The 136,256-nt window shown below is 51.4% G+C and overlaps 8 protein-coding genes and 13 non-coding genes across 29 annotated transcripts in view; 12 read left to right on the forward strand and 9 right to left on the reverse strand.

Annotated features, from left to right (window-relative positions):
- Positions 1-1,210, forward strand: part of Borcs6 (BLOC-1 related complex subunit 6) — a 3,010-nt gene extending 1,800 nt beyond the window's left edge. The window contains exon 1 of the mRNA XM_028869420.2: positions 1-1,210. This exon is cut by the window's left edge and continues 1,800 nt beyond it. Coding sequence (XP_028725253.1) covers positions 1-495 — 495 coding nt within the window. The 3' untranslated portion in view covers positions 496-1,210.
- Positions 1,211-1,901: 691 nt separating this feature from the next.
- Trnai-aau lies at positions 1,902-1,975 on the reverse strand. Its single transcript has one exon. It is a non-coding gene; the product is annotated as a tRNA-Ile (tRNA).
- Positions 1,976-2,318: 343 nt separating this feature from the next.
- Trnat-agu lies at positions 2,319-2,392 on the reverse strand. Its single transcript has one exon. It is a non-coding gene; the product is annotated as a tRNA-Thr (tRNA).
- Positions 2,393-2,604: 212 nt separating this feature from the next.
- On the reverse strand, positions 2,605-2,686 carry Trnas-gcu. The gene has a single exon. It is a non-coding gene; the product is annotated as a tRNA-Ser (tRNA).
- A 364-nt stretch (positions 2,687-3,050) lies between these two features.
- On the reverse strand, positions 3,051-3,122 carry Trnaw-cca. The gene has a single exon. It is a non-coding gene; the product is annotated as a tRNA-Trp (tRNA).
- A 7,965-nt stretch (positions 3,123-11,087) lies between these two features.
- Positions 11,088-17,447, forward strand: Tmem107 (transmembrane protein 107). 4 transcript variants are annotated; one of them, XM_028869422.2, is made up of 5 exons: positions 11,155-11,335; positions 11,538-11,605; positions 11,699-11,799; positions 12,768-12,864; positions 13,081-14,510. In XM_028869422.2, the coding sequence occupies exons 1-5, from the start codon at positions 11,249-11,251 to the stop codon at positions 13,148-13,150; spliced, it is 423 nt and encodes a 140-aa protein (XP_028725255.1). In that variant the 5' UTR covers positions 11,155-11,248; the 3' UTR covers positions 13,151-14,510. The 4 variants fall into 4 exon arrangements, with proteins under 4 accessions (XP_028725256.1, XP_037056883.1, XP_037056882.1 ...); XM_028869423.2 differs by lacking the exons at positions 12,768-12,864; positions 13,081-14,510 and adding an exon at positions 17,318-17,447 and having other exon boundaries at positions 11,088-11,335; positions 11,699-11,897; XM_037200988.1 differs by lacking the exons at positions 12,768-12,864; positions 13,081-14,510 and adding an exon at positions 12,176-12,218 and having other exon boundaries at positions 11,088-11,335; positions 11,699-11,897.
- Positions 13,761-13,894, forward strand: LOC114693251. Its single transcript, XR_003734517.1, has one exon. It is a non-coding gene; the product is annotated as a U8 small nucleolar RNA (small nucleolar RNA).
- On the forward strand, positions 15,395-15,497 carry LOC114693260. Its single transcript, XR_003734524.1, has one exon. It is a non-coding gene; the product is annotated as a U6 spliceosomal RNA (small nuclear RNA).
- Positions 17,448-31,574: 14,127 nt separating the features above from the next.
- Positions 31,575-35,409, forward strand: Vamp2 (vesicle associated membrane protein 2). The gene is made up of 5 exons (XM_028869424.2): positions 31,575-31,671; positions 32,210-32,330; positions 32,810-32,968; positions 33,058-33,109; positions 33,705-35,409. Coding segments are annotated over exons 1-5 (351 nt in total). The 5' UTR covers positions 31,575-31,669; the 3' UTR covers positions 33,722-35,409.
- Positions 35,410-37,378: 1,969 nt separating this feature from the next.
- Positions 37,379-52,164, forward strand: Per1 (period circadian regulator 1). 3 transcript variants are annotated; one of them, XM_028869426.1, is made up of 23 exons: positions 37,384-37,487; positions 42,550-42,954; positions 43,074-43,172; positions 43,276-43,430; positions 43,527-43,648; positions 43,740-43,941; positions 44,092-44,143; positions 44,277-44,419; positions 44,807-44,885; positions 44,957-45,063; positions 45,227-45,380; positions 45,474-45,582; positions 45,669-45,800; positions 45,949-46,054; positions 46,157-46,331; positions 46,419-46,549; positions 46,782-46,961; positions 47,545-47,787; positions 48,624-49,234; positions 49,669-49,855; positions 50,067-50,256; positions 50,536-50,686; positions 51,251-52,164. In XM_028869426.1, exons 2-23 carry the CDS (start codon positions 42,680-42,682, stop codon positions 51,551-51,553), a joined length of 3,906 nt encoding a protein of 1,301 aa, XP_028725259.1. In that variant the 5' UTR covers positions 37,384-37,487; positions 42,550-42,679; the 3' UTR covers positions 51,554-52,164. The 3 variants fall into 3 exon arrangements, with proteins under 3 accessions (XP_037056428.1, XP_028725259.1, XP_028725258.1); XM_028869425.2 differs by lacking the exon at positions 37,384-37,487 and adding an exon at positions 39,636-41,051; XM_037200533.1 differs by lacking the exon at positions 46,782-46,961 and having other exon boundaries at positions 37,379-37,487.
- Positions 52,165-52,692: 528 nt separating this feature from the next.
- On the forward strand, positions 52,693-52,766 carry Trnat-agu. Its single transcript has one exon. It is a non-coding gene; the product is annotated as a tRNA-Thr (tRNA).
- Positions 52,767-53,179: 413 nt separating this feature from the next.
- On the forward strand, positions 53,180-53,261 carry Trnas-cga. Its single transcript has one exon. It is a non-coding gene; the product is annotated as a tRNA-Ser (tRNA).
- An 8,815-nt stretch (positions 53,262-62,076) lies between these two features.
- On the reverse strand, positions 62,077-62,147 carry Trnag-gcc. The gene has a single exon. It is a non-coding gene; the product is annotated as a tRNA-Gly (tRNA).
- A 1,160-nt stretch (positions 62,148-63,307) lies between these two features.
- Hes7 (hes family bHLH transcription factor 7) lies at positions 63,308-66,305 on the forward strand. The gene is given in 6 exon segments (XM_028869551.2): positions 63,308-63,696; positions 64,692-64,787; positions 65,398-65,492; positions 65,820-65,983; positions 65,986-66,069; positions 66,072-66,305. Coding segments are annotated over 6 exon segments (678 nt in total). The 5' UTR covers positions 63,308-63,654; the 3' UTR covers positions 66,269-66,305.
- Positions 66,306-66,767: 462 nt separating this feature from the next.
- On the reverse strand, positions 66,768-66,854 carry Trnar-ucu. The gene is given in 2 exon segments: positions 66,768-66,803; positions 66,818-66,854. It is a non-coding gene; the product is annotated as a tRNA-Arg (tRNA).
- A 512-nt stretch (positions 66,855-67,366) lies between these two features.
- Trnal-uag lies at positions 67,367-67,448 on the forward strand. The gene has a single exon. It is a non-coding gene; the product is annotated as a tRNA-Leu (tRNA).
- Positions 67,449-67,915: 467 nt separating this feature from the next.
- Positions 67,916-67,987, reverse strand: Trnaq-cug. Its single transcript has one exon. It is a non-coding gene; the product is annotated as a tRNA-Gln (tRNA).
- A 515-nt stretch (positions 67,988-68,502) lies between these two features.
- Positions 68,503-68,575, reverse strand: Trnak-uuu. The gene has a single exon. It is a non-coding gene; the product is annotated as a tRNA-Lys (tRNA).
- Positions 68,576-69,459: 884 nt separating this feature from the next.
- Positions 69,460-94,250, forward strand: Aloxe3 (arachidonate lipoxygenase 3). 3 transcript variants are annotated; one of them, XM_028869428.2, is made up of 15 exons: positions 69,460-69,881; positions 70,646-70,850; positions 72,493-72,574; positions 73,710-73,829; positions 74,141-74,266; positions 76,809-76,912; positions 77,413-77,585; positions 78,295-78,438; positions 78,521-78,724; positions 78,816-78,902; positions 79,407-79,576; positions 80,086-80,207; positions 86,593-86,693; positions 87,259-87,429; positions 93,432-94,250. In XM_028869428.2, exons 1-15 carry the CDS (start codon positions 69,735-69,737, stop codon positions 93,609-93,611), a joined length of 2,136 nt encoding a protein of 711 aa, XP_028725261.1. In that variant the 5' UTR covers positions 69,460-69,734; the 3' UTR covers positions 93,612-94,250. The 3 variants fall into 3 exon arrangements, with proteins under 3 accessions (XP_028725261.1, XP_028725260.1, XP_037056819.1); XM_028869427.2 differs by lacking the exon at positions 69,460-69,881 and having other exon boundaries at positions 70,211-70,850; XM_037200924.1 differs by lacking the exons at positions 69,460-69,881; positions 93,432-94,250 and adding an exon at positions 87,572-88,546 and having other exon boundaries at positions 70,211-70,850.
- An 8,135-nt stretch (positions 94,251-102,385) lies between these two features.
- Alox12b (arachidonate 12-lipoxygenase, 12R type) lies at positions 102,386-114,810 on the forward strand. The gene is made up of 15 exons (XM_028869552.2): positions 102,386-102,835; positions 103,763-103,967; positions 107,997-108,078; positions 108,195-108,287; positions 108,395-108,517; positions 108,769-108,872; positions 109,188-109,360; positions 109,590-109,733; positions 111,030-111,233; positions 111,459-111,545; positions 111,824-111,993; positions 112,385-112,506; positions 113,809-113,909; positions 114,226-114,396; positions 114,565-114,810. The coding sequence occupies exons 1-15, from the start codon at positions 102,689-102,691 to the stop codon at positions 114,742-114,744; spliced, it is 2,106 nt and encodes a 701-aa protein (XP_028725385.1). The 5' UTR covers positions 102,386-102,688; the 3' UTR covers positions 114,745-114,810.
- Positions 114,811-129,661: 14,851 nt separating this feature from the next.
- Alox15b (arachidonate 15-lipoxygenase type B) overlaps positions 129,662-136,256 on the reverse strand; it is a 9,408-nt gene continuing 2,813 nt past the window's right edge. The window contains exons 4-13 of one of the 2 annotated variants that reach the window (XM_028869554.2): positions 135,146-135,268; positions 134,832-134,935; positions 133,489-133,661; positions 133,146-133,292; positions 132,838-133,041; positions 131,584-131,753; positions 131,284-131,405; positions 131,083-131,183; positions 130,835-131,005; positions 129,662-130,398 (exon numbers count right to left, since the gene is read on the reverse strand). In XM_028869554.2, the coding sequence (XP_028725387.1) occupies positions 130,219-130,398; positions 130,835-131,005; positions 131,083-131,183; positions 131,284-131,405; positions 131,584-131,753; positions 132,838-133,041; positions 133,146-133,292; positions 133,489-133,661; positions 134,832-134,935; positions 135,146-135,268 (1,495 nt within the window). In that variant the 3' untranslated portion in view covers positions 129,662-130,218. Of the gene's footprint in view, positions 130,399-130,834; positions 131,006-131,082; positions 131,195-131,283; positions 131,406-131,583; positions 131,754-132,837; positions 133,042-133,145; positions 133,293-133,488; positions 133,662-134,831; positions 134,936-135,145; positions 135,269-136,256 lie in introns of both variants that reach the window. The other variant, XM_028869555.2, reaches the window with a different exon arrangement.

Below are 136,256 nucleotides of genomic sequence, written 5' to 3' on the forward strand. Positions count from 1 at the left end.
GGACGTCGCGCCACCATCTCCAGCCCCTTAGAGCTCGAGGGCACGGTGAGCCGCCACGGCGACCTCACCCACTTTGTCGCCAACAACCTCCAACTCAAGATCCGATTGAGTGGCGCCCCACCGCCCCTTCCCCCGGCCTCTGTGCGGCCCTGCCTGACGCCCGCACCCACTCCCACCATCCCCCCCATCGACCCCGACGTGCTGCGGGATCTGGAGCGGCTGAGCCGCGACCTGGGCGGCCGGGTGGACCGTCTGCTTCGCGGGCTGGGGGGTGCGGTGCAGGAGCTGACAGCCTTGAGCGTGGGCTGTATCCAGACCTACCGCGACGCGGTGGATTCCTTAGGCGAAGCCGTGGACATGAGCATCAAGGGCATGTACACCTTGCTCGCGCGCTGCGAGGAGCTGGAACGGGCTCTGCAGCCGGTCCAGGGGCTGGCACGCCAAGTCCGAGATATCCGACGCACTCTGGAGGTGTTGGAGGCCCTGTGCAAGTGACCAGGAGCACAGAGGAGAGAGGCCATGCCTAACCTGGCCAGGCCAGGGTCCAGGAGGACCCTAAGGATTCTTCAAGGAGCCCTGGTGGAGACTGCCGGCTGTGGGGGAGGCCTGTGCGTTAGAGGTTCTTCCACAAGCATTTAGGTGGTGGCCTGTGCCGGTTCTAAGCATACGGAGTGTGAATGGGGAAGTTGTAAAGATTTTCCTGGTGGGAAGGGATGTAGCTCTGCTTCTATTCAGTTGGCCATCTGTAGCTACCCTGTACCTCCTGACTCTTCTCCCTAGCTAGACCGCCATCCTTGGGAAACACGGGCCCTTAGATCTCTGCCGGGGGATGGGGCAGACCCCCACGTGTAATGAGAAGAGAGAGGAAGTGGCCACAGCCCGCTGTGGCTGTCCTGATTCCAGTGATCAGATGTCAAGTTCCAGGGGCTGTCGGAGCTCGAGTGGTCCTTGGCCACACACCGTGCAGTCCTGGGCGCACTTCTGCAGATGGATGCATAACCTCCTGCTTCTTCCCTCTGGTCCCTAACATGCCACGGGGTGGAGCTAACAGGAGCACCTTTCTTGGTGGAGGGGGTGAGGTGGGAGGTGTCTGCCCGATGCCCTCGGTTCAGGTGGAATTGTTGCTGGGTTTGAAGCCCACCTGTTGGGGAGTATTCTAATCAGTTTTGGCTTTCTGAGTTTTGTGGAATTAAAGTGCCGCTGCTGCTAAGGCTGAGCCTGTTTTTGTGTCGGGTCGAAGAGGTTGACAAGTCAAAGGAATGGGAATGAAGGGCGGGGTGGGAACTGGGAGTGTGGGGGAGGAAGTCTCCGGCTAGAAGGAGAAGAATACGGGTCCTGAGTCAGATTGGAAGGACATAATTACACTGAGGGCCCAAAGAGCCACTAAAGGCAGAACCTTGCAGAAGCAAGGGTCTTCAGAGAAGGCTTTTCTGCTCCGGTGGACAGGCAGACGCTGAGCAGAGTGGTTATCTTGGTTATGGAGGAAATATAAACTCTTGACAGCTCTGTCCTGGCCATATCGGAGTCATGTCATTTGAGACAATTGTGTCCCAATCACAAAGGCTGTCGTCTCCTTACAATTTACACAGCACATTCAGGAACTACATGTTATGATCATAGGATCTCCAAGATCACAAAAGTGGTCTTCCCACAACACAAGACACTCCCACATTTTGGACATATTCCAGTACATTTGTTTAGTTCAAACTGTTTCAGGATTAGAAGTACTGCTTTATGTGTTCTTAGATGTCTCCTCAGAAAAATAATTACAACTAGTAAGGCCACCTTGCTAAAAAGAATAAAACTAAAATCATGAATAAAAACTAAACTGAGAGGAAATGTTCGTCTAATAATGCAGAGGGGAAATAGTATATATGAAACTTTAAGAAAAGGAACAGATCTGGCCCGTACGGGGATCGAACCCGCGACCTTGGCGTTATTAGCACCACGCTCTAACCAACTGAGCTAACCGGCCAGTTGTGAAAGAGGTGCTATTTTGAAGTCATGTAAATATATACACATTCCTATTCTACAAAAAAGTCAGTTTAAAGTCATTTTGAAAGATGAGAAAACAGAATATCCAAACTAGCCAAGGGAGGACCACCTAGAGTTAGCAATCGAGTTGCAATTCTGACAAGCCCGAATGATGCGGTTTGGGTACTTGTTTGCCGGTCAGGGAGTAAATATGATGCTCTAGCACCCACTCCCGAACACAAAATCACCAGAACGCCAGACACTGGCCAGTGAGTGCATTGACGGGACGTTGAGGTCTCAAGATGCGTTGGAACTTTTCTTGTTTCCGTAAAAGCGAAGAACAGAGGCACCGCTGGGATTCGAACCCAGGATCTCCTGTTTACTAGACAGGCGCTTTAACCAACTAAGCCACGGCGCCCACACGATGGTGCGACACCTTCACGACTTGGCCAGGTCAACTCCAGGGCAGATGAACGAGCAGGAAATAATTGTTCGTCGTGCTGGAAAATGTAGCAGAAGGGACCGCACACCAGGGTGGGTTGTGAAGACTCACTGACTGCGAAGTAACGACGGCGGTAGAAATCCTGTCTCTAAATTACAAAACTGAATGTAGACCTCAGAAGCTACACACGACGAGGATGGGATTCGAACCCACGCGTGCAGAGCACAATGGATTAGCAGTCCATCGCCTTAACCACTCGGCCACCTCGTCCACATGGACAGCGAATGGGTTGGCTTCTCTGAGACCTGAACTCTCCTTACTCCCGACAGGCAGCCCTTCTTGCACTTCCGGGAACGTGTCCGCAGCGGCAGAGCGTGCTCGCACAGCAGTTCTGTCTCTCGGCGGCCGGGCACCCTGAATGTTCCAACTACGGCTGGCTGCCCTGGAGAGTCCTGCTCTTTGCCCAGGACTACCTGGATTATCCGCAAAAACACTCCCTAGATCACTGAGCTATACTGACAGGGCGCCGTCAAGATCGGGCTCCTCAGCTTCTCGTTCTTGTTCTTCAAGAGATGTTTCGTCTTCGATCGTTGAGACAAATAAGGGAAACCAAAAACAGGAAAAAAGGGGAAGCTGACCCCGACGTGATTTGAACACGCAACCTTCTGATCTGGAGTCAGACGCGCTACCGTTGCGCCACGAGGCCGGCCGGCCGTGGTCGTGTACAGGTCACCTCATGGCTACTATAGGCAGGCTCTCCCCCTGCCCCTCCGTCACCCCCGCCCCCACGCTCACCTCCCTTTTTTTTTTAAATGTTCCTGGAAACCCGAAGAGTGGACGGACCTCTCCCCCGGGAGGAAGCCCACAATCTGAACTCAGAGCAAGCAGCTTCACACCTCTGGCTCCATGGCCTCCCCGAGACTGTCCCTGGAGTCCTGAGGAAGGTCACGTGAAAGCAGATCAATGGTGCTTCTCTCACCCCAAAGGCGAGCATTGCCTCCGCTATCACACTGCTCAGGCCTGCTTCTCGCTGGATCCAGGCCCACAGCCGCTCGTTGGCCCTCCCCGCGGTCCCCCATTGTCTGTCTTCGCCTTAAAAATGTTTTCATCGGCGGTCTGTCTTCTCTCGCTCCAGCAGCTCTCAGCTGCACACAGCCGGGGCTCCTGCATCTTGCTCACAGAGCCTGGCGTGGGCGCCTGTGGACACCTCCCCTCGCCTAGTCTTTTCTTCCTCCCGGGCCTTCTGCACGTGCCATGACAGGCCTCGTGGAGATGGGCGACTCTCGACACTTCCCTCTCCGTCACATGGGGTTTCCAGCCCCCGATCCCGTCCGTTCCTTTCCCTTAGGAATTCTGCCAGTGCCCATGCCCGCTCTCTCGGCCTCCCAGGCTGGCTTGCCATATCAAGCTCCTCTCTGATCTCCTGGGCTCCAGACGGTCCTCCATCACTCACTGCCTTAAAATCAAAGGCTCTTTGTCGTCCGGATCAAGTCTTACCTTCTTGGGTTTACAGAGTCAACAAGTTGTTAATGCTTGTGGGCTCTTCATATACAATTCATATATAGGCTGGCTACTTAGTACACTTACATAATCCTTTTTTGGTGAGTTTTTTTGTTTTTTGAGGCAGGGTTTCTCTGGGTAGCCTTGCTGTCCTGGAGCTCTCTGCGTAGACCAGGCTGGCCTCAAACTCACGTAGATTAGCCTGCCTCTGCTTCCTGAGGGCTGGGACCACTACTGCCGGCCGGGTTTTGTAATCTTATCTTTACTTTTTTTGGAGATTTATTTTTATTATTTTAATATGTGGGAAGGATATGTGCACATAAATGCAATTGTCCACAGAGTACAGAGGTGTGGGATCCCCTGGAGCTGGGGTTACAGGCAGTTGTAAGCCACCTGATGTGGGTCTTGGGGATTGAACTCTCAGATCCTCAGAAAGAGCGGTATTTGCTCTTAACCACTGAGCCATCTCATCAGCCTCTATTTTGTTTGTTTGTTTGTTTGTTTGTTTTAAAGACAGTGTCTCAGTTGCCTAAACTGGCCTTGAACTTGGATTCCTTTGGCTTCAGCCTTCCTAGTGCTAGAATTACAGGAATATGGGGCTAAAACTAACTTTAAAGTTCTGGTCATTTAAAAAAACAAAACAAAAAACCTTTAATCCCAGCACTCGGGAGGCAGAGGCAGGCAGATCTCTGTGAGTTTGAGGCCAGCCTGGTCTACAGCTCGAGATACAGGACAGGCTCCAAAACTACACAGAGAAACCCTAAAACAAAAGATGGTAACCTGGGCACATGCACTCGGCACAGATCACAGATCACATGCCAGTTTGCGGGCGGTTCCATGATGTGCCAGCAGCTCATGCCTGACCTCTGTTGGCACTCCCTCTTAAACTGCCAGCTCTGTCCCACCATGTGGGTGGTCCTCAGCATCTTGGGCTCATTAAGCCTGGAGGAAGTGGAGGAGTTACAGCAGTCACTACCATTGGTCACTGGTATTGGAGCAGTAGCCTAGGTTAAAACATCCACAAGCATTGTTCGGGAGGGTCTCGATCCTTGATTCAGGTAGTCTGGTCCTGAGAGATCCGGACGTTCACGGAAGGCAGACTCTCACATCCAGGGGAAAGCGTTCTTTTCTGATCATCAGCAGTGGTGCACCTCTCTGGAGATGTTTGCACAAGCCTCCACTGTGATGTCCACAGGCTGCCAAAGTGAGTCCATTCCTAGCAACCCATCTGGAGACCAACCCAGTAAGTCTAGGGTGACGCTGATGCCCAGCACATGTTGAATGGAATGCCAATGCCCAGACTCCAGAGCAGCTGCCTGAGAAGGAAGCATGTTTCCCAGACCCTGGCAATGCCCAAGTTCAGAGATGTATATATACTCTTTTGTCCCTTCCCAACAAGGGTGAACTATCAGATAACGTTCTGGGTCACTTTTCCTGATTGTTGTCATTACTGTCTCCCCGCCCCCGACTCGTGTGTGTGTGTGTGTGTGTGTGTGTGTGTGTGTGTGTGTGTGACAAACATTAGGAGAAATGAGTCACTCATAGTACTTCCTATGGCCACAGAGTGGCACTAAAACTCAGAAACAGCTTTTCTAGGGCAGGCTCCTGAGAACCAAGGTCGTGGAAAATGACAGGACAGACCTACAATGCTCAGTCTCGTTACCGTATAACATGAAGTGTGATTACCCTGGTTTCTACCATCTAGTGGCCCCCACAGGCTGGAACCACTATATGCAGAAAAGCCCCAAACTCCCAGATGCTAGAACCCCAGATCCCACAGCCAGACCCAGATCTTTTTCGTCTACATATTTCTCATGGAGGCATCATGGTTCATGCCGGTGATCCCAGAACTTGGGAGGCTTAGACAGGAAAACTGCTGTAAGTACAAGGCCAGCCTAGAGTACTCAGTGAACTTCAGGCTAGCCAGGACTACAAAGCGAGACCTGTCTTGAAAAATAAAAATAAAATAAAAAATTAGTACCTCTTGATCCCCTCCAATCCACCTGCTTGATTCCATCTGACCTGAGCCCTAATCTATCCCTTCTAGAAGTCTTTTCATCTTCCCCATTCACCTTCTACTTAAAATCTATTTTCCATGTTGCAGCCAGAGGCTAGAATAGAAATCTGACTATGTCTCTCGCCATGGCTGCAGAAGCTGAGGGAATTTAGCTCTTGTTTACCACTCCAACATCGGTCTGATCTTCTCTCCCTCTTCTGTAGGCCCCAGAATCCCTGGCTTCCTTTCTGTCTGGCAAACACAGCCCTGGCTCCTCCCTCCGTCTGGAATGCTGTTTCCCCAGATCTCCACAGGGCTGGCTGACTCCTGCCCTCGGATCTTGGGAAATCTTCAAAAGCATGCCCTAGCTTTTTCTCACTCTTCATCCTATGATACAGCGTCTTCCGCCTGGGAATAGTCAAACTTGCTACACCATCACCAACCTCAACCTCACGAGTCGCAGGCAGGGGAGAGACACGAATCTTACATTCTTTCATCTGTGCCCTAAGTGCTTGCATGTTTTACTGCACCCTTAGCTTCTGTGATTGAAAATACAAAAAACTCATCTCTCGTTATTTATCGGGGACTATGGGGGTTCAGCCCCTCGATAGTCCCCTCCCAGGGTCCGGGAAGAATCTACAACGAGCTGATAATTAATCTTTGATGAAAAGAAATGAATCAATGTACACGAAACTCCTTAGTCCCTATACTTTATTATTCTGTGACAGCTATAAGCTTATATTCTGCTCTCATATTTAGGTCATCTTTAACCTGATTTCTCTCTACACTTGTCTACGATCCCCTCTAGGTTCTATCTTAATTCCTTCATCTAGTTCTGCCCCTTCTAGGTTCTCATCCACTTTGTTCCTTCCCATATCATCTCCTCTCCCATCTCCTCTTCTTGTTCTACTTCATCTTGTTCTTCCCCATCTGGCTCTTTCTCATCTTCCATCTCCTTCCTCTAGTACTCTCCTGTAGCCCTTCAATCTACTTCTTCCCCATCTCAGTTTGTTCCTCTCAAGTTCTTACCCATCTAGTTCTTCCATTCTCTTCTCTCTTCTCTCCCCGTGCCCTGGAAGTCTCGGTATATAAAGGGAGGGTCCAAGCTAAATTGTGTAAAGTTATTACTTAACGTCCACCTCTCCTAGGCGGTGTCTCCTTGTGGAATTTACCATAAATCAGGAGACTTGTGCATGTGGGCTTTTATCATTGTTAGTCCACCTGGGACTAACAATGGGCGCCCACCTGGGTGGTGTTTCCTGTAGTCCTTGAAAGTGGCCAAGGGAGATAATCTGATTCCAGAGAAAGCCTTTCCTGAGGCTGTTCTCCAAATACCTGGAATATGTATGTCCAGAGAGTGATCAGTCTACACTGTTAGCCCTTCTTAGGGAAAAGTCAACTGGGAAAGCTATGAAGGCACACATGATTTTCATAACAGAATACAGCTGATATATAACAAGCCAAGTAACACCAAAAACTCCTTGGGATTTGGCTTCCTCTGGAGGAATTCCCTGATCCCTCCAGGTAGTGACTTTGCCATAACCAGCTGAATTCTTATGATATATTCCTGCGGCCCGCAGCAGTTATTAAAAATAATAAACAAATAATAAACGTAGGTGGTGAATGAACACCTTTGACCCCAGCACAAGGAGGGGCAGAGACAGAGGATCTCTGAGTTTGAGGCTAGCCTGATCTATATAGTGAGTTCCAGGAAAATCAGAGCTACCTGTCTCAAACAAAACAAACAAAATGTCTGTTAGCCCTGGCTGTCTTGGAACCCATAATGCTCTTGCCTCTGCCTCCAAAATGCTGGGATTACAGAAGTGTACCACCACGTGGAGCTAAGAGGTGATTTGATTAAATTAATTAACTAGTTAACCTACTTTTTAATAATTTATTTTTATTTTATGTACATTGATATTTTGCCTGCACATATGTTTGTGTAAGGATGTCAGATCAGCAGCCATGCGGGTGCTGGAAATTCAACCTGGGTCCTCTGGAAGAGCAGCCAGTGCTTGTAAACGCTGAGCCATCTCACCAGCCCTAAACTTATTTTTAAAGACCATAACCACCTCCTCCACCTCCTAGATACGGTTTCTCTTTTTAAAGACTCCACACCTCTGCCCTGAGATAAGGTTTCTCTGTGTAGCTTTGGCTGTTCTGGAACTCAATCTCTAAAACAGGCTGGCCTCGAACTCACAGAGATCCACCTGGCTCTGTCTTCCTGAGTGCTGGAACTAAAGGCATGCTCTACCCCCGCCCGGCTCTGGCGATTTATTTTAAGTGTGTGTGTGTGTGTGTGTGTGTCTGTCTGTCTGTCTGTCTGCCAGAAGAGAGCACTGAATCCCCTGGAACTGGAGCTACAGGAGGTTGTGAGCTGCACAATATGGGTGTTAAGGAACTGAATTTAGCTGAGCATTATGTGCTGCTGTTTGTTTGTTTTCCAGACAGTGTTTTTTTGTGTTAACAGCCCTGGCTGTCCCAGAAGTTGCTCTGCAGACCAGGCTGGCTTTGAACTCTCAAAGATCTGCCTGCCTCTGCCTCCTGAGTGCTGGGAATAAAGGCGTGTGCCATGTGCTCTTAACTGCTGAGCCGTCTCTCTAATTTTTGTTCTTGTTGTTTTGTTTTGTTGAGATTTTATTGAGACAGGATCTTACATAGGCCAGCCTCACCTAGAACTCACTACATAACTGAGCATGACCTTGAATTTCTGACCCTTTCCTCCACCTCCAAAATTCTGGGATTATAGGTGTTTGCTCCCTCCCCAGCTAAAGGTTCAGTTTTATATGAAGCAGTTATTATATAGTTTCACTCTATAGGATCTTGAGTGGAGGAACTCAGTAGTAAAGTACTTGCTTAGCATGGTCCAGACCCTGAGTTTGATTCTCAGCGCACCACACACAGAGAAGTCTTAAACATGTGAGGAGTTGAATAAATAGGGGCCTTTAATGCTAGAAATGATTCCTTAGGTTTTAGAATGCTGTTCCATGCATTAGTGATAATACTATAAGGCTCAGAAAGGAGGTTGGGAGTATACCTCAGTGGAGAGTGCTTACCTATATGAAAGAGGTCTGGAATTTATCTCCAACACTGAGAAAAATCAGGAAATTACACCTTTACAACGCTATTATCTAAGTTACAAACCCTGTACAAATTTTGCTCAGCATTCCACCACGGTCTTTTATAATAAAAGTGTGTGAGAGGGTTCTTTTACCTGGTTTGGGATCTTGTGTGTGTGTGTGTGTGTCCTTTTACCTGGTTTGGGATCTCATGGGGGGGGGGGTTCTTTTACCTGGCTTGGGATCTCATGTATGTGTGGGGGTGGTCCTTTTTAACTGGTTTGGGATCTCCTGTGTGTGTGTGTCCTTTTACCTGGTTTGGGATGTCGTGTGTGTGTGTGTGTGTGTGTGTGTGTGTGTGTGTGTGTGTGTTCCTTTTACCTGGTTTAGGATGTCCTGTGTGTGGGGGTCCTTTTATCTCGTTTGGGATCTCATGTATGTGTGGGGGTCCTTTTACCTGGTTTGGGATCTCCTGTGTGTGTGGGGGTTCTTTTACCTGGTTTTGGATGTCATGTGTGTGGGGGTTCTTTTACCTGGTTTGGGATCTCATGTGTTTGTGGGGGTCCTTTTACCTGGTTTGGGATCTCATGTGTGTGTGTGTGTGTGGGGTTCTTTTACCTGGTTTTGGATGTCATGTGTGTGGGGGGGTCCTTTTACCTGGTTTTGGATGTCATGTGTGTGGGGGTTCTTTTACCTGGTTTGGGATCTCATGTGTGTGTGTGGGGGGGTTCTTTTAACTGGTTTAGGATGTCATGTATGTGTGGGGGTCCTTTTACCTGGTTTGGGATCTCCTGTGTGTGTGGGGGGTCCTTTTACCTGGTTTTGGATCTCCTGTGTGTGTGTGGGGGGGTCCTTTTACCTGGTTTTGGATGTCATGTGTGTGGGGGGTTCTTTTACCTGGTTTGGAATCTCATGTGTGTGGGGGTCCTTTTACCTGGTTTGGGATCTCATGTGTGTGTGTGGAGGGTCCTTTTACCTGGTTTGAGATGTCATGTCATGACAGATTTGCCCCCTTCATTCAGAACTCCTCAGTCCATCTTTCATGACCTTTAACTGAAGTATTTTGACTCTGAGTTCTGAATTTTTTCACTACTTGGCTTTGGAAAAGGAAACCCATTTATTGCTCTAGGAAGACAAACACATTTCTTCTCGGTTTTGGCCAGCTCCTTAAAACAAAAATCTAGGAGTTATCTGTTTCCAAAGCTCTCCTTTGATATTAGTTGTGTTATCCTTTTTATTTATAGCACCCATTACTTTGCAGGGCTTTTTTTTTTTTTTCCTTCTTCTTTTTAAATGTTTGTTACCGATCTCCCTCCCTAGATTATAAAACCGGAGGGAGAGACTTTAGTTTGTATATCCACGTACTCTCAGAGTCAAGCACAGTGCCTGGCATTTGGGAGCCGTCAATAAAGATTTGTGGAATGAATTAAATCAGAAATACCTCTAAGACTTGTCATTTAGACGGGCTTAAAGGTAAAGGAGAGGAACTGAGAGGAGTCCCGTGGACAGTGGACTCCACTGTGGACCGGGAAGGTGGTGAGAACTTTCCAATCAGCAGGGGTTTTTATTCACAGCCCCAGATCTGTCCGGTCGCCCTAGTAACAGGGTCTTGGTCTCTAACTGAACAATGTCCGGGGCCTGACATCTCAAAGCGAGACTGAAACGGATGCTGCAGGGTCAGCATCCCAGCCTGGGCTACCCCTCCCGGGGAGACCCAGCCTGGGCTGACCCTCCCGGGGACTCAAAGCTGTTCCCTGTCCATCGCTCCACCCCTCACTCCTGGTCCCCTCGGTTCCCGAAGCCCTCACCTCACCCACATCCTAGTCTAACCCCTCCCAAGGCAGCGGCGCGGTTCTGCCCTCGCCAAATCTCTCATTCACCGGAGACAAAGCTGGAGTCATTCCCGGGGAGAGTTTCGGTCTGGGGAAGGGAGGCCACCGACAACCCGGGGCTCGGCGACAGGACGCACACCCTCCTCTCCGTTCGTGCCCTCGGCTCCTCGTGCCCGAGGCGCGGGGCGCGGAGGAGACGGGAGGATCTGGCGGTTCCGGGGGCGCCCCGGGCGGGTCCACCCCACCACCTCGCAGGCACCAGGAGGTCGAGCATCGCTTTAGGATGCCCCGGACCTACAAGACCCCGGGCGAGGGGCGCGGCGCTATCGCGAGACTTCCGGAGACGGGCCTCGCTGGCGGACGCAGTTACCATGGCAACCGGGAGGCGCCCGGCCGGGCGCGCGGGAAGGAGGCCGGAGGAGCGGCCCGCTGGGTCCCCGAGGCCATGGGCCGGATCACCGGGCTCGTGCCCTCGCGGTTCCTGACGCTCTTGGCTCATCTGGTGGTTGTCATGACGCTCTTCTGGTCCCGGGTGAGACGCGGGCGCGCGGGCAGGGCAGGGCAGGGCAGGGCGCGCGCCCTCCGCTTCTCCGCCTGGAGAGGACCCCGCTCAGCTCGGGCCCCCTCCTCCCCGGGGTCCCGTGTCCCCCCCGGGCCCTCCCCGACCTGTCCCCGCGGCCCAGTCCCTCCTTTTGACTTTTTTTTCCTTTCTTTTTTTCTGCCCGGCTCTCCAGGAAAGCAACATCCAGGCTTGCCTGCCTCTCCAGTTCACCCCCGAGGAATACGAGAAGCAGGACGTCCAGTGAGCTCCCGGGGGGCGGGGTGGGCGTGCCGGGGTCTGCGGAGTCCTTCGGGAGACGAGGCCTGATCCGGCCTGATCCTGTCCTCTCCGCAGGCTGGTGACCGCGCTCTGCCTCACCCTGGGCCTCTTCGCGGTGGAGCTGGCCGGCTTCCTCTCCGGAGTTTCCATGTTCAACAGCACCCAGAGCCTCCTCTGTATCCTTTCGGCCTGCCCAGCGTCCGCACAGGCCTCATCTCCAAGTCACCGTTCTTTGCACAAGTCTCTGCCCAGGGGGCAAAGCCAATCTCTCTAGGTGAGCGGCCTTAGCACGGAGTGAAGTCTTCAGACAGTGGTTAAGCCCTGTTATGAACCAGGTTCTGGCGACCCCCCGGGTGGGAGTCAAGCCTTTTTCTCTCCCTTGAGGGGGCGGGAGATACACATCTGTAAATCAGTGTGATAAACACTATGCTGTTGAGTATGTAAAATACAAAGCGATACGAGAACGCAGAAGGAGCCGAGAAAACGCGGCACAAAAGAAGGTTCTTGATGGCCGGAGGTGGTGCCACAGGCCTTTAATCCTAACACTCCTAGGGAGGCAGGAGCAGGTGGATCTCTGAGTTCGAGGCCACCCTGGTCTACAGAGTGAGTTCCCGGGCAGCCAGGGCTGTTGCACAGCTGTCTCCAAAAAAGAAAAGAAAACGGAAGAAGGCAGCTCTTGACTCCTGATCTGTGGACAAGGAGGACCAGGCACTGGAGAGACCCAGTGGTGTATCAGGCCTGTAGGTATTCTTGTGTGGCTTAGGGTGTCTGTGGCATTAACCGCCCCAGAAGTGTGCGGGGTTGCCCTAGTTATGTAGAAGGGGTTCCATCTTTTTGTTGTTGTTGTTGTTGTTGTTTTTGTGTTTTGTCTTTTGAGACAGGGTTTCTTTACATAGCCCTGGCTGTCCTAGAACTACCTTGTAAGCCAGGCTGGCCTTGAACTCACAGAGATCCTCCTGCCTCGGCATCCCAAGTACTGGGGATCAAAGGTGTGCGCCACCACCTCCCGGCTGAGCTCTGGCCTCTCAAGCGTGGCTGCCAACGCTGGCAGTTGCTTTATGGGAAGGGAACGAGAGATGAACCCAGGTCCAGACGCCCAAGGGGCCCTGCACCCCCTGTTGTTTTCCTTGACTGCTGTCCTAAGCCATTGCAGCCCACTGTAGCGCGTCCGTGGCCCTCTCCTTCTTCATATTCGAGCGATGGGAATGTACCACATACTGGTACATCTTTGCCGTCTGCAGGTGCCGTTTTTTAGCACCCAGGATTTCAGAACGGGGTGGGGGTGGAAAGTCTATTCCAGACCTGAAGCTTTCCCCTGCCCAGACCTTTTCCCGCACCTGTGAAATTAATAGTGTCCTGAAGTTTCATATCCATCCCCAAACCCAGTCCCAGGTAGGGTTTGGAGGTTTGGGTATTTGTGTTGGGAGGGGCCCTGAACCCGCCCCCTCTTTCCACAGCGCCTTCCCAGCTCTCACAGAAACAGCATTATTCATCGCTGTCTTTGGGCTGAAAAAGAAACCTTTCTGAGCACGACCCGGACGTAGGAACCAAGGCTGGAAAAGTGATGCGCTTCCTCCGGTTGGGGGAGAAGCAAGGCATAGGCTTCAGGTTTCTCTCTCTCTACCCTTTGCCCCTCCCAACTGCTTCTAAGCAGAGAATGGCAGTGTTGGGATGAGATCTCTCAAACCTTGGGTTATAATTTTATTTTTAGAGCCTTGTAATAAAATAAATTTTATAATACTAGTCTGATGCTATTTTTCAGAAGACAAATGAGTGGGCCAAGAAGCTGGTGTAAATAAAGGCTTTTTTCCCTCTAAGGCACGAGCCAGTAGGTGGTCCTTCTATTTGGATTTTTACGGTACAAGATAGACGGAAGTGGGCGGAGATATGTAAATAACCACAGCGCATAGGGCTTCTAATTTGCCGTATGTGAGCAAAGTATTCTGGGAGGTTTTATTTCTCCCGTTTTGGCGCCGAATGGAAAATAATTTATATTAAGCGACTTCCACATAGATATTACTCTATGATTGTGAGAATACTGAAGCATTGGGTTTGTGCTAAAGAAATGTCACATTCTCACCCTCGCTTTAACCGGAAATGTCTTTTCCTAATTAGGAACGGGCCCCTGCGCTCCTTATCGTCAGGAGGTTAATCCTTACCTGTTCCTCCTCTGGAGGGCAGTAGAAAATGATGATTGGAGCTTGCATGATCTGCTGATTAGCATTTCCGTGTGGCCAGGACCTGACAACATCCTGGTTGCTCCTATCTGATTCTCTGACGATCACACATTTTTTTAACGTGTTAATTGACAGAACTTTTCAGCCACATTTTAGGTCTAATTTTTCACTTCACCACCGACCGCAACTCAGTTAGGTTACTTGTGTCTGTGCCTTTGTGTGTCAACTGCTCAGTTAGGTTACTTGTGTCTGTGTCTGTGCCTGTGCTTGTGTCTGTGCCTGTGTCAACCTCTCAGTTAGGTTACTTGTGTCTGTGCCTGTGTGTGTCAACCTCTCAGTTAGGTTACTTGTGTCTGTGCCTGTGTGTGTCAACCTCTCAGTGTCTGGTGTAAAAGCTCTTTAGTTGGTGAATATCCTGGCAGAGCACCCTACCCACTCACCGTGCTTCCCAGGAGAAGCTTTCTGATGACACCCAGACACAGCCTTACCCATGACCTTGAGCTGCCCTTCATCTAGCATTCATTCTGTGACCTCGCCATAGGCAAAGCACCGTTAATAGGGAGAAGAAATGAAGTGTGACCCACACTCTCAGCTTTGGCCATACAGAGGTAAGAAAGAAAGACTTCTAGTCCTCCCGTTATTTAATTGTGTAAATTGTTGTATATGCTACAAAAAAAAAAAATGATTAGAGTGTCTTAGCGACACTTTAAGTTGTGAGAGCCACCAAAATATTATTTGTCTCAGCTATTGTTGAGAAACTTGAGAATGACTCTGAGAAGTCCACACCCTTTCATGTGTCTTACTGAGCATGGAAAAATTTGCTTTTCAGAAGCTTTACTAACAGGTTGCCAAATATAACTATTATTTAAAATTAAACAGTGTGAACTTGCGATTAAGTAGGTTATATTTACGCTGGAGGTACAGCTCACTGCTAAGTGCATACTTGTTATGCTTGAGGCCGTGGGTGAAATCCTCAGCCAGGATGGTGATGCATGCCCACAGTACCAGCACTCAGCACACAGAGGAGGCAGTGCCACAAGTTCAAGGTCAGCCTGGTCTACACAGTGCGTTTCCAGTCAGCCAGGGCTACATAGTGAGACCCTGTCTCAAACAAAACAAGAGCACGTTGCTACCCCTCCTAGGGATGGAGGAGTTAGCCCAGCTCTGGAGGTTCCATGCTGGGTTCCCCCAGCATCAACACCATGATGAGATTGGTGTTTCTGTAGCTCAGGATGGAGGCTGAGTTCAACCTGAGAAGGTTCCCCAGGCAGCTGCAGGCTTGATAACAGTTCTGTCTTCCGAATGCTCAGTATTATTCTCTGCTGACTGGATTGTCAAGTACAGATCCTTTGAACCCTCAGAAAGCCTGCTCCTTTTTGTAGTCAAATCTTTCAAAGGTTTCTCAAAGCACTTTTATGCAGCAGTGGATTTAAGAAAACTAAATGAGAAGTCTGTACAAGGCTTCCTTGTAACACATATGCTAGGAAACAGTCTCCTGCTGGCCAGTCCACCACATCTACCTCTCTGGATTTTGATGGATTTGTTTCACAAGGTTCTAACTAATTTATATACAGTGGATGTAGTGTTTTTATAAGTGCTTGCTTCCACAGCATGTATACTAACCCGGGAAGGATACAGAGATTAGCATGGCCCCGTGCAAGGACGACACACACATTCCTGAAGCAGTCCATCGTTTTGGTGATGTTTTCCTGTAATTTTAAGAGACTACATATGGGGTGGGAGGTGTTAAAAACTTGTACAACTTAAAAATAGCGCGATTAAGCTGGTTTCCCCCAAAATTAAAAAAATTTTTTTAAAGTAATAGAACTCTGGCATGGTGTTGTACATCTTGATCCCCGCTTCTTCCTTTTCTCAAAAAGAAAAACAAAAGGCAGAGTCAGAGGTAACATTAGTGCAGATTAATCCTAAGAGTGTTAGAGTTGTTACATTGTCTCCAGCCCATTAAATAAATGTAGGTGAGCACTGTCTCTTTGCTGACAACTGCTACTTCCTTCTCCTCCTCCTCCTCCTCCTTTGTGTGGGGCTGAGGATTCAACTTAGGATTTCAAAGTATTTCCAGTCCCACAACCAACTGGCACTACTACTACTTCTTAATTACATTTTATTGATTAATTTGATATGCTTGTCAAATGTGTGTGCGTGCGTGTGTGTGTGTGTGTGTGTGTGTGTTTGTGTGTGTGTGTGTGTGTGTGTGTGTGGTCAGAAGACAACTTACCAGAGTTGCACTCTCCATCCACCAGATGGTAGGCTTGGGAGTCGGTGTTTTTATCCTCTGCCCTTAACTCCACCACCCCCTTTTATTTATTTATTTTTAAGACAAGGTCCCAGTGTCCTACATCATCTGGAGCTTGCTATGTAGCCGAGGATGACCTTGAATGTCTGTCTGATCCTCCTATCTCAGGAAGGATTGCTCAACCATGCTCAGTTTTTGTGGCCTTGGAGATGAAACAAGGTCATGTGCATCCTAGGCAAGCATTCTCCCAACTGAGGTATAACCTTAGCCCCACCCTGGTCTCCTCTCTAGTCCTTAAATACCAACTAGATGCTTCTGGTTTTTCTATACCTGTGGAGCAGCGGCTCTGAACCCAGATGTTGCCCCACCCCCAAAGCCATCACCCTCCCTCTGCCTCAGTTCCCTCATCTGTACTCATAAGGCAACATCAGAGGTCTTAACAGCAAGCATCAGAAACAGATTTTCATTTTGCTGTGATGTTAGTGGCTTCCTAGATCTGAGGATTATTTGTTTATTTATGGTTCTTTTGAAACAGGATCTCTCTGTTAGAGGCCATGGCTGTCCTGGAACTTGCTATGTAGACTGGACTGGCCTTGAACTCACAGATCTGCCTGCCTCTGCCTCCTGATTGCTAGGATTAAAGATATGTGCCAGCGTGCTGGGGTGTAGATCTCAGGACCGTTTTAGAGACCCTCTTCACAGTTGGGAAATGAAGTCTGGAGCCTGAGTGCTCAATTGGCTCTGAGACTTGGGTTCTGAAGGTTCTCTCTCCCGCCTGCTGCTGCAGCCTAGATCTGTAGTTCTCTGACCTGGAGCCTGTTCAGTCTGCTCTGGGGTGTTTCCTGCAAGGCTGGGGGTGGGCACCATGCAGCTTGAGGAGCAGCTGTCTGGCTGTTGTTGAACTTGCCTGATATGTCTCAGTAGTGAATACTTTTATGGGGTGTGGAGGAGCATGCTACAGCCACCTCTGAAAGGGACCAAATTGGTTCCATCAGTTCACAGACTATCTGGTGGGGCTGTAAGGAAGACTGAGCTAATCCTGGTGTGGATACGGTAGCCAGGCAGGAGTGTGTCAGATCTAGGACTTTAGGACCTTTTTCATGAGTTTACTGGATCATGAGGGACATCCGTTTTCACCTGTTCAGTGTCTGTTCCTTTCCTAATAATGGCACCCCGTTTGCCTCTTGGAACTCCCCATTCTTAGTCTTTATGTCCAGTGAGAGGCTGACAGCCACTTCGTCCTAATCCTTCTTTTTGCTTCAGGGGTGACCAGGTGGCCAATAACAGCATCCCGTCTTCCCTGATCCAGTGATGGAGTCTACTGTAAACCTTAACAAGCCGGGGCTCAAAAGTGCTGAACATCTGGGAAAGAGAAGATTAGTCTCTGATAAATAAAGTTTGCTGCAAAATAAACTCATTCAGACAGTGGGCAGGGGGTGCCCTGGAGGGGTGGCTCAGTGGTTAAATGCTGGTACTGCTCTTGCTGAGGACCCAGGTTCTGGTTTCTAGCACCCACATCATGCAGCTCACAACAACCTATAACTCCAGCTCCAGGGGGATATGAGGCCCCTCCATGGGCACCTGCACTCATGGCCATATATCCACATACATACACATACTTTAAAAAAATGGCCAGGAAGCCAGGCAGATCTCTGTGAGTTTGAGGCCAGCCTGGTCTACAGAGCGAGATCCAGGACAGGCACAAAGCTACACAGAGAAACCCTGTCTCGGAAAAAAAAAAAAAAAAAGGCCAGGAATGATGGTGTATGCCTTTTTAGTGCCAGTACTTGGGAGGCAGTACACAGGAGGATCACTGTGAGTTAGAAGTCATCCTGATCTACACAGCAAGCTTCAGGATAGCAGGACTGCATAAGAAACCCTGTCTCAATAAATAAATAAATAAATTTTAAAAAATGATTTTTTTAGAGACAAAACAAAAAGACAGGAAGGGCCTGGTGAGGTGGCTCAGTGGGTAAGGGCGCCTTCAGCCAACCCTGATGGCCTGAGTTTGGTTACTGCAACCCACATAAAGGAAGGCGCAAATGGAGTCTGACCTCTGACCTCTACACTTGTGCCGTTGGGAGTGTGCATCCACGCACATAAATACGTGAATAAAATGTAATAAATCTACTAAAACTAATAGAAAACAAAACCAAAATAACTCACGCAGAGTGCAATTTCATGATTAGATGGGCTAATCGAACACACACCAAAATCTATAAAAAGAACTAAGTAAGTAGAACTTACTAGATACTAAGGATGTCATTTTAAAAATAAGTTGGGGCCAGGTATAGTGTATTCCAACACTGGGCAGGCAGATCTCTGTGAACTCAAGACCAGCCTGGTCTACAAATTGAGTTCCAGCACAGCCAGGGCTACATAGAGAAAACCTGTGCTGAAAAACAAAACAAAGAAAAAAACACCAAGTTGGGGAACACACACACACACACACACACACACACACACACACACACACGTCTAATTTTATTTACATGCATAAGTGTATGTCGAACCTCCCCCAAGTCAGGCAAGAACTGTACCTCTGAGCTATACCTCTGTGTGTGTAGTGTGTGTGCATGCGTGTGTGTATTTCCAAAAGAACTGAACACAGATGTATACACCCACAGTCATAGCAGCATCATTCATGAGAGCTGAAGGAGAAACATCCCAAGTGTTCTGTCACAGACGATGGGTCAACAGAACGTGGTGCTTATGCACAGTGGAGTATTATTCAACTTACAAAGGAGCGTCTGTGAGGGAGCTGGAGATGGACAATGAACACAGGACTAACAGGACGAGAACGTCAGTGTTCAGAGCACAGGAGAACTATGGTGGTCATGGTTTTTTGTTTGCTGTTTAGTTTTGTTTTCTTCATTCTAAATTGAGGCTGGAGAGATGGCTCAGGGGTTAAAAGCACTAACTGCTTTTACAGCGGACCTGGGTTTGGTTTCTAGCACCCATATGGTGGTTCACAACCATCCATAACTCCAGTTCCAAGGGATCCGTTGCTCTCTCCTAGCCTCCACAGGAATGCACATTGTGGTATACATGCAGATAAGACCTTCATACATATAAAATAAGCAAATCTAAAATTTTTTTGTTTGTTTTTCAAGGCAGTCTCACTGTTTGGCCCTGGCTGTTCTGAAACTCACTCTAGACTAGGCTGGCCTCGAATTCAGAGATCCTCCTGCCTCTGCCTCCTGAGTGCTGGAATTAAAGGTGTGTGTTACTACCGCCCAGTTCTAAATTTTTTAATTAATTAATTAGTTAATTAACTAATTTGAGACGGGGTTCTCACTATGTAACTCTGGATGGACTGGAACTTGTTCCGTGGACCTCGCTGGCCTCATCCTCACAGAGGTCCAGCTGCCTCTGTCCCTTTTGTACTGGCGGTAAAGGAGCCCAGTACCACACCCGGCGATTTTATTTTTTATTAGCTTATTTGTACAAAGTAATGAATTTCATTGTGACATTTGTATGCATGTATGTACCATACTTTAATCATGTTCCTGCTCTTTATTACCCTTCTATCCCCTCGTGCCCCGGTCCTTAGCCTCTCTCATGTCTTATTCACTCATTCATTTATTTACTTTTGAGACAAGGTCTTACTATGCAGCCCCAGCCAGACTAGAACTTGCTATATAGATCATCTTTTCAATAATTCCAACTCTTGAAATTATTTTAAGATAATTTTTGGTGACTCATTATCAGGAACTGTTTGATTAGTATATCTATTTTATATACATATACACCAGGCCCTATCTCTTTAAACTTTTTCTAGAGAAACTTTAAGAATCCCTGCTTTATGGTCGGGCAGTGGTGGCGCACGCCTTTAATCCCAGCACTCAGGAGGCAGAGGCAGGCGGATCTCTGTGAGTTAGAGGCCAGCCTGGTCTACAGAGTGAGTCCCAGGACAGTCAGGGCTACACAGAGAAACCCTGTCTCAAAATATAACAAGAAAGGAAGAAACAAACAAGTAGAAAAGAAGAGAAGAAGGCCTGCTTTAATACATGGCCTCTGAGACATCTGAGAGAGCTCTACTTTATGAGGCTGCTGTGGTGGCTCAAACCTCAAATCTCAGTGCTCAGGAGTCTGAGGCAGGAGGATTACTTGAGTTCAAGACCAGCCTACATCAAACCTCAAACACACATACATGCAAACCCACCTGCAAGAAAATAATAACTTTAAATATTTATTCATTTTAATTATGTATATGGGTCTGCATAAGTGTGCTTGAGTGAAGATGCCTCAGAGGTCAGAGGCACTGGATCCACACATCAAGAGTCACAGCAGGTAGGAGCCACCCAGTGTGGGTGCTGGGAATCCAGTTTGGTTCATCTGAAAGAACAGCAAGTGCTTTTAACTACCGAGTCATCTCTCTAGCCCTGAATAATATTTTTTCAGTTAAAACAAAGGAGGCTGAACTCACATATCCACCATGAAAACAAAAAACTAAAACAAAACAAAAACCCAAAATCCCATAGCAGAATTGAAATGAGAAAACAATTTCACCTCCTATTGTCCTGGTCCTAAATTTTAGACAATTCTTTTTATTTCCCCATCCCAAAAGAATTGACTTTCACTGTTGCTCTTTAAAGACATAACCCAGCTATGTAGCCAACCCGGCACTGAACTTCCAATTCTCCTGCCTCAGGACTGGTGATATGGTTTAGTTGGTTGTTGTGGGATATTTGTACACTCTGAAGATGTGTCACTCATGGTGATTGGTTTAATAAAGAGCTGAATGGCCAACAGCTAGGCAGGAAGAAGTTAGGCAGGACTTCTGTGGACAGAGAGGACTCTGGGAAAAAGAAAGGCAGAGTCACCAGCCAGACATGGAGAGGAAACAGGAGGTGCAAGATGGAAGAGAGGTAACACCATGTGGCAGAACATAGATTAATTTAGATGTGTTAATTTAAGTTATAAGAGCTAGTTGAGACAAGCCTAAGCTAAAGGCTGAGCTTTCATAATTACTAAGAAGTGTCTGTGTTGTTATTTGGGAGCTGGTGGCCCAGAGAAAGACCAGCTACAGTGGGTAGATGCCCTTTCCTGTGACCTGGGACCCACACTGTGGAAGGAGAACCAGCTTTCCCTCCAACTTCGACCTGGATGCTCTGCTAGCTGACAGACAGTTGGCCAGCTTTACTAATCTGACCTTACAGGTGTCGCAAATGCTGTTCATTACACTATGCTGTCTTTGTTCTTGCTTGTAGCTTTACCACAGCAGAGAGTTAGCCCTATCCCAGTCACCAGGGTGTGGCTGCAGTCTTTCTCAGTTACCTCATACTTAGCTCCTTGTGTTTTGTAAGGCGGGTGGCCTGAGGTGGTCACCTAGGTGAAAGCTTCTTCTCAGAAGCCATCTTTATGGTTTAACCTGTTAAAATTAGCTGCATTAAGCCTGGCAGTGGTAGCGCACACCTTTAATCCCAGCACTCGGGAGGCAGGGGCAAGCGGATCTCTGTGAGCTCGAGGGCAGCCAGGGCTACATAGAGACACCCTGTCTCAAAAACCAAACCAAACCAAATAACTGCATTAGACGCAAGGGTATAGGGAAGGACAGTAGTGTCCCCCATAGGTTCCTCAAGCACTTTGTGGTGGGGAGGGACAGCCCTGCTGTCGTTGGTCGGAGCCTTGTCCTCGCCCAGCCAGCTGCAAACCTTTACCCATCTTCCTCAGTGCTCCTAATGCTGCCACTTTAAGCCCGACCTTCATGGTAACTCCAGCTTCTGTCCCCACTGCTGTATACCTGAGCAGCTTGCCCCTGTCACTGAGGACCCTCCTCCCTCACTACCTACACAGAGCCAGCTCCTTTCTCACTAGAACTTGGGAGGCAGACACAAGAGGATGCCAAGTTCAAGACCAGTCTGAGCTTCATAGGGAAACCCTACCTCAAAACAAGTAAATAGTCAAAGGTGCTTTGAATGGTTTTTTTTTTTTTCCTTTGCTTGTTGAGACAGGGTCTTGCTATATATCTTTAGCTGGCCTCGAAATCACTCTGTAGACCGGGCTGGCCTTGAACTCACAAAGATCCACCTGTCTCTGCCTCTGAAATGCTGGTATTAAAGGCTCAGACTTAGTTTTTTTTTTTTTTTTCATATTTATTTTTAATTATTTGCATATGTCTGTGTATGGATATGTGCATCTGAGCGCAGGTGCTCACTGAGGCCAAAGGCATTGGCTCTCCTGAAGCTGGAGTCCCAGGGGGTTGTGAACTGCCAGCTGTGGGTGCTGGAAACTGAACTCGGGTCCCCCGAACTCAGGTCCTCTGAACTCAGTTCTTAACTGCTGAGCCATCTCTCTAGGTCCTGGGATTGACTTTGTTTCTTTGAAGCAGGATTTGCTCTGTAGCCTGTGCCGTGGCCCTGTGACAGCTTCCCTGTAGCCTGTGCCGTGGCCCCGTGACAGCTTCCCTGTAGCCTGTGCCGTGGCCCCGTGGCAGCTTCCCTGTAGCCTGTGCCGTGGCCCCGTGACAGCTTCCCTGTAGCCTGTGCCGTGACCCCGTGACAGCTGCCCTGTAGCCTGTGCTGTGGCCCCGTGACAGCTTCCCTGTAGCCTGTGCTGTGGCCCTTGTCACAGTCAGCTTCAGTTGTCACTTAGACATAAACTGGAGTCACCGGGAAGAGGGACCCTCACTGAAGAACTGCCTCCATCATATTACCAGTGGGCCTTTGGGCATGTTTGGGCAGCAGCTTCTTAATTGCTAATTGACACGGGAGGACCTAGCCCACGGTGGGCAGGGCCACCCACGGGCAAATGAGTGTAGGCTGTGTAACAGCATTGGCTGAGATGAGGGAAGCGAGCCAGTAGGCCGTGGTTCTCTGGTCCTCATGGTTTCTGCTTCATTTCCTACCGCCAGGTCCCGACCTCCAATTCCTATCCTGAAGACCGTAAACTATAATAAACTCTTTCCTCCACAAGCTGGGTTTTTGTTTTTGTTTTTGTTTTGTCTGTTTGTTTTGTTTTGTTTGTTTTTTGAGACAGGATCTCTCTATGAAACAGTCCTGGCATTTACCCTATAGACCAGGCTGGCCTTGAACTCACGGAGATCTACCTTCCTCTGCCTCCTGAGTGCTGGCATTAAAGGTGTGTGCCACCACTGCCTGACCACAAGCTGGTTTTGATCAGTATTTATCAAAGCAGCAGAAAGCAAACTAGAACGATCCTCTCGCCTCCTGATAGCTAAGATTACAGCTGTCTGCAGCCACACTCAACTCTTGGGAATCTTTAAAAATAAATTTTGAGTAGATTATATATTTGTATATAAATAGAAGCTACAAAGGAATACTGGCACATTTAACTGTACAAGAATGTTGGGATGGGGTATAGCTTGGTGGTAGACGGCATGTTTAAGATGCACTAAATTAGCCGGGTGGTGGTGGTGCACGCCTTTAATCCCAGCACTTGGGAGGCAGAGGCAGGCAGAGCTCTGTGAGTTCAAGGCCAGTTTGGTCTACAAAGAATTCCAGGAAAGGCACAAAGCTACACAGAGAAACCGTGTCACGAAAAACAAAACAAACAAACAAACAAAAAAAGACGCACTAAATTCTGAGCTTAATCCTTAGTTCAAAACATTAAAACTCTGCCTAGTAGCCCTAGTAGCTAGGGATGGTGGTGCATGTTGGTAACTCAGCAGAGTGAGGCAGGAGAATTACAAGTTTGAAGCCAGCCTCAGCAACTTGGGTGATACTTTGTTAATAAAAAACAAGCAAACACATAGCAACAAAACTTATGCATAGTAAAAAAAAATAGGCAAAAATTGAAAGCCAGATGATACTGTTGAGAAAATATTTGTAAATCATTTTGTAGAGAAAAGTTAATGTTAACACAAAAATCTATGGGTCTGTAAGAAAAGGATGAACAACTTACAATCATACAATAAGTATAGGCACTTCACAGATAAGTAGAGTTAAAGAACTATTAAACATGTGTAGCAGGCTTTCTTAGACCACCAGCCCCCAAATCATGACATGGAGACTTACTATTAATTAATTGTTTAGCCTTCGCTTAGACTTGTTTCTAGCTAGCGTTCCCCCCCTTTAACTTAATCTGTTCATTTCTATTAATCTGTGTGCCACCCCAAGGCTCATTTACTTCATCTACCTACTGTCCATCCTGCTTTCCTGCTTCCTCTATGTCTGGCTGGCTGGGCCCTGGCTGGCTCCCTTTTTCTCTCTGCCCACCAGCCCCGCCAACCCCTCCTTTGCCTAGCTATTGGCTGTTCTGCTTTTTATTAGACCAATTAGGTGCATTAGGCAGGCAAGGCGAAACAGCAACACATCTTTACATACTTAACAAATGCAGTATAAACAAAAGCAGCACACCCTACATAATAAACAGATGCAACATCTTTATATAGTTAAACAAATATTCTACCCCACAACAGACATGTGAAGAAGCCTCATATCATGCACCATACAAGAAATGAAAATTGTGTTTAGTTAATATGTTTATTCATTTTTAAGGTTTATTTTTATTTATGCGTGTCTGTGTCTGGGTGTGTATGACCTGTGTCAGATGCATGAGGAAGCCAGGCGAGGGTACTGAATCTTCTGGAGCTGGAAGTGGTGAGCTGCTGCACAGGGACTGGGAACCAAGCCTGGGTCCTCTCTGAGAGCAGCAGGCACACTCCACCACTGAGCCAGCTCTCTAGCCCCGACATATTAACAGTGCCTAAAAGGTTTCAAAGCATGCAGGAGAAGTGGGTAAACAGGCCTTACCTGTTGGCTGGGTGGGAAGAAAGCTTGGTAGCACACCCCTGGATAGCAGCTTGGCAGTATCATTAAAATCAAAGGCACCTTTGGGTTTAGGATTTGTTGTTCAGTACTGGTGTTGAATCTAGATCCCTCGGTGCTAGGCAGACGCTCTACTAACGAATTATATCACCAGCCTTTCAATTTGTTTGTTCAGTTTGCTGTATTGGGTCTCCTTGGGTTTCTCAGGCTGACCTTTAATTTACTCTGTAGTCTAGACAGGCCTGACACTTGTGACTCTCCTGCCTTATCCTCCTGAGTGCCTGGATTATAGGTCTCCCACGAGGCCCAGCTCCAGCTATGGTTTGATTTTCTCTTTCTTTTTTCTTTCTTTCTTTCTTTCTTTCTTTCTTTCTTTCTTTCTTTCTTTCTTTCTTTCTTTCTTTCTTTCTTTCTTTCTTTCCTTCCTTCCTTCCTTCCTTCCTTCCTTCTTTCTTTCTTTCTTTTTTTTTTTTTTTTTTTGTTTTTCCAGACAGGGTTTCACTGTGTAGCTCTGGCTGTTCTAGAACTCCCTCTGTAGACTGGGCTGGCCTCAAACTCAAAGAGATATGCCTGCTTCTGTCACTGGAGTGCTCTACTGTGCCCGGCTTTGACCTAAGATTTTCATATTTAGAAATTTACCCTATATATTTGCATATAGGTAAAATCAGAATGTGTAAAATATTCTTTATAGCTTTGCTTAGGTTGGCAAAATGTTAGTAATGACCTAAAATGACTGTCTTAAGTGGATTGATTAAATCATGATATAGCCATACAGCAGGATACTACACAATCATAAAAATGTAAGTTTTGTACCATACATATAATGGAACAATCTCCAAATTATGTTAAATGGAGAATCAAAATGCAGAACAGAACAGTCTATACAGATTGCTTGCATTAGGACGCAGAGACTAAAGAGTATGTCTGGAAGGAGGCGCAGGCACCAGGGGGTCAGTTGGGAATAGGGGGCACCTGGGATGTAAGGAGAGAGGCTGTCTTGAACTAGATGCTCTTCTGAAGTTATGGAACTGAGTAGAAATGTATATATTAATTTGTTTTGGGGACTAGGGCTATAGTGTAGCCTGGCTGGCGTCAAACTCATGGCAATCTTTCTTTCTGAGACTCTTGAGTGTTAGGATTACAGGCATGTGCCACTATGCCCAGCGAAAAAATTGTTGAGGTAATGGAGGCTTAAGCTCTTGAGCATACTAGTCAAATACTCTAGTCAAATACTCTAGTCAAGTACTCCACCACTCAGCTACATTCCAGCCCTAAATAACTTTTTATTTTATGTTATTTTGAGACAGGATCTCACTGTGTAGCTCTGACTGTCCTGGGAGGAACTCACAGAGATCCAACTATCTCTGCCTCTCCAGTGCTGGGATAAAAGGCCTGCACCACCACGCCAGGTCGTAAGTAACTTTAAAAAATAAAAAGCACAGGACTGGTGAGCTGGTTCAGCTTGTAAACTGTTTGCTGCCAAACCTGACAGCTATGTTTGATCCCCGGTACCACCGCGGTAGAAGGAGAAGACCAGTTTCCAACATGCTGTCTTCTGACCCCACCATACACAAATATAATAAATAAATTGTAGTAAGAAATAAAATAAATGACATTTGAGTGTCCAGATCACTAATTCATGTCCATCCTCAGGAGTGCCTTTTTTTTTCCTTAATAAACTCTATTTCTTTTTATTTATTTATTTTTTATTTTTTATTTTATTTTACAATACCATTCAGTTCTACATATCAGCCACGGGTTCCCCTATTCTCCCCCCTCCCACCCCCCCCCCTTACTCCCAGCCCACCCCCCATTCCCTCCTCCTCCAGGGCAAAGCCTCCCCCGAGGACTGCGATCAACCTGGTAGACTCAGTCCAGGCAGGTCCAGTCCCCTCTTCCCAGACTGAGCCAAGTGTCCCTGCATAAGCTCCAGGTTTCAAACAGCTAACTCATGCAATGAGCACAGGACTAGGTCCCACTGCCTAGTTGCCTCCCAAACTGATCAAGCCAATCAATCAACTGTCTCACCTATTCAGAGGGCCTGATCCAGTTGGGGGCCCCTCAGCCTTTGGTTCATAGTTCATGTGTTTCCATTCATTTGGCTATTTTTTTTTCAATAATTGAGTAAAACTGAAATTTATTATAAGCCACAGTCGTCCTAGGGACCTCCATGCTATATATATAGCCTCCATGGTTCTATGGGTTGTGGTCTGATTGTTCTTTATTTTATATCTAGAATCCACTTATGAGTGAGTACATACCATGACTGTCTTTCTGGGTTTGGGTTACCTCACTCAGGATGATTTTTTCTAGTTCCATCCATTTGCCTGCAAATTTCATGCTTTCATTGTTTTTCTCTGCTGAGTAGTACTCCATTGTGTATATGTACCACATTTTTTCCATCCATTCTTCCGTTGATGGGCATCTAGGTTGTTTCCAGAATAAACTCTATTTCTGTCACTGAAAACAAACAACAACAACAAAAAAACACCCACAACTTTTTTCTTTTTCTTTCTTTCTTTCTTTCTTTCTTTCTTTCTTTCTTTCTTTCTTCCTTTCTTTCTTTCTTTCTTTCTTTTTTTTTTTTTTTGTTTGTTTTTTGAGACAGGGTTTCTCTGTGTAGCTTTGTGCCTTTCCTGGAACTCGCTTTGGAGACCAGGCTAGCCTCGAACTCACAGAGATACGCCTGCCTTTGCCTCCCGAGTGCTGGGATTAAAGGCGTTCACCACCACTGCCCAGCTTTTTTTTTTTTTTTTTGAGACAGGGTTTCTTTGTGTACATCTGGCTGTCCTGAAACTCCCTCTGTAGACCAGGCTGGCCTCAAATTTACAGAGATCTACCAGCGTCCTGACAACTTTTTTTTTCCCTTAAAGACTATGTAGCCCTGGATGGCCTGGAACTCAATTGAGATCTGACTGCTTTTCCCTCTTGAGTGCTGGGGTTAAAGGTCACCACCACTCCCCATATTTATTTATTTATTTATTTTGAGTGTCACTTAGAATACTCTCCACTGAGGACTACTGTTCTGATCATTTTTATTCATTGTTTGCCATATTCCTGACATGGTGCTTTATATTTGGTTAGGGAAACTACACAGATGAATCAGATACCATTTAAAACAGCTGTGTGCCATGACATGGGCTTGCAATCCCAGAATTCAGTAGACCAGCCTGAACTATGCAGTGAGACCATGTCTCAACAAAGAAAGGGGTCTAGTGGCATGACTCATCAGGACCTGCTGCCAAGCTTGATGACCTGGATTCAGTCACCAAACACGGTGCAAGGAAAGATAAGCCTACAAGTTGTCCTTTGATGACCACACGTGGTTCCCCAATAAAGAATGCAATTTTAAAAACAAATAAAATAGCCAGGGCATTGTGGCGATCACCTTTAATCGCAGCACTCAGGAGGCAGAGGCAGGCGGATCTCTGTGAGTTTGAAGCCAGCCTGATCCACATAAGCGAGTTCCAGGACAGCCAAGACTATGACAAGGAGAAACAAAATAACACCCCTGCCCCAAAGTGTTACTTTTTCTTTCCCCAGAACTGAGGATGAACCCAGAGCTTTGTGCTTATTAGGCAAATGCTCTACCACTGAGTTAAACCCCCAACCCCACAAACTGCTACTTTTTATTGTTTATTTATGTGGCTGTGTGCTGGAAGAGGCTTCAGGTCCCCTGGAGCTGGAGCTGGAGCTGGAGGTGGTTGTGATCTTCCTACTGTGATTGCTGGGAACAGAAGTCTGGAAGAGCAGCAAGCTCCACTTCCCCAGCCACAAGGTGTGACTTTTATGTGCTTAGGTTCCCCTTCACTACAAAAAGACTTGGCAAAGAAATACCATGTTGCCCCATTCTACGGTAGAGCTTTTGCTTAAAATGCACAAGACCCCGATTTCAGTCCCCAACATTGCAAACACAAGCACAAAATCAAACCAAACCTTCCTGTATGTGAAAAAAAGAAAGTTAACAGATGGAACCAAAACAAATCAAAAAAGTCCATCAGGGCATTGCTCTGAGCTCAGCTCTGCCCAGATGTGTCAATAACATGTCAACATGTCAAATGTTGTCAACATTCATAAGGGTACAGTGCATAATACAGCAAGGAACTGGAAACATCTGAAAGTTGAAGAGAGCTGTGTTGAGGGGACAAACAAGGTCCCCCAAATTAATGACTGTTTCTCTGAGTTTGACTCTGAGGATCGAAGGAGTTCATGAGTCATCGTGGGATGATCCAGCCTCCCTTTCACCCCAACTTCTAAACCAGGAGTCCTGTGAAGAGGAAAAAACAAAGCAGGCTTTCTTTTATATTTTCCATTTTTGGTCTTATATTTGAGGGTTTTTTCAACTCTTTTTAAAAAGTATCTATTTTTATGTGTATGGGGTTTTGCCTGCATGTATACCTGTGCACAGTGGAGTCCAGAACCCTTGGAGTCCAGAGGGCCCAGAGGTGGTGGGATCCCCTAGGACTGGAGTTACAGATGCCTGTGAGCTGCCATGGGGGTGCTGGAAACTGGACCAGGGTTTTCTGGTACAGCAGTAAATATTCTTAGGCACTGAGCCATCCTCTCTCCAGGCCCCAGTCTTTGGCTTGTTTGAGACACTATCTCATTTGGCAGACTGGTCTTAAACTCCGGATTCTCCTCCCTTCACCTTCCAAGAGCGGGGATTATGAACATGAACCACTAAGTCTACAAAGAGCTTCAGGAACTGGGCCTACCAATTCAACCATCCCCGGAAGCAGGCAAATGTGGACAGCGTCTCGGTTCCCCAAATACTGTATGTGCTTTTCTTCAGCTCGTCTGTTCTGAGTCTCAGTTCTACCTGTTTGCAGAAAACATTCTCTACACATTTCCAGGTGAACCCGGTCAATCCACCGCAGCCTCCTCCCGCCCCCAAGCATTGATCTAAATTTAGAATTTCTTAGCACCGCAGCGAAGTGGCATGGCCTGGCTGTGCTGTGACTGGGACAGTCCTCTCTCTAAGATGAATCCTACTGGGTCTTTTCACTCTCATTTCACTCTGCTGCTGCGCTGTCCTCAGAGTCCCCCCGGGAAGAACAACTTTCCCAGCAATATGCCAAGGCCTAACCTCCCCAAATTTGTCTGTGACTCTGGTCCCTTCCATATCCTCTGCCCTCTGTGTTTGGCTAGGCAACATGGGTATCATACCTAAACCAAGGGCTAGATCTTTCTCTTAGTCAGCCGAGTGAGTGTTGGGCTGTGTGGGGGCCTCCGCCTCCAGTTACCCTTTCCCACTCTTGAGGACATTTCCTATCCAGACACCAAAGCACTGAACTTGAAATAATGGAATCTGGCATCTTTGTTCTCTGACTAGAAAGCCGAGTGGTTTCAGGGAGAGAAAACACGAGCTTCCCAGCTGCTCTGAGAACCCCCAAAGCTGTTCTTTTCCTGAGCTCAGCCTCACAAACACCAGGCTCCTAGCTTCTCCTGGGAGAGGGAGGCAGCCAAGAGTGAATCCTGCACCCAGCACGCACTCTCCGGCTCCTTCACCTCCCCCAGACAGCTGGGAAATAACACCTCTCACGACAGAACCGGTCCTGGGGCTTCTGCTGGGTGGGGGTGGGGCACTGCAGCACATGAGCGCTCACACCCTGGAGGCCCTGGGAAGCCTGGAGTGGGAGGAAGGAAGCCAGACCCTGCCTGTCTCTGAGATGAAGGCTCTCTTAGGGCTGTAAAGAGTACTCCCACCTCAGGGCCGCCAGTCCTCCCCTAAAATGCCTCCTTCACCCCGGAGGCTTGCTAAATAGACAGCTGGCTCCCTGGTCCTATCTCTAGATGCAGGATGGGAGTGTGTACAGCTGCTGTGTCTGTTTAGTGTACTTAAAATGGAGCAGTCAGGGATGGACCAGGTCTAAGATAATCTCTATTGTCTTATCTAGATCAAGCCGTTTAATAAATATTTATTGAGCGTCTACTTGGGCCCAGGGAGTGGCAGTTGGTTGTCAAGGTCATGTCTGCGCGGCTAATCTGCATGTAAAGCAGAGCCTACAACATAAAAGCACCACAGGTGCCACTCAGGCCCTGCTAGAGCCAAAGCAGAGGCTGGGCAGTTGACCCCAGTCGGGGACCAGCCTGCCATGTGACACCGCACCACCAGGCAGCCTTTGCCCTTCCTGGAGTCTCTGGCTTGTTTAATCTTCGTGGGGCCCAGCTTTGACTGCCCAGCACACCTGTCCGAACATCCAGCTTGCACAGCTCCTGGTGTGTGTGTGTGTGTGTGTGTGTGTGTGTCGGGGGGCTTCTGTTATTCCTTTTGCTCACACCCTGCTGGGAAATCAGAGGCCCCAGAGCTCCCTCGAGTCATTCAGTTGCAGGGTGACGGGTGAGGTCCGTCCTCTCAGTTCCCCTCCATCCAGCGTCAGGGTTCCAGTCATCATCAGCATCGCCCTGGCACCTGCCTTGGTGGTCGCTTCTCATCTCCCACCCTCCACCCTTGCCGGGCGCTGAGGGCGGGTCATCAGGGCTCGGGACCGGGTTGCAGGGTGAGACCTTAGGCTGTGTGCGGTTCAGGACCTGAGGACCCGCTTCGAGGAATGCGGCGGGATGGGGTCTAGGGGCGAGGTGTGGGACCCGGGGGGCGGGTGGCAGATGCCCTGGGGGCCGGCGGTGGGCGCGTGCGAGCCGGGCCCCCGGGCTCGGGCCGGCAGACAGAGCCCACCGGACGACCCCGGGTCCCGCAGCGCCCCGCCCCCGCGGCCCGCCGGCGACGTGTCGCCTGCCGCGCCCCGCCCCCGCCGCAGTGCCCGGATGCGGGTGACGTGCGGCCGCCATCTTCCAGTCCCGGGCAGCCAGCGCCAGTCGGAGCCAGCGCGAGCCGCCGCCGCCATCACTGCCTCTGCCAAGTCCTCTGCCCGCTGCCCCCGCCATGTAAGTCGGCCGCCCGCCCGCCGCCCGCCACTCGCCACCCGCGGCGTCCTGCCCCGCGCGGGCCGCCACCCCCGAGGAGGGGCCCGGGAGGAGACCCGGGAGGGGGTCCCGCCCGCGCCTCCCGTGCCGCCGACCCGGGCTGCTGCCCGTGACTGCGCTTGGACGCCCGGAACCGGTCCCGGGCGGTCTGGCGCGGGCGATGGCCCCCGGGGGAGGGGGAGAGAGGACCGGGCGTCCGCCCGCCCGCCCGCCCCGCCCCAGCCACCATGGCTGTCAGTCATCTCGGGTCGACCCCGGGCAGCGTCTCGGAGGTCGCTTTCATTTTAACAGGCGGGGAAATTGAGGCACGGGGAGGGTCTCTCAAGGTCACGCAGCGCAACCGCAGCGGGGCGTAGAGTGGCCGGGTTCCCCCATCGGGTGGCTTTCCTCGCGCAGGGGAGGACTGGAGGGGCGAAGGGTGGACAGGTGGATGGGTGGAGCCCCGGCCGCGGGGCCCGAGGCCTCGGGCCCTGCATCTTAATCCGTTTCTCCTCCTTAGGTCGGCTACCGCTGCCACCGTCCCGCCTGCCGCCCCGGCCGGCGAGGGTGGCCCCCCTGCACCCCCTCCTAATCTTACCAGTAACAGGAGACTGCAGCAGACCCAGGCCCAGGTGGATGAGGTGAGTGTGTGTGTGTGTGTGTGTGTGTGTGTGTGTGTGTGTGTGTGTGTGTCAAAGGTGCAAGATGAGAGGTGTGGGAGCCCATCTTTTACGCTTGTGGGTTTTGGGTCCGAGCCCCGCCGAGCCCCATCTCTGGTTCCCTGTCAGCATGCACTTGGAAGGGCTCTGGGGTGGTGATCAGTTGTGCTAGCCTGGGGTGTGCCAGCTGGGGCAGGTGTGCTCTTGCCATAGGCTGATCCAGTGCCTATAGATAGGGTGTTGCTGTGGCATCTGAGGTGTATGGCTGCAGCATGCCCCTGATGTGTGCTCCTTGCATGTCCCCCAGGTGTGCTAGGCATGTTCTGTGTATGTCCTTGGCATGTTAGCCTGGAAACATCGGGGTGCATGTTCCATGTGTGGCACAATGGGCCCATGTTCAAGAAGTGCCCTCCTTGAGGCGTGCCTTGGCACACCCCCTGCCTCGTGGACCCCTCCCCCAGGTGGTGGACATCATGAGGGTGAATGTGGACAAGGTCCTGGAGCGGGACCAGAAGCTATCAGAGCTGGATGATCGTGCAGACGCCCTCCAGGCAGGGGCCTCCCAGTTTGAAACAAGTGCAGCCAAGCTCAAGCGTAAATACTGGTGGAAAAACCTCAAGGTAAGGGGAAGGAGATGGGGACAGGCAGGAGGGCTGGTGGGTGGCTGGGGGCCACCACTGGTCTCATTGACCCTCCCTCTCGCTCCTAGATGATGATAATCTTGGGAGTGATTTGCGCCATCATCCTCATCATCATCATCGGTGAGTGGGGCACGAGTGGCCAGGGCCCTTTCCCTGGAGAGGTAGAGGTTTTCCCTGTGGATTCTGGGTTTTGAAGGTCATTAACCTAGTTTTCTCTCTTCAACGAAAACACATTTTGCTGCTATTGGCAGTTCTGATTTCATGTAGAGCCAAGACACTTGGCTGTTGTATAGCCTGACTTTGCCTGGTTCTGGGTAATTTCTGTTAAGATTTTGAATACAGGACTACTGGGTGGGTCCCTGGCGCTCCACTAAAAACCCTTTGGGCCTAAGAGCCCAGTCTGGGGTCCTAGAACTGGGGGACAGTAAGGGTCGAGGGGCTTGGACGTGACCAGGAAACCAACTACCCCACTGGTTGAGGGTTTGTAGCCAAATGCCCAGTGGATGAAAGGTTTTGTGCCCCTTTGTCCTCTCGCGGAGTTTACGGGTCATAATACCCACTTGTCAAGTCCCTTTGTTCTCTAGATGAAGAAACTGAGGCTGAGAAGGGTTATCAGCCAGCTGGGGGTGGGGGGTTTGGAACAGGGCCGGGCCTGACATGCCGCTTTCTTTCTCTTTCTGCCCTCCCTCCGCCTCCTCTTACCCTCTCTCCACAGTTTACTTCAGCACTTAAGTCCCTGAGGAGTCTGCCCTGCCTAAGAAGGGCCTCTCTCCCACCCCCAGCCGTCCCTCCACCTCTCAGCCATATCTTTCAGCCCCCCCCCCCCTCGGATCCGTGTGTGTGTGTCCGTGTGTGTGCCCCCTGTAAATAGCCAGCTGTTCTTTATACATATATAATATTATATATATTTGGTCTGTTTGTAGTTTTATTACTAGAAGATTTTTTCCGGTTGTCCTTAACACCCCTCCTGAGGTTCCTCTCACCTCTCTCTCTCACCCTCTGCCCTTTTCCTCCTTCCCTGACAGCCCCAAGCCCCCCATTTGCATCTGCTATGCAATAGCCCTTTCCTCCTCCCTCGGATTGAACTGATCCGTCCCCTAGCTTCCCTGACAATTCCTGACCCTCCAAGCAAAAAGCAAACTCCGCAGAAACAAACCACAAACACTCCACCTGTCCAGGCCGTCCTAGGTTACATCTTTGTATCCCTTGGAAGGCTCTGAGACTGGTCCCACTTGGTCCTAAGAATCCCAAGGTTTTCTGGGAGCTTCCAACATTAATTAGCATATCATTTGCATACCAACGTGTTTTCCGTTTCCTTCCTTTTTGTTCCATCTCTTCACTCTTCTGTGTTTTCCTTTCTTTTCTGAAGAGTTAGTCTCCATTGGTCCTCTTATCACATTTCATTTGCACGACATTACCTGCAGGTGGTGGGGAGCCTGGGCTTTTGGGGAACCAGGCTGCTCTGGGCCCCAGAATTGCCCCCTCCCAGCCCTCTAGTCTAGTTTACCTCCCTTACCCCGTTTTCCAAACCTCCTGTCCCCTCCTCTCCCCCCCCAGCTGGTGTGTAAGTGTCTTGGAGTTCAGTGTGTTATGATGGACCAATAATTCTGCCACTCGGGGTCTCTCCCTACATTCCTGCTCCCCAGTTTTCATGTGGGGCACTCAACTGACATTCCCAGGGGGTCTCCCTCCCTCCCATCTGCCTGATCTGCCTCCTCCTCCCACCAGGAGGAGCGGGGGCTGACCACAATCTGACTCTTTGAGGAGGGTGGCTCCAGTGTGTGTGTGTGTCATCACTGCCTTGGGGAGAGTAGAACAAGATAGAATCCTCCCAATTCCTGCCTGAAACCTCTGGCCTCATCCTTGCTAGAGGTTGGACTGAAAACTTTCCTCCCCAATCTGGGGGGGGGTGTTGCCCCCCATCACTGCCCAGCTCCTCAGACTGCCCCCCTGTATTCAGGGTGGGGGTACTAGTCACTGCCAATATGTGTATGGGACTTGCTGGATGATGGGGATCCTCGCCTTTCTCCAGGGCTGTTGAGCCCAGAAAGAGAGGGGGAGAGAGAGAGAGAGAGACTGCAAGCTATTCCCTTTTTGGGTGAAATGATAGAAGAAGGATCTAACCTTTTTAAATGGCACAGTTTTAGGGGTCTGAGGGTACAGCCCCTTAGCCTGCCACTGGGGGGGGTGTCCCCAAACTCCCCCCACACACACCAGGTTTTCTGTGTGGAGGGGAACCAAGGAGATCTAAACTGTGGTGTGAAAGGGTAGGAGAGATGCTGGGGGTGGGGGTGCTTGTGTTCTAGACCCCCAATATTATCCCAGTGTCCCCTGCCTTCCTTCTTCCCCTACCCCATGCCCCCAATTCTGTGGCGCATCCAGATTGTGAAAATGTACAATAAACGTGTAATGAGTAACCAGGTGGTGTCTACAATCTTTTTCTTAACCAGTAGTAAGAGTATTGGATCTTCAGATATAATGAGTGGTTGAAAAGATTCATTGGGAGGAGCTGGCCTGTTGCTGGAGGCCCTGACCCCAGTTGGGCCCTTGCAAAGTGTAATTCCCAAAGTGGCCATGTGGGGCACCAGGAGATTAGAAAGAGCCAGTGAGTTCTACAGCCTGGGGTTCCCAGCTCCTCATCTCCCTGGCCTGGAGTATGATGCTACCTACCACTGGACTCCTTTATCTCGAAGTTTCACTTCTGGCTACCCCTTAGGCTCTTCCACAGCCGTCCACTCCTGGGCCGCTTCTGTGGGAGCATTTCTTCCCCTTTCCAGCACAGCGCCAGACAGCCAGATGGGCTAATGAATGACTGAAAGGATCAGCTTGATGAGACAAAGCCCACGGGCATAAAGCTGGCTGTGGATGGCATTCTGCCCTTGTACTCGGTTGTGGGGTTGCCACTTCCGCCCCTCTTGAACTCTCAAAGAGCTGTACGTAAACCCGTCACATGCACACACTTCAGGAGCATCACCGAGATGTAGCCGTGTAGGGAAGAGGCAGTGTGTCTGGTCGCCCTCTGTATTCAGAGTATGAGGGTCTAGACATGGCCAGTGTGTGTAGCACTTGCTGGGCGGTGGCGATCCTTGCCTCTCCAGGGCAGTTGAACCTAGAGAGAGAGGAGTGGCCAAGAACCACTAGAGGGCCAGGTGTGGTGCAGGCTTTTAATCAAGCATGCAGGAGGCAGAGGCAGACTGATTCCTGAGTTTGAGGCCAGCCTGGTCTACATAGTGAGACCCTGTCTAAAAAAAAAATAAAATATATATATATTTTTTTGAGACAAGGTCTCACTATGTAGCTCTGACTGTCCTAGAATTCATTATGTAGACCAGGCTGGCCTCAAAGTCACAGAGATCCGAGTGCCTCTCTGCCTCCCTGGTGCCAAGATTAAAGGTGTGTGCCATCACACCTAGCCAAGAAATAAGGGCTACTAGAGGTACTTTTAAAAATAGAATTTTCAGGCCCTTACATTGGAGATTATTTCAGAGGCTTTATGGTGCCCAGGTGTCTTGTATTTAGCCATACTCTGTTCTAACTTCTATCTTTATGGAGAGTTTAAATATGTCAGGCTTTTTACTTTAATCCTTGAAATTGCTTCTAGGTTTAAGGTTTCCATAGGCCCTAAGACACCGATATACCTTCACGGTGTCAGAGCTCTTTAATCAACATGTTAACATGGGAATTCTGACAGATTATGTAACCCTGGCTCTCAGTCTCTGTGAGGTTATGGGTAGTGAGCCGGCCTTCTTGGAGTCTGCAGGAAGCGTCTGGCACAGAAAACAGGAGGAGACAGTCATTTTCACTATCGTCGCCATGTAATCTAAAGACCTCTTTAACACTCAGACTTAAGCTTTGGGGATAATCAGCGACACAAAACTCGGGCGCCAGGAGCCTCTTGTCATGGCAGGGTCTCTTCACTAAGTATCCCCACTACGCCATAGCCTGTCACATCTACGCCTGCGTACAAGTCGCTTGGTACGCCTGCGCAGACTCCACAGTCTTGGGTAAGTGTCGTCAAGGAAAATCCCCAGCTTCTCGGTAAACAAGTTGCCGCGTGAGCCGGCCTGCACGTGTTCCCTACAGCTCCGCGACCTCAGCCTATGAGAAAGTTTTTAGGGCAGGGCTGGCATTTGCGTCACCGATTTAGGCAGGGCGGGGTTGTTGCCACAGCCAATAAAAGCTTTGTGAGTGGGCGAGGGGTGTGGCTTCCGGTTAGATGTCCAATCAACGCGCTGGGGCGCCCCCTCCCTCACGTGGCTCTATCACTACCGGTTGTCACGTTGTCCAATGGGAAAATGACTGCGCTCTGAAGTGCCAATGGTGGCTTTGCAGGGGCTTGTCGGCTGCACGCGGAGCGGGGCATGGGTTAGCGCCTCTAAGCCAATAAGCTTGGGAGGCGTGACAGAATGGGCAGTGGGAGGGCCTGGAAGAGCCTGTGGAGTAGCTACCCAACGTCCCCAGTAGTGAAGAAATTTGGATTCTGCGTGCGTTTGCAACCGTGAGTAGCCCCCTACTCCCGGGCGATCGAAATGTGTTTTTCCGGGGAGGTGTGCTCGGCCAAAAGGGGTGTCAATGGCGTGGTGTGGGATCATGCAAATGTGTGAGAACTGCAGTGGGAGTGCTTGGTGGTTGTGGACGGCAGACTCAGCTCTAGGGGATCATGGATCGGAGTTACCAGCTTCAGATCGCTCTCTTGAGCACCCACCGTGGCCCAGACGTTTTCCCTCGGGTGGAGCTGAAGCCCGAGAGCTGGTTAAGGTTTGGGTAGGCTCCCAAGGCACTTGGAAGAGGCAGAGAGTCTGAGCCTGGAGAAAGGCCCTGGGAGGGCAGGTAGGAACGTGACATGGTGATCTGAGAAAGGTTAGTGTGCTGATTTGTGGGACTCGGAGGCTGTCTCATCACGACTATGGATTACTTTTTCACGTGAAAAGGATAGCATTGTGGTCTCAGGGACATGCTTGTAAAGAGAAATGGGCTAGCAGTTTGTTGGATTCTGAAAGGGAGGATAGGGTAGAGGGTTGCAGGAGGGGAGGAGCCGCCAAAAGGCTGCTCTGATGTCTAGACAGTCAGGCCTGGGTGGAGGTGGGAGAGGGAGGAAGTAAGGTTCCTAGGAAAGCATTGTGGCTGGAGACTTCTCTGATGATCTCAAGAAGTTTTTGATCATAGAAAAAATGAACCATGGTGATGTGTGGAGTAAAAACGATGCCTTGAGATCAGGCTGAATCTTGAGATGCAGCTTGTGTTCTAGGCACCAAACTTAGAACCAGGGGAATATTTGAGAGGTCCTGGTTTGACGGTGCTGGAATGCAGAGTAGAGTTTGGTAACACTTTCAGGGTCCCTGAGCATGAGAAGCCAGAACAAGCCATCCCCAGAGTCCAAATCTTGGGCTTCATTATTAGGAAGCTGAGAACATGTTTATGAAGCAGACAATTAGGCAAGTTTAGTAACTACTTAAGTCTTAGGTGTCCCTCATGAAATGAGGGTGATATCTATCATCGGTTTTGGGGGCTTAAGCAAGAATAGTATATGTGAAATACTTAACACATGCTCGGGTCATTTAAAACACAAACTATAAGGTAACAAAATGTAGTGATGGAGTTAGGGGTTTCTGTGAATGTTGTGGCTCGGAACAACCTTCATCTTCTGTTTTTCTGCAAGTTTTGATGACTCCTCTTTTCCCTCTTCCTGATTTTTCTGGCCTGCAGGCACCAGCCCAAATTCCATCATTCCTCCCCTGTATTCCTCTCCCAAGATCTGGGCTCCAGACTGGGCCGACTTGTTCTGTCCCAGTTTCTCCCCGACCCCCCCCCCATCTATTCTGTGCTGTAATAGTAACTAGAAATTCCGCCTCTGAAGGGGGCCTCTGGGAAGGAGCAAAGCTGCGCGTTCCCTCTCCGAGCCTGGGCCTCCAGTTTACCCGCGGTGGCTCTTTGGTACCTGGCCAGCGGCTGTGTGCAGTTTGGTTAAAGGGAAAAGCCAATGCCAGGAGCTGTGAGAACCAGCTCGGGGCCCACAAACCCAAGTCCCGAAAGGAGAGCCAGCCATGGGGGCAGGGAAGGGGGACCCCTTCCTTCTAACCGTCTCTCCAGGAATCCTTGGCTTTTGTACAGGACGGCTGTCGGTGGGTTGGGGGAGGCGCCAAGTCTGAGTGCATGTCCTGGGCCACCAGCCAAGAGAACACGATGTTCCCTAGTGCGCTGGCCGCCGCCCTCTGGGGCTGGCTGCCTCCCAAACCGCTGCCTCTCCAGCCTCCCTGCCCCACATTCCCCAGCTGCCTCGCCCCGCCTCCTTCCTCCGCTTTGACGTCACCACTGTCTCCCGCCCCCTCTTCTCCATTGACGGCAGCAGAGCCTGGTTACTGTGGGGACCGTGAGGCCTGACAGTCGCCTGGGCCTTGGGATCAGGTGGGGGCTGTTGGAGTGCTGAAGTCACCCTTTGTCTGTGTAAATGGCAGGTGCGGAGGTGGGCGAGCAAAGGCTGTTTGGGTCAGAGGAATCACACCTGAATCCTCGAGAGCTGTGGAGGGAGAAAGGGGTCTGGAAAACAAAAAGGAGTGAACAGGGTCACACACAGTACGAGGGGGGCGGGCAGGAAAGCAGGATCGTTTTCAGGAAGAGGAAGCCGGGGATTCAGGCGCCCATGTCTTTTGTTTTCCGTTTTCCTGCTTCTGTTTTTCTGGGTTACTTTATAACACTTGTGTGTCCCAGCTTTTCTACAGATCCCTGCCCCTCCGCCTCCTCCAGGGCAAACACTATTGTTAAGGAAAGCTTTAGCCACGTGACAGCGAGGGGCGTGCACTTAGCCTGATTATGTCAGCACCTGCTCGGTGGCCTCCTCACCTGCCACCTACGTTTCCAGGGAACCCCGAGAAGAACTACTCAGCACAGGTCTGGATAGAGGGGTTCTGCCACTACCGCTCTCCTGAACCCAGACTGGCACGTCATCCCCCCCAAATCAAGCCCCTGTTCTCTTTTTATGAATCAGTGCTCTACTTTTCCTCTTTAAATTGTAATTTGTTGCGTCCTCTCCTCCCGGGGCTCCCTCTCCCTTACCTATCCTTGATAGACACAAAACCATCACGTTTCACCGTCAGTCTGCTGTGGGTCCAGTCCGGACAGAGACTGACTTCATGACTGCTGAGAGGACAGTAAATGAGACACTGCTGCTGCTCCAACTTTACCTTTCTTTTTCTAAGCAGCAGGAGTATAAAACCCTCGCCACCCCACGTTTTTCTAGCTAGGGCCTCAACTGCCCTCTCTGCTGCCCCCTTTGCAGTCCTGGTTTCCTGGCCCCCACTTTGGGGGCAGCCCTAAATGTGGGTGGCTGCATCCTCTGCAGAGAGGCAGAGCTAGTCACCAAGTGTGCTGCCTGGAGACCTTTTCCCTGATTGGCCATCGAAGCACCTGCTTTTGTTTCCTTTCATAGCACCATTGGCTCTCGCCGCCCTTTCCAGTATCTGTGTCCCCCCCATCCCCCACTCACCCCTTAATGACACGTGGACCCTCGGTTGCCCTCCTCCTGGGATCTGAAGTGTCAGAGGAAAGGATTAGTTTCTTTACGACAAGGTTGAGGAGAAGCCAGGGAATATCAGTCTAGGCTTTTCTCTCTCCCATGGCTATCTCCCCGACAGGTGTCTTGTTCTGCGAGGCTGCTCAGTTCAGGAAGGAGGGTTCTCTTGAGCACCCACCGTGGCCCAGACGTTTTCCCTGAAAAGGGGTGGCGTCCCCCCCCCCCGCTTCACTTCTCTTTCATCATGCACTGTGCGAGGCCCCCGGAGCCCATTGGTTGACTGAGCGGTGTCTGAGGCCCTTCAGCCCAGCACCAGCACCCAAGTCCACGTGCAAGGATGTGTGTGACACAGCCCTGACCTCAGTGGGAGCCAGTAGCCAATCAGGTGCCAGGGAGAGGTCCTTCACCAGCTGGGGGCGGGGCCCGCGGCTCTGCGGGCAGAAGGCCAATGAGGGGCAGGGCCTGGCATTATGCAACCCGCCTCCCAGCCTCCCGGAGCTTCTCGGTTGCGGGCTGGAACGGCAGGCGGCTGGAGGGCGCTCGAACGGCCAGGTAGGGATCTCTGCTGCAATCCGAGGGCTAGTCTTTCTCCCGGAGCTTGGTCACCACTACTTCCAGTGTGACGGGTCACTTTGAGCTCTGGTGCTTGGACAGCAAAACAGTAATCCGCCTTTTTTTTTTTTTTTTTCACTGTCCACCCCTTCCCCGCCCCTGGGGCCCTAGGTGTTCAATTCAACCCTTCACGGGGTGTCTGCATTTCTTAGTCGCTCACCTTACCTCCTGCCCCGCTTCTCCGGCGCAGCCATCCTAAGCCCAACACCAGACCTTTAGCGAACATGGCCTCTGCCCCTTTCCTGTCACTTCGGGGGTCCTCGGGTTTACCCTGGCACAAAGACCCCTTCAGGTTTTTGCAGTCTCTCTCTGCCTTCCTCTCTCCAATTCCTGGCCCCTTGCCGGTCGTGATGTCAGCCGCTTCATGCTGGAACATCCTGTTCCCAGCGCTAGTTCTTGCTGTTGGCGGCAGCCTTCCCTTTTCTCCGGGTGCTCGGAAAATACTTGGGATGGGGGTGTGGTTAGACAAGGAGTAGAGGAAGAACTGTGTGTTGGTTGTTGTGTGTCCCCGACCGAAGGCATTGATGCGGTGGTAGGGTTAACTAGGAAAGTAGGGGACTGGGAAAGATGCCTGGGTCCTTCTCTATGGCAAGTGGTAATCGCAGTCCTGATGTTTGGGAGCGGGCAGGGGTCCGAGAAAGAAAAGCAGTGTCTTGATCAGAAGGATGGAGCTAGGATGGGGGCGTTTCCACAGAGAGCAGAGGCCGTGTACTTCTCCCTGGGGAGGCTAGGACCTGTTTCTGGAGTCCCTATAGTTCATCTCTTCACATGGCTCCCTGGGCCCTGGGAATTTGTTAAGGTGGGTGATCCCCGGGCCTTGCTGGCCATTAGAGGGGTGGTTTGGCCAGTGTGGGAGTGGGTCCGTTTTCCACTTACACAGCAATAGGGGTTGGGGGAGGGGTCGTTCCTGCCCTCCTGTGGTCCCTCCAGCAACCGCTGAGCTCAGCGGCTGACGTCGGTTTCCCTGGCGACCGTAGCTGTGGCGGAAGCGCGTGGTGGGGCCAGGCACATCGACGCGCATGTGCAGCGGGGGTGGCACCACCCCCGGATAAAATTAGCCCGGAAGCCTAAATATAGGAGGCGATCCGCTCACCCCCTGCTCCGAGAGGCCTCAGAGTCCCAGACCAAGTCGGGACCTGATGAGAATTTGGGGATAGAAAACCTGCAAGCTTTATCCCACAGCCATAGTTGTAGTTAATTGTTCAGGCTGTGCCCACTCCACTCTGGCAGGGGGCGTAAGAGAAAGCCCAAGAGAGCTGCCTTCCTACCCGTGGTATCCTTAGGGGGAACGGAAGCAACTTAGTTTTCTATTGCAAGCCCCAGGCCTGAATCCCATCAGCGAGGGACTGGCAGGGGAAGGACTGAATGTGGCCAGTAGATGCTGTGGGGTTAACGGCTCAGCCTTGCTAAAACCTTCCTTCTTGGTTTCTTTTTCTAGGTGCTGTGATTAAATCAGCCAGCCCTCAGGGACAGGGCTCCCTCCCTTATCCAGGCCTCAGAAGCCCCGTTGTGCACCCGTGGTGGCCTCTTCACCTTCTCTGTTCTGTTCTCCACTGCATGGCCCAGACATGAGTGGCCCCCTAGAAGGGGCTGATGGGGGAGGAGACCCCAGGCCCGGAGAACCTTTTTGTCCTGGAGGAGTCCCATCCCCTGGGGCCCCACAGCACCGGCCTTGTCCGGGCCGCAGCCTGGCCGATGATACCGATGCCAACAGCAACGGTTCAAGCGGCAATGAATCCAATGGCCACGAGTCCAGGGGTGCATCTCAGCGGAGTTCCCACAGCTCCTCTTCTGGCAATGGCAAGGACTCAGCCCTGCTGGAGACCACCGAGAGCAGCAAGAGGTGTGTGTGCGCGTGCGCATGTGTGTGCGCGCGCGCCTGCGCAGAGTCTGGAGAGCTAGGTGATAGCATGGCACTGTTGATCACATGACCCTCACCTGGGCCTCTTGCTTCTTTTCTAGTACAAACTCTCAGAGCCCATCCCCACCCAGCAGTTCCATTGCCTATAGCCTCCTGAGTGCAAGCTCGGAGCAGGACAACCCATCTACCAGTGGCTGCAGGTACTACTGTGCGGCGTGAGGGCTGGGGGACCCGATGCCTGGGGACTGGGGCTGGACTCTGGGGCTAACGTCTTTACCCCTTTATTCCTTGTGGGCCTTGCAGCAGTGAACAGTCAGCTCGAGCCAGGACCCAGAAAGAACTCATGACTGCCCTGCGGGAGCTCAAACTTCGGCTGCCACCAGAACGTCGGGGCAAGGGCCGCTCTGGAACCCTGGCCACGCTGCAGTATGCCTTGGCCTGTGTCAAGCAGGTGCAGGGTGAGTGGTGCTTCCCGGCAGGGTGTGGCCAGGCCATGGACTGTTGGAGGTACCATTCTCCTTACTGAGTATGGCTCGAATACCCTTGTCCTACAGCTAACCAGGAGTATTATCAGCAGTGGAGTCTGGAGGAGGGTGAGCCTTGTGCCATGGACATGTCTACTTACACCCTGGAGGAACTGGAGCATATCACATCCGAATACACTCTTCGAAACCAGGTCAGTTGCGGCTTGGGTCCTCTGTTCTAACACACCCTCACCCCCATTCCTGCGGCTCCTAAATCTGCTCTTGATCTTGGTCTCATCCTAGGATACCTTCTCCGTGGCCGTGTCCTTCCTGACAGGCCGGATTGTTTATATTTCGGAGCAGGCGGGTGTCCTGCTGCGTTGCAAGCGGGATGTGTTTCGGGGTGCCCGCTTCTCAGAGCTACTAGCTCCCCAGGATGTGGGTGTCTTCTATGGCTCCACTACACCATCTCGACTGCCCACCTGGGGCACCGGGACCTCTGCAGGTAAAGTGCCCTCCCTTATGCTATGCAGAGGACTGGACAGTCCTAGGAAACTGCTGCTCTGAGCCGCCTGGACCCAGGCTCTCCTTTCCTGGGCTCTTCTCAGCCCGGGAAGGGATGGTGCTGTGCTGACTGTCTTCTCATCCGGTCTAGGTTCAGGCCTCAAGGACTTCACCCAGGAAAAGTCTGTCTTCTGCCGAATCAGGTAGGTAGGGGGAGAAGGAGCAGGCCTCTCTCTCCTCCTCATCCCTGCTGTCTCTGTTATATGGGCTGTGACTTTGACAAGGGGTGGGCAGCTTTCCGCTGGAAACCTCTAATGTTCATTTTTCCCTTGCCAGAGGAGGTCCTGACCGGGATCCAGGGCCTCGGTACCAGCCATTCCGCCTAACCCCATATGTGACCAAGATTCGGGTCTCAGATGGGGCCCCTGCACAGCCATGCTGCCTACTCATTGCAGAGCGCATCCACTCTGGTTATGAAGGTGGATCGGCTAGGGCCCTGGCCTGGGGGATAATGGGAGGAAGCTTTTCCCTCTAGGGTGGGGTGAAGGTCAAGATGAGAGACTGGGAGGCATGGGCTGGGTCCTTAGGATTTAGGACATATTATAAGGAAGAGGGGTCTTTATAAGGCCCTGCTTGGAGGCAGAGTAGGATGAGACAGATCCCTGAGGTGCGACAGGAGAAAGAGAAAATGTCAGTGATTCTCAGTGTCATCTCTGGTATGAGTCACCAGATGACTCAGACTCTTCGTGGGCCATAAAGTCAGGTCTGAGCCGAGAGGAGGCATGCCGGGCAGCCAGACCCTAGGCAGAGAGGAGGGCTGAGGAGTTAGACCATTGTGGATGAAACCTACGTGTTTTATGCTGCAGCTCCCCGGATCCCCCCTGACAAGAGGATCTTCACCACTCGGCACACACCCAGCTGCCTCTTCCAGGATGTAGATGAAAGGTAAGGTACAGACTGGGAGGAAGGTGGGTAACCAGGGCCAGGCCATGATCTGACACCTCCTCTCATTGCAGGGCGGCGCCCCTGCTGGGCTACCTGCCCCAGGATCTCCTGGGGGCTCCAGTACTCCTCTTTCTGCATCCTGAGGACCGACCTCTCATGCTGGCCATTCATAAGAAGAGTGAGTCCTCATCTTGCTCGCCTTGCTTGTCCCCAGGGTTTCTTAGCTGCCTTTGTGGTGATGACTCTCAATGCCTTGGTCTCTTGGATATCTCTGTGTGTCTCCCTCTCCACTTTATCAGCTCGCACACCCACTCGCACCTTTTTCTTTGCGGCGCCCACAGTTCTGCAGCTGGCAGGCCAGCCCTTCGACCACTCTCCTATTCGCTTCTGTGCTCGGAACGGGGAGTATGTCACCATGGACACCAGCTGGGCCGGCTTTGTACACCCCTGGAGTCGCAAGGTGGCTTTCGTGTTGGGCCGCCATAAAGTCCGCACGTAAGTGTGCCCTGTCTCTGCGCTGGCATTGTGGACGGGGCACTATGATAGGGCTGGGGAAGGACTGTAGTCACCCTTACCATCATCCTGCAGGGCACCCCTGAACGAGGACGTCTTCACTCCCCCAGCCCCCAGCCCGGCTCCGTCCCTGGACTCTGACATACAGGAGCTCTCAGAGCAGATCCACCGACTGCTGCTGCAGGTGAGGGTTGAGGAAGGTGGGGACGAAGTGGTCAGTCAGGAAGCGGGATGTAGACCTCTGACTGACCCCCTCCCTCCCCCCTGCAGCCCGTGCACAGCTCCAGCCCCACGGGGCTCTGTGGAGTCGGCCCTCTGATGTCCCCCGGTCCTCTGCATAGCCCTGGCTCCTCCAGTGACAGCAATGGGGGGGATGCCGAGGGGCCTGGGCCTCCTGCTCCAGTGAGTAACCTCCTCTGTCACCTCTCTCAGTCTCTGTGGGGAATTATTGCCAGTCCCCCATGCTACCCTGCCTAGGCCCCAGACCTTCTGATACTTGGGTCCTGGCACTGGCCACCCCCATGCTGCCCAGTGCTCTGCTCTCCCACAGGTGACTTTCCAGCAGATCTGTAAGGACGTCCATCTTGTCAAACACCAGGGCCAGCAGCTCTTCATCGAGTCCCGGGCCAAGCCGCCACCTCGGCCCCGCATCCTTGGTGAGCTGGTAACATCACAGAGCAGGGATGAGGAGGAAGAAGGCCTGAGGTTCCCCTGACCCTCGCTCCTAACCCATTTACCCTTTCTTTTCCTTGTCCCAGCCACAGGGACATTCAAGGCCAAAGTTGTTCCCTGCCAGTCCCCAAACCCTGAGCTGGAGGTGGTCCCTGCTTCTGACCAAGCCCCGCTAGCACTGGCCACTGAGGAGCCAGAGAGGAAAGAAGCCTCCGGCTGTTCTTCATACCAACAGATCAACTGCCTGGACAGCATCCTCAGGTAGGGCCTGCCCATCCCCTTCTCCCCTGCGCCCGCCTTGCCTGCCCCAGGCCCTGCCCCTAAACCCTTGGCTTCATCCATCCCCAGGTATTTGGAGAGCTGCAACATTCCCAGCACGACGAAGCGCAAATGTGCCTCCTCCTCTTCCTGCACCGCTTCCTCAGCCTCTGATGACGACAAGCAGCGGGCAGGCCCAGTTCCTGTCGGGCCCAAGAAAGGTAAAGACACAGCGCATGCCTGGTTCCCATTGCCCGTCCCATCCTGGTAGTCCCCGGCCTATACAATACACTTCTGCCTTGGGGGCTCCTACCTGCTGTTCCCGGCCCTCCTTTCCTGCCTCCTGATCTCCAGGTCCCTCCCTCTAGCCAATCCTCCCCCACTCCTCCCTGGGATCCCCTCTCCTGACCTTCCAAGGGGTAGGGTGGTAACCAGTGCCATCTCTCCGCACAGATCCGACGTCAGCAGTGCTGTCGGGGGAGGGGGCCACTCCTCGGAAGGAGCCAGTGGTGGGAGGCACCCTGAGCCCGCTCGCCCTGGCCAATAAGGCAGAGAGCGTGGTGTCCGTCACCAGTCAGTGTAGCTTCAGCTCCACCATCGTCCATGTGGGAGACAAGAAGCCCCCGGAGTCGGGTATGGGCGTGGAGTGAGGGGGGTAGCGACTGGGCCCCACTGGGTTCCCCCAGACAGAGCTCTTTCCTGCCTACCTTTCTCCCCCTCCCCCTAGCGGAGAGAAGGAGGCCACCTTCTTGGCTTGGGGCCCTACTGCTCCTGACTGTCCACCCTCCTAACCTCTGCTGCTTGTCCCTCCCCACCCCTCCCTGTGTTCCTACTGTCAGTTCAACCGTAAAAGTGGGGTGCAAGGGGAGGGGGCCCCACACTGAGATGCTGACCACAGAGGGTCTAAAGCAAGGAATAGGAAGACTCTTCAGGGTCTTTGGGCAGATCTTAAACGTGCGAAAAGCAAGAGGTGGGCTTCCTTTAGGAGATGCCACCTCAGGGATTCCTGGCAGGGTCTTGGCCGTGGGTGGAGACTGAGCATCCTCTTTTCTCCTGACACAGCTTTGCATGGGAAGAGGAGTCCATGTCTAGCTCTTGGCAGGGAGGTGGTCTTGAGTACCTGGGGTCCCAGGCCTTGGGCGGGGAGGTTGTAGGTGTGGTTGTGTTGACCTCTGAGGTGTTTCTCATCACCTTTTTCCCATCTCACCTTCCCCAGACATCATCATGATGGAGGACCTGCCTGGCCTAGCCCCTGGCCCAACCCCTAGTCCGGCCCCCAGCCCCACAGTAGCCCCTGACCCAGCCCCAGATGCTTATCGCCCAGTGGGGCTGACCAAGGCTGTGCTGTCCCTGCACACACAAAAAGAAGAGCAAGCCTTCCTCAGCCGCTTCCGAGACCTTGGCAGGCTGCGTGGACTTGACAACTCTTCTGGGGCCCCCTCAGCCCCTGGCGAGCGAGGTAGCCACCCGGGGCTTCCTTGAGCTACCTTTTACACAGCCAGCCCAGGGCCAGATGCTAGGGGTGGTTATGTGGCGGCGAGGGAGATGTTCCTGCTCCGGGACCCAGCCTGAGGCTGTCCTCACTGCCAGAACCCTGTTTAGTTAGACCCGAGATAGCTTCTCCAGGGTTCCAGGCTGCAGGCTGAGGGGCTGGCACTCAGACAAGCGGGTGAAGCGCTCGGTTCCAGGTAAGCTGCTCTAGCCCTAGCTTGGGAACAAGGGCAAAGATGGCCCCCGCGTGGGACGCAGCATCACTGACGGCGATCCGCAGACTCTGGGCCAGTTTTGGATGGGGTTGGACTCCTAGGGCAGATGGAAAGTAGCCCCTCTAGGTACCTGCAGGAGACCTTTGCAGACAGCTGCAGGACCTAGGACTGAGGTCTGGCCTCTTCTGCCCACCACATCATCCCATTGCGAATTAGGCAGAGCACAGCTTCAACTGGCTGGACCAGGACCCAGGCTGGCACAGCCTGAGGGATTTGGGCAGATGGACTGAAGTCACCTGCCTCTTCACCCATGGACCCACTCAGCCTCCTCTTTCTGCCAGCGTGCCTCTGTTTTGCGCACCCCAGCTTGACCTCATGTAACCTTGCCCTTCCCTGGCTCCTTTCTCAATAAACCCCTGTCCCTGGCTCCTGTGATTCTTCCCTGAAACTTCCCCTACTTTCTCTCTTCTGTTATTTTTTTGCGTGCCAGCTGAGCAGCCTCTTGGTCCTTTGCCCTGCTGTCCTCTTCTCCGTGTGTTAGGGCAGTGGAGGTGGCAGGCTCCTTGCTAACCCTGCTCTTTCCCCACAGGCTGCCACCATGGCCCCATGCCCCCTGGTCGCCGACACCACTGCAGATCTAAAGCAAAGCGTTCTCGCCACCACCAGACCCCCCAGCCTGAACCCCCCTGCTATGTCTCCCATCCGTCACCTGTGCCCTCCTCTGGACCCTGGCCACCCCCGCCAGCCACTACCCCCTTCCCAGCAGTGGTCCAGCCCTACCCGCTCCCAGTGTTCTCCCCTCGAGGAGGCCCCCAGCCTCTCCCCCCTGCCCCCACATCTGTGGCCCCTGCTACTTTCCCTTCTCCCCTGGTGACCCCAATGGTGGCCTTGGTGCTCCCTAACTATCTCTTCCCTACCCCAGCTAGCTATCCGTATGGGGTACCCCAGGCCCCTGCTGAGGGGCCACCTACCCCTGCTTCCCACTCACCTTCCCCCTCCCTGCCCCCACTGGCCCCCAGCCCCCCACACCGCCCAGACTCCCCACTGTTCAACTCAAGATGCAGTTCCCCACTCCAGCTCAATCTGCTGCAGCTTGAGGAATCCCCCCGCACCGAGGGGGGTGCTGCCGCGGGGGGCCCTGGAAGCAGTGCTGGGCCCCTGCCTCCCAGTGAGGAGGCTGCTGAGCCAGAGGCCAGACTGGTGAGCAACAACTCCCTCTCCCCTCCCCCCCCCAGTGCCCCAGCCCTTGCCCCTCTCCTGCCTGGATGCTGCTGCCTGGGCCAGTTCTCAGCTTCCCGGAGCTGGTACGGGTGGGAGGGGTCCAAGCGGAATTTCTGAATGACGCAGACATCCTCTGGGCAGGGACAGTTCTGCCTGACGGGTGTCAGGACATCCCAGTGTCCATCAGTGTCCATTTTGAGAGTGTGTCTGCCACATAGAGAGGGCCCAGTATTATGTTCCCCGCTCATAAACTGTCCTCTCCGCTTGGCCCTGTGCTGTGAAGCAAGGAGCAAAGAGCTGTGGGGTTGGGTGTGCCTCCTTTGGTTCCCCTCAACAGGAGAAGCAGTTGGAGAGGAGCCACCGTGGTGGTTCCTCACCGCCTTCCTGTCCCCTCCACTCCCCGCCTCCTCTAGGTGGAGGTAACTGAGTCCTCCAATCAGGATGCTCTTTCAGGCTCCAGCGACCTGCTGGAGCTATTGCTACAAGAAGATTCTCGCTCTGGCACAGGCTCTGCAGCCTCGGGCTCCCTGGGCTCTGGCTTGGGCTCTGGGTCTGGTTCAGGATCCCACGAAGGAGGCAGCACCTCGGCCAGCATTACTCGTGAGTGCTCACCCCCCAGTGCTCGCGCTCACCCCCCAGCACTTCCCAGAGTAGGACAGGGATGGGGAGGTGGGAAGCAAAGCCCCAGTCTGGCCTAGCCTGTTAAGGCCAGGGGGCTGGACACATGGCCTTAGAGGGTGGCCTGGTAAAGCCTCTCAGGGTAGATGCGTTAGCCAGCCTGGCTCCATTGGCCTTCTCCGCTCCTCCACAGGTAGCAGCCAAAGCAGCCACACGAGCAAGTACTTTGGAAGCATCGACTCTTCAGAGGCTGAGGCTGGCGCTGCTCAGGCCAGGACTGAGCCTGGGGACCAGGTCATTAAGTATGTGCTCCAGGATCCCATCTGGCTGCTCATGGCCAATGCTGACCAGCATGTCATGATGACTTACCAGGTACCCTCCAGGTGAGTTTCAGAGGCCTCATCTTTCAGAGCAGTACAGAGACTAGCCTGCCTGCACTGCCCAGATAATGTGGGGTGGATCTGCCCGGGAGGTGCCCGTTGTGGCATAAGCCCCTTGGGGTCCTACCAGTAGTTCTCAAGTTGAGAGTAGTTTCCTGGTGTTGAAGTCTTACTTGCCTCGAGGAAGGCACGGGAGACAATGGGTTAAGGAATTGTGGTGAAGATGAATGCCAGCCCCATGGGTCTTGGCCCTGGATCCTAGCTTTCACCGTCCTCACACAGGGACACAGCCTCTGTGCTGAAGCAAGACCGGGAGAGGCTCCGGGCCATGCAGAAGCAGCAGCCACGGTTCTCAGAGGACCAGCGGCGGGAACTGGGTGCCGTGCACTCCTGGGTCCGGAAGGGCCAGCTGCCTCGGGCCCTTGACGTGATGGTAAGAAAAGCCTGGGAAGCCAGGAAGGGACTCGGGTGGAAGATTCTGAGCTCAAGTATTCAAGGGGTAGAGGAGTAAAGTCTGATCTCAGTGTCTTTGGATCATTAATCCTGAAGGATGCTAATCCCATAAACTTGCTGCTGGATGATGTAATGTTAAACCACATTACCTCACGAGTTTTTACAGAACTTCTCTGGCCCATCATACCACCCCATAGTAGTGGGGTCTCAGTAGAGCACTTCCTTAAAAATTTTTTAAGGATTTATGTATATGAGTGGTTTTGTCTGCATATGTGTCTATATACCACATGTGTGCCTGGTGTCCCTGGAGGTCAGAAGAGGGTGATAGTAGAACTGGAGTTAAGGATGGGTACTGGTATCTGAAGCTGGGCTCTCCAGCCCCCTCAGTAGAGGATTTTCCAACCTTGTTAGACTATAGCCACATGTGTGGACTGGTTTCTTGGGAGATATTTTGGGACTCATAGTTAGGTTAAGGTTGGGATGCTGGGCTTGCAGATTCCCAGTGAGGATCCTGCCTAACTCATATCCTGCTTTTCCCTCCAAGGCTTGTGTGGACTGCGGTAGCAGCATTCAAGATCCTGGCCATTCTGATGACCCACTCTTCTCAGAACTGGACGGATTGGGGCTGGAGCCTATGGAAGAGGGTGGAGGCGAGGGTGGTGGTGGTGGTGGTGGTGGTGGTGGTGGTGGTGGTGGTGGTGGTGGTGAGTGTGACGGTGGTGAGGAGGCCCAGACCCAAATTGGGGCTAAGGGCCCAAGCTCTCAGGACTCTGCCATGGAGGAAGAAGAACAAGGTGGGAACTCATCCAGTCCAGCTTTACCTGCAGAAGAGAATGGCGCCAGCTAGACTCCATTGGGGGCCACATGCAGCAGTCTATGAGAGAGAGGCCCCTTTTCAACCGTGTTAGGGTTCTTAGAACTCAAGATATGGCTGGACCAACCGATAGGAAACTGCCCCAGCTTCTCCCAGCATAGGGGGCAGGACCCCCACTACCAGCCCAGGACCCAGGCAGGAGCTGCCTCTAAGCCTCTTAGCAGAGAGTGGAAGTTTGAGCCCGATTTGGAGGAGTGTCCGTTCCCACCCTGCTGAGGAGACAGACAGACCTTTCCTCATCCAGTGAAGGTGGCTGACGAGCTGCTGAAGCGGGCTCTCCAAATCTCAGCTGAGCCTGAGTCCCAGTCGGAGGCTTGGGGCTGCACTTATTTATTGGGGGAGACAGCTCACTCTCCTACCTCATCCCAAGATGGGAGGGGGGAGCCTGGGGTCCATGTAGGACCCAGGGGTTTTGAACCCCTAGCTGCTCCAGGGTGGGGGAGGTTGGTGGACCATGGAGTCCCTGGTGCTGCCCCTCAGGTGGGACCCAGGTGTTCGCAGCTCTACCCTCTACCAATGGCATTTGTGTTTTTGATATTGTGTCTGTTATTTTTTTAATACAAAACGAAAAACCAAAAACCCAAGACTTTGTGAAATGAAGTTGGGAGTTTGGGCGAGGGGAGGTGTGGCCCTGCCACCGGCAAGATTGTAGGTGGGCTGATGAGACTCTTCTTGTTCCCTCCACATTCCTGGCAGCAAAGGACTTGGCTAAGTCTGGCAAACTCTTCACCTAACAGAACTACACTCTCGACCAGTACCTTAGCTTGGCCGTCCGGCCGGAGAAGCAGAGAGGCAACATGTGGTTGGGGTCTTAACGAGCCCCGGTCATCGGTACCGCGGCAGAAGCAAGTGGGATCGAGGGAAGGGCCGGTGGTAGTTCAGCTGAGTTCTCCAGCTTCACGTCAACACCCCATCAGAACTAGCTCTTCAGCTGGTCACTTTAGTTCCCCAAGACACCAGTCCTTTAGCTCAGACTTGAAAGGGGACGGGAACCTGGGTGGGCTGAATCATCCGAGGTCCAGTCCAGATCGTCGTCGGTCAAGTTACAGATCCCACGCTTCCTCTCCCGTCGGTAACAGCTGATCTACTTTGAAGGAACCGGTACACTCGTTGGCGCCGTGGCTTAGCTGGTTAAAGCGCCTGTCTAGTAAACAGGAGATCCTGGGTTCAAATCCCAGCGGTGCCTGGTTTGCACAGGAAGTGGTATATTATTGCCAAATTATTGACATCTGTCCCGAAGAAATCTCTTCCTCTTACTCTCTTCCTCTTACCTAGTTACTTCTTAGGCCAACTTTCTTCCTAAGCACTTGTGTTTGGAGACACAGAAGCCGCTAATCCTCGAGACTCGGCTCCTCAACGCTTATTAGGACTGGAATAGGGTGGGAACTGGTTTTATTGGGTTTTTTTCCCTGTGGCTCCGCGAGAAGAGAGTCCTGGGAAGACGTTGCTGCTAAGAGAAGGCTTGCACCTGGCAGTCCAGCCGCAGCGCACGCGCACAGCTGCTTTGAAAAAAAATAAATAAATAATAAACGGCGAAATCCGCTGGGGCCGAGTGCCTTGATAGGCAGCTATAGCTCCGCAGGCCCGAGGCCGCACGCGGCTGTGATGGCCGAGTGGTTAAGGCGTTGGACTCGAAATCCAATGGGGTCTCCCCGCGCAGGTTCGAATCCTGCTCACAGCGTCAGTAATTTTGGTATTAGGTATTGCTGCCTTGGTGAGCGGAGAGTATGGTCGTTTTCCAGTTCTTTCTTCCTTTGAAGAATCTCCCACTGGTTCTTTCTTCCTTTGAAGAATCTCCCACTGGGATTTAGCCACCCGGGATCAGCTCGCTCGCGCCCCCGCGCGAAGCAAAGACCACCATGGACTCAATTTTAATTGCAAACTCCATCAAACCACGGAGTCCCACCTCCACTCCAAATCTACTCAGCCTTTTCCTCTACTTTCCGACTGGGTCACCCGAAACCACGAATTACCCATTCACCTTGCCTTCAACTCTATTTTTATATTCTTGAGACTGTAATTTGATTACATTTCTCACTTCCTCTTCCTTCAAAATCTCTCACCTTCTCCTCCCTGCTCTCCTTCAGATTCATGACCTTATTTTCTAATTGTTATTGCATGCATCTAAGTATATGCATATACATATATATTCTCAAATATGACCCGTTCCGTTTGTACAGTGCTCCCTGTATGTGTTTTCAGGGCTGACGGTCGGCACTGGACAACCAGTTGGTGTGCTCTTTCCCGGGGGGCCACCTCCCCCCCCCCAGCTTTCCTTAGTTGTCTGTAGTTCTTTGCGCAGGGCTGAGGCTCCGCTTCCTGTTTTGCTGGGAAGATAGTTTCCCATGGCCATCCACAACCGCATGCCCTTACCACCACCCTCTCCGTTCCCTGGTTACTGCAGGAGAGTGCTCACACTGAGCTGTGGCCAACCTCCACATCTAGATTTTTTCCATCCCTCTGACCCACGGTGCTGTTTTCCATGCCCTCAAAATTTCCCTTTCTTATTGCTCCCATCAGCTTTCAGACGAGGTGATTTCATTCAGAACAGCAAAAACAGCTGCTGTGTGTCCTTGAAAAGTCTGGTGTTGGCGACTTAATGCCCAGATGGGTAATTTGGTGGGAGGTAGGGCCTCGTGGACATTATTCTAACTGAAGGATGTCATATGAGTAGAGAGCCCCCGCAATGATCGCAGCTTTCTAAGAAGCGACTCCAACAAGCTTGCTTATTCTGTCCCACCATATGATCCCCTCCACCAAATTCTGATGCGACAAGAAAACTCTCACTAGATATGCGGACACCACAATCTCGGGCCTCTTAGCTTCCAGACTGTGGAGCTCAACAGGCCTCTATTCTTTCCTGGTTACTGAGACTATAGCGCTGTTGTGAGCCAACTGGAGAAAAGGCCAAAAAAAACAGCACGACACTGTCTGGACTCCGTGCTTTTCAGTTACCATGCCATCCCATGCTCCTCTGTGCAGCAATAAGTGATCTCACTGTCTCCGCCTTCTTACACTCCTTCAAACCCCTCCAACCGTGCACATACCCTTCTCACCCTTGTAGCTGCCTTTGCTAAGGTTACAAAATAACCATCACATTGCTTAATGAACAGTAGTCTGATGCCTGCCTTTAGAGAGAGCCAGCCTCTTGGCTAGCCTTCCCGCCTCCAACAGCCTTCTGATGGCCCTTCTGCCTCATTCAGACTTGCCTTCTGGACCTTTAGTGTTAGAGGCGTCACAAAGCTCCAGATTCCAACCAACGCTCTTCTCTGCCTGTGCTTTTTGCTGAGGCATCTCTAGTCTAGTACTTTTAAAAGCCAGATAATACGTCGTGTTGCTTCAATTTTCATCTCCAGATCAGGGACTGTTCCCCAAATGCTTATGTACAACTGGCCTCTTCCCCCATCTCCACTTGGCTATAGAGCAGGGATATACTTTCCCCCCTCAAAGCTGCTTCATCTGTAGTCTTCTCATTTTGGTCGATGAAAATTCTATTTCTCTAGATTATTACACTTAAAACCCTTAGGATCACCCTTGGGTCTTTTCCCCCCCTAACATTCCATGTTGATCAGCCTGCAATTTCTTTTTCTAATGTGCAAGGCTCAGCTAGGTGCCATTGACTATTCCATCCTAATCCAGGCTTGTCTCTCACCTGTCACCTGGATTATTGCAGTGTCTCCTAAATTACCTCCTGGGGTCCAGTCTTTTGGGACGCCAGGATTAAACCTAGGACTTCTTGCATGCTGGGGAGGCACTCTAACTAAGGTGTGCCCCTTTCCACTAACTGCCCTTCCTGTGACTACAGTTCTCTTCCAGTCTCCTCTTTTCCTGGGAGGTGGGGGTTGGGGAAGGGAGGGTTGAAACAAGGTCGCTCAGGATAGCCTCAAATTCACTAAATTCACTATGCTTACCATGTAGCCCAGGCTGGGCTTGAAAGTCACAATGGTCCTTCTAACTCGGCCTCCAAAGTGTTGGGATTACAGGCATGAGCTACTATCCCTCCCCATCATTTCCCCTCCCCAGCAAAGGTGATACTTCTAGTATATAAATCAAAGGGGAAGGCCTGGAGGGTGGCTCATACCAGTAGCGTTCCACTCTCGGGAGGTGGAGGCAGGGGGCTCTCCAGTTTGAGACAGGCTCGGGCTACACAGTGAGAGTCTTTCAAAATGCAACAAAATACTAACCAGCTAACCAACACCATGCAGGCTATAGCTCAGTAGAGTAGCACTTTGTGTGAAAATGGACCCAGGGTCCGATGCCCAGATCCCGAATAAATAAATAAATAAATAAATAAATAAATAAATAAATAAATCATGAATCAGATTCCATCATTCTTCCATCCTTTCAGAGTCTTTCAGTGGGTAGTGTCAATATAAACTCATGGTTTTACTGTATGTAGAAACAGAAATCAATGATCACATAGACAATTTTCTAGCTCTTTCTCCTATGGAGATTTTTCAGCTTTGTTCTTCGTGACGGAAAGAAGCAGTCAAGAGACACAGGCATCTTGAGCAAAGTTTATTCAGCAAAGTTAACCCTCCAGACACCATGGGGAGGGGCTGCCCTAAGGCAGAGAGCAGCCCCATGGGTTCTGTGTTGTGGATTGTAAAGAAAAGGTATGAATATTTATGAGGTGAGTGGCATATTCACAGGGAAGGTCACCCCTTTTCCCTTCAAATAATGATGAACCAATCTTCCATGAGCCTCACAAAAAGGTCAGATCCACAAGGCATAAGCTATTCTAAGGACATCAGCCTTTTGAGGATGCAGATCCTTCTTAACTGCATCTGTGGGGTGGGCGGAAGGCTCTGCTGCCTCGGTTTCTGATGTAGTAGGAAGCTAACTACACTTTCAGGGATGTCTAACCAGAGGGGCATCTGACTATCAGCAGAGGCAGGTTATCAAGATGAAGCTGCAGTTTCCTCGGTGACTTCCGGTCTCACTCCTTACCTCCCAAGCATCCTTTCCCTTGGGTGAGCTTAGAAGCAAAGACATAAAACAAACAAACAAAAACCTTCATCTCAGCAATAGATGCCATTTTCTGCTAACAGGAACCAAGACTCTTCTTGAGTAAAAGGATTATTCGCGGCTGGGGTTGAGGAGCTTTGGAACACTTTGTTAGGCCAGAAAGGAAGAAAGCATTCAAAGAAAAGCCAGTCTAACAGTTAAGAAGAAGACTGAGCTGGGCGGTGGTGGCGCAGGTCTTGAATCCCAGCACTCGGGAGGCAGAGCCAGAGCCAGGCGGATCTCTGTGAGTTCGAGGCCAACCTGGGCTACATAGTGAGTTCCAGGAAAGGTGCAAAGCTACACAGAGAAACCCTGTCTTGAAAAACCAAAGAAGAAGGAGAAGAAGAGGAAGAAAACAGAGCAAGTGAGGATGAAGTACACATGAAGCAGGTTTCCATCCCCAGCACCTCATTAAACTGGGTGAAGGTGCATGTGTTTAAATCCCACTGCTGGGGGGGGGGGGGTAGAGGCAAGAGGATCACAAGTTCAAAGTCATTAGAGCCTGCATGAGACCTTGACTCAAATAAATAAATGAATAAAATTAATTATCACTAAATATTTTGTTTGTCCTTTTTGAGTCTTGGGTCTTGCTGTCCTGGAACTTACTATGTAGATTAGGCTGGCCTTGAAGTCACAGAAATCCATCTACCTCTGCTTCCTGAGTGCTGGGGTTAAAGATGTGGGCCACTGTATCGGGTTGACAGAGTCTTTCTATTGTAGCTCTGACTGTCCTGGAATTCCCTTTTAGACTAGGCTGGCCCAAAAGTCACAGAGATCTGCCTGCCTCTGTCTCCTGAGTGCTGGGATGAAGGTATGTGCCACCACAATCAACTCTGAATGAATGATTGTAATGGAGTATATAGTTCAATATTTCACTGGATAAAAATAAGAGTCCAAAGTTTCTAGCCAACATAAATAGATGGGACTACAGAACAAAGCCTTTTTTCTTCCTCTTTCCTTTTCTTTTGGAGGTAGAGTCTCACGTAGCCCAGGCTGGCCTCAAGCCCTTTATGTAGTTGGGGAAGACCTTGAATTTCTGATTCGCCTGCTTCTCAAATGCTAGGAGTACAGGTACCACCCATCTTGCACCCCATTCTTCCAGGGTGAGACTTTGCAGAATTACAGTTCCTACCCTCTACGCCCTTGCTCTATTTTTTTTTTTTTCTTCAGTGTACTTACTGCCTGCCAAATAATATTTGGGGTAACCCACACGGACTGTTTCCCCGACAAGAGCAGAAGCCAGTACGGGCAGAGCTCATTGCCTGTTTTGTTTGGAGCTGTTGGTGTTGGGGCTCGAGGAGAGCAGGAAGGATAAACATGCTGAGGACTGGAGAAACAGCAGGCAGGGCTCACCTTTTGCAGCCGTGGTCTTTCAAGTTTATGATCTTCTTTCCTGTTGAGACTCTTCCTCGAAACAACCAACAAAAAGGAAAAGAAAGAAATTTAAAAGTGCTTTTTTCGACTTTATCTGAGTCTGTGATTCCCCTGTTTAGTTGTGAATCACAGAACAAGAGACCAGGAAGATGGACCACGCGAGCTTGCTTCAGGAGCCCAGAACTCCTCTGTGTTCCTGCTTCTGCTTGGAAGCTGAGTTTTCCCGGCTTCCAACCCTCAAGCCCGAGGGAAGCAGCCTTCTAGGAACTCCCCTATTCGGGACCCAGAGCATCCTAAGAAGTCAGCTTTCCCTTTGAAGAAAGAAAGGGGAATGACAAGAGGCTGGAAACCCCGGCCTGGGGAGGTGTCCCACTGGGAGAGCGGAAGTTAGGCACAGCACCAGCTGTACCAATCTTTCTTCCTCCGCCTGCATCCCTAGAGGCCTGAGGTGGCCGTGCACTGCCCTCCCGTGAACTTTAGTGTGGCTCACCACAGGGAGGGTGCCGTGAGACGTAGATGCCTGTGCATGTACTGTTAGGACACAACCCGGGCATGCATGGACAAAGGCTTTCTCTGAAACTGAGGCATGTGATCTTCGTAGAGACCCCTGACTCACACCCTCAAACAAAGGTATGCTAGGGACATCTTCACAGGCCACATCTTCACGGGCCACATCTTCACCAGAGCAAGGAGTTGGAGTCAAATTACTCAGTTCATTCAACTTGTCTCATAGGAGGGTAATCTTAGGTTTTAAGGGCCTGAAAAAGAACATACTTTTTGTTTTGTTTTGTTTTGTTTTGTTTTGGAGACAGGGTTTCTCTTTGTAGCCCTGGCTGTCCTGGAACTCACACTCTAGACCAGGCTGGCCTCTAACTCTCAGAGATCCGCCTGACTCTGCCTCCAGAGTGCTGGGATTAAAGGCAAGTGCCACCACCCGGTGTATATAATTTTTGAAAGGAAAAAAAATCAGGCATAATAAGTAATATTTAGAACAACGTAAGAACACAACAATTTACATATTTAAAAAGCTGACAAATAGAGGGTGAAACTGGGTTCAATCCTTAATATGAGGGGAAAAAAATCTGACAAACTGTTAGTGAAGTAAAATATGACAAGGAAAAGCAAGACCCTGTCTCAAAAATAGTTACAATGATGATTATAACCATAACTAATACTTAATAAGCAAAACATTGCCAAATACCAGAAAGGCACCCTGACGCCTGTCAAACCCTCACAATATTCTCCACAGACTGCCTTCCTAGTTTGCGTATTTCTTTTTCTTTGTGTGTATGGGCAATTTACAGAATGCTATTGCCCTATGAACACCTTGCTGGAACCTCCCCCAGATTCTGAGGGGGCTCCTCAATTTCATTAGCATCATGGTGAATCAGCTTATGCACTTGAAGTTCTCGAACAGGCCCTCAGCCACTGAGAAAGCTTATTTTCTTAAACCCATAGGTCTATTTTTCTACTTTTCAAAATGAGCGTTTCACACGTTTCTCATCAAATGGCCTATAGCACTTCTGATGCCATTGGGAATAACAGTGATCTGGGGGGGGGGATTGGAGATGGGTGGGTTGACGCCAGTGCGGGGTGGGGAATGAGCCACAGTGGCAGGCAAGACCCCTTTCCCATTGAGAGAGTATGGCATAGGTGTTCTCTGATTGCTACACTTCGTTAAAAGAACATTTTCTCAAACTAGGATGTCACCTCAAAAGTGGTCTTGTTGCCAGAGCTGGCCTCGAATTCTCCATTGCACTTAGACTAATCCTCAAGATCTTCTAAGGCTTCCAAAATCCTGTGAGATGAGTTATGCCTGACTTATATCCTCAGCCCCTCAATTCTCTGTTCTAGGTTCTTTCTTTTTTCTAATTAATTTTTTAATAAATATTTTTATTTTATAATTAATTTAATTTTACATATCAGCCACCGATTCCTCTGTCCTCCTCCCCCCCCCCCCCAGCCTTCCCCCCAATCCAAGCCCCATTCCCACCTCCTCCATGGCAAGGTCTCCCCTGGGGATTCAGCCCAGCCTGGTAGATTCAGTTGAGGTAGGTCCAGTCCCCTCCTCCCTGCACCAAAGCTGAGCAAAGTGTCTCAGCATAGGCCCTAGGTTCCAAAAAGCCAGCTCATGCACCAAGGACAGGTCCCGGTCCCACTGCCTGGGGACCCCCTAAACAGTTCAAGCTAGTCAACTGTCTCACTTATCCAGAGGGCCTGGTCCAGTTCCATGGGGGCTCCTCAGCTGTTGGTTCATAGTTCATGTGTTTCCATTAGTTTGGCTATTTGTCCCTGTGCTTTTTCCAATCATGGTCTCAGTATCTCTCGCTCATACAATCCCTCCTCTCTCTCGCTGGTTAGACTCCTGGAGCTCCACCTGGGGCCTGGCCGTGGATCTCTGCATCCACTTCCATCAGATACTGGATACTGGATGAGAGTTCTATCATGACAGTTAGGTTGTTCGGCCATCCAATCACCAGAGTAGGTCAGCTCAGGCACTCTCTCGACCATTGCCAGTAGTCTATTGTGGAGGTATCTTTGTGGATTTCTGGGGACCTCTCTAGCACTCTGCTTCTTCCTGTTCCCTTGCGGTCTTCATTTATCGTGGTGTCTCTTTCCTTGTTCTCCCACTCTGTTCCTGATCCAGCTGGGACCTCCCGCTCCCCCTAAGCTCTCTTTCCCCTGACCCTTGCCTTCTATTACCCCCCTCACCCCCAGTTTGCTCATGTAGATCTCATTCTAAGTTCTTTCTTTAGCTCCCATCCAAAAAAAAAAAAAAAAATCTCTTTTCAACAGGGCTTGGACTTATTCATTTTGCTTGGACTCATGAGTGACCGTGCTGAGATAGTATCACCACCGAGAGCTTGCCTCTGACCACTTTGACTAAACCAGCACTCCATTGCCACGCCATTGCAATTATCCTTACAACCACGTGAAATTATCCTATTCTATTTTCTGCCTTCTTGGTCATTTCCTGTCCCCACACCGCCAATAATGCGCATTTCAGGAGAGCTCAGGGCCATTGTAACCCCAATGCCTAACAGTAGGCACATGGCAAGCACACACAGATCTAGGACTGAGCGTGCAAATGCACCAGTTGGGCTCGTAGAGATGCCAAGATTGTTTACTTTTCTCCTAGGGCTATGGCCCCTGCTTGGCACTGAGAAGGGAGCGTTGTCACTGACACAAATCCAAGATGAGACCCACCAGGCTGAAAGGGACAGAGAGAGGAGAGGAAGGCTTAAACCGGAATTCAGACTGTGAGAACCTGAGAAGGCCGGGAGGAGGGGCGCGGAGGGCGGCGGAGCTCTCGGGAGGGGAGCGGAAAACCGGCGCGGGGCGTCAGGGCCCCCGGGTCGCTCACAAGTGGCCCCGGCAGGTGGCCGTGCCGGGTCCCGCCCTCCCCGGGCGCGGCGCGTGCGGGATCAAAGCTGCGGGGCCAGGGGCGGGCCAGGGAGCCGCGGGGAACCGGGGGTGCGAGCGTGGGAGCGCAGGGTTCCCGGAGGCGACAGGGACCAGGAAAGAAGACAAGACAGCCGGGAGAGGCGCAGAGAGGGAGCAGCAGAGGGACGCGAGAGTCAGCAGAGACCACCCTCGACCAGGAGAACCCTAGCAGAAGTCGCCTAGAGACCTGGGGGGAAAGAAAATCAGAGAGCTGGAGTCGCTGAGAAGCACTCAGAGACCCGAAAGACCGGAAGGCTGTCATGCCCAGGTCCTTGGACCTGGGGAAAAGGCGCAGCAGAAAGCAGAAAGGCGCTTCAGAACAGAAAATGAGAGGGAGCGAGAGGAAGAGGGAAAGAAAGACCCGGGAGACCTGGCCTCCCCCGCGGAGAGGACCCCTGGGCAGGGATCCCAGCTCCGTGTCCTTTCTCACGGTTGCGCCTCGGGAGGTGCGGACGTGGGTGGGTGTGTCCAGGCAGCCAGAACCTCCCAGGCTGGGTGGGGTGGGGTCGGGGGGGACAGATCTGCGGAGTCAGGGACTAGTTCCGGAGCTCCCAAGGCGACCACAAAACCAAAACGCTACATTTTCACTGTTGGTTGAAAAGTTTAAGCTAAAATAGATGCTTGTCATCAACCTTATCTTCTTAGTTCGAGGGAAAGAAAAATGTAAGTCGTGCATTGGCCGGGAATCGAACCCGGGCCTCCCGCGTGGCAGGCGAGAATTCTACCACTGAACCACCAATGCAGGCGAAAGGGATCCTGCAAATGAATGTATCTGAACTTATCAAAGGCGGAGCGAGCCTTGCTCAAGCTTCTAAGCGTGGAAAGGGTTTGTAAAGCATGGTTGAGGTGGGTGGAGCACCAGGCCATTCTTTCTCTCCCTTGGATCCGGCCACCGGGCCATAAAGTCATTCCATATGGCCAGGGGCGGCCCCACACCCGGGTGCCAACTGCCCCGGCCCTCGAGCCTCACGTGCAGGTGAGAAAAACTCTACCCCAATTCTGGTTCCCAAGGAGGGGGGCAGCGGGGCCTGCTGTGGCCACACATCTGTGCTCCCATTTGGCTGAAGCAGGGGAAGGTGGGATGTACGGGGAGGGGGCTAATCCCAAATGGGAGCCCCCTTCTCAAGTCTGGGCCCCTCCCGCTCTGCGTTTGGCAAGGGTGTGGAGGGCCTCTGGACGGAGGCTGCACTTTGACTCCGCAGCCACCCTCTGCCCGGTTCGTAGTCCTGTCTTGACTCTGTCCTTCCCCCGTGTCTTCTTGTCTCGTTAAATTTCGGTTTTACCTTCTCAGGCACTTCGTCCTGAAGTCTCCAAGTGTTGACACATCCTTCCGTAGAGGGCCATGCTCTTGGTTTGAGGTGGGTGAGGATCCCCCTTTGTAACCAATCCTTTCTTGTCCCGTTAGCAAATCTCCCATTTTCCTGCTCCGTTACCGTCACCCATCGCCTCCAGAGGCAAGTAACCCCGGTGCGCTTGTGTGAGGTTTTCCCTGTCAGCCATACTCCTGAATTTAGTTGTAAAGCAAACGCTTGTAAATGGAAAGGTTTCTTCACTCCTACTTATACTTCAAGGTCTCCATCCTTCCCCCCCACCCCCAGAAGTTTCCTTTGCCCCCACCCACAGCCTCCTGATGGCAGATCCTCCTAGGTCTGCAGGGATAAGCAGCGCAGTTATTGTGGGGCCTGAGAAGAAGGGACAGGTACAGCGGTGAGCCTCCCCCCAGCCAGCCAATAGAAGCCGGCAGACCCGCTCTGCACCCTTAGGGGGTGCTCCTTCTGCCCAAGGGATTGGGGGGATTGGGGGAAGAGACACAGCATTCAGACTGGAGGCTGCAGCGTGCTAACATTTATTTCAGTGTGGTTGAGGCCATAGTGAGCCTCCGAGAAATCTACTCCTCTAGGAGATCCCCAAATCTCATGTCCAAGCGAGTTGTGTCCCAGTTCACTTAAACTCCCTCCCCCGAATGGTCCCCTCCCTTCAGTGGGGTCCCGCCTTCTTATACAGCCTTAGGGTCCTTAAACCAGCCTGTGGCCCCTTCCTTTCCTCGCTTCCCACACTTGGGGCCAGTTCCTCTCCTTCCCCTCCCCCCTCAGTCCCCGCCTTTCCGGGAGCCTCGTGCCAGGGTCTTTGCCCTAAGCATCCAGGAGCTGGAGGGGGCGGGTCCGGGTCCCATCCCTCCTACCCTGCTGAGGCGGGGTATAAAGATCTAGGGAGCGCGCGCGGTGTCCACCGCAGGGTCCGGAGGCGCAATGGTCACCCGGGATCGAGCTGAGAATAGGGACGGCCCCAAGGTGAGAGGTGGGAAGGGAGGGAGCCGGGAGTCCCCTGTTCCGGCCAGAGGGCTTCCAGGTCCTCACACAGTGGGTTAGGGGTGAGGATGGAGACGCAGGACTGAAAAGGACAGAGGCGCTCGTGCGACCCAAAGAACCTGTAAAGTATGAAGAGGACAGGGTCAGAGCCCGACTCGCGTGGGCGGCGGCAGCCAAGGTCTAGGGGTTTAAATTACCGTGGGTTGCGGCTTGTGGCCTGGAGGGCGCCGGAGAGTGCCAGAATTTGGGCACGGTGGCCCACCCTAGCGCTCGGGTCGCCGAGGCAGGTGGATTACCGCGCGTTCGAGGCCACGGAGTGCGCGCTACAGACGCATAAATTAAGCTAGGGTACAGAGCCCGGGGAGGAAGGCGGGAACAAGAGGAGGAGAGGCTATGGACGCTGTCTGTCCGTCAGCAGCTGTGAACCACGTCTGACTCAAAAAGAAGACTTTTGAGTCGTTGGTTCCAGAGGTGCGAGCCCCGGTGATTTTAGGAGAGAGCCAGTGGCGACTTCTAGGCGCGTGCCTGCAAGGGCTTGAGCGAGGAGAGGCGGTGGTGTGGTCGTGCTGTGTGTCTCCCTTTCACCCTGGGCTACCAACTCCGATCCGTCCCGCGCGGGTTGGGGGGCAAAGAGTGTCCCCAAAGTTCTTCACTGATTCACAGAGAGGGAGACCACACAAGATAGAGATGTAGAGAGAGGAGAGTCACAGACGGGAGACAAGAGGAAGCGGAACACAGAAGGGGCAGGGGCAGGGAGCCGGGAGAAGTGGGGGCGAGCCTCTGAACCCGACGCTAGGGCGCTGGGAAGGAGGCAGGAAGAGTGGATGGATGCACGGAGCAGCCCTAGGCGACCAGGGACTCGGGGGGGGGGGGGGGAAAGGGACGCGTGGGCTTTCCCAGCGGCAGGATCGGACGCTCGCGTGGCGGCGCTGAGTCCCGGTCCGGTCGGCCCGCTCTCCCTTCCCCGCTGGTCACAGATGCTGAAGCCGCTGGTGGAGAAGCGGCGCCGGGACCGCATCAACCGCAGCCTGGAAGAGCTGAGGCTGCTACTGCTGGAGAGGACCAGGGACCAGGTCAGTTCCACCGCCGGCCCCAGGCTCTTACGCATCCTGGACGTGTGTCCCAGGGCTTTCCACCGGGGTGGGGACATAAGCTGGAGTGGTGACCCTGGTCCCAAGGCATCCTTGACCCAAGCCTGGCCTTTGAAATCCCACCCCACACCCTCCTCTCTCGCTCTCAGAATTCGATCTTCGCCACCTTGCGGGTCTGTGAGTTTCCTGTCTGGCTCTGTAAACTGAGCTTCCAGCGTGCCTCAGTTTCCCCCCTTTGGGGTTTCTCAATGTCCTCCTCTACCTCCTGCCCCGTCCCGCCCCCCACCCCACCCCACCCCTCGAATAAACCAGCTTCAGTTCTGCGGTGGTTTTCACCATCCGGGTTGCTGTTTTCCTACACACTCACTCCTCACGTGTTAGGAATCGGTTCCACTCCCTCAGGTTGGACAGTCTCAGGGTGGGACGGGGTGGGGTGAGGGGGGGGGCTTTCTTGGTCACCTCCACGTTCGGTCGCGAGTCCTGGGGGCGCCCGCAGCCCCCGTATCCGCCCCTCCCTTCTTCCCCCAGCCACTTTCCCCCTCTCTCCCCACCCCTTTCTGTCTCTGCGCCCCCCGCCTCCCTCCGTCTGTAGAACCTCCGGAACCCGAAGCTGGAGAAAGCGGAGATCCTGGAGTTCGCCGTGGGCTACTTGAGGGAGCGCAGCCGGGTGGAGCCCCCGGGTACAGCGCGGGGGGTGGGGCAGCGGAGGGAGGGTGCGGTGGTGGGGGTGGTGGGGGGTCCGGAAGCCTCGGGCCGGGGAAGGGGCGGGCTGTGCGCTGGACGGGGGGGCTGGGGAGCGGCCCGCGGGGCCCCGCGGCGAGGTTAATGACACCTGCGCGTGTCTGTCTCTGTGTCTCTCTCACCCCCGTCTCTACGCGTCCATCTGGTCTCCCGTCTCCGTCTGTGCGCCCGTCTGACCTGGGTACCTCCGCGCCCCGCCCCTTCCCTCACCCCCCACCCCGCCCCCGTTGGGCCCCCCGCCCTGCCCGCCTGTCCTCCCGCCGGCCGCACCAGGGGCTCCCGGTCCCCAGGCCAGGACGCCGAGGCGCTCGCCAGCTGCTACCTGTCGGGTTTCCGCGAGTGCCTGCTTCGCTTGGCGGCCTTTGCGCACGACGCCAGCCCGGCCGCCCGCTCCCAGCTCTTCTCCGCGCTGCACGGCTACCGGCGCCCCAAACCGCCCGGCCCGAGGCCGTCGAGCCCGGGCTCCCAGCGCCGCGCCCACCGCTGGACCCCGCTTCGCCCATCCTCGGCCCCGCGCGGCACCAGCGCCCCCGGCGCACCAGGGCCCCCCTAGCCCCCGCTGCGCCTGGTCCCCGTCCCGCTGCTCCCCTCGCGCCGGGGATTCCGGCGCGCCGGCGCCCCTCACCGGACTGCTGCCGCCGCCGCCGCCGCCTTACAGACAAGACGGGGCGCCCAAGGCCCCGCCGCTCCCACCGCCCGCCTTTTGGAGACCTTGGCCCTGAGTTTTGGGGGGCTGGGGCCGGGGGTTGGGAGTGGGGTTAGAGACTCCAGCCGAGAGGGCAGGAGAGGGATCCGGGCGGGCGTCCGGGCGAGGAGGGCAGCGGGGCGCGCGGGCTCAGCGCGCGGGTGAGATGTGGTTTATATTAGAGTATCTATATAAATATATATTTTCCTGTCCCGTCCCCCCCGCCCCACTTCCCTGCGTGTAGGATTGTACCCTCTCCGCCCCAGCCCAGCCCCGGTCCCTTCCCGAGTCCCTAGTGCATGGAATAAAATGGTTATTCAATCCCGGTGTGTCCCCGAGCCAGGGGCCTGCCTCTATATCGGCGCCTCGCCCACTTGCCCAGACCCTTCTCCCGCCCTTAGGCCTGCTCTCCACGGCCCAAGCCCTGGGGCAGACAGGTAAGTAACGAGCCGAGCGACCGACTCGAGGTGGAAACCGGACTCGACAGCAAAGTGGGTTTATTTGAAATGACAGCCCAGAAAAGAAATCAATAAAACCGACTCTGGTGGGATTCGAACCCACAACCTTTGAATAGCTTTTCCGTCACTAGAAGTCCAATGCGCTATCCATTGCGCCACAGAGCCACATGGCGGGCGGCGCCTTCTTTCAGCTTACGGACACCAGCGTAGAAAAAAAAAAAAAAAAGGGTAGCGCGGGAGTGTGTGCGAGTGTGTGCACGGAAGTGGGCGGGGCGTCCTGGGAGCGGGAGGCGAAGCTCAGGCTAGCGGCAGGAGATGTGGGACACGCGGGAGCTAGGTGGGGACGAGGGTGGGCGCAGGCGCAGGAGGGGCCGTCGCGGACTCGGAGCGAGCCAGCGGTGCAGAGCTCGGGCGCCCGCTCCTAGCGTTACCAAGCTCAGGCTTGCTCGGTGCCCAGATCTGGTCCCACTCAATAAACTTGTTTTGCCGTAAGTCTCTGTGTCTTCTGGCTCATTTGTTTCGCCTCTTTAGACTGGGTCGTTCCGGGTCTCTGGGGCTCCTCGTCCCGGGTTTGAAATACACAGCAAACGGAATCCAGGTCGGTCCGTGTGGTGATCTTTGTGCGGGCGTCCTTCTCCTCTCTTAGGAAGAGAATGGGAAATCATGGCCTTCACGCGGGTAGCGTGGCCGAGCGGTCTAAGGCGCTGGATTTAGGCTCCAGTCTCTTCGGAGGCGTGGGTTCGAATCCCACCGCTGCCAGGCCAGAGTTTTTCTCCGGAGCCACCCTTTCTACAGTAGTAGAACCCTTTATATAAATAAAGGCTACTTTATTCAGTTTTACGACAACCATAGCTTGGCTAGTGTGTCACCACCGACCTTCTTCCTTGCTCTTGCCAACAGAACCCAAGACCCGTTCCATATTCATAGCCGAGATCTGTAAGCAACCTTAAAAGTGACCTGTTTATAAGCGATCTCCTTTGTAACTATGTCTCGAAATATATATTACGTCATGTCACGTCATACATTTAAAATCAGCACAGATCCCAGTGTAAATAAACTATTTCCTGTAAGTCCTATCTGACAGTCCGCGATAGAGACTACTCAACATGAAAAACTCCAAAATGATCTTTTTTGGATGGTACTATAAACATGAAAACGCTAGGTTCCACTCAACATGAAAAGCTTCAAAATGATTTTTTGGATGGTACTATAAACACGAAAACGCTAGGTTCCACCGAGATTTGAACTCGGATCGCTGGATTCAGAGTCCAGAGTGCTAACCATTACACCATGGAACCCCCTCTGCTGGCGGCGCCTCGGAAATTATATACATTATTCTGCATCCTATTTTGCATATCACTCCAACTTGATCATTTACCGAAGCGAAACAAAGCATGAGGAAACCAACTACTAGATAGATGTGGTTATCGAGTACCTGAGATAAGAATGCTTCTTCTAAACTTGAAGATTACGAAAGACCAAAAACTTAGTTAAAATGCTGACTTTAAAATACCAATTTCAAGTTAGAATAAGATTTTCAAGTATTTGTATTAAGTGAAATATACTATTAAAAGCAACCTCACCAACTTCTTTTTACTCTTCTTCATGTGACTTTTAGAAAAAATAAACTCGTATTCCTGGTTTGCAGACACAGTGCTGCTCCTTCTTATTATCACTAGTCGAAATTCTGTTCCCAATTCATTTATCTACATCTCTTTTTAAAAGAAGGCAATTGTTTTGCTTTACATTGCTCTCGTCAAGTAATACATAATGGTAACAGCGCTCTGCAGGTGTAGAATCTACAAAAACTAAGCGCCCGAACAGGGACTTGAACCCTGGACCCTCAGATTAAAAGTCTGATGCTCTACCGACTGAGCTATCCGGGCTCTGGGATAGTGCTTGCACTCTTGTCTAAAAGAGTATTTTTCTATCTTTCTGTGTTCTAATCACGCTCACCTAAACGACAAGGAAGGATGTACATTCGTGTCCAGGACCCTGACATAATGAAGCCTGGTTGCTAATGTCTGTGCCTTCCTTCGAGGTCTGTCTAAGGAGGTCGCAGGGGCGGGAGCGCCACGCAGGCTGGGATCCCGAGGTGCCTAGACCGGCCACGCGGGGCCGCTGCGGGCTACGGGTTCCCCTGGTCCAGCCCATCTTTCTTCGCTGGCCCTGGTGACCTAGATCTCCGCCACCTAGGGCACGTGGGTCGCCTCCCACGGTCTAGCAGGCAGGCTGAAGGAGGGCTTGGAGCGTCAAGAATGTCACACGGGGGCCTCCAAATGCCGTCGGGCGGGCCAAAGGAGCTATTGAGGTCGGGAATACCAAGAACTGGGGACCGAGAGGGAACTAGGCTGGAGGAGGAAATGGGTGTGTCGGTGGCAGGATGGAGAGAGCAAGACCACCTGCCGCGTCCTGAGATGAGTGTGCTCTGCACTTGATTGTTGCGGGGGTCACGTGTGATTTATGAATTGGTGCAGCTTTCCGATGCACGGTGTGATTCACATGGCTGATTCACATGTAGGAATTCTGGTGCTCTGGGGCCCATTTCTGGTTTGGAAATAGGAGGAAAAGGGTCTGGGTGGAAACAGGGGAGTGGGTGAACATGGGCCTCAGGACATTAGTCAAGCCTCTGATCGGGCAGAGGGTAGTGTCCCAGTCACACACGCGTCACCTCCTCCTTGTCTCCCTCTCGGCATTTGGTTCCTCCTCCCTTCTTCCCTCCCTCCCCAATGGACCCAGTCTCCTGATATCCATCTGGATGAGCCAGCCAGAGGGACCGGCTGTGTGTGTCAGAGGCAAACAAACAAGTACTAAGGTGCAAGACTGGGCGGGGAGAGTGTGCTCCTGAGCTACCTACCGGTGGAGCTCCGGAGAGAAGGAGAGCAGAAAGAGAGCGCGAGAGAGCGAGCCCAGGGACATCCCAGAGCTGGGCCCTTCCTCAGGCTCGCCCTTCCCCAGCCCCCCAGCCTTCCTCTGCCCAGGAGACGGCACTGTTCTACCTGTAGCTCGCCTTCTCTGTTTGTGGGTTGTCGGGTCCCACCCACCATGGCCGTTTACCGCCTGTGTGTAACCACTGGTTCCTACCTGAAGGCTGGCACACTGGACAACATCTACGCTACTTTGGTGGGCACCTGTGGTGAGAGCCCTAAGCAGAGGCTGGATCGTGTGGGCAGGGATTTCACCACCGGATCGGTGAGTACACTGGAGAGATGGGAGACCTCTACGGAGCAGACCTGGCCGGGAACCTGATGGAGGGCAGGATTATTCTTGTTGGATTCCCAGGCCGTGCTGGACTCAGGATGCTCAGTATAACCTGTCACCACTTCCTTTGTGGTCCCTGCCTTTTGAGTGATGATAAACCACGCCAACTGTTCTGAGACAGAGCTGTGGAGAAGAAGGAGCACTTGGAAGGGGCTCTGGGGACTTCCCCTGGCTTCTTGGCCCCTCCTCCTCCTATTATTATTATTATTATTATTATTATTATTATTATTATTATTATTATTATTTCCAGACAGGGTTTCTCTGGTTGTCCTGAAATTCACTCTGTAGACCAGGCTGGCCAGAACTGCCTCTGCCTCTTGAGTGCTGGGATGAAGGTCGCACCATCACTGCTTGGCCTGGCTCCTCCCACTATTGACACTAGGTTCTGACCATGCATTTCCTGTTCTCAGGAAGGGGTCTGCCTCCCTTTGTCAGCCCCTAGGATAGTTTGCTAGCGGCCCTACATAAAAGTGCCCTACTGGCCCAGGAGCCTAGGAACTCCAGCAAAACTCCGCGCAGGCACGCAGTAGGACGCCTGCTTCAGCATGGATGAAGAAGACAGGCTCTTTTTCTCGTTCACACAAAGGAACCACACGGATCAGCCAGCGCTCAGGCTTACATGCCAGAATAAGTGCAAAGACGCCTCAGCACTTCCTCGCCTCTCACTGGCTTGCCTGCTGCCTCCACCCCTGCAGGTGCAGAAGTACAAGGTGCGCTGTGCAGCGGAGCTGGGTGAGATCTTGCTGTTGCGTCTGCACAAGGAACGCTTCGCTTTCTTCTGCAAGGACCCCTGGTACTGCAGTCGAGTCAGCGTCACGACCCCAGATGGCACCGTTATTCACTTCCCCAGCTATCAATGGATCGAGGGCTATTGCACCGTGGAGCTGCGACCAGGAACAGGTGGGCTAGGGACAAGGGCTACACAGTACTGAAGCCTGGCCTCTTTTGGGATTAGGAATTGAGTCCCACAGAACTCAGGGCGTGGGGAGTAGGATTGGAGTTAGGAATGCTGGGGTCTCATGTAGATAGCTTTTGATAAAGAGCATTGCTAAAGCCCCAACATGCAAGGGCCTTCTGAGTTTTCTTAGTAGTGTTTCTTCTTCTGGAGGTACACACAGACAGGCACACACAGACAGGCACACACAGACAGGCACACACACAGACAGGCACACACAGACAGACAAGCACACACAGACAGGCACACACAGACAGGCACACACAGACAGGCACACACAGACAGGCGCACACAGACAGGCACACACAGACAGGCGCACACAGACAGGCGCACACAGACAGACAGGCGCACACAGACAGGCACACATAGACAGACAGGCACACACAGACAGGCACACACAGACAGACAGGCGCACACAGACAGGAGCACACAGACAGGCACACACAGACAGGCGCACACAGACAGGCACACACAGACAGGCGCACACAGACAGGCGCACACAGACAGGCACACACAGACAGGCACACACAGACAGGCACACAGACAGACAGGCGCACACAGACAGGCACACATAGACAGACAGGCACACACAGACAGGCACACACAGACAGACAGGCGCACACAGACAGGAGCACACAGACAGGCACACACAGACAGGCGCACACAGACAGGCACACACAGACAGGCACACACAGACAGGCACACAGACAGACAGGCGCACACAGACAGGCACACACAGACAGGCACACACAGACAGAGACAGCAGATGCAGACAGATAATCTCACACCGGGCAGTTGACATCCCATGGCATCCCTCTGCATTTCTCCAGAACATGTTCTTCTAGAGCTCAAAATGTAATTAACTTACAAGCTGATTTCAACAGGGGGGTAAGCCATGGGCATTTAGAGATTTTAGCCACCAAGACCCTGTGCCCTACTTCCTTCTAGCTTTTCGGGTGGGGATGAAGTGTCTGGGAAGTGAGTTAGGCTCTCTTGTTGAATTTTGGATTTCAAGGATATTGGTGTGAGGCCTTTCTGCTTCCAGAAGTGTCTGTTCCACAGAGGCAACACTAGGGTTGCTTGTGTGTATCTGTGTGTGTGTGTGTGTGTGTGTGTGTGTGTGTGTGTGCTGTGATATGTCTCAGAGATGAGAGAAGGGTATTCTGCGTTAAAGTGAACATCATTTCACAGCCTACAATGCACTTCCCATGGACTTTACTATCAGCCCCCACTCACCACCAGAGAACATGAGGGCTTTATGAAAATGTATTTATTCAGCAGTCATCCAGTGTAGTCTATGAACGTGATGCCAGGCACCACACCAGACACTGGAAGGGCAAACAATGAGTGGGACATGACTTCTGTCCTCAAGAAGAGTATTATCTAGAAAGGAGGCAATCGTGAACAGTGAGGGATGTGGTAATGACTTCAAATCCATGATGAACAAACAAAGAGTGGGTGGACATTCCCGAAGAGATGCACACGGAGTCAGCGCAGACTGCTCTCAAGAGGGTTCAGACAATACTTGCAGTAGGGAGCACTATTTGAAAAGAGATGTATATGCAGAGTGGTTTTCATTCCCTACAGCAAGAACCATCTGTCAGGACTCTCTCCCCCTCCTTCTGGACCACAGGAAACGGGAACTCCAGGCCCGCCAGGAATGCTATCGGTGAGGGCGGCCTAATTTGACTTTTTGCCCCATCTTTATTCACACTTCAGCCTTACTCAGATTGTTCCTAACTCTGACTTCAGTTAAAAATGTGGGAACTCAATCCCACTCTAACAGTGACCCCGAGTCTGGACCCAGAATGCCAATACCAACAGTTATCTTGGGCTGGGAATGTAGCTCTAGTTCAGGAGTAGAGAGCTTGCCTGCATTCTCTAGGCCTCAAGTTTGATCCCTCACACACTCACATAAAATCCCAAATCTGCCAGGCAGTAATCCCAGCGCTTGGGAGGCAGATCCAGGTGGATCAATGTGAGTTCAAGGCCAGCCTGATCCAGGATAGAAAAGGCACAGAGAGATCCTGTCTTGAAAAACAAACAAACAAACAAACAATCCCCCTTTAAACAACAACAAAACAAACCCCAAATCCAACACCATTAACCATTCTCATCCTCTGACTTCTCCCGATGTAAGCCAGATCCCCATATTGGAAACAGTATTAATAATAATCTACCATTCTTGCCAGGCAGTGGTGGTGCACACTTTTAATCCCAGAGAACTCTCTGAGTTCGAGACCAGGCTGGTCTACAGAGTAGGTTCCAAGGACAGCCAGGGCTACATAGTGAAACCCTGTCTCAAAAAACAAAACAAAACAGACAAAAGTTTACCAATCTTAGTGCACCCTCAAACTCACCATACTTTTTATTTACTTATTTTCTTGAGATTGGGGTTGGGAATGTCTTACCAATGTAGCCCAGGCTGGCCCATCACAACCTTCAAATTATTGGGATTTCGGGTGTGTGTTACCACACTCAGTTTATCTTAATCATAATATGAGCCCATCTCTAAATTAGTGTGGGAATTTATGTCACCCTCAAGTGCTATTCCAGGGCTTAGGGCAGTGGTTCAGTAGTACCGTCTGTGCTTAGCAGGCACAAGACGCCGAGTTTCACTCTCTATCTGAAGTTCAGAGCCATCACAGAGAAAATCCAGTTCTTTGTGACAGAGAAAATTCTCTGTCACAAAGATATCCAGAAAGCAGAAAGCAGCAGTGGTGACCTGAAGTCATATTTTTAGAAGCTAAGGATCCTGTTTATCCCAAGATTAACCTACCCGTTCTGCCTTCTCCCCCGGGCAGCTGGAAGATCTACGCCCCCGGTTTCCCGAGAATGGTGGATGTCAGCAGCTTTGAGGAGATGGAGTCAGATAAGAAATTTGCCTTGACCAAGACAGTCCCTTGTGCAGACCAGGATGACAAGTGAGAACCAACGTTTGGAAAGGAGGTGGAGGGGAGGGATGTAGACCGTTGAGATGGAGTCTGGCAGCGTGGAGGGAGAGTCCATGAGGAGTACAGTTTTGTCCACCTCTGAGGAGAGCACCAGCGATGGTCCTGAAGCGTTTGGTGGAGAGGGTAAGACATTGCTTCTGCTCTGGAGCAGAAAGGGCAGGTTGAGATAATAGTGAGCAGAGAACTAGAAAATCTTGGGACAAGACTAAGAAAAGGGATTAAGGGGGCCAGGCTACAGGTCCACTGACCGGTTCCTGTCCTCCGCGCCTGCCTCTCCTCAGCTCTGGGAGCAGGTACCTGCCTGGCTTGCCCATGAAGGTTGACCTTCCATCTCTGCTGCACATGGAGCCCAACATTCGCTACTCAGCCACCAAGACAGCCTCGCTGATCCTCACCGCCATTCCTGTGTGAGCCACCGCTTCCCCTGCCCTTCTGAACCCCGTTCCTGCTTTCTGCTCATCCCACGGCCACCTCACAGTTCCCAACCCTTCTCTCTGCCCCCCCCCCCGTTTCCCCTCCCACAGATCTTCACACCTTCTTTTCCTTTCTCCTAGGTTCCCTTTGCCTTGTCCTTCAGTCTCCTTCCCCATGCCTGCTCTCAGGGCACTTACCCTGGGCAGAGCATGGCCGCAGGGACCGTAGGAAGTAGGCTATAGAGAGGCTCTGTCCTTAAATCTTGAGGAGGTGAAGCCAGATCATCTCAGGTTCAATTCCAAAGCCCATACTTTCTGGATGTGTAAATTTAATTGTTGTTGTTGATTTTTTTTTTTTTTTTTTTTTGAGACAGGGTCTCTCCACATAGCCCTGGCTGCCCTAGAACTCACTATGTAGACCAGGCTGGCATTGAAATCACAGAGGAGTGCTGGGATTAAAGGCCTGCACCATCATGTCCTGCCTAATGTAACCTTAATTTTTACATAGTCTCTGGACAATAGTGTGAAGGGTAAAATGACCCACTCACTCTGACATCATAAGTCTAATATTTATTTTATTATTATTTTTAAATCTATGTGTGTGTCTATGTGAGTGTGTGCCATACGTGTGCAGGTGCCCACAGAGGCCAGAAGATGGCATCAGATCAGTTATAGGCTGCTCCATGTGCGTAGTGGTGTTGAACCCAGGTTCTTTGAGAGAAGACAGTGTCTGTAATCACTGAGCCATCTCTCCAACACCCACCATAAGTTTCAAGGAAAGGCAAGTAAGATAATGCCGAGCACAAAATCTCTCGATCGATGGTCCCTTCAAGGAGATGCCTTTGGTAGAGAGAATCCATGGGATCACTAAGGAGGCATGTTATATAGTCATATAGTGTATAGTTAATGTGATGTCAGGACAAGCGTCGTCAGTTTAGGTCGACAGCTAGGATTTTAAGTGTGGTATGACTAGAGGAGTCCATTAGGTCCCCTGGGTACGTGAAGAAGGCAGGCCAGCTGGGTTTAGGATGCGGCTCTTTGTTAGAAGGGCAGGATTGACACAAGCCTGGGAGGGAGGAAATGAGAGAAAAGCAGGTGACGGCCGAGTCCAGGGTGGGGACGGTGAGCCAAGGGTTCTATGAGAAAACTCCTCTGGAGTGGCATGTGGGGGCCCACAGGAAGACAAGACGAGAACTGGGTCTTCACTACCTGCACATGTGTGTCTAGAGTGAGTCCTTAAAAAAAAAAGACAGCTGAAAGAGGGTGTAGATGGTCACAGAGGATGGTCTGTGGTGATTGGCGTGTGCAGCAGCCGCAGGTGGCTCAGACTTCAGGACAAGGATATATTCTCAAACTCAGGCAGAAAGAACCATGGGGCATCTGGGAAGGTAGAGAAGCCCCGATTTGAGTCTGAGAAGGATGTTAAGGTCTAAGCAGGAATGGGATCACCAGTTGGGGGGTTCTGAGTAAGGTCAGAGGGAAGTGGGGGCTGTTCTTAGGCAGGAATTCAGGGGGAGTCAAATGAAGAATGACTTCAAGGTATACTGGGAAGGACATTTGTGGCAGGCCCGTGGAAAGGAAAAGTGTGTTTTTGCTTATTTGCCTCCTCAGCTTCTGCCTTCATGACTGTGTTCTCGAAGTTTTTCTCTGTAGCTCGGGCAGGCCTTGATCATGTGACCTTCCTGCCTTAGCCAGCCGAGGAGCTGGGACTATATAGCTGTCTTAGCGACCCCTCGCTACAGACCTCCTTGTTTTGAGTTCCATTCCCTTTCTTTTAGTTCAGCCCATTGGGTGAGTGTTAACGAGGCGATGGGCATGGCAGGATACACAGAGCCAAGTTCCACTGGGAATGTTCCCAGGCATGGGTTTCAGGGGAGGTCAGGCAAAGCTTCATACACAGATTGGAGTCTGCGTCGCACCTAGAAGACCAGATTGACCTATAGTAATAGGAGATGGCTTTCCAGCAGAGACCCAGCTTGAGAGGTAGGGGAAGCCAATCTTATTTCAAGATGTTTTTCTCCCTCTGATGCTCATGGGTGGAAAATAAAAACCAGACGGTAGAGACATCTACAAGGCGAAGAAGCACATCCCGCAGCTTGTCAACCCCACTCTCGCCAGTCCAGGAGCGAACGAAGTGCGTTACTGATTATGTTTGGAAAACAGGCTTGGCTTGGTCTTGCCTGGTGCACGCATGGGGCGGGAGAAGGCATTGCTAGGGTTATAGGAAGCTGCTGGAGGGAGCATCATGACCTACCCAGGCGTGGCGGTGGGGCTTATAGTCAGAAAGGCGTTTTGGAAGTTTGAAGAAAGCAGGTCAAAGCACCAGTGAGGGCCGTACCCCTTCTGCCCGCACATGCGCACATGCGCTCCTTCCTCTCAGGCATGGCTGGGTTTGCAGCAGGACCCTGAAGTCTTCGGGCTTCACTTGAATGCTAGACTTTTCTCCCACGCGGGCTGCTAGGCACTTATGATTGGGAATGGCCCTGCTGATTCTCCTACTGGTCCCCACACCCAGCTCTCACCTTCTGTCCCTCAGATCCTTGGGAATGAATATTCGTGGTCTGCTACACCGCAAGGGCTCCTGGAAGAAGCTGGATGACATCCGGAACATCTTCTGGTGTCACAAGACCTTCATCTCAGGTGTGCGGAGCCAGGCGGGGGCTGCCTGTCTTTTACTGTGTCTCGTGTTCATGCCAGCTGCTGGATTCCAATGGGATGGGCTCCTGGCTTCACCAGTAGCGTCTTTCTAGATTTCCCCCAGGAGCCCAGAAACCTCCTCAGACAAGAATAGGAGAGAGGATAGAGAGAAACCCAGAAGAGACTCACGGTCATTTAGGAAGTCCTGGTTTGGGTCAGGGCCACATGACTCCCTTCCCGACTCCCTTCCCTACTCCCACCACCAGGTGTTCTGGGACTTGGGGTCAGAGAGAACTTGGTTCTAATCCCAGCCTTGCCACTCGAGTGGGCAAGCCGCACCGCCTTACTGGCTCTCAGGGTCCAGCATCCAACTGAAAGTGTAGTTACATCCACCTTGCTGGGAGGACAACTGAGGCCATAATGAGGAGCAGAGGACTGGGCAGGACCCCAGTTTGGAACGTCGTTTCCAGACCTACCAGTTCCCTCTCTTGCCATCCCCTCAGAGTACGTCACAGAGCACTGGTGTGAGGACAGCTTCTTCGGGTACCAGTACCTGAATGGTGTCAACCCTGTCATGCTCCATTGCCTCTCCAGCTTGCCAAGCAAGCTGCCTGTCACCAATGACATGGTGGCACCTTTGCTGGGACCAGGCACCTGCCTACAAACAGAGCTAGAGGTGGGTGAGGGTCTCGGCAGCGGGGCCTCACAGGAGGGAGGCAGGTGGGTGGCCGTTATGAACCAGGGCTGTATGTGGAGGGCAGAGGCGGAATGGTCCAGGTCTGTGGGCCCCACCCACAGGGCACTCCTGTCTACCTTTCAAGAATAGATACGGAGGAAGGCCAGGTGGGACTTGGGATGGTCTGAGGCCTGTTTTAGGGTCTCAGCGATCCGAAGAAGTGTTGAAGTCAAAGATGGTTGCTTTAGGGCAGGCCAGCAGGAACTCTGAGGATTGGAGTAGAGGACATCCTAGTCTCTCTGTGACAGCCAAACCCTCAGACATTCTCCGAAGCTGGGGCAGTGGCTGACAAACTCATCGTGTATTGACTTTCCTGTTGTTGGATACACTGAGGTCAGATCTCAGGAGGGGATTCCTTCTGAGCTGAGGGAGTAGGATGGACGAGGTATTGGGGGAGGAGCCGAGGAAGTTGGCTTGTCCAAGCCCAGAGGCCAGGTGAGGGATTACACAACGTCAGACTCATCTAGACCTCATTCCGGACATTCTGGGAAGGGTGCGGTACCGAGCTTTGGCTCTTAGCGCAGGCAGCAAGAATTGCTGAATCTCGCGACCTGGGGACCTCAGCTCCTCCGTGTTGCAGAGAACAGAGAGAAAAAAGGGACACGGGGCGGGGGGGGGGGCTAGTTAAGTCTCTGTGTGCCTTCTGTAGAGGGGGCACATTTTCCTAGCGGATTACTGGATCCTGGCGGAGGCCCCTGTCCATTGCGTAAACGGCCGCCCACAGTACGTAGCCGCTCCGCTTTGCCTGCTGTGGCTCAACCCGCAGGGGGTGCTGCTGCCGCTGGCCATCCAGGTGAGCCTGGGGGCGAGACTTTAGGGGGTGGAGCCTCAGGCTAATAGGCTTGAGTCACACCCCTTACTACTGTCTTACGCAGCTCAGCCAGACACCCGGACCAGAGAGCCCCATCTTTCTGCCCACTGACTGCGAGTTGGACTGGCTGCTGGCCAAGACGTGGGTGCGCAACTCTGAGTTCTTGGTGCACGAGAACAACACGCACTTTCTGTGCACGCATTTGCTGTGCGAGGCCTTCTCCATGGCCACACTGCGTCAGCTACCTCTCTGCCATCCAATCTACAAGGTCCGCGGGACGCAAGGGCAGGACGAAAGGGGGCGGGGCCGGCAGGCCTTCCCGGACCTTCGACTCACGAGTGACCTCGTTCCTCTCTCAGCTCCTGCTTCCCCACACTCGCTACACGCTGCAGGTGAACACCATCGCAAGGGCCACGTTTCTCAACCCAGAAGGCCTCGTGGACAAGGTGCAGCCTCCCCGCCACGACCATAAGGCCCCGCCCCTAAGTGTGCTTTGCCCCGCCCACAAGTCTTGCTCTTGCTCCCAAGACCCTTGTGTAATCTTTTCCTGCCTCTTCCCATAAGCTGCGTCTCTTTGCACATCTCCTGCTTGCCCCTCCCCTAAGCCTTGACCCAGCTGGCCAATCCCATTCGTGGGCTACACACCCTCAAAAGTAGGTTCAGTGGGCACGTCCTTAGCTCAGCTCTGCTCCTAGCTGATCCTGAGATCTCATCTCTCCTGCCTTGTCATTCCTGTAGTTATCAATCCCTCAAGGTCCCTTCCCACGCACACTGGAGGTCCTCAGTCCGCGAGGCCTGCATTATGGAGGTCCGTGTGAGTGTTTGACTCGTGGTCCTTGACTGCTTGATAAATCACATACGCCGCTCCCTGAGTCCCAGCTGGTCTCTAGGACACTGTAGGTGGGGGTGTGAGCCAGCGTGGAAACTCCAGCTGTGTGCTGTGTCCCTAGGTCACGTCCATCGGTCGGCGCGGCCTCATCTACCTCATGAGCACAGGGCTGGCCCACTTGACCTACACGGATTTTTGCCTTCCGGATAGCCTACGGGCTCGCGGCGTCCTGAACATCCCCAACTACCACTACCGGGACGATGGCCTCAAGATCTGGGCGGCTATTGAGAGGTGTGGGGACCCTCAGGTCCTTCCAGCCACCAAGGTCTCCGGGCCCAGGGGGCAGCGTGGGCCCCTGTGTTCATGCCAGTTGGAGCTCTTGAGTCTTTAGGAGTTCTCAGATTCCACCCAGCATAAGACACTCTCACGAGTGGGAACTGGCGGACAGGTTCCCTGTGAGGTAGCGGCTGACTGAGGAAGGGAAGGGAAGGGGCACCTTGTCCACAGGGGTCAGAGGATCAGGGCTTGTTGAGACAATCAGGTGCAGAACAAGGTAGACTCCTCTTCATTGCCTCCCTGGAGGAGACCCCAAACCTCCTTGGTTTAGGGGGAGGGGACTGGAGGGGAGCCTGGGCAGTGGTTCCAGCTAGATCTAGGGGTCCCACTGAACTCACCTGTCTTTGGGGACTCCTCCTAAGGCCATCTGCCTCCGCCCTCCCTGAATGTCAGTGGGCCTCAGTGTCTGGCCTCGGCCTAGGCCCACACTCACTCCAGGGGCACCAGCATTGTTTTTCTTGCAGGTTTGTCTCAGAGATCGTGAGCTACTATTACCCCAGTGATGCCTCGGTGCTTCAGGATTCTGAGCTGCAGGCCTGGGTGGGTGAGATTTTTACTCAGGGATTCCTCGGCCGGGAGAATTCAGGTATTCCTCTTTGTCCTCATCCACACCACTCACAAGCTCCTCTTGCTGATCCAATTCTCATCCTCATCTATCTACCTGTCCTCCATAAACAGTTCTTATTACTGAATCCATACTATATATTTTTACTTATTGTGTATACAATGTTCTGTCTGCACACCAGAAGAGGGCACCAGATCTCATTGCAGATGGTTGTGAGCCACCATGTGGTTGCTGAGAATTGAACTCAGGACCTCTGGAAGAGCAGCCAGTGCTCTTAACCTCTGAGCCATCTCTCCAGCCTGAAATCCATACTATTAAATTACATTTAACATGTTGCTGGGGACTGAACCCAAGGCCTCACTCATACTAAGCCTTAGCACCTCCCTATCTGCTGGCATGGCTGCTCTCAGTTTCTGCTCCTTAAATGCAGTGCCAAGCAGATGTCCCACACCGCCCTTCTTTCCTTAGTATTCTCTCAGTCCCAGGGAAGATGAGACCCCTTGCTCCCTGGTGGTCCTAACACTTGACCATCCTGGCTCTGAGACTCCTTTCTACACACCCCAATGGTAGAGTTCCTGGTTCAGAAATCCAGCATTGCCTTTTCAAAAGGACTCTCTCTCTCTCTCTCTCTCTCTCTCTCTCTCTCTCTCTCTCTCTCTCTCTCATTGTTTTGAGATAGGATCTCGCTATATAGTCCTTACTGGCCTGGAACCAGGCTGGCCTCAAACTCATGAACTCGGTCTGCCTCAACCTCTTAAGTGCTGGGACTAAAGGCCTGTGCTACCGTGACCAGCTGTTTTCATTTTTTAAATCTTTTAATTACATTTTTTGTTTGTTTTGTGTGTATAGGGCATACAACAGTACATGTGTAGATAACTTAGTCTGTTCTCTCTTTCCGCTGCATGGATGGGTCCCAGGGATTGAATTCAGGGCATCAGGTTAGGCACCAAGTGCCTTTACCCACTGAGCTTTCTGTCTGGGTTGTATTAAAGTGGCTGGAATGCCCACCCACCAATTTCCTTTACCTTGGCCTGAATCTTCTCAGTAGGCATGTGGCTTTCAGCTGACTGATTGCTCCTGGTCTATCTGGGGAGACCCAAGGAAGAGGGTAGTTTCAAGTCACCTCCAAACAGAGCGGCTACTGCAGTCCCATCCAAAAGGACTTTGTGCTTTTTTTTTTTTTTGTTGTTGTTGTTGGTTTTGTTTTTTTGTTTTTTGAGACAAAGTTTCTCTGTGTAGTTTTGGTGCCTGTCCTGGATCTCGCTCTGTAGACCAGGCTGCCCTCGAACTCACAGAGATCTGCCTGCCTCTGCCTCCTGAGTGCTGGGATTAAAGGTGTGTGTCACCTCCACCCGGCACCTTTGTACTTTTTTTTTTATCTTTTAGACAATATTTTTCAAACACAGAGGACAGTAGAGTCCACCTTAGTGAACACTCCTTTACCTTCCTACCAGATTCTACAGTATTTTGCCACATTTGATTAATCTGTTGCTTTTATTTCTGGAGTTTGTTTGATTTGGACAGCATCTTGCTATGTAGCCCTAACTGGCCTGGAACTCCATAAGTAGACCAGGCTAGCCCAGGTCTCCAATTTGCAGAGATCTGCCTGCCTCTGTGCCCTACGGAATACTGGAATTAAAGGCATGTGCCACCACACTTGGCTCACAGTTCCATTTTGATAGCTTTTTGTAGTTCTGGAGCTCAAACCCAGGGGTTCCTACATGGTAGATAAGTGTTGTACCACTGAGCTATATATGCTTAGCCCTACATTTACCCAAAATTTTCAGCACTCAGCAATGTCATCCTCACATTTAGTCCCTAGCCACATTCCCCCATTTCACTCTCTTCTTCTCCATTGATCCAATTGGGATAGGAGCCAGCCAAGACCACATTTTATTTAAACTTTAAAGATTCTTTTAACTGAAAGCAGCATTTTGTGGAGTTTTTTGTTGTTTGTTTTGTTTTGTGGATAAGGTCTCACTATAGTCCATACTGGCTTGGAACTCTGTATGAAGACCAGGCTGGCCTCAGACTCTCAGAGATCTGCCTGCCCTTTCCTACCTCGTGTTAGGACTAAAGGCATGCACCACACGCCTGGCCCCCTGCTTTTCATAGTCACACAACACGGAGTTACAGAGAAGCCCAGGCTCACGCTGGACAAGGTGTCACCTTTGAATTTATCTTCCATATGTGACCCATCTTGTCCCTGTCTTGTGTGGTTCTGATAAATGGGAAGGAATGTATACAGGTTACACATTTTTGGCAAGAATATTTCTCAGGTGATGCTGTGTCCTGTGCTTTGCATCACATTGAGAGGCGCCTGATGTCAGCTTGTCTCAACATTAACAAGGCCAGGAGTGATTTCTAGGTTAAGATGATGACAGCTAGATCTGTCTCGGATATTTTAAAGGGTGACCTTTCCCTGGGTTTTGCAAACTCGCTGTTAATCAGAGTCCTGGCCGCTTTGTTTCCCCAGGCTTATTTTCCTGTTTAAGACTCAAATTGAGATTTGATTACTGCTGGGTCGGTTCCCCTCTGTATTAAACTTGTCTGTGAGTCTACACACTCCAGCGTTCTTCAGATCGACAACAGCTCTTCCAACCAGTACAAACTTGCTCTGGATTTTAATTTAAAGCTTAAACATTTGTTAAGCTGTCAGGGACTTGGGCTTACATATTTCAGGGCGTGGGGGCGGGGGAAGGGGTTTGTGGGGACTTCTTTATTCTCAATTTCCAAACTTAGATGATCGACTATGATGGAAAGTTCAGATAATCCCGACCCACTCCAGGCCAGTGACTGGTCCTCGGTCCTGGTCCTCCCTGTGCTCAGTCTGACTCTAGACCTCTGAGTGCTCTTTGGCTCATACTCCCTTCTTCTGTCTTCCTGGACCAGCTGGATGGCTCATCTTTTATTGTCTGCATGGATCATCAGCACCCTAGTTCCAGATCAGGGATTCTGCATTGTGCCGGCTGCTTGTCCATCGGTCTCCCCTCCCCCAGCCTCTTGAGGCTCACTCATTAAACCTGAGGATCACTCCCCCCCCCCCACCCCCACCCCCCGGCAGTCCTCAGAAACATTGAAGAAACCCATGTCCCCCAGCTCTACCACAGCCTTAGCATCAATCGGGTCCCCACCCAGTCCCCTCACCCCCCTCATCCCGTGCCTGGCCACTCCTGCGCCTTACCACCTCATCTACTCACTTTACTCAACCAATAATTACAGGGCTCTTAATATTTATTAAGTATCCTTCTAGATGCCGGGGTTTAGCAGTGACCAAATAGATAAAATTTGTGTTCTTTTTTGTTTGTTCGTTTTTTGTTTTTGTTTTCTCAAGACAGGGTTTCTCTGTGTAGCCCTGCCTGTCTTGAAACTTGTTCTATAGCCCAGGATACCCACAAATTCACAGAAATCCTCCTGCCTCTGCCTCCTGAGTGTTGGGATTAAAGGTATTTCCCCCACACACACACTCCACCACTCAGCAAAACTTCTGTTCTTAATGGAGCTTACCATGCTTTGGGGGGGAGACAGAAATGGTCAACAAATATGTCAGATGGCTATGAATGTTGGGAAGAAAACCAGAACCTCATTAGGGAGAATATTTCATGTGGATAGCCAAAGAAAGACAGACTGAGGAGCTAGAGCTCAGAAACATTGAGTGGAGATCTCATGGGGTTGAGGATACTCATTGTGTGGATTTGGGATGAGAATACTCAGGCAGTGGCAGGGTAGGTGCAAAGGCCCTGGGGTCCGGCTATTCCAGGGTGTTTGAGGAATATCACAAAGGCTGTGTAGCCGGAGTAGAGGAAGCAAAGGGAAGAAAGGAGCAGGTAAAGTGAGGCACAGGGGTACTCTTTAGAAGGTTCTAGTGAAAGTTGACATCACCTGATGTGTGTGTGTGTGTGTGTGTGTGTGTGTATGTATGTATGTATGTGAAATGGGGATCTAATTCAGGGCCTTGTATGTGCGATACATTCCTCCTCCACCTGATTTAGCCTCACAAAGGAAAAGGGTGGAAGTTTTGGGAGAGATGTCGGTGACGGGAGAGAAGTCAGTGATGGGAAAACATGGCGGACAGGAAAGACGGGCCTCTGGAAGTCTTTGCTGATAGCTACAATGGCAGATAAGAGCATACAGATTTGATCTGAGCAACTGGATAAAGGATACAGTTGGCCAGCCAGACATGGTGTCTTTAATCCCAGCACGTGGGAGGCAGAGGCAGGCAGGTAGACTCCATGGGTTTGAGGCCACTCTGGTCTACAGAGTGAGTTCCAAGACATCTAGGGTTACATACAGACCTTGTTTTTTTAAAAAATTAATTAATTAATTAATTAATTAATAAAAAATAAATAAAAAGCTGGGTGGTAGCCTGAGCCTTTAATTCCGGCACTCAGGAGGCAGAGGCAGGCAGATCTCTAGTTCAAGGCCAGCCTGGTCTGCAAAGCAAGTTCCAGGACAGCCTGAGTTGTTACATAGAGAAACCCCGTCTTAAAAAAACAAAAACAAAAAAGTGCAGTTGTCCCTTAGCATCTGAGAGGGATCAGTTACACACACACACACACACACACACACACACACACACACACACACACACACACACACACTCTGCTAGTACCAGAATCCATGCTCTTCCCCCTGGGATATTTGTTTTCTCCTTAAGACTCACATTGGGGTTTAGCTATTACTGGTTCAACTCTCCTATCTCGATTTATTAAGCTGTGATTTCATTCACAAGAAATCAAAGAGCAAGGGAATAAAGCCATGGACTTGGATGAGGTCTGTGTGGCACAAAGAAAGCAAGATGGAGGACTGAGCTCAGCCTGACAATGTTCTCTTCTGCTAGTCACTTATTTACTGATCTATTTGTTTCGAGACATGGTCTCATGTATTTCAGGTTGGCCTTAAGTTCAATAAGTAGCCAAGGATAACCTTGAATTGATCTTCCTACTTCCACTCTAGAATACTGGGATTACAGCCATGCCGTACTGGGATCAAACATAAAGAAAAAAAAAAAAAGGAAGAAAGAAAGAAAGGAAGGAAGAAAGACAGACAGACAGAAAGACAGACAGACAAAGAAAGAAAGAAAGGAAGAAAGATAGAAAGAAAGAAAGAAAGAAAGAAAGAAAGGAAGGAAGAAAGAAAGAAAAGAAAAAAAGCTGGGCAGTGGTGGCACACGCCTTTAATCCCAGCACTTGGGAGGCAGAGCCAGGAGGATCTCTGTGAGTTTGAGGTCAGCCTGGTCTATGGAGCAAGATCCAGGACAGGCACCAAAACTACATAGAGAAGCCTTGTCTCGAAAAACAAAAACAAAAACAACAACAACAAAAAGACACGCTACCAATTAAGCCACGCCCCCAGCCCTTCTGTGTTATCTTTTTAAATGATTTTTATTGTTCTATTTATTTTTTATTTTTATTACATTTATTTATTTTGTCTGTGCATGCATGTGATGCATAAGTGTGAGTAAAGACGTGCACACCATGGCGTAAGTGTGAGGTCAAGAAGACGACTTGAAGGAGTTGGTTCTTTCCTTTCACCGTGTGTCCCCTGGGGTCAAACTCAGGTTTTCCGGCTTGGTTAACACCGTCCTTCACCATTTGGCTGGCCTTTGTTTGTTTGTTTTTGAGATGAGATTTCACTGCAGTGCCCAATCAGCTTTGAACTCCTAGGTTCAAGCAGCCCTGCCTCAACTTCCCCCAAGTCTGGGACTGTAGATGCAGACCTCTGCACTTGGCCTCTGTCAACTTTCTTTATTTAAATCTCACCTATTCCTCAACCAGGGAGGTGGGGCGGGGCGATGGAGGGGGTGGGGGGTGCGGGTGGGGTGGAGAACACACAGACTCCTCTTTCTGGGATGATGTCGTCCTCGCTCCTATTTCTGTCCTGTGCATCTTCCCTAAGATCCAGACTTTTCCTTTAATCTCCCTTTCAGCCCTCCTCACTGCGCTTTCCAGTGACATACTCTGGTCAACCATCTATCTCTTCTGCTAAGCCAGGCAGAGGATGCCTTCCTGGTGGTGTCTTGCGTGGATGTTGGTAACTTGAGTTGAACTAATTCTTCAAGTTGCTAGTATAGGCTAGAGATGGATGTAGAGATGGAAGCGCCTTCCAAGTCAGAGAGAGGCAATTTGGTGCTAGGCTCTGTCAGGAGCCTGGTTTTTCATCATTTTCTAGTCTAGCAACCAGATCCTATCCTGACCCCCTTCAAAGACCAGAACCCTTGGTGGTGGCCACCTCAGCACTAACTTTAGTCTCCCGAAAGTTGTAGCCCATGTTTAGCCCTTAATCCTTCACTCTCCCATAGTGTGAGCCCCTGTACTGAACCCTGTACTGAAACCCTGGGGTTTCCAGGGAACCCAGCACCTCCCAATCCGCATCCACACCCTCGTCCTTTCTTCTCCACACCCAGGCTTCCCAAGCCGGCTGTGCACTCCAGGAGAGCTCGTGAAGTATCTCACTGCAATCATCTTTAACTGCTCCGCCCAGCACGCTGCAGTCAATAGTGGGCAGGTAAGGCTGGGGAGAGCAGGGCCTAGGGCCACTGGGCCACCCAAGGTGTTAAGTTCCAAAGGTGTATTAGGCTTGGCAATGGACTTGAGGTCAGAGTTCTGGTTGAGCGAATGGGTGGGTCGGGGTTGGGGTGGGATTATGATTGCCATTAGGGTTGGAGTGGCAACTGGGTGGAGTGAAGGGCTAGCGTTGAGTGATGGCTGGCTGGGTGGAGCTGCACCCAGAGTGACAATGGGGACTCGGGGAGCTTATATTGGGAATAGAACTTGACCTTGGCAAGAACTGGCTACACAGAGCATCAAGTTGCTCCAAGGCATGCCAGCCCAAGGCCTTTGTCCAGGATTACCTCCTCTCTGGGTTCTCCTCCCTCCAGGGTGACTCATTCTACCCAGTCTTGGAACACTGGGTGGAGAAAGACAGGGGGTGAGCTGGGCTTATGGCCCACTTCTGGGACTTCCCATGGTCTTCTCACTTCTAAATGTTGAGATCTGGGATGGTGGAGGCAGGATCAGGAATGATAGGATGCTTATGCTCATCCAATTGGGGTCCTGGGGTCTCTCCACAGCATGACTTTGGGGCCTGGATGCCCAATGCCCCATCAACTATGAGGCAGCCCCCTCCTCAGACTAAGGGGAACACAACGATGAAGAGTTACCTAGACACCCTCCCAGAAGTGAACACCACCTGTAGCAGCCTTCTCCTCTTCTGGTTGATCAGTCAGGAGCCCAAGGACCAGGTGTGTGCATGGAGGTGTGGGGCAGAGGTTGGGCATTGTGGGGCCTAGGCCATGGAGTGCTCTGGAGGAGGAGGGTTGAAGGCTGGTTGCTGGGATTAATATCCACTGCTCAGACGCCATGAGAGTCCTTTTGTCTTCACAGGAAATGATACTTGATCTCCAAGGACACACATAGAAGCAAATGCCCTTTAGCGGCTAGATTATAACTTCTATGTGATTTACAAGTCATCCATCCATCCATCCATCCATCCATCCATCCATCCATCCATCCATCCATCCAATCACACATTCATCCACCAACCACTCATTGATCCACCCAAGCATTAAACATGGGGTTCCTCCCACGTCAGCATAGTGCTTGATGCTAGGTATATAAGGTTGAATGAGACCCCCCACACACCCTCTTGACACCGTCATGTGACATACAGGTGAATGAAGAGGGACATCAGAGTATTGTTGGAAGTACTCCTATATTAATCCTCCATTCAAGATCTCTTCCTGAGCACTCATGGTGTACCAGGCATTGGTGGGAAGCAACGCATATTGTTGAGTACTGGGATAGAGGCAAGGATAGAGCCTTGTGAAACCCAAGAAAGCTTCACGGAGTAGGTGACATACAAGCTGAAACCTGTGGGACAAGTAGGAGTTTGGCAGACAGAGGAGGGCCAACGTTGGTTTCTAGGCAAAGGGAGGGACACCCAGGAGTGGAAGGGAGAGTCTCGCGTGTTCTTATGATCGCCGAGGAAGTGACACAGCAGGGCAGGGTGAAGGGTAAGGTGGGACTTGACAGAGTTCTTATTCAGAGGACAATGAGGCCACTCAAGGCTTCTAAACGAGAAGTGACATGACTTAATTTGTTACGGCAAGGGTGTTCAGACTGGCTGAGAGGGACAGGTTTGGAGAGAGGAGACGAGGCAGCTAAGGAGTTGAGGCTAAAGTGAGCAGCGATTGAATCATCGGTTACCATCACGGCCATTCACATACTGCCTTGTCCCATCACGCCACTCTGACTTCTTGATCTTGCCTCCAAGCCAGGGTCACGAGTCACCTGTGAACGCCCTCATTTCTCATGGTTGGCTTTGTTTGGCTAGAAATATGGCAGATTTTTTTTAAAAAAAATCTCTCTAGCAACTTTTTTCTTTCTTTAAATTTTTATTCTTTGTTTTGTTTTGCTTTTTGGTTTTTTGTTTTTCTTTTTTTTTTTGCAAGAAAGAGTCTCTTTTGTAGATCCTCCTGCCTCTGTGTCCCAAGTGCTAGGATTAAAGCTGTGTACCACAACTCCTGTGTCTTCTTTTTTTTGAGGATCAGGAGAGATACCTCAGTAGTTAGAACTTTTTCTGCTCCTCCAGAGGACTCAAGTTTGGTTTCTAGCACCCACATGGAAGCTAACAACTGTCTGTAACTCCAGTTCTAGGGGATTCAACATCCTTTCTGGCCTCTGTGGGCACTAAACATTTTTGTGTTATATACATACATGCATGTAGGCAAAAGCACTCATACATATAAAATAAGCACGATTAATCTTTAAAAAATGATTATTTTTGAGACAAGTTTCTCAGTGTTTCCCAGGCTGGCCTTGAAGTCCTAGGTTCAAGTCCTTCTGTTTCAGCCTCTAGAGAGATTAGGACCATAGGCATTGTACCACAATACAGTTCAGTGTGTGTGTGTGTGTGTGTGTGTGTGTGTGTGTGTGTGTGTGTGTGTATGTGTGTCCATCTCTTTGACCCTTTCCTAGAAAATTTTAACTTAACATCTTCTACTATGGGGAACACAGGAACTTATCCTTAGACCCTGCCCCTTGCTGTTCCTTTGATCTGTGTCTCAATCATTGAATCAGATATAAAGTATAGTATCTTAAAATACAAATGGTGGTGCACGCCTATAATCTCACGACTCAGGAGGCAGAGGCAGGCGGATTTCTGAGTTTGAGATCAGCCTAGTTTACAGAGTAAGTTCCAGGACAGCCAGGACGACACAGAGAAACCCTGTCTCAAAATCAATCAATCAAACAAACAAACAAACAAACAATACAAAGCAAGTAAGCAGCTATATTTAAGATGCTTAGTATAGTGCTGGTGGGGAGAAAATTGAGGTTCAGAAGTTAAGCAATTTGCTTAGCTCACAAAGCAAGTATGTGGTGGCTTTGAATTTAGTCTGTCATGTTGCTGTGTCCTGCTCTTTTCATGATTATACTATACTTTTAGAAATTAGGTATCATTGTGATAAATAAAACATAAAGCTGTATTATTTTTTTTTTTTTCCGAGTCAGGTCTCCATTGTAGTCCTGGCTGTCCTGGCACTCGCTCTGTAGACCATGTTGGCCTTGAACTCACAGAGATCCTCCTGCCTCTGCCTCCTCAGTGCTGGGATTGAAGGACTGTATTACCATGCTGTACTTTTAAAATATATTTTATTATTTTAGTAATGTGTCTATGGGTGTAAATACATGCACATGTGAGTGCAGGTGCCCACAGAATCCAGAAGAAGGTGCCAGACCATCTGGATTGGAGTAACAGGTGATTGTAAGCTGCTGGACGTGGGTGGTGGGAACCAAAGTCAGGTCCTCTGCAACAATAGTTTATGCTCTTAACCACTGAGCCTGTTTCTGTCTTTTTTTTTTTTTTTTTTTTTTTTTTTTTAAGCTAACAATAAATCAGGTGTGGTGGTTCATACTTGTAATTCCAGAGGCTGAATCAGGAGGCTTGCTGCAAGTTTGAAGCCAGCCTGGGCTATACAGTGACTTCCGGGGCAACCTGAGCTACAGGCTGAACAAAGGCTAGTACTATAAAGAAATTATAAACAATTCTTAACCTTTTGGTTGGGAGCCTAGTTTTCAACAGCTGCACCCTCTCTTCTTTTAATCAAGAACACGAATACACACTGGGAATAGGAAAGGGAGATAATGCAGAGGAAGTTTTAAAATTGTAAGACTATACTGCTTACAGTTTCATGGACATAAAGTTGGAAACCTGGATGAAAGCTATGATTTTCTAAGACAACCTAAACAACTGGCTTTTTTTTTTTTTTCTTTTCTTTTCCCCTTCGGTTTTGCGAGACAGGGTTTCTCTGTAGTTTTGTGCCTTTCCTGGAACTCACTTTGTAGAACAGGCTGGCCTCGAACTCACAGAGATCCGCCTGCCTCTGCCTCCCCAGTGCTGGGATTAAAGGCGTGCGCCACCATCGCCCGGCACAATTGAAGTTTTAGAAGAGATGCAGACCGTACAGAAGGGCTGTGTGACAGCGCAGGATGGTAATTGCAGAAGAGTCACCTGCTCTAGTCTGGGATCAAAGGCAATCGAAATACAACCTCACCCAGTTCCTTTGTCTTCCAGACTTCTCAAAGCACAGGAAAAGGCGGGATCGTCCTCAATCATGGGAGCCTGATTCTCCAGCTAGGAGAAGCTGTGACCTTAAGGGAGGTGGATCTCATTAGAGGGCTCCAGTCCCGGGTTCACACTTAACATCTTTGTGACCTCTCTAATTTGGCCACACTAAGCCTCAATTTCTTTATCTATAAAGTGAGGCTGATAAAAGACCGTCTTAAGGGTTGTTGTATGGTTATGATGGCTCACATAAAGTGTCAGCTGTAATTAAGAAAATGAAATTATAAACTCCCCTACTTAGTTCCAACAATCTTAAAAATATATCAGCCAGTAAAGGCAAGTGCTGTGCAGTAAACAACAATGTGTCATGGCAAGGTCTAGTTTATTCTAAGAATAAAAGGTTGGTTCACCTTAAGAAACTTAGCGACATCATTTGTCCCATCGATACCGAAGCAGAGTGTATAATTAGCCTAACACTGGCTGAAAAATTGCTTGATCAGTGCAGTCAACCATTACGGATAAAAGCTGTTTCGAATGAAGCTCCCATGAAGGAATTTTGATTAAAGCATGCCTTTTTGTTTGTTTGTTTATTTGTTTTGTTTTGTTTTTCTAGGCAAAGTTTCTCTGTGTAACATCCCTGGCTGTCCTGGCACTCGCTCTGTAGACCAGGCTGGCCTCAAACTCACAGAGATCCACCTGCCTGGCCCTAAAGCTTATCTTTAGAAAACACTGTGTTTATGATGAAATAATAGATGTCTTTTTAAAATCAGGGACAAGAACTGGGCAGTGGTGGTGCAAGCCTTTAATCTCATCACTCTGGAGGCAGAGGCAAGTGGATCTCTGAGTTAAAGGCCTGCCTGGTCTACAGAGAGGGCTACACAGGAGAAATTCTGTCTCAGTGGGGAAAAAAGAAAAGACAGGAAAAAAAAATCAGGGACAAGAAAATAATGCCCACTATTCCTGCTTTTATTTAGCATGAGTCTGAAGGCCTTCACCAATGCAATCAAATGGGAACAAGAAATGTTAAGGTATCAGTAGCACTGGTGTTGTATAAAGGTTAGGAAACTGGACCCTTGCATTTGTTTGTTTGTTTTTTGAGACAAGGTTTCTCTGTGTAGTTTTGGTGCCTGTCCTGGATCTTGCTCTGTAGACCAGACTGGCCTTGAACTCAGAGACCCACCTGGCTCTGCCTCCTGAGTGCTGGGATTAAAGGCGTGTGCCATCACCACCTGGCAGGACCCGTGCATTTTAACAGTGACCTGTGGTATGACAGTGGTCTTGGAAGGACAATCCTATACACAGGATGGCATTGACTGAAGTTCTCTGTGAGATTCCTTGATTGTGGTGGTCACGTGGCAAAGTGTGGCAATGTTTTGGTGATAGTGATTAATATAATATATATTATATATATGGCAAAGATTTCATGATGTCAGATGATTGTTTTGTTTTTGGTTTTTTTTTTTTTGGTTTTTCGAGACAGGGTTTCTCTGTGTAGCTTTGCACCTTTCTTGGGACTCACTTGGTAGCCCAGGCTGGCCTTGAACTCACAGAGATCTGCCTGGCTCTGCCTCCCGAGTGCTGGGATTAAAGGCGTCCGCCGCCGCCGCCGCCCGACATGATGTCAGATGATTGTAAAGACCTCAGAACCGGATGCTGGTTGTCCTCAGGGGTTGGATTTAGTAAACCTATGTGGTGACAGATACATTCTTGGACCTGTTTTCTGGAATACGTTTGCTAACCTCTGTTGAATGGTGACTGTGATTGTGTTCTTTGAGTTTCAAGGGTGGAGGTGGGGAAGGGCTAGACTTAAAACTTTTCTCCCATCTTCCTTTTTGAGATCCAGGAGTCGACCTTCAGAGTCAGAATGACATGATGAGGACTGTCAGGAGGGGGAGCACTCCGACTAGGTGGCTGGGGCCCAAGTCACAGTCTGTGCTCTGTACTTCGCAGGCTTCTGGGGTTCGGGCTGTCTTAGTTACTGTTCTATTGCTGTGACAAAACACCACGACCTAGGCAAGTTATAAAAGAAAACACTTAATTGAGGGCTCACAGTTCCAGAGGGTTCGGGTCCATGATCATCATGGCGGGGAGCATGGCAGCAGGCAGGCATGGTGCTGGAGCAGGAGCCGAGAGCTTATATCTGATCCACAAGCTCAAGATGTTGTTTTCATTTGCTTGTTTTATTTGTTGTTTGTTTGAGACAGGGTCTCACTATGTAGCTCTGGCTGTCCTGAACTCACTATGTAGACTGCTCTGGCTTCAAACTCACAGAGATCTGTCTGCCTCTGCCCCAGTGCTGGGATTAAAGGCATGTGGTACCACACATGGCAAGGTGTTTTAAAACTAGGAATGGTGTGGGCTTTTGAAAACCCACCCCTGTGACATACCTCCTCCAACAAGGGCACACCTCCAAATCCTTCCCAAACAGTTCCATCATCATTCAGATACATGAGCCGTTGGGGGCCATTCTCATTCGAAGTACCACAGGGCGTTGTTCTGAATCACGCTGCAGTGAAGTGGTGGGTTGGGGCTGTGGTTTGGAGGGCTCCTGTTCCCCATGGCGGTAACCGAATTGTGTCTTTAGATAACACCTTGACTTTAGTTGTTGACATGTTAACCTTCATTACTATCTGTCTCATCTTGAATATCTTCCTAACGTCTCGACCTATTTTCTCCTAGAGGCCTCTGGGCACTTACCCAGATGAACACTTCACAGAGGAGGCCCCACAGCAAAGCATTGCGGCCTTCCAGAACTGCCTGGCACAGATCTCCAGGGACATCAGGGAACGCAACCAGAGCCTGGCACTACCCTATCCCTACTTGGACCCTCCCCTCATCGAGAACAGTGTCTCTATCTAAGCCCCCTTCACACCATCCCCGACGAAAAGAAGTTCCAACTGAGGGGAAGGCCGTCGTCTTCCTAGGGCCTTCCAGTCTCTTCCCTCCTCCCTCATCTTGAACCTTCTCTGCCTATGGGACCAAGATGGCCCTCATATTATACACACGGGCCCTGAGCTGTGAGGGGCCAGTACAGCAGTGTTCGGGTGAAAGCCGCTGATTAAAGTCAAATGCACAATATACCCCTTTCCTTCCCTTCTTACGTGGGAATCTTCCTTCCCCATGGGGACGCCCAGCGTGAGTTTCTGAGCCCGCCTTCCACGTCCCCCTCAAACCCACAGTCTTTCACTTGTGATAACTCTTTCATTCCTCTTTCTCCCAAGCCCAGGACCCCTAAATCCAGCTTCCTTTTCTGAAAACTGGAACGGAAAGGGTGGGTGCCTGGATCCGCCATGTACTCCCCTTTGCTCCTAGTACTTCTCAGGGGAGCGGAAGAATCAGCCCCGCTCACCGGGCTATCTAGTTGAGTTTCTGAGAACAGGAACTCTAGCCTGGGTGTGTATGTCCTCTCTCCAGCTCTCCTCCTGCCCACCCGCATCCCACTGTTCACCTGCCTTTGAGCCCTGTGACTTCAATAAAAGCTAACATACTTGGCTCCCATTTCCTTCTGTTTTGATGATGATGATGATGATGATGATGATGATGATGATGATGCAAGGTGGAGGGAGTTGGGGGGCATGTAGAAGTGTTGGGGCGAAGAGCAAGAGCGAATCTGCAGGCCATCTTTTCTGGAGACCCAGGCACCTTCCTCGCTCACTCTACTGGCCAGCTAGGCTGTATTCCTACTTTACCTTCTAGAGTGAGTCATGAGGAAGGGAAGGAATAGCTGGGCACAGAGACTGACAGGAAGGAACCAGGCAGTCTGCAAAGCCCCAGAATCCACGTTCTGGGTGTGGTACTGTTAGTGGCGCTATTGAAATCCTGTTCTGCTCTTGGACGTGCGGAAAAGCCATCCCTGGCCCTCTTGTGCATGGGTGGAGTTACATGAAGAACTTTGGGCTGAGTTACCTGCAGAAGTGGTGTTCTCATCTCCAGGCTTCATGGAGATGGTCCAGCATTATAATGCTTCTGCATTATAGAGGCAACGATATCCACCTGTGTGTCTGAGGGACTCGAACAGAGGCTCTGCTGACTGAGTTGGATATCGGTGGAGTTTTTGAAATTTGTGGGACTGCTTGTTATTGTGGCAAAATTTACCCTTCCCTGACTGAACTGGATGAATCTGGACAGTGTGATTTTCCCCTTTCCAGTCACATAGTCCTTACAAATAAAGATCTGTCAGGCAGTGGTGGCTCACACCTTTAATCCCAGCACTTGGGAGGCAGAGGCAGGTGGATCTTTGTGGGTTCAAGGCCAGCCTGGTCTACAGAGTGAGTTCCAGGACAGCCACGGCTACACAGAGAAACCCTGTCTTGAAAAACAAACTGAGAAAACAAACAAACAAAGCCTCGATCAGCTGTTCACATTCTCTCCCCCAGCTGCTGCACATCTTCTGTTTCCTGTTTTGTCAGACTCAGACCCAGCCTACCTTACCATCTGCACGCCCCCGCCCCCTCAACAGAGTCTCACCATGTGGCCTCACACCACCAGTCATCCTGCATCTGCTTCCCCAGTTCTGGTGTGTGGTCCTCTTTGCTTCCGGTGCCTTAGGGGGATCTGAGCCCCTGTACTTTGGGATCACAGGTATGCACCATCCATCACACCTGACTCTCTGCCACCTGAGTCAGATTCTGTGCCTGACCAAACCCTGGTCATGGTTTCTCTCCGACAGGAGTTGCAACGTGACATCCATCTTTGAACAGTGACAGAAGGGACTGTTTCTCTATTCCTGTGGTGCTGGTGACAGTGGATTAACTCTAGAGTCAGAATAATGGGTGACCAACTCCATCTCCTCTGCCAGTGCCTTCTGTGGCCAAGGGCTTGGTAGGCTGTACAGGATCTCTTGGCTCCACCCCAGACCATTATCAACTTCAGTCAGTGACGATCCCTCAGCTGCACTGAATTTTCAAATAAGGACTGTCTCACAGAACCAGGAAAATGCCCTACCTGCCTCCTTTCCCCATTCTCTTCTAGCCCCAGAATTGTCTTTCTATTCAAAGAATTTCCTTGTCCCACTGGAGTGTGTGTGTGTGTGTGTGTGTGTGTGTGTGTGTGTGTGTGTGTGTGGTGTATTGATGATGCTCATGAACTGTGCCAAAGACTGGATTGTGTCTTCCTGATTCTGGAAGAGTGGAATCCTCATGCCACTGCGCATGCAGAGGTGTTTGGGGATAGTCTGTCTGAAGAGCCCAGTGATTTAATCCAGTGATCACCAGGTTTTGGTGTGCTTTAGCACCAAGAAATTCTGGGGGTGCCCTCCTGTGGCCACCTGGGCTCTGAGGGAAGGACAATGAAGACCGTTTTAAGCAGGGCCTTGATCAGGCCACTGCACAGGTAGCTGTCTCCCCAAAGAACACTCCTTGTGTGGCATGAGGTCTCTATTAGAAGGCATACTACCCTGAAAAATGCTCCCGAGCAGGAGAGGGAGGGACTGGGGTGGATCCCTGGAATCTGGTTTCTCAGAAAGCCAGCTTTGGAGGAGATTTATTGGGAAGACACACCTGCCGGCACAGAGGACTTCAGTCCTGACTCTGGGCATGTCCAAATGTGAGAGGCAGGGAAGAGGCTTAGCGTCATCTCGAGCTCTGTCTAATGGGGCTCTCCCAGCATGCAGGCTGAACCCCATGCCTTCCCATTAGTCCAGAAGGCTAATTGTCACAGTAAGACACATGCCAGTCTATTCCCTGCCAGCCTTGGATGTTTCCCCACCCCGAGGTCTGAGTCTGTCAGAGAACCGAGTGTTGGAAGAAGCCCTGGAAAGTCCCTTCCTGAATCGACTTCTTGGGCTCGGCTTGACTCATGACTGCCTCCCTCCCTTTGCTCTCGACTTCAGGGAAGCCGTGGTGAATTCCCCAGGCTGACTCCTGCTTTCTGGTGATGGAGAGACAGACAAAAACCACATCAGCAGAGGAGTCCTTTTGGATGGTGGCAAACGCAGTCCGAGACACGATCAGATGGCATGTGCTGGTGTGACTGGAGGGGGGGCATCAGGTGTGGTCAGCGAAGGTCTCCCAAGGAGGTGACACTAGATGTGAGACCTACGTGGCCAGAAAAAAAAAATCAGAACACTCTCCAAACAGTTTGGGGGGAGGTGTTACAGATCAATGGCACATCTTCTAGGGTCAGGAAGGAAGCTAAGGTGGCTAGAACAAGATGTTGGGTCATACGTGTCCCCCATCTATGCTTAGTCTTTGGATTTGATTAGAACGGTGCTCTTAAAGAGACAAGTTCGACTTGACTTTGTTCTCTGTGTCCCAGAGGAGTGGGGCCCCAGGGATTGTTACCAGCCTTTCAGGCTTGGGGTGGGGCAAGGTCAGGGGGGTGCCCCAAGAGTGAGGACCTAGCTCCTGCTGCAGGTGGGTGTCAGGAGCCTCCCCTGCAAATGTGTATCTATTCCAGGGCCTCTCATGTTTGCTGACCCCGCCCCTGGTCCAGGAGAACCAGTTCTTCAGTGAGCACCTACCCAGAGTTATGCATCCAAGTTTGGGTCACAACTGGGGAGTGCCCATCCAGATCCGTATGCCTAACCCCATCCAAGTCCCCGGTTCCAGCCCCGGTCCCACTCACGTCCTCACTGTGCTATCTATCTTTTTTCCCCTGAGGAACATAAATCCCACCGGAGGCTTGAAACTGGATTAAACCCACAGCAGTCACCCCAGTTTTGAGGGGAAATGGGTTAGATTAAAGGGAATATATATATGAGGGGATATGTGTGTATGTGTGTGTGTGTGTGTGTGTGTGTGTGTGTGTGTGTATATATATATATATATATGATGTATACACACACACACATATATATATGATGAGGAGACTTATCGCTACTGAGTCATTATTGGGAGACAGCTTTTCAGGGGTGGAAATAGTTCTCTCTCTCTATGCATGGTCATCCTATCCTCTTCTATACCTCAGTCATATTGTCAATTGCCCAAGCCCTCTCCTACCCAGTCCTCAAGGATACCTATGATACCCCTACCTCTTCACTCCCACACATCCATCTTACTTATTACTCGATTAGCAGGTTATAGTTGGGCCTCTTAACCCTCAATACCCTAGGATCTGGCATCCCCAAGGGGCCTGGGATGACGTTTCCCAAGTCCCCGAGTCTCAATTTATCCCTTCCAGGCCTTCATTAGCAGCCCCCTGGAGGCATAGTCTCCAGGCAGGGGAGTGGCTAGAAAGCAGTAGGCTAGGAAAGTTTGCATGGATTGCTCTTGAGATGCAGATTTGCATATTCAGGTTCTCAGGATCTGCAGAGTCATGAGGGTGGCCCAGCAGGGCCCAGGAGGGCGGGCCTGACCGGCCTGACAGCTCCGTCCTCAGCCTAGGATGGCATTGTGCCTAGGGGGACGAGACAGCCTGCCAGTCACCCAGAGACTGGGCCGTGGCCTTCATCCTCAGCATTCTGTCATCTTCATCCTTTTCCTTAACCCATTCCCTGCCTCCATCACCCTTCCTGAACTTAGTTTAGCCTAGCTTTCCTCTCTGAATCTTCACCTACCCCCACCCCTGACCACCGGCTTCTTATTACTAATCCACCCAATCATTATGTCTCAGGGCTGGAAAGATGGCTCAGTGGTTAATAGCGTGGGCTGTTTTCCTGAGTTTGAGTCCCAGCACCCATGTCAGACGGCTCAGACCCACTTGTTCCCGAGGCAGCCAACATCTCTAGGCTCCACAGCAGGGACTCCCCTCATGATTAAAAATAAAATAATTTGCCGGGCGGTGGTGGCACACGCCTTTAATCCCAGCACATGGGAGGCAGAAGCAGGTGGATCTCTGTGAGTTCGAGGCCAGCCTGGGCTAAAGAGTGAGTTCCAGGAAAGGCGCAAAGCTACACAGAGAAACCCTGTCTTGAAAAAACCATAATAATAATAATAATAATAATAATAATAATAATAATAATAAATAAAATAAAATAAAATATATTTTTTTTATTTTTGAGACAGGTTTTCTCTGTGTAACAGCCCTTGCTATCCTAGAACTTGCTTTGTATACTAAGCTGGCCTCCAACTCTCAGAGATTTGCCTGCTTCTGCTTCCCAAGTGCTGGGGTCAAAGATGTGCACCACCATAGTCAGCTAGAAATGAAATAAATCTTAAAAATAAAAAATAAAAAGACTTAGCCTGCTGCTGGTGGTGCACAACTTTAGTCCCAGCACTGAGGAGGCAGAGGCAGGTGTTATCTGTGAGTTCGAGGCCAGCCTGGTCTGAGTGGGTTCCAGGACAACCAAGGCTACACAGAGAAATCCTGTCTTGACAAACAAAGCAAATACAAAGATTCATGTTTCAAGAATTTCCTTGAGCTGGGTGGTGTTGGCGCACACCTTTGATCCCAGCACTGGGGAGGCAAAGGCAGGCAGATCTCTGAGTTCGAGGCCAGCCTGGACACAAGTGCAAGATCCAAGACAGACACCAAAACTACACAGAGAAACCCTGTCTCAATAAAAAACAAAACAAGCAAACAAACAAACAAAAATCTCCTTGGTTTCAGGTACCATGGCAAGAGATGGGGAGAAACCCAAACCAAATAAATTCCAGACTACATACTCAAGTAGGGTAAATAGACCCAAAGCAAAGATACTGACTATAGTGCTGAGAACCATTTACAGTTAAATTTAGCCTTCTTTACAAAAGTCCCAGAGGTTTTTTTGTTGTTGCTTTTCAGTGCTGGGGATCAAATCCAGGGCTTGAACCTAGTAAGCAAGCACTGTACCACTCTTTTTTTGTTTTGTTTTGTTTTTTTTCTGAGCCAGGGTTTCTCTGTGTAGCTTCGGAGCCTGTCCTGGATCTCACTCTGTAGACCAGGCTGGCCTCGAACTCACAGAGATCTGCCTGCCTCTGCCTCCCGAGTGCTGGGATTAAAGGCGTGCGCTGCAGCCACCGCCGCCGCCGCCGCCGCCGCCCGGCTCACTGTGCCACTCTTAGCCTCCAACCCCTGTACTTCTTCATGTCTTCCCTCCCCTGATTTATTTGCCCCCCTCCAACCCTTACCACCACTCAATGTTATTTAATTTCTTTGGATGTTATGCAATGCTATCTATTTCCCTCATTAGAATGTTAGTTCCATGAGTACACAGTTTGTTTTGGTTACACTATGTCCTCCAAGCTGGATACAGAGCTGGGCAGGCAGCAGGGGCTGATGAATGAAGAAAATGCACGTGGTATCATCTCAAAGGCCAGGAAGAGAGGCTGCCAGGCTTGATGAGGCATGGTGGGGAGCTCCGGGTGACATAAGCAGACTTGAGTCATGAAAAAGTCATTTCAATTCCTAGCCCCAACCACATTCCTATTTCTAAACTAAACCTGAATTACGGTGACTTCCAACCCGGAACTACTGGTACCCTTCTCTCTGTCTCGAGTCCGGGTTCCCTTGTCCCTAGCTTGGCATGGTCACTGTGTAACCTTCTGTTGATGGTGAGAGGAGGGTGCCACCAGGGAGGAAACCGGAGCTGGTACTTCCTGGTTGGCAGGCGCTGCCCTGGGAGGCGGAAGGGAAGAGGGCAGTCCCACAAGACGGGGACATGACTCTCTCCTCACTCTCTCTGGGTCCCAAACACTATGTGGTGGGAGCAGAAGTCGGACCTGCGGTCACAGCTCCTCTCGGCTCAGACCCCAGTTCTTTATCTCAAGGCCCCGCCCATCCCAGCTCTTCCCCACTCTAAGCTGTTAGGATTTTATCAGAAACTAGCCTTGGTCCCCTGGCCCAGTATCCTCCTGTTCCAGATTTATTATCAGATCATTTAATATCTAAAAGTATAGTGAGTAAATAAGCTTGCGATTATCCTTGTCCTCTTCTCGATATTCAGTAAGTTCCACATGTCCCGCCTTGTGTCTGCGGTCCTTGGAAGAGTGTGCTCTACTCTGTGGAGGGAAGGAAGGGAGAGAAACAGGGAGGTAAGGAACCGCTAGGTTCCTGACCAACTCAATCCAATCGGGTCCTAACCCTCACTCCAGCTCTTTCTTACCTCATTCTTTTCTTTAAGATACTTATTTGGTGTGTATGTACGTACAGATGTGAGAGTGTGTGCCACAGTACATGTCTGGGGGGTCAGAGGTCAACTTTCATTAGCCAATTCTTTCTTTCGACCATGTAGGTCCAAGGATTCAAATGCAGATCAGGTCATTGGACTTGCAGGTAGGCATATTGACCCACTGAACCATCTCTGGCTCCCTTCTCCTTCCTTCCATTTTGGTGTTTGCTTTGTTTATTTGTTTGTTTTTGTTGTTTCTTTCTTTCTTTCTTTTTTTTAAGATAGTATCTCACTATCTAGTCCTGATTGGCCTGGAATTTGCTATGCAGACCAGTCTGGCTTTGAACTCACAGGGAGCCATTTGCCTATGCCTCCAGAGTACTGGAGTTAAAGGCGTGGGCCATCATGACCAGCATTGTCTTTCTGACTTTTTTTTAAACATTTCCTTGGTCAGGGTATATTCCTTACAAAGTGGAAGAACAGCACAGATAGAGTAAAATATGTCAACTGCCCTGTATATCAGCTGATCAGCAGAGAGAACATTCTAGCTGCCTACATGCCTTCCCCATTCCAGAAGTACTCACCGGTCTGAATTGTGTAAGAGGCACTGAGTTTTGTCTGTTCTGGAACTTTGGATCAATGGAGTAAGAAAGCATTTCATAAGTCTGAATGTATGGCATCTTTCATTCCATATGATCTCTAGGGCATTCACCTACAGATATCTTAATTTGGGGCCTGGCGTGGCCCAGCAGTTAAGAGCAGCACTGCTGTTCTTCCAGAGGCCTGGGGTTTGATTCCAGGCACCCACTCGGTGGCTCACAACCTTCTATAACTCCAGTTCCAGGGGAACCAGTGCTACTTTTTGGCCTCTGCAGGCGCCAGGCACCCAAGTGGTGCACAGACATCCATACATCTAAAACAAAAAGTTTTTTTTAAAAAATCATAATTCTATTTATTCTTTCCCCTTTTTAAATTTATTTGTGGTGAGATGGTCTACCCGTGTAGCTCAGGCTTTAGAAGTACTTGCCTCATCCCCCTAAGTAGCTGGAATTAGAGGTGTGCACCACCACGCATGACTCTAGCTTAAGTTTTCCTTTTGGGGTTTGGGGATTGAACTCGGGGTCTCCCACATTCTCTTCAAGTTCTCTACCACTGAATTGCACCCTCAGCCCCTTAGTTTAATTCTCCTGCCTCAACTTTTCGCTCCGTCTTCTAATTGTGTATTCAGTATCAGTTTCTCCTAAGTAAATACTGGCTGGGAAAGAAGCAACAGACCCGGCTTCCAGCTCCAAATCTTTCCACCGGTAGCCTTCTAGGGCCTCTCTGATCCCTGTGGTTCAACAGTCTTCCTGAAATGTCCTGGGTTCTAACGTTAACGCGGGAGCCCATCTCAGGGAGGACACTGGACAGCTCATCTGTATCACTCAAGCCTTCCAAAGCAGGTCACTTCTGACTTCGGCCAGGCTCAGCAGGGGTGCCTGGCGCTGCAGCCCATGGGGGCGAACAGGACTAAGGAGCTTATTAGTTTGATAAAGATCTGAAGTCCCTGCCCCGCCCCCTCCCCCAACTTCCCTGGGGCCCTGGCTCAGCCTGGACAGCTCCCACACCCTGAAGGCTGCTTCAGCCATGCATCTTCCATCCGCCCCTCTCAGAGGCAGACCCGGAGCCCTGCCTGTGGTTCCTCCCCATCAGCTCCTATAGGGTTCAAGTGCAGACGCCTGCTCACCAGCCACTGGCCCGGCCCCGCCCCACCTGCACGGCTCACATCCCGCCCGCCCGCCAAGGGCAGCAGCTGCTCCCGGCTCCAGAGGCATCCTCCGGGCAGTGGTTCCCGCTGACTATTCCGTCGCGGGGTCTGACCCAGTCAACTCTTCTCTGCCTGGCGTCCCTTGCCTACGTTGTTTCCAACTGTGTTGCTCTAGCCACAGAGTCCGGGATTGAGCCCTCTCTTGCCTCCTGAAGAGCGGCCATGGCCACCTACAAAGTCAAGGTGGCCACGGGCACTGACTTCTTTTCGGGGACGTTGGACAACATTTCACTGACCATCGTGGGGACCCAAGGAGAGAGCCATAAGCAGCCGTTGAACCACTTTGGGAGAGACTTTGCTACTGGGGCGGTGAGTGTTGTGTGTGTCACCCAGGATGGATGGATGCTCAGGATGGATGGAGGCATCCGGGAGGGAGCCAGAGCTGAGCCAGGGGAGAGCCGCTGTGGACTCTCAGGTGGCTCCCTACCCTCTTCCCCCACACAACCATGCTCGCTTCGGCCCCCTCTTCTCTCGTCCCTTCCAAACAACCCGCCCTTCTCCCTCCTGTCTCTCTCTCTCCCTCTCCCTCCCTCTCTTCTCTCTCCATCCATCGCAGCCCTCTTCCGCTCCTTCCCTCCTCGCCCCTTTCTATCACCTCTCCTATTCTTACTCTTTCTCAGCCCCAGTTGCATCACAACTGGCTTGCATTTGCATTGGATTCTCGGTGACTTCAAATGGCATCCGACCAGCCTGGCCAGTGGGGACCTGTTGCTTTGCCCTGGTGGAAGGCACTCTGTGATTTTGATAGCCACCTGCTCCTAAGTGACCTGAATAGGCTCCTCCATCTGTGTGGCCACTTCTGAATTCTTACATCTCCCTTAAGAAGTGGGAGAAGGGCCTGGGGGGGGGGGACCCCACCTTTCCACTCTAAGACTGAAGGTTGCTGGGAAAGCCCTGGTCTTTGACTCCTGCTCTATCAGCTCCTAAGACTCTAAAGGACTCCTGCAGCCTCAAGTGGCTGGGGAAGGGGGTAGAAGACAGGCCCTTAGAAGTAGGAAGGAGGGATAAGGCTGTGGTCCTTCCCTGCCTTGGGTAGATGGGCCCAGCAGAGGAAAGCCGAGTTAGAAGGTTCGCAGCTTTGCCTTCTTTGTCTTTGCTCTGTCTTTGTCTTTGCTCTGTACAACCTCCAGTCCAGGAGGTGAGTGTCACTAACCTGAGCAGGGCCTAGGTAAAGGGCCAGCCTCGTGGGAGGTCTGAGGAACTGGTCAAGTCACTCAGTCCCTATGTTTTGTGCAGGTGGATGAGTACACCGTGCAGTGCCAGCAGGACCTGGGGGAGCTTATCATCATCCGTCTGCACAAGGAGCCCCATTCCTTCTTACCGAAGGACCCCTGGTACTGCAACTATGTGCAGATTTGTGCCCCCAACTGCCGTGTCTATCACTTCCCAGCTTACCAGTGGATGGACGGCTACGAGACCCTGGCCCTCCGGGAGGCCACAGGTGAGCCGGCACCAACCCCCTACCCCATCCTATGCAGTGAGTTTCCTCACTCTAGCCCAGCACCGCCATATTGGCCACCCCAGGATCCTATCCAGCCAGTCAGGCACTGGGAACTCCAGGGATCTCCTGCCATGGCCATCCCCAGTCACTGTTGCTGCTCTGGGCCCAGCTTGGGGCTGCACACTGGAGGAACCAAGCGCATGAGGTCCAGGGACCACTATCAGCATCGTGCAGCAGAGAGCAGTCCCAGATCGCTCTTCCCCCTCTCGCTCCACTCTCTCTTGGCTCCTGTTGGATGCCTGGCATGCTACAAAGCCCTCAGTAGATTTCTGGAGCAGGATTCTGTTTCCACAACAGGATGCTCCAGGATGCTCCATTTTTCCAGCTGGACCTGTGTTCTACTCAGAAGTCTTATTAGTTTCTTAGCTCTCCAGGTCACCAAGGTGTTGTATATGGTCTGATTGTTGGTTTGAGAAAGGGTCTCTCTCTGTAGTCCTGGCTGTCCTGGAGCTCACTATGTGGACCTCCTCCTACTTCTGTCTCCTGAGTGCTGGGATTAAAGGCATGTGCTACCACGCCAAGCCTTGTGTATGATCTTGATGCTTTGTTGTTGTTGTTGTTATTTTGTGTGTGACTGTGGAGATCAAAGGGCAATTTGTGAGAGATGGTCCTCTCTTTCTACCATGGGAACCCTGATGCTCAAACTCAGTCAGATATGTGGCTGGGCAGAAAGGGCCCATACCCACACAATCAATCTGGGATTTGAACTCAGGGCCTTATGTATGGTAGACAAGCACTTTGTGGTTTCCTAGTTGAACACTTTATATGTATTATATATTATGTATTATATATATTATATATATAATACCCCATTTTTCTACTTAGAAGTCCTATTAGCTTCTTAGCTATATTTTCTCTCTCTCTCTACACACATACACACACACACACACACACACACACACACACACACACACCATTATGTTGCTCCAGAGAACTGGGCTACCCCAATGGGGCAGACACCTTAGTTCCTTTTTTTTTTTTAAAGATTTATTTATTATGTATACAATGTTCTGCCCGTACGTCTGCAGGCCAGAAGAGGGCACCAGATCTCATTGTAGATGTTGTGAGCCACCATGTGGTTGCTGGGAATTGAACTCAGGACCTCTAGAAAAACAGCCAGTGCTCTTAACCTCTGAGCCATCTCTCCGGCCCCAACACCTTAGTTTCTTAACAGGATTCGTGGCTATCCCCAAAGGCCTCCTTTACCCATCAAGGGTCTTCCTGCTCCCATAGGAGACCTTGTTATTCATTCAGACTTCCTGGCTGCTCCTGGATGGAGGGAATGACAGACCTGGAAGCAAGAGGAAAGCTGCCTTGCTTTGTTCGGGATGTGGGGTCGCTCCTCAGGGAGAGAGCTAGGACCTGAGTGCCGGAGCTGCACACATCTCCCTCTGCCATCAGCCTTCATAACGTGGCTGTGGATGGCGGCACGATGTACATCTTCTCTTATACCCCGTGGTGCTACCCCTTGAACTTCTGCAGGCTTCTCCCTAAGTGGGAAGGGCGCAACTGAGGTTGGTGGTGTCTGGAGCCCCATCCTTTCTGCAGAAGACTGCCCATTCGTTTCCCTGTGCTAGAATATTCTCCTCGGAGGAGGGAATGGGGCCAAGGGGAAAGGAGAGGCTGAGGTGGGGAGGCTGGTCTAGGGGAGGGTGAGGATGTCATCATGAGAGTCACTGGGGACGCAGAGTACCTTCCCATGGTGATAGGTCTGTGTGGCATGGAAGGGGACGGGCAGGGGACAGGCAGGTGACACCAGCTGGCTGGGCAAGAATGGGGTTGGGTGGGGTGGCTGCCACGCAACACCGGGGCAGGGAGACTTGAGTCATCCTCCTGGGCCCTTGAAGGAGTCAGGCTTCCGCCCTGGGGATGGAGCCAACCTGGGGATCTGGGTTGCCTAATTCCAGGGGGCACCATTCCCAGAGTGCATCAGGAGGAGCTGAGGCATGTGGAAATAGGGAGGAGGACGGCAAGGTGAGGGCCCGGAGAGAAACAATGGGGCTGTACTGATGGGCACATACCAGCCTGATGGGCACATACCAGCGGGGGCCAGTCAGTCAGGGGGCTGGAGAGAGCTGGATCTGGAGTTTCGTCCCCATCTCAGTCATTTATTTTTTGGACATCTAGGCACATTTCTGTGGTCTTTTTAAGTTTTGGTGCCTTCGGCTGTAAAACGAGTGAACAACAGAACCTACTGCGTAGCAGTGGTGTGAGGATGCAGTGATATAACACCCGGAAGGAACTGCGGAAAGGCTGACTGCAAGGCTGTTACTAGGTGGGGGATGGGGGCCAGAAGCAGCCTGCCCTGGGCCGAGTCACAGCTTAGCTGCTTTTTCCTGGTAATACTCTTTTCCCCTTGTAAAATGTGCATGACGGCACAGTTTCTAGTCGAAATTGTTAGGGCCAGAAGTATTTTGAAATTTAGATTTTCTTTAGACCCTACATACATGTATATGTTCATATGTGTGTACATGTTCATATGTGTGTATATGTACATATGTGTGTATATACAGTATAGAGACACATTAAAATATTTATTTATTTTTGTTTTATGTGTATGAATGTTTTTCTTGCATGGAACGTATGTGCACTACATGCATGCCTAATGCCCAAGAAGGCCAGCAGAGGGCCAATATCCTGTGGGTCCTGGAAACCAAACCTGGGTCCTCTATAAGAACAGCGAGTGTTCTTAACTACCAAGCCACCTCTTCAGCCCCAGATGCATTATTTTTTTTATTTATCTTTGTATCTACAGGTTGGATATTTCTTATCTCAAATGGTTGAATCAAAAGCATTTTGAATTTTTAAAAATATTTGAATATGCCGGGCGGTGGTGGCGCACGCCTTTAATCCCAGCACTCGGGAGGCAGAGCCAGGTGGATCTCTGTGAGTTCGAGGCCAGCGTGGACTACCAAGTGAGTCCCAGGAAAGGCGCAAAGCTACACAGAGAAACCCTGTCTCGAAAAACCAAAAAAAAAAACCAAAAAACCAAAAAAAAAAAAAAAAAAAAAAATTTGAATATACATGAACTATCTCAGGGATGAGACTCAAGTTTAAACATCAAATTTAGGCTTTATTTATGCCTTTTACACTTAGGCTGAAGGTATTTATGCAACATTTCAGTGTACCTGCATTTTTTACTCTGACATGAGGTCAAGGTTGGAATTTCCCACTTGTGGCATTCTATTGGTATACAAGAAGCTTTAGAGTTGGAAACACTTTGGATTTTTAGACTAGAAATCTCTCTCTCTCTCTCTCTCTCACACACACACACACACACACACACACGCACGCACGCACGCACGCACGCACGCACGCACGCACGCACGCACATTATATGAAGCTTCTATCACTAGGGTATTCCTAATCACACATACTAACATATCTAATCAAAGCTTTAGTTATACCAGGTGAGTTAAATAAAGACTGTATATATCCAGGCAGAGTTGTGCAGGCCTGCAATCCCGGCACTTGGAAGGCTGAGGCAGGAGGATCATGAGTTCAAGGCCAGCCCGAAATACATATTGAAATCCTGTCGGAAACAAATCCTATATATAGCTTCGGGTAAATTTAGATCCTGACAATGAGTTTGCTGTGAAACAAACTGGATTTCTACAGACTTTCATATTTTGGATTTGTGGAAAGGGGTTCTCTATCTCATTAGGTTGTTCTTGTGTATCTTAAATTATTGATATAAGCACAGTGTTAGTGCCTTCATTGTGAACTCTCCAGAACTATTGGATTACCACGACTTCAGTGGGTCTAGAAGAGGGACTTCATAGAGAACCCGAAGGGTAGAACTGCAGTATGGGGGAGACGTAGTGTCTGTCTCCTAAAGGGGCCTTCCCTGTCCTTAGCTCCCCCTCCTGAGAGCTGACCCGGGGATGGAAGTGAATGCTTTCTCTTTGAAGCCAGCAGGGGTGGGCAGGGGAGGGGACAGCCTTGAGCCTCCTTCTGGTTTCACTACAGGAAAGACAACAGCGGATGACACCCTCCCCATCCTTTTGGAACACAGACAAGAAGAGATCAGAGCCAAGAAGGACTTCTACCAGTGAGTGGGAGGGTGCCATGGGAGGTCCAGGGCTTGGTGGGTGGGTCTGGACAGCTGTGTGTGGTCTAGAGTAATGCCTGGGTACCAGGACCCATGAACTCGGATTCTCTTTGCAGCTGGAGGGTCTTCGTTCCTGGCCTTCCCAACTACGTGGACATTCCCAGTTATCACCCTCCTGCCCGACGGTGCCGCAACCCCAACCGGCCTGAGTAAGGACCAGAAGCTGGCCTAGCCCCGCTTCTGCAAGACCGGTACCTGCCCCTCCCTGCCCCCTGGACAGCAGGTTCAAGGCTCCAGCCCTGCTCTCTTCCCACAGGTGGAATGGTTATATTCCAGGATTCCCAATTCTCATCAACATTAAGGCCACCAGGTTCTTAAACTCAAATCTTCGTTTCTCCTTCGTCAAGACAGCCTCCTTCTTCTACCGCCTAGGGCCCATGTGAGTGTGCGAGAGTGAGGGGACCTGCAGAGACAGCCCCCCATCTACCCACCTTCGGAATGGCCTCAGGTCACAAAGGCTGGGAGAGTCGGGAAGGCAGAGTAGGAAACCTGACACTTGACACTCACAGACCTAGTGAAAGAAGGCCCCGAGACATGGGATCTAGAGACCCTGGGGCCCAGAGACCCCATCGATTTCCCTGTGTACCTAGCACCCCTTTGACATGCTACGCCTTGCATTTTACCTTCCAGGGCACTGGCTTTCAAACTGCGTGGCCTGGTGGATCGCAAACGTTCCTGGAGGAGACTAAAGGACATTAAGAATATCTTCCCTGCTACCAAGACGGTTGTCTCTGGTATGGGGTGGGTCATCTCAGTGGAACATGCATGAGGCAGCCAGGTGGTCTCTGGGGCAAGAGGCAGCCTTCTTTCCTGGGGTCGGTGGGTTCAAATGGGAACAACTGAGGGGTCATTTGAGAATCAGGTGGGCATACCATTTTTGAGCCTTTTGAAAATCATCGTCCTATGTCCCTCTGGCCATTCAACGCAAAGCCAAGGGACTTCACGTTCCTTCCAGAGTCATCTTCATGTTTACTGTTTTCTATCTTACGTCTCTCCGTCCCTGGGCGGGTGCGGGATTACCCTGTGACATCCCTGTGCTGTCCCCTCAGAGTATGTGGTTGAGCATTGGAGGGAGGACAGCTTCTTTGGGTACCAGTACCTCAATGGCCTCAACCCAGGCCTGATCCGAAGGTGTACGCAGATCCCAGACAAGTTCCCAGTTACAGATGAAATGGTGGCCCCGTTCCTGGGTGAGGGGACATGTCTGCAAGCAGAGCTGGAGGTGAGGCCCTCTCTGGCTTACCCTGGGCGCTGTCCCTGACTTCTCCTTGGGTATCTCTATGCCTCCCCATGGACGAGGTCCATTCCAGTCTTGCCCATACCAGCACCCCCACTACCCTATCCCCATCCCACCACTGAGCCTTGGGGGCAGTGCGCTCTGTGCCTAAAGCCTGGCTTGTAGATGCCCTATCTTAGTAACTAACCGCTTGCCCATGGTGATTCCCTTCCAGAAGGGGAACATTTACCTGGCAGACTACCGCATCTTGGAGGGCATCCCGACCGTGGAGCTCAATGGTCATAAGCAGCACCACTGCGCCCCCATCTGCTTGCTGTACTTCGGTCCTGATGGCAACATGATGCCCATTGCCATTCAGGTACTAAGGGAGAGCGAGGGAGGGGCTACTGTGTGAGCGTGTGGCCAGTGCTGATCCCATGTGCATACAGGTCCCTCTGTATGTTTATGATTGTGTAAGCCTGTGTGCTTGTGAACATGTCCATGTCAGTGTGTATGCATGTGTAAAATCCCGCGTACGGCCCTGTGTATGCATCTGAGAATCTTCCCATGTATATGCATAAGCTGACCCACGTGTGGTCATGCGGAGCTTGGGATGAGAATCCATCTCCTTACATGTGTACACCTAGGTGTTGCCATTATATTCATTATACATGAATCTGTCATTCGTAAGCCCCGGGTGTAAAATGTGCATGCTGTGAGTATGCATGGCCAGATGTCTATGGGCCAGGTGGGTGGAGCTTGTCTTGTTGACGTCACTCACTCAGCCTCCTGCAGAAGGACTGAGGGGTTCACGCTCAGCAGCTTTCTAGCCTTCTGGTCTGGCAGGAGAAGAAACTGAGGCGTTCCTTCCTCACAGGTCCTCACGAGGGTTGTTTACAAATTAGAAAAAGGTTCTTTTCTGGAGGTCCCAGCCAAGCCCTGATGATCTGGCTCGGAAGTGGAACACTGTAGGCTAGATTCCCTCAGTAGCTTCCCCTCTCTCCCAAGCCCAGGAACTGGGTGCCTTGATCTTGTACAGTGCCTGACCCGGCGGCGATGGGGGTTGCGGTAGAAGAATTATCAAAAGAGGGAGTTTCTGAACCAGCCCCCCCCCACCCCTCTGCTGTTGCTGCCTCCCCCCCATTTTCTCCTTTTCTTCCTCTTTTCCCCCACCCATCCTTCCCCTCCCCCCTTCTTCAGCCAGGAGTTTACTATCCAGTCCTGGCTGGCCTAGAACTCGCCGCGTATCCTGGGCTGGCTTGGACCTCACAGAGATCCATCTGCCTCTGTCTCCAGCGTGCTGGGATTCAGGGCGTGTACCATCCTGATTCCATGGCCGGAGTTGCTGCCGCCGCCGCCGCTTCTCCTTCTTCTTTTGGTTTTTCAAGACAGGCTTTCACCTTGGCTGTCCTGGAACTTGCTCTACTGTAGACCAGGCTGGTCTCGAACTCAGAGATCCGTCTGAAAGAAAGTGGGAGCGGCGGGGCAGAGACAGGAAGGCCCAGGAAGATGCGTCAGGCCCAGGGCACAGGGAAAGCAAATGTGGGGAAGGAAGAAGGACCCTGGGATGCCCAAAAGCCAGAGGGACCGGAGCACAGAGCTCTTCCGCCTCCTCCAGCGGAGGTTTCTACCCTGGTTAGAAACCTCTTCCTAACCCCTCTTCCCCCGCCCCTAGCTCAGCCAGACCCCTGGGCCTGACTGTCCCATCTTCCTGCCCAACGATTCCGAATGGGACTGGCTGCTGGCTAAGACGTGGGTGCGCTATGCCGAGTTCTACTGCCACGAGGCCGTGGCACACCTGCTGGAGAGCCACCTCATCGGGGAAGCGTTTTGTCTGGCCCTGCTGAGGAACCTGCCCATGTGCCACCCCCTGTACAAGGTAGAGGCTCCGGGGGAGGCGGGTTTTGAAAGCTTCTGGGTCTGCTCTGTGGGGAGGGAGGGGGTTCAGTGAGCCCTGGGCGGCATCTGGGGGATCCCCAAAGAGGGCTTTGTGGTGGGGACTTCCCGAAGCGTGGGGGGGGGTCTGATGTTGCGGGTGGAGGGGTGCTGAGGTCCTTGGAGCGATCTCAGCTCTCTTCATTGCTCTCCTTACCTTCCTGCTCAGCTCCTCATTCCTCACACCCGCTACAACGTCCAGATCAATAGCATCGGGCGGGCCCTCCTTCTCAACAAGGGGGGTCTCTCTGCCAGGGTAAGACTCTCGCCCCTGACTCCAACAAGACCCTTGTCTTCCTCTGGCCTTTGCAGTGAGTCTTAAAGCAGAGCTTCCCCTTTTTTAAGATTCTGGGGGCGGGGCGGGGAGAGGTGTGCGAGAGGATGCTATGTGGGCTACAGAGCCAGGGCTTGGAATGTAAAGGTCCCTGGACCTTGGGCGGGCTAGGCCCAGGGTGAGTCCTGGAGGGACTGAAGTAACACAGCATTTAGGGAGCAGGCTCAGAGGGATGCTCATGAAGTACTTTCTCCCTCAAGGCCATGTCCCTGGGCCTGGAGGGTTTCGCACAGGTGATGGTCCGGGCTCTGTCTGAGCTCACCTACAAAAGCCTCTGCATCCCCAATGACTTTGTGGAGCGTGGGGTCCAGGACCTGCCTGGGTATTATTTCCGAGACGACAGCTTGTCGGTGTGGTATGCGATGGAGAGGTGAGATGGGGACAGCAGCCGGTGGTACCCAGGTGGACGGACACCTGGAACATTGGAGGGGTGTGGGAACTTTTCAGGACCTGGGCTTGGGCGTTACCTGGGGCTTGGGGTTGTTCTGACATCTGCTGCCTGTGCCCGATGGACCTGGCCTCCAGCCTAGCTCTGCGGCACAGACCCCTCCCCGGCTCTGAGCTGCTTGAGGGTCCCCCCCCCCCTTCTGCGGAAAGAAAGAGTAACTTTGTTTACACTTTACAAAAAGCCTAAGTAGTTTCTGGTCTCCCTGTAACCCCCACAGGCCTTGCCTGGCTGGGGTGGCTCCGAGGCCAGCCAAAGCCTACGTGACCTGGGGATGGGGGAGAAACCCTAAACTGAGGCTCCGTCTCCTGGGCAGGTATGTGACGGAGATCATCACTTATTATTACCCGAATGACGCCGCCGTGGAGGGTGACCCGGAACTGCAGTGCTGGGTGCAGGAGATATTCAAAGAGTGCCTCCTGGAGCGAGAGAGCTCAGGTATGGGCATGGGGGCCCCCAGGGGCCTGGGGCTCAGGGGACGTCTCCAGGCATGCCCCCCGGGGCCTTCCCGGTTTGTGCCTGTCTCCCCGTAGGCTGCAGAAGGCTCAAGCACTCTGTCTTAGGATCTTCACAGGACCTTGTCCTGGGCCATGGAGCAGCAGCTGGGGTTGGGGGGGGACAAAGCAACTGGTGCCTTCTCTGAGTTTAGGGGCTACACCTTGTCCCTGCTGAGACCTGGGAGGGCCTCAGTCCTTCTTCCTAGAAACAAGCCTTTGTGGGCCGGGAAATGGGTTGTGACGTTCAATGAGAAAGGACAGTGTACGGTAGTTGAGGGGCTAGGGTGGGGGTAGCGGGGTGGCAGGCTCCAGGGGAGGGGTGGAGAGCATCACGGGGTCGTAACACTTAGGTGCACGCTCAGCAAAGGCTCATCGAGCGGCTATGATGCCCGGCTGCCCGCGGCCGAGGGTGCAAAGGGGACCACGGCAGGTACCAGTGTCACCAAGAGGTTCCTGAACTGGCCCAGAGGGGTTGCTCTGGTGAGCAGGCATTTCCACTACGGCAGAACCAGAGCCTGAGGCAGGAATGAAGGATCTGGAAGAGCCCAAGGAGGCAGTTCACCCAGCTTGGAGTAGTGGGCCCATGGTGGGAATGGAGAAGCTGCAAATCACGGTCTGGCTGAGACCGGGCGTCTTGGGTGACCTTTAGCCAGAGCTGTGTGGGATGAGGTCAGCATGTGTCCTTCCCTGGTGGAGGGGCACACGGGGACTGGGCTGCTGAGTGTGAGCTGCATGTAGAAAAGCCCCAAAGCCAGACGTGACATAGGGAATGTGTCCTCCTGCCGCTGGGACCGAGGTGGAGGTCAGCAGACTCCTGATGGCGGACACCAAGCCATACACCCCAGTTGAGGAGTTTGGGACTATCCCGAGTGTCAGAGGGGTCACTGAGAGATCTGCAAAAAGATCGGGCTTCCGTGTTAGAATATCAGCGCATGCAGATGGGCCGGGCAGTTTAGGACGATGTTTTGGTATCCAGGAGAGAGGTGAGGGATTTAAGCAGGATAAGGGCTGTGAGGATACAGAGTTCCACAGCTAGCTAAGGGCTGGAGATGAGGGATCGCAGTCCTGGGCTGGACTGGGGGAGGTTTTTGGCCACAGGAGGGCAGAGCAGGTTGAAGGAGAGACCGGCGGGCAGCCACTTGGACTATTGACAAGAGAGACGTCTGGGCGGCGAGGCGCCCTCTGCTGGGCACCAGGCCTGGTCTGGGACTAACGTGGCATGGTCTGTTTCCCAATCCCTCAGGCTTTCCCACCTGCTTGCGAACCGTACCTGAGCTGATTGAGTATGTCACCATGGTCATGTACACCTGCTCAGCCAGGCATGCGGCTGTCAACACAGGCCAGGTACCGGTGCTCACCAGCCTCAGCCCCGGTCCTCCTAAAGAGCGGACTCCAACCTCAGTCTCAGTCTACCCCTGGTCCAGCCCCAGCTTGTCTCAACTGAGTCCCTCTTTAACCTCAGCGTCAGTTGTAGCCCTGGCCCAGTTTCTCAGCCCCGCCCCACCTGCAGGCCCATCCGTGATATCCGCTCCACCGATCGACCCAAACCAGGGTCTTCCGGGGCAGGGGTCCAAGTCAACCACCGGAGAGGGGTACCCAGGCTTGGTTTGTGGGGACTGGGTGTCTTCTTACCCAGAACACCTCTTCTACTCCACTCCAGCTGGAGTTCACCTCTTGGATGCCCAACTTCCCTTCGTCCATGCGGAACCCACCGATGCAGGCCAAAGGACTAACTACGATGCAGACCTTCATGGACACTTTGCCGGACGTGAAGACCACATGCATTGTGCTCTTAGTGCTCTGGACTCTGTGCCGGGAGCCCGATGACAGGGTGCGGGGCCCCGTGAGCATGGCCCGGGGCGGGGGGGGGGGCGGTGGCGGGGCGGTGGCGAGGATGGCCGAGGGGTGTCGGGGACAGGGAATCGGAAGTGGGAGGCTGCAGAAAGGATTGGGTAATACGGCTTGGCTTTGTCCCAGCGCCTGGTTCTCTGTCCTGCAGCGGCCGCTTGGCCACTTCCCAGACATCCATTTTGTGGAGGAGGCCCCTCGGAGGAGTATTGAGGCTTTCCGTCAGAACCTCGCTCAGATCTCTCACAACATCCGACAGCGCAATAAGTGTCTCACCCTCCCATACTACTACCTGGACCCCGTGCTGATTGAGAACAGCATTTCCATCTAGTCCCGCCCTTCTGCCTACCTTTCCACACACCGCCCCCTATTTTCCAATAAAATCACTTCAAACATGGCCCCGGTGCCGAGAGTGTGTGGCAGTTTCCTGGGCAGCAGGCTGTGGTCTGGGGGTGATCCACATACGTGGCCATGCTGTTCTTTGCCATCCAGGTAGGCACAGGGCAGCACCAGGTTCCCGCTTCTAGGTTCCAATCCTTAATAGCCCTAGAGATTCAGGCCAGGCGGCTTCTGCCGTGGAGGGTCCTCAGTGAAGTGTTTGTCTGGGTAGGTGCCAGGTACCGATGAGGGTGCGGACCGAGGAAAAACGCTGAGGCCTGGACCTTACCTTTTAACTCACAGTTCTGCCCCCCACCCTCTGAAGTGCCCTCCTGCAGAGACTTAGTTACCCAATCCCTACCTAGGGGAGCCAGACCCCGAGATGAGTCCAACTTGAAACATAAGCCATGGACCACTTGGACAAAAGACCATCAGCTAACAAGAAACTGAACTGTCCCAAGCCACCCTCATCAAAACTCAGAAGACTCAGCTCCACCTGCTAGGAATCCATATTACCCTAAGTCACACTCACAAGCTCCTTTAAGTCACTCCAAGGAGCCCACCCTGCCAAGGGCATCCTTCAAATAACCTACTGTCTCCAAGGTCTCTATTGTCCCAAGACTCCCTCCCATCCCCACCCCGGGCTTCCTTTCATTGCTGATGCCCCAGTGGGCACGAGAACATGGTACTCGGCACTGACCTCAGGAAGCGAGGCTACCGAGTCAGCCTGACTTTTGGTGGTGGCTCCGGGTGGGTAGGAATATTGGGCATCCAGGAACTGAAGTCAAGCGGACACCCCAAATTTAGTCAGTACAGATCCACTGGTGCTTGTGCTCAGTTCCTTCCTCCCGGGATGCTGTTTGCCACCCTAGGTGTGATACTGATTCATCTGGCTACCGAACAAGTGACCGTGGCCGTGGTAAGGTGAGATGAGGCAGGGCAGCCGAATTCACGGAAGGCGGGGGTGGAGGGGTGGGGAGGGGTGGGGGGGGGGAGAACCCAGCTGAGGCCTAACGGGAGGAGGCTGTCCCCGGGGGAATGGAATCCGCAGGGGTTCATAGCGGTTTCCTCCAAGACTGACCCACACCAGGGAATGGAAAGTAAACAACTCAAAATGGCTTCAGGAAGTCCCTGAAACGGACCAGACCCTCCAGGCCCTGCCCACCCCCAAGAGTACATAAACATAACAGCCTGCTAGTCAGTCTCAGAGAAGCCAAGCTGGGAAGAGGACTTTCAGGGAAGTCCAGCAGAAAAAGTAGAGGCCAGCCGAGCTGCCTGGAAAGGGCCCGCTTCAACCCCTTTGAGCTACCTGCAGGCTGTGCAGTGTGTTCCAAGCTCCCAGCTTCTGTGAGCTGTCGCCCAGGCTGGAGGGGGCTGTGGTGACGCAGTGGTCTTTGAGTCATTTCTGCTGATGTAAGTCACCCCTCCCCCATACGCCTGTAAGTCACCCCTCCCCCATACGCCTGTAAGTCACCCCAGTAAAACTCATTGGTTTACCAAGTTGGACTTGGACTTTGCCGGGATCTGTTCTTTGGTCAGTTGTGGGCTTCCTTTCAGTGTGTGTGTGTGTGTGTGTGTGTGTGTGTGTGTGTGTGTGTGTGTTGTTTTGCATCACAACAGGGGTTCTGGCCAGAGAAGGATGCCTCACTTCAAGACTCAGAAAAGCCTCCCGGAAGAACCCCCTGGGGGCAGGCGAGATGGCTCAGCAGCCGAGCACCCATGGTAGCTCATACTTACCCAGAACTCCACGACCGGGGGTTTGATGCCGCCCTCTGACCGCCACAGGACTAGGCACACACGAGGCGCACAGACATATATGTGAACAAAACATACATATAAAATAAAATACATCTAACAACGACAAAGAAAAGCGGCCAGGCCCGGAGCTGTGAGTCCTGCTCACTGTGCCCTTGCTGGGCACTAGACAGCTGCTCACCCACACACCCTGGGGTTTCCGAGCGGTGCTGACTGACCGTTGGAAGGCATCGCTGCGGCCCGGCCCGGGGAGGAGGGTGGAAGTAGCTGCTCCAGGAGGAGGAAAGGGAAGCCAAGGAGGGAAAAACAGCCAGCCATGTGGAGTGGGACCCGGAGTCTGTGCTCCTCACGGTGTGTGTGTGTGTGTGTGTGTGTGTGTGCGCAAACTCGGGGCCCCGTTGGCCTGCAGAAGTGTTTTGATCGCTGGCAAGGTTTGTTTTATTTTATTTTATTTTTTTTTAGTCAAATGACTTATCGACATTGAAGAGTGGACAGAGGAGGAAGATTCTAGGGGGCTAAGACACTATCAACTCGTCAGTCGATTATGACAAAAACAAAAACCTAAACAAAACAAAACATCTGGCGGGGAGGCTGGAGAGATGGCTTAGTAGTGATGTCTGCTTCCTTGCTGAGCAGTGTGGTCTGGAGTTTGGATCCAGCACTGGATGTAATAAGCATCCCACAAAATGCCTGGAACTCCAGTTCTGAGGGATCCGATGTCCTCTGTGTGTACACAGGTGTGTGCACCTGAACACACACGAGCACACACACACACACACACACACACACACACACACACACACACAGAGCCACACGAGTCCCCAGAACAGCAGTAACACTGTCATAATGCCAGGGAGTACAGAGGTGCTTAGGCAGGCTCCTGGAGGAGGTGGGGACCCAAAGGGGACCACATGTCCAGAGTGAAGGTGAGAGCTCTGTGTGACCAAGGACACCTCCCTGAGGGAGAAAGAGAGCAGTGTGGACCTGGGGAAGACTTAGTGTGGCGCAGTGTCTGTGTATGGGTGAACAGTCACAGACCATACCTGATAAACAATCACGTTAGCAGCTCACACTCAGAAAGCATGTCCGCCTCACCTGTGTCTGATATTAGGGCTTCGCAGTTGGCCTTAACGGCAGTTTATGAGACAGGTGCTCAGCTTTCCTACACCGTCACATGAGGAAATAGACATGAGAGGTTAAGAGACTTATCCAAGGTCCCACAGCTGGGAAGTAAAAGGCAAGACCGGAAGGCATGAGAACCCAGAGGTGGGTTTATGGGGGTGAGGTGGGGAGGGTGATACACAGTTCAACAGAGGTGTGGCAGAGAGGGAGGCTTTCAGAGCCCCTAGCCACAGAGGAGCTTCCCCTATATCTGTGGTGGCTCAGATATGCCGCACACAGTTTTGGTAATAGTCACGGGAAATCCTGCACCTCTCAGTCAGATGGCTGGTGGGATAGGCAGAGGCCACCTGTCTTCCGGTGACCGGCTCCACGGAGTCCCCGTCCCAGTGATGAGGACTGTAAAGGCCAGAGAACCCTCAGCTAGTCTCAGAGCTTTCCTGGGCGCTGATGTGGAAGGTGTAGCAGAAATGAGGTGGAAGAGGCCACCAGAAGCCAGAGCCGGAAGTCAGGAGAGGCAGCCTGAGTCTTCTGCAGCTCTGGGCATGGAGACAGGGCTCCTCCCCGTAGTGAGGATGGGGTGGGCATGGAGACAGGGCTCCTCCCCGTAGTGAGGATGGGGTGGGCATGGAGACAGGGCTCCTCCCTGTAGTGAGGATGGGGTGGGCATGGAGACAGGGCTCCTCCCTACAGAGAGGATGGGGTGGGCATGGAGACAGAGCTCCTCCCCGTAGTGAGGATGGGGTGGTACATGGGTAGCTGCTACAAAGGAACTGTTCAGAGCAGATGAGCGACCATCTCGTGCACCAGCAATTCTGAGAGACGCACCCAGGTCTTGGCCAGGAGCCAGTGTTCTGCTGGGTCACTGGGCAGGAAGATGGGGCTATCTGGGCTAGGTGTCTGAGTGAACTGGAATGATAGGACAGGGAAGCACCAGATGAAACTGAGGAAATCTAACTCAGTGCTACAGCTACAAGGCTACACACATGGTCTACTCCCTGACTGGCTCTATAATCTTGAGAAAGTTAATTAGCTGTCCTGCTGTGTGGTGGGATAACCTTTGTGTACAATGAGAAGAGGTCTCTGACCTCACCGGCCTAAGGCACTTTCTGATTGGTTTAATAAAGAGCAGAATGGTCAATAGCTAGGCAGGAGAGGATGGGCGGGACTTCCAGAGAGGGGGATAGGAACTTTGGGAGGAAGCAGAGATGTACAGGATTGATCAGCTAGACATAGGAAGTCGGACATACCATATGGAGGAGAAGTAACAAGCCATGTGGCAGAATGTAGATTAATATAAACAGGTTAATTAAGGTTGCAAGCATTAGTTGGGAACAAGCCTAAGCTAAGGCCAAGCCTTCATAATTAATAAAAAGTCTCTGTGTCATTATTTGGGAGCTGGCAGTCCAGAGAAAGGGATGCACTGCTGTAATTCAGTTTCCGCTGTGGCTGGAGCTGCCAACATTTTCTCCAGGAGGTGAAGTGACCAAGGTCACCTTCTCTATACCAACCTAATGTCGTGCAGATGTCCAGTGAGACAGAGACCAGAAGGATGCAGAGGGATGGCCAGGGGACACCTCCTGGAAGGGTTATTTTCTAACTGCTGGACTCACGACAGATAGAACTGCCAAAGGTTTCAGAAGGGTGGGTGGTGCTATTTATGCCAAAGTGCAATTTGGTCTCTGACACAAACCAGCACTTTTACACCAAGATACAGGCTAAAGACTACAAAACCAAGCAAATAGCAAAGCTCCAAACTACGGAGGGGTGAAGGAGGGCCACAGGGGCCCTGCCTGGCGCCCGGAACTGCAGCCTTGGCAGCAGGCTGCCCCTGTCCTGGGAATGTGTTGCCTTCCTCTACCACCTGCCAGCCCCCAGGGCTCTGACTTTCTGACCTGGGTGGTGAAGACTCTGCTAGAGAATGATGCTGGTACAGCAGAATTGGGGTGAAGGCTAGACCTCCAGTTAATGACCCTGGGACAGAAGCCTGGGAGGATGATTGTAGTTCACCCAATGCAGAGAGCATGGAGTGGTCTGCCAGCTGGTGGAGAGGGCGATGATGAGCAGACTCCAACGCCCTGACTCAGTTTCCCCAGTTTTAGTCGCTTGGCTTGCTGTCAGGGACAGAGGTGACAGGTGTCTGGAGAAGGAAAAGGGGCGGTATTGGTGCCACAGGAAGTGTGTGCAACCCTTGTTTATTGGTGAAATTATTAAGGCCACTCCACGTAGTTAAAAGGGAGGTTTATTTTGTGAAGTAACTTACAAGTGAAGGGATATTTTACAGGGTCTGGGAAAGGCATGTGCAGTCCAGTGGTGTTCTCTGGAGAACTCTGCTCTGTCTACCTCCGACATCCAGGGTCCAGGAACCAAGAGAGCACGCTCGCCCATCCAGGTCATGGGTCTCCAGGCGCCTCCCCTGGCCCCGCCTCATAGGCGTGACAGTTGCCAGAGTCTCAATGGGGGTTGGAACTTCCAGATCCAAGCTGGAATGGCTACCCACTACACTTGTTGCCTTGAAGAAGTGGAATTGTGAGGCTGTGTTTGGGCCATTCTTTTGGAAATCTTGTAAGGAGCAATTCCTGGACAAACCATGAGGGAGGACATTTTGGTGGGGTGTACTCCAGACTCCCTTAGCCTGCTTTTTCCACCAGGAGGGAACTCAGGCAAGAAGCCTCGGAGGACACAGAATGAACTGTTTTCAGACAGAACTGAGGTTCTCCTCAGGTCTGGGAAGGAACTTGGTAGCGGTTCTGGACAAGTCTTGGAATACTAGAATGTTCTGATTATCCAGTTCTCAACTAAGGACCCCTTGGCTCTGCTCAGCTTCCCCTGCCATTGCAGACCTCACACACACACACACACACACACACACACACACACACACACACACACACACACCTTCAGCACAGCTACTGTACAGACAATAGCAGAACCCAGGCTGGGAAAAGGATGTGGGACTTCTGGTCCAGCTCTTAGGTGGTGGAATAGTGGAGGTCAGGAGCATCTTCTTAGCTCTTAGGTGATGGAAGTTCAGGTCAGGATAACTCTCCTTGAGGTTTTCTGCATACAGACTTGGAAGAGCCTTGGGGAACTCACCTGGCCAGGGGCAGAGATGGAGAGAAGAGTCTGAGGCCGGCTGGGTAGAGAGTACTTCAGGACCTGGTCCTTGAAGTGCTGTATGCCAGGTGTCTGGGGACTTCTTGGCCAGATATCAGGTTCTGTTGGTGTCATAGGGCAACCAAAAGAGAGTTTGCCTGTTTCTGGAGACCTGAGTATGTAGGACCAGGAGCTGAGGACTCTAGGGACCAGCAGCCTCCCAAACAGCTCACCAATATTATTCCTGCTGCCTTTTGCCTTTCCTAAGTTCCTGTGCCGCACTGGGCACAGAGCACAGAGTCACTGTCCTGCCAGGTGACTTTGGGGTGGAGGGAGTGAGAGGAGACGCTGTATCCACTCCTTACCTTCCCCCAGACTCCCCCCCATCACCAAATTGTTGAATTTACATAAAGAACTAATCATCATTGTCTTACTCAACACTAGACAACTGTTTTATCTTTTTTTATTGAATAGAACCCATATGACTTTCTAAAGGACCATGTTACATTATGAGCTTTATTAATAATATGCAGCAAATAGCTGTAAAGGACATTTTATCTTGTTGGGCAGTGATGGCGCACGCCTTTAATCCCAGCACTTGGGAGGCAGAGCCAGTCGGATCTCTGTGAGTTCGAGGCCAGCCTGGGCTACCAAGTGAGTTCTAGGAGAGGCGCAAAGCTACACAGAGAAACCCTGTCTCGAAAAACCAAAAAAAAAAAAAAAAAAAAAAAAAAAAAAATGCAGCAAAGATGAACAATGGCACATTCCCCTAGAAAACAGATGTTCTTAGGACAAGCAGGGGCTGGAGAGATGGCTTAGCAGTTACGAGCCCTGGCTGCTCTTCTATAGGTCAGGGCTTTGATTCCCAGCACCACCTATATGGCCGTTCACAACTGATACCTTCGTCCGGCGTCCACCGGCACTAGACACACGGGGGCGCACAGATACACCAGATGCATGCGGCAAACTCACACACAGAGACCTACACAAGACAAGCCGTCGTCTTCTTGACTCGTCAGTTTGGGATAGTGTCGAGGGGGGCATGGGTGAGGTTCTTCAGTGGTACAGTATGAGTCTTTAGGACAGGATAGAAAGAGGGAAGTTATGGAGTCATGGAGAGGGAAAGGAGGCTTGCCACTCTAGTGTCTGATTAAAGCCTCTCACATTTGACAAACAAGATTTCCAACATTTGCTGGGAAGGGTTGCTGACGTAGACTTTATATTCCTTTCTTAAATTTTTAAAAAGAGTTTTTTTTTTTTTTTTAAATTAAGGGTATGGCTCTATGGGTACCCATAGAGGCCAAAAGAGGAGTCAGACCCTCTGAAACGAGAGTCATGAGCTACTCATCTTGGAAGTGAACTTGGCTCCTCTACAAGAAGTACTACAGGAAGTACTTCTAACCACCAAACCTGCCTGTCACCGACATGCCATTCAGCCCGTCAGCCGTGTAGAGCCTAACACAGGTGTGGCTTTTCCCGCTTCCCCGGAACTTGCCTTTGCTCGCTTGCAAGGCTCTAACACTGTCTTTGTCTCTCGCAGTGGCGGTCAATCCTTTTCACCGGTCAAGCTACCAGGCTTCCTCCCCACACCATTTTACGAGGCATTTTGTTGTTCATTTTCCCCCTCTTGGCCGTTTCTTGTTTTCCTGCTTCCGGCGGCTGCGGTGTGGTCCACCAGAGGCACCTGGTGGTCTCTGGCCACACCCTGCGCCGAACTGCCAGCCTGGCCGGCTGACACACCGCAGTGTGTAGACTGAAGAGTCCCTTTCAACACCTTGCAGAAAGTGTCACATCCTGTTCACAGCTGAAGGTCGCTGGCAAGGCAACTGTCTGGTGGGACCTCAAGGCGAGGGAAAGAGGACGGACAGCGGACAGCCTGCTGCAGTGTGTCAGGGTGACAAGTCCTGCAGTGATCCTCTCTGGCTCAATACCTCACCCAGGGGAAACCGGTCCATATTATGAGAACTCTCCTTCCCCTCTCCCCGCTCTGTCTCTTTTCTCCTCTCTGGCACCCTGGAGCAAGGCAGAGCAGAGTATGTGTGGCCGCGTCTGTGCCCACCAGCCTGACTTTTTTCCCTCCAGTGTTGGCATCCCCTGCTTCCTGGGGAGGGAAGGAGCAGAGCTGGGATGATTGGCATCTGCACCCGACTGCTCCCCTCGTCAGACTTCCTGATCTGAGAAACTCGTAGATAAGTCCTCCCTTTCTGTTCACTCAGGGTCCTGAAAGTCCCCAAAAGTTGGGCCCGGCCTCCTGTCTTCAATTAAATAAGAGAGAGAGAGAGAGAGAGAGAGAGAGAGAGAGAGAGAGTGCTATTGGGCCAGAGTAGAGCTAAATTGGAAGTGTTTGCTCAGTGTGGGAAATGTAAAAGAAACGGACTGTATTTTCTACAAACGAACAGTTAATAAGAGTCATACCACAATTAAAGAAAATAGTAAAAACGCCACCTTGAAAAATCCTCCCAAGACAGCATCTTCCTGAAACTAAAACATGTGTTCACGATTGCGTGCTGTGCTGGAAGCTGTGTTCTGCTTATTATGTACTGTGTTAAATTAGCCAGTCATGTGGGAAGGTGGGGCAGGCCACGCCCTGACACCCAGAGCAGGCTTTCGAAGTAGAGGCCAGCAAGACCCCGCTGGGTATCATGGCTTGCTTCCACCCTTCTTCAGAGGTAAAACTTTTTACACTGCTGAAACACTTTGGATTGTATGCTTTGTGTGTGTGTGTGTGTGTGTGTGTGTGTGTGTGTGTGTGTGTGTGAGAGAGAGAGAGAGAGAGAGAGAGAGAGAGAGAGAGAGAGAGAGAGAGAGAGATCGATCCCAGGCCCATTTCCCTACATTTAGCATGCCCTGGGTTTTTTTTGTTTTTTGTTTTTTCTCCTAGTCCTGCTTAAAAGCCCCAGAAAGAGCTGGGTGTGGCGGCACACTTTAATCCCGGCACTCTGAAGGCAGACACTGGTCTACATAGCAAGTGTCAGACAGCCAGGGCTACACAGAGAGACCTTGTTTTATAAAATGAAATAAATAAACTTGGGGGGGGGTGCTTAATGTCTCCAGTGTCACACATTGGGAAGAGAACAAATGAACAGGTCCAGTCCGCTCCGAGTCCATCTTAGTGTCCCGACAGAGGTTTAGTTTTCCACAGAGGGCAAGGAGCGGGCACAACTATGCAGTCTGGTCCAGGTGTGGTCCTCCTTGTTTTCAGTGTCTCCATCTTTCTTACCAGGTGGTCTGACAAGCTGTCAGAACTGTGTGAAATCTCTTCCTGGTAGACAAGTTCCTCTTCTGGCTGGACCAGGCTGCTAACCCTTTTCCTCACCCAGCCGGAGATTCCTGGGGAATCTGAAATTCCTTTGATAGCACTGTTTCAGTTGTCTGTTGGCCAAAGGGAGGGCACAAGTCTCTGGAGAATTCTTTATTCCTGTGGACCCACCAATTTGAAAAGTTAACATTTCCTTGGGGCAAATGTTACCTGTAACAACCTTCTCTTCTCCCATGGCTAAGAGTCCAAGGTCTAGCTTGTGTGTGTGTGTGTGTGTGTGTGTGTGTGTGTGTGTGTGTGTGTGTGTGTGTAAGAGATTTTAGTGTGACTGAACTCAGGTCCAGAAATTCACACTATGGAAAAATCAATGTCTAAGAAAAAGGTGAGGAAAAGGAAGACTTTTTTTGAATGAACAAATAGTGGAGAAATGGAAACTTTCTCTTCAGACTCTGAAGAGATGGCTCCGTGGTTAAGAGCACCTAGTCCTCTTCCAGGGTTCAGTTCTCAGCAGGCAGATGGGTGGTTCACAACTGCTAATAGCTGCAGTTCCAGAGGACCTGGCACCCTCTTCTGGTCTGGTAAGCAAGCACACAGGTAGCACATCCATGTAAATAAAAAGAGAAAAAGGTAAATCTAAAGAACAAACAAACCAGACTCTCACCTGCAGGGAATCTGTGTCACGGAAATGGATTGGGAAAATGTGCGTGAGAGAAAAGGTGAATAAGGATGGGAACTATCTATGTACTTTCTGGAAATCGTTGGTGATCACCCAGGAACTCGGGTACCATCTCAGGTAGCACCTTTCCATGGTCTGTTGCTTCTTGACCTGGGAAGAGAGAGATAAGACAGAATTAGGCTAAGCTTAGCCTGAATTATAGTCTTGGGCAAAACAGTTCTCAAATGATTGTTTTGTGTATGTACGCAGAGCTGACTGGAATCTGAGTGCAGGTTAGGACAACCAAGGAGAAACCCACAGAATGAAGGCAGAGAGGCAGCCCCTTTCACCTGTTCTAGTCCCCGACTGAGCAGATGTAAACACAGGACCAGGTGAAGTTTCAATGTCAGCAGCTGAAGCGGCTGTTGGGTCCCTGAAAGGTGGTTCAGTCAACAATTAACATCACGATTCACGTGGTGTGCTAGTTGCCTTTCGGAAAGGGAAGGTTTTGTTGTTGTTCAACACTTCTGTGTCACACTCCATCACTGCGCAGGAACTCAAGCAGGAACTAAGAGGCAACAAGGGAAGAAGAGACCATGGAGGAACACTGCCTTGGACACAACTCTCCCTTAAAAAAAAAAAAAAAAAAAAAAAAAAAAAGTTGTTTGCGTGTTTTCCCTGCATGTATGTTTGGGCGCCACATGTATGTCTGGTGCCTGCTAAGGTCAGAATAGGGCACTGGATCCCCTGGGACTAGAGCTACAGATGGGTGTGAGCCACCATGTGGGTGCTAGGAATCACCCCCCCCCATGTCCTTTTCAAGAGCAGTAAGTACTTTTAACCACTTAGCCAACTCTCTAGTCCCCCAGTTACATTTCTTTCTTTCTTCTTTTTCTTGGTTTTTTGAGACAGGGTTTCTCTGTGTAGCTTTGCGCCTTTCCTGGAACTCACTTGGTAGCCCAGGCTGGCCTCGAACTCACAGAGATCCGCCTGGCTCTGCCTCCTGAGTGCTGGGATTAAAGGCGTGTGCCTCCACCGCCCGGCTTTTTTTTTTTTTTTTTTTTTTTTCTTCCCTGAGACAGGGTTTCTCTGTGTAAGCTTTGTGCCTGTCCTGGATCTCACTCTGTAGACCAGGCTGGCCTTGAACTCACATAGATCCACCTGGCTCTGCCTCCCAAGTGCTGGGATTAAAGGCGTGCAGCACCACCGCCTGGCTGGTCAGTTACATTTCTTGTACCATCCAGGGCCACCTGCCCAGGGATGATGCCGCCTGGAATGGGCTGGGCCCTCCCACATCAGTCAATAATCAAGAAAACACACACAGACCTGCCTACAGGCCAGAGTGATGGAAGCATTTTCTCAGTTGAGATTCCCTCTTCTCCGATGACCCTGGCTTGTGTCTCCCTAGCACACATGGCAAAGGTCTTCTCTACAGCAAACTAGTGGGAGACTACTAATGAACTGCCAAGCTATGTGACCTCCAAAACTAGTGGGTTTTTTTTTTTAAAGCCAGCTGAGACAAAGCTAGGGGGTTTATTTGGGATTCCACCACTCCCGTGATAACGGGGCTCATCTCACAGTGCCTGCCCTGTGGTGGCTTCTCCAAGCTTGGGACTGACTGCATGGATTCTTACAGCTGAGATGCGCTGGGTCCTTCCCTTCTCTCGAAGATGATAGTTCATCTCAAAAGACATATGCTGCCGGGCTGAAGGGATGGCACTTGCTGCCCTTCTATCGGACCTAGGTACAGCCCCAGCACTCAGGTCTGGTGGCTACAACCAACACTGTTAACTCCAGCTCCTAGGGACCTGATGCCCTCTTCTGGTTTCTTTGGGCACTGCGCTTAGGTGTACAAACAACATACCTACCCATAGACACATAATTAAAATATGTAATTTTATTATAACTTTAAGGTGGTGGTGGCGCACGCCTTTAATCCCAGCACTTGGGAGGCAGAGGCAGGTGGACAGCGAGTTCCAGGACAGCCAGGTCAACACAGAGAAACTGTGTCCTTTAAAAGATATACATGAAAACAAACTATTTATTATTGGAGCACAGTATCGCTCCAGTTCACAAATTCATCCATGTGCCCAGGTTAGGTTTGATGTCATGGGCTGATGTGGCCACGCCCACCTGCGGCCTCTTTCTGATGGCTGCTATGGAGGAAAGGCAGTCTCCTAGTAAGAACCTGCCCATGAGTCATGATAGTCAGGTGTCCAGATTCCAGAGGATGACGAGGACCATTCATTCTCACTTCCCCAAGGAAACTTACAGAACTCGGCTTGCCAGACTCCTTGGGACGTCCGAGGGCTGTTGGTGGCCGTGGTGACACATCCCTCCCCCTTCTTATTTAGTGAGTACACCTCAACAGGATGTATCGCTCCCCTCACTTCCTGTACTTTCTCAGTGTTGGACATTCCTGCCTGGAATTTCCCACACCCCACTGCCCCGGGAATCACAGACAGCCTGGCTGCATAAAACCCCTCCCTCCATCCCGAGACCTATAAGAAGGGACCCTCACTCTGCCTCATAGGCCAGTACTCTCATCAAAGTCCTACCAAGCTGCTGATGGTATGGGGATTTGAACTCTCCTCACAGCCCCTACCATGTGGCTGTCTGTCTATCCAAACCATTAAGAATTCTTCTAACAAACATCTTACGCAAAGGGACACTCTAGCTCAGTGTTCTCCTTGAAGCCCAGCCCTGACTTTTACCATCTATCCATTTAATCATTTTTTTGGTTGGATGTTTCTAGATATATGACATCTAAAGTTGAATAAGTTCTAGTTCCCACCTTTAAGAAACTCACTACAGAGATTTGGGGATTATTTGGGTATTGATTTCTGCATTCAGCATGTGCTTACTGAGAACTTCTGCTGTGCTGGCCACCACAGCTGTGAACCTTGTCCTCCTGAGCTTACAGCGACAGAGGTAAGGTTGAGTTCACACAATACGCCTGCAAGGCAGCCTCACACCTGCAGTAGAAAGGGGCACCTCAACTCAACTGCTTATCTTGGAAGTCACAATCATTACTTCCTCTCCTAGTCCATTGGCCAGATTCAGTCACGTGGCTCCAACCAAACCAAATAGTCAGCTGGGAAATGCCAGGATGATCTCATGATTCTTACTGGGCACAACTTCACCTTGGGTTCCTGGCCCTCTGTGTTGGTAAAACATCTCCCTTCAAGAACTTAGAATACTGAGGCAAATACTCAAAGGAAGGAAGTCGGCAGAAGCTTCACTCTTCCCATGGCAAGGCTGAGGAGAGTGGTGTGGCTGGAAAGTTTCTCTCCAGGTCCCACCAAGCCCCGGCAGTCCCACAGCCCACTTATAAAATAAACACACAGACGCTTATATTATTTAAACTGTTTGGCCTAATGGCTCAGGCTTCTAGCTATCTAGTTCTTACATCTTAAATTAATCCATTTCTATAAATCTATACCTTGCCACGTGGCTTGTGGCTTACTGGTGTCTTTACATGCTGCTTGTCATGGCAGCGGCTGGCAGTGTCTCCTCCACTCAGCCTTCCATTTCCCAGAATTCTCCTCTCTCCTTGTCCCGCCTATACTTCCTGCCTGGCCAGTGGCCAATCAGTGTTTTATTTATACAGAACAATATCCACAGCAGAGTGGACTTCTGCTCTTGGGTCCCAGCTGCTTACTAAATTTCAGACCTACCAGAAACTGCAGGGTTTAACGGCTTAATACTCAAAACCACTTAGTTTCATTCCACCCTGTCTTGGCTTAAGTAGTCAGGAATTATTTATTTCTTTTTAAAGGTTTGATTTTAATTTTTTTTAAAAGTATGTATAGGTATGTGTGTCTGCATGTGGGTATGTGCACGTGCAAATACCTGTGAGTACAAGTACCTGTGTAGGTGTGTGTGTCTGCATGTGGGTATGTGCATGTGCAAATACCTGTGAGTGCAAATACCTGTGAGTGCAAATACCTGTGAGTGCAAATACCTGTGAGTGCAAAAACCTGTGGAAGCCAGAGATGTCAAATGCCCCTGATACTGGGGTTGCAGGCGGTTGTGAGCCACTTGATGTGGAGGCTGGGAGCCAAACTCAGGTCCTCTGGAGGAGCAGTACCCACTCTTAATCCCTGAGTCATCTCTCCAGCCCTAGGACTTGCTTATTGACAGAAACCAAAACAGTTTAAGAGATGCATAACTCTAAATCATTTTTGGCAAAGGATCACCAAGGCTGTCTGGTAGACCACACTACCTGTTCTAAAGCTTGGGTCTATTGGATTCAATGGTTGGGTTCATGTAGATAGAATATATATATATAATGTATGTGTGGGTCAGTGTGTATGTGTACAGGGGTACTGTGCCTGTCAAAGCCAGAAGAGGGCATCAGATTCTCTGGAGCTGGAGTTAACAGGTGGTTGCACCTGACATGGGTGCTGGAATTGAACCAACTGAACTTGGTTCTTCGGGAAGAGCAGCAAGTGCTCTGAACCATTGGGCCATCCAACCCAAGTGTAAATGTTACATTTTGAGTATTGTTTCATAAAAACGTAAACGTATGCTACCGAAGACCCAAAACTTTGATGCCTGTAGTATAAGAGATGAAATTCATTGGGTGACTTAAAAAAGGACTCATTTGTTACTTCAATGAATGTTCAGAGTCTGAGCCAGAAAAAACAAAAACAAACAAAAAACCCAGAACTGGAGAGTGAACATGAAATACTGGGATTCCAGAGTGGAGCTGGAATCTAGAGGACGAGGTGTTAGAGGTATGTTAGTCTTTCTAATTCTCTGGAAATGGGGCCTGCTTTACAGATCACTTTGAGGGGGGCTTTGAGGAGAGGTGGGCTAGAAATGGCCCTGATAGTATGTCCCTCTCTCCTAAAAACAAAAACAAACAAAAAATACCAAACCTAATTTTTATGTATATGGCTATTTTGCCTGCATGCCTGGTGTCCTCAGAGGCTAGAGAAGGGTGTGCAATCCCCTAGAACTGGAATTACACACGGTTGTGAGCCACTCCGGTATTCTGGAAGAGCAGCCAGTGCTCTTAACCACTGAGCCATGTGTTCAACCCCATCCTTCTCTTTGTGCCTGACTTCCAATAACCCCTTCTGAGTGTTATATTCACTTTCAGGGTGAGCCTGTAGGTGATGATCGATCTTGGTAGGTTTTGGTTGAGCTACTTCCTGTTTTGATGAGAAGCCTGTCCGAGCCTGTGACTGTGAGGTCTCACTGACTATGGGCAGTGGAACAGGATTCTGTGCTTCTGTTACGGTCTAAGTTAATTAGATGCAAAACTAAGTGAACAAGCAAAGCCCTCAATCAGAGCTGAAGCCTTGGTGTCTCCAGTTACTTTGGTGTCCCTGTCCTGAGAGGTCCTGTCTTCTGTAGGGGTTTAGGTTTGTCTGTGTTTGTGTGTTTCACAGGGGAGTTGGATGGGGCTTGGCTATCTAGGAGAAGCACATGAGGACCTGTATATTTTGAAAGTCCCTTTTCTCTGGGTGACGCTTAGCTTGGAGTGACATGATCAAGGGGTCTGTATGTCACATGGGGCCCTCTTCTTCAAGATTTTAGATGGAGACACTGTTCTCAATGAGGGGAGGGTCCATGTAGATGTAGGGCAGTGCCAGGCTTCGGTTCCGCTCCCCGATTTCCCTAGAGATCTGGACCAGTCGTCTCTGGAAGGCAGCTATACTTCGGCGTGGGGCATCCTCTGTGAAGTGTTCATCTGGATAGTGGCCAAGAGGCCTCTGGGGACCAATCACAGGGTTGAGATGCCCAGGTCCCCATCGCCTGAGCAGCTGCAACCCACCTCTAGCTGACTATAGCCACAGTGTGTCCCCGATCCAGTCACCTTACAGTCGTTGGTTGAACCTCAACCCTGTCCCTGTCCTGAACATTTTCCCAAGGGACAGCGCTCTGTAATCTCTTAGCCCATTTGATGTGAAGATTTAAAGGGACATTTAGTCCCATGTCACTGTCATTGCGGAGAGTGAGTCTTCATCATCCTCTTTGCACACCTGGTCCTTCCTCTGTGTGAGGTGACCAAGGGTCATGGCTCGCACCTTTTAGTGAGGTGTGCGTGGGTGGGTCTTGATGTCAGGGTTGAGTTTGGCCCAGGGAGGGTAAACAACGCGTACTTTCCTATCCAGCCTAGCCTGGCCTGACTCCTAGCTCTGTACTTACTCGGTCCCCGGGCTCCTTGCTTAGCATCCAAAGGGCAATGATGACGTCACATGTGGCATTGACTGGTGGGAGAGTGGCTATGAAACCCTCAGGCCGAGCCTGGCCTTTGGAAGTGGGTGGTGGCAGCTGCATGGTAGGCGGCAGGTTGGGCATCCAAACGCAAGAGTCAAACTGAAGGCAGGGAGGATACAATGAGGACAGGACCCTGGCCCTTCCATCGCAATGCCTGCCTGTCGCCCCGACCTTACCTGGCCTGCACTCACAGCCGCGTGCTTGGCTGAGCAGGTGAATATCACCATGGTGACGTACTGGACCAGGGCTTCCCGGGTATCCAACAAGGAGGGCACACCTGTAGGGAAGCTGGGCTGGGGTCGGGGCTGCTGGGGATCCGAGGACCTCACAGAGAGGCCCGAGCATGGGGCTGGGCCCCAGGGCTGAGGTCCCTGTACCTGAGCTTTCTCGCCTGAGGAAGCCCTCAGAGAAGATCTCCTTCACCCAGGCTTGCAGCTCTTCGTCCTCTTGAACAGACACATCGCTTGGGTAGTAGATGCTGACTATCTCCGAGACGAAGCTGTAAGGTGCACCTGGATTCAGTCCCTGACTCCAAATTGACCCTCTCTGAGAAGCATCCTTGTCCGGTGTCATGCAGGTCAGCCTGCTTCACCGTAAACCTCTCCGGAGCATCCCATCTCCCGCCCAGTCTTCCTGCCTCCGCTGCCCCTGCGGCTTCCTGAGGACGGTTCCCTCACCTCTTTATAGCCCCCCAGATCTGCATCCCATCATCCCGGTAATAGTAGCCTGGGATGTCTCCCACATCTCGGGCTCGAATATCTTCAGGGAGACACAGGGCAGAATAGTTCAGCTGCTCCATGTTTCTCTTTATCAGCTCAGAGAATCCTCCAGTGCCAAGGCCTGTGGACTGAGGGAAAGAACTGGGCACCAGAACCTTGCTTCAAAAGCAGGCCATAGCACTGTGGGGGGCAACATTAAGGAAACAGGGCCGCTCCCACCTCAGAACTCTATATTCTTCCAACTGAAGAATGCCCTCCCGCCAAAGGGGGCACTTACCCTGTCCACCACCTTCCCGGGGGCGATGAGCAGCTCACGCGCAAGTGTGTTGATGTGCAGTGTGTACCGAATGTGGGGGATCAGCAGCTGCAAGGGGTAGGAGATGGCAAAGTTGGGGAAACCCAGACCTGCCCCCACAAAGCCACCCGCCCTGTGAGCCACTCAGGAGGAGCCAGCCAGGACAGGAGGTACAATTTGTGACGGTGCTCCCTGCCCAGTGATCAGGGCTAGGGCCCACAGCATCCTGTCCTGTGTCCTCAGGCAGGCTCTTTCTCCCCTCTGAACACCAGCCCATTTTGTCAGATGAGGACCCTGGGAACCTCCTGAGATTCTTTGTCCCCTGGGGCAGGCAGAGCACCATGAAACGCAGGGCTGGGGTCTGGCCATGTGGGACTGTCCTCCTCAGCCCACTTCTGAGAACGAGGTGCTGGGAGCGCAGTCGGACTGGAGAGCATAGAGCAGGGCCTGAGGAGCCTTCCCAGGACACATTTGTTTCCGTCATCAAGTTAAAACATCTCCAAGAAAGGCAAGGCTCCCCCTCCCATGGTTGTGTACACTTTCGGATTTCTGCTTTGATATTCTCTCAGGCCCTGGATGCAGACTCCACTCTGTGTTCTTCTGTCAGAATGGGAGGCCTGCATCCAAGCCTGGAAGGGTAAGGCCACCTGAGTGAGGAAAGGCCACTAGGAAGAGGCGCCACAGGGTACAGGATAAAGCCCAGAAGTCTACAGACTTGGTTTCAGCCTGGGATACAGAGCCACCTTGTTTTGAGAAAGGATCTCTCCATGCAGTGGTCTTGGCTGTCCCCGGACTCTCCTAGGTCGACCAGGCAGGTCCCAGACTCATAGAGATCCTCCTGCCTCAGCTCTCTAAGTGCTGGGATTAAAGGTGTGCGCCACCACGCCTGGCTTGGGCCAGCTCGCTGAGCCACTGACCTTGAAGAGAGGGTGGCATCGGGGCAGCTGCCGCAGCGTGGCCAGGGCGAAGACTTCCGGCAGCAGGTGCGCGTGCAGCAGATGAGTGAGGGCCTCGTGGATGGAAAACTCAGCATTGCGCACCCAGGTCTTGGCCAGGAGCCAGTCCCACTTGCCATCGCTGGGCAGGAAGATGGGGTTGTCGGGCCCGGGAGTCTGTTTGAGCTGGAGGTAAGGCCGGCGGGGAGGGAGGCGGTGCCAATGTCCGTCAATCACTCAGTGGGACCCTTTCTACTTCTGCCATCCCCGCCCCCTGCCTTCTTACAGACCTGGATGGCGAGGGGGAGCAGGGGCCCAGCCTCTGAGCTCTGGTATAACAGGGTCATTGGTGCTGCGGAGAACTGGGGCTTTCCGTTGATGACATTGGTTTGGACTCCGGAGAGGATGCCATGATCCACCAAGAACAGGGAGCCCTTCTGCAGGAGAAAAGGGAGCCAGGACTGCACCCGGCTTTCTATGGCAGGACGAGGACCCAGGATTGCCAGGGGAGTGCATTTTGAGAGAGGCTGCTCTTGGCAGGTAACACACAGTTGGTCCCGCTGTCTCCAGGAGGGGGATGAGCCCAGAGAAACTAGCATAGGGGGTTTGCCGAGTTTGCAGACCATGTCCCACCTCCAGCTCAGCCTGCAGACTCGTCCCAGGGCCCAGCACTGGGGCCACCATTTCATCGGTGACTGGGAAGTTCTTTGGAAGGCTGTGACAGCGGCGGATCAGGACCGGGTTGAGGCCATTTAGAAACTGGGAGGCGAAGAAGGCATCTTCCTGCCAATGCTCCAGCATGTACTCTGCAGGAGGGTGGAGGACACCGGGACAAGTCACCACAGCTCCTACAGGTTTCCTCCTTGCTTGCATGATGGAGCTCCCCCTTGTCCATCCTGGGTACCTCTTTATTTCTTACAATGACCTCCCGATCCCTTGGCTTTGGTTACTGCCTGTTCACTAAAGAGCAACCCCTAGTCCCAGCCTATCATCACGCCGTCTACCTGACACCACCCTAGAGGACTCACTAGCCTCAAGTGCAACGTAAGTGTGGGATCTTCCTCTAGCTCAGCCTCCACCCCTTTCCTGGCATCCCAAGGAACGGCAAGTTTATCTATTTGACTGTCCATGGCAGCGCCCAGAAGCTCTGTAGGAAGCACCTTTCTTCTCCTCTCACTGAGGCCCATGGACTCTCCATCCTTGGTGTCTCTTGGCCCCTCTGTCCACTCCTTTCCCACACAGCCACAGCCTTGATGAAGCCACCATCCCCATTGATGTCAGCTGGAACCCCATGGCTAATCTCCCTGCTTGTCCCCGGACCCCCAACCCACCCAGTGGAGCAATCTAGTCATACTGTCCCTCAGCTGGCCACCAGTCACTAGCCTCACATTGTGCTTAGGAAAGCCCCCAACCTGCCACAGTCCACACAAACGTGGACATGACTTCTGCTCCCTGACTTTCTTTCTCTTACTCAGTCCGATTGGGCCACAGCAACTTCTTTCTCTTATAGGTATCCTGTTCTTCTGTCTTCAGGGCCTTCATCTGTCTGTCCCCAGAGCACTCTCTGCCCTGTGCCTCATCCTTAGTGTTCATACCCACTTAGCCTCCCCACCTCCATGAAAGCTTTCTAGGGCACCCTGAAAGCTAGCGTGGGTTCCCCCTTTAACCGTTTCTGAAGCCAAAAAGTACATCTTCCAAGGAACACTACTGATGTGCTTTTGAGTCTTATTAGTAGCCACAGCCTAACTCCACTGTGCGTCCTGTGTCCATAGACCCAACCACAGTTATCTGGACAACGGTTGGATTGGCTCAGGGGTCCCCTCTGCCTACCCCCTCTTTAGTTTCTGTGGGAACTTTAAGGTCTAGTAGGAGGCGCCCAAAGTCACAAGGTGGATTGGGAATTTTTAATGAGCCTCCTGGTAATGATGGGTGCTGATCTCCCAGAGAGAGGTTAGGATCCTGGCCCAGGGCCTCACCTGCTGCAGGAGTCTTGTGGAAGTGAAACATCCTTCTCATTTCCCTCAGACTCCTCCAGAGTCCTGTGCGGTTCAGGAATCCTTTGATTTTCAGCTCTGTGAACCTGACGGGACGGGAAGTGTGGGAAGGAGGAGCAAGGCTCCAGGAGAGCCACCCCTGTCTTCCCGATGCGGTCAGTCCCCTTAAGGAACCACTGTCCTACAGCACGGGAAACTGTGCCTTGAGCGGGCTGAGGGAGCTGTAGACTGAGGTATGGGATTGAGTAGACAAGAGAACATAGAGGTGGGGACGAGGGACAGTGTGGCATCCTCACGCAGAATAGACTTTCAAGTAGAATCTGGCATTCTTGACTTCGGAGTATTTGATGTTGAGGTCCAAGTCTTTCACAGTCACCTGGTCGAGGCAGTGAGGCCAACCTTCAATGTAGGTCTTCCAGCTGGAACAGGTGACAGGTAAATGATCAGCAAAGGCTTCAGGGAGGAGCCCTTGGATTGAGTCAGAAGAATCTTGCCCCAGGGGGCCCTGGCCATAGACAGCCCCCTTCTGCCAAGAGGGACCTTCCAGAGACCCATCTCTCCTCTGTGTTCACTGGGTTGTAAGGAAGCTACACGTCCCCACAGGAGACTTCTGCGTCAGTTGGAGTCCCCCTTAAGGAATTTGAGGTTGGAGCTGAGCCAAACAGGTGGAGTCCCTTAAGTATCTGGATTACAGGATGTGGATGTTGGGACCGTTACCTAGGTAGAGTGGGAATCAGGAAAGGGGGGGGGGGAGAAAGGCAGGGAGGAAAAGCTGAGGAGAGAGGGCAGGAGAGAGGAGAGGAGAAAAGCATCTGGGAGATGGGAGGGAATCGCCGTGGTTTGTGGCTGGATACGTGGCTTTTCCCCGCCTGCTCGTTCTTCTGTAAGTACCTCTGCGTTCTGCTCACACACCTGCTTCATAATCTGCTTGAAGTACCTGATGCCTAACACAGATGCATCTTGGGAAGGGATGTGGTCCTGAGCTGGGCTTTCCCCGGGAGTCAGTTGCTGTTGGCAGACATCCCATCCAGAGGCAGTCCAGCTTCCGCAGCCTGGGGAGCTGTATCAGTTTACTCTGCCCTAGCCTAAGGCGGTTGTCTTTAAGCCCCACAATCATGCAAGCCACAGCCAGAGACCTTTCGGTGAAACAATTAAATTTTGTTTCAACAAGATGCGACCCATTTTCTAAGTAAAAAAGTTTAAAAAGTATCGTGAATATGGCTCAGAAATAGAGCACTTGCCTAGAATGCATAAAGCCCTAGGTTCAATCCCCAGTATAAAAAATAGAAATAAAGATGTGAAAAATAAATATTAAAAAATTCCTACCTACTATCAAGTCTAGCAACTTGGGGTCAATCTCTGGGTCCCACGTGGCAGGAGAGAACCAATCCCTGCAAGTCGCCCTTT

The sequence above is a fragment of the Peromyscus leucopus genome, chromosome 8b (assembly GCF_004664715.2).
Source record: "Peromyscus leucopus breed LL Stock chromosome 8b, UCI_PerLeu_2.1, whole genome shotgun sequence".
Taxonomy (NCBI): Eukaryota; Metazoa; Chordata; class Mammalia; order Rodentia; family Cricetidae; genus Peromyscus; species Peromyscus leucopus.

Bases quoted from the DNA above. Each gene is read 5' to 3' on its own strand.
- Tmem107 (XM_028869422.2), top strand. From the start codon at position 11,249: ATGGGCCGGATCACCGGGCTCGTGCCCTCGCGGTTCCTGACGCTCTTG. The intron at 11,606-11,698 runs GTGAGCTCCCGG...TCCTCTCCGCAG, and splicing joins TACGAGAAGCAGGACGTCCA to GCTGGTGACCGCGCTCTGCC. The intron at 11,800-12,767 runs GTATCCTTTCGG...TGCTGTCCTAAG, and splicing joins CAGCACCCAGAGCCTCCTCT to CCATTGCAGCCCACTGTAGC.
- Vamp2 (XM_028869424.2), top strand. The intron at 32,331-32,809 runs GTGAGTGTGTGT...CCCCTCCCCCAG, and splicing joins CCCAGGCCCAGGTGGATGAG to GTGGTGGACATCATGAGGGT. The intron at 32,969-33,057 runs GTAAGGGGAAGG...TCTCGCTCCTAG, and splicing joins ACTGGTGGAAAAACCTCAAG to ATGATGATAATCTTGGGAGT.
- Per1 (XM_028869426.1), top strand. From the start codon at position 42,680: ATGAGTGGCCCCCTAGAAGGGGCTGATGGGGGAGGAGACCCCAGGCCC. The intron at 43,173-43,275 runs GTACTACTGTGC...TGGGCCTTGCAG, and splicing joins CCATCTACCAGTGGCTGCAG to CAGTGAACAGTCAGCTCGAG. The intron at 45,801-45,948 runs GTGAGTAACCTC...GCTCTCCCACAG, and splicing joins GGCCTGGGCCTCCTGCTCCA to GTGACTTTCCAGCAGATCTG.
- Aloxe3 (XM_028869427.2), top strand. From the start codon at position 70,496: ATGGATGAAGAAGACAGGCTCTTTTTCTCGTTCACACAAAGGAACCAC. The intron at 73,830-74,140 runs GTGAGAACCAAC...GCCTCTCCTCAG, and splicing joins TGTGCAGACCAGGATGACAA to CTCTGGGAGCAGGTACCTGC. The intron at 79,577-80,085 runs GTGTGGGGACCC...TTTTTCTTGCAG, and splicing joins ATCTGGGCGGCTATTGAGAG to GTTTGTCTCAGAGATCGTGA.
- Alox12b (XM_028869552.2), top strand. From the start codon at position 102,689: ATGGCCACCTACAAAGTCAAGGTGGCCACGGGCACTGACTTCTTTTCG. The intron at 108,873-109,187 runs GTATGGGGTGGG...CTGTCCCCTCAG, and splicing joins TACCAAGACGGTTGTCTCTG to AGTATGTGGTTGAGCATTGG. The intron at 111,234-111,458 runs GTAGAGGCTCCG...CTTCCTGCTCAG, and splicing joins TGTGCCACCCCCTGTACAAG to CTCCTCATTCCTCACACCCG.